The sequence below is a fragment of the Danio rerio genome, chromosome 22, assembly GCF_049306965.1.
Source record: "Danio rerio strain Tuebingen ecotype United States chromosome 22, GRCz12tu, whole genome shotgun sequence".
In the NCBI taxonomy this organism is placed as follows: domain Eukaryota; kingdom Metazoa; phylum Chordata; class Actinopteri; order Cypriniformes; family Danionidae; genus Danio; species Danio rerio.
Window position 1 is genome coordinate 40,271,384 of NC_133197.1, and position 144,179 is coordinate 40,415,562.

General features: G+C 40.0%; 6 protein-coding genes and 1 long non-coding RNA gene across 19 annotated transcripts in view; 3 read left to right on the top strand and 4 right to left on the bottom strand.

Moving 5' to 3' along the window:
• Positions 1-8,988, bottom strand: part of tm4sf4 (transmembrane 4 L six family member 4) — a 9,433-nt gene extending 445 nt beyond the window's left edge. The window contains exons 1-5 of the mRNA NM_001003489.1: positions 8,765-8,988; positions 4,343-4,432; positions 1,465-1,607; positions 839-1,022; positions 1-54 (exon numbers count right to left, since the gene is read on the bottom strand). The exon at positions 1-54 is cut by the window's left edge and continues 445 nt beyond it. Of these exons, the coding sequence (NP_001003489.1) occupies positions 49-54; positions 839-1,022; positions 1,465-1,607; positions 4,343-4,432; positions 8,765-8,938 (597 nt within the window). The 5' untranslated portion in view covers positions 8,939-8,988 and the 3' untranslated portion in view covers positions 1-48. The remainder of the gene's footprint in view (positions 55-838; positions 1,023-1,464; positions 1,608-4,342; positions 4,433-8,764) is intronic.
• A 27,026-nt stretch (positions 8,989-36,014) lies between these two features.
• On the top strand, positions 36,015-44,829 carry tm4sf18 (transmembrane 4 L six family member 18). Its single transcript, NM_001045022.2, has 4 exons — positions 36,015-36,235; positions 40,744-40,815; positions 40,922-41,064; positions 43,758-44,829. Exons 1-4 carry the CDS (start codon positions 36,059-36,061, stop codon positions 43,954-43,956), a joined length of 591 nt encoding a protein of 196 aa, NP_001038487.2. The 5' UTR covers positions 36,015-36,058; the 3' UTR covers positions 43,957-44,829.
• Positions 44,830-50,231: 5,402 nt separating this feature from the next.
• On the top strand, positions 50,232-76,015 carry cp (ceruloplasmin). The gene is given in 20 exon segments (NM_131802.1): positions 50,232-50,414; positions 52,757-53,001; positions 54,897-55,109; positions 57,159-57,332; positions 59,809-60,063; positions 60,139-60,304; positions 61,855-61,994; positions 62,627-62,767; positions 64,618-64,662; positions 67,276-67,490; positions 67,643-67,793; positions 67,888-68,100; positions 68,655-68,862; positions 70,319-70,458; positions 70,564-70,692; positions 70,768-70,874; positions 71,407-71,626; positions 72,450-72,589; positions 74,033-74,195; positions 75,919-76,015. Coding segments are annotated over 20 exon segments (3,264 nt in total). The 5' UTR covers positions 50,232-50,256; the 3' UTR covers positions 75,960-76,015.
• Positions 55,014-57,593, bottom strand: LOC141380266 (uncharacterized). The gene is made up of 2 exons (XR_012397977.1): positions 55,746-57,593; positions 55,014-55,698 (listed from the first exon to the last, which is right to left on the bottom strand). It is a non-coding gene; the product is annotated as an uncharacterized lncRNA (long non-coding RNA).
• Positions 76,016-77,185: 1,170 nt separating the features above from the next.
• hps3 (HPS3 biogenesis of lysosomal organelles complex 2 subunit 1) lies at positions 77,186-100,569 on the bottom strand. Of its 2 annotated transcripts, XM_005161859.4 has the most exons (19): positions 100,228-100,505; positions 98,935-99,156; positions 97,392-97,679; positions 95,364-95,541; positions 95,197-95,279; positions 94,475-94,661; positions 93,541-93,622; positions 92,826-92,980; positions 91,370-91,471; positions 89,560-89,668; positions 88,178-88,365; positions 87,445-87,622; positions 85,750-85,983; positions 85,378-85,563; positions 83,570-83,764; positions 83,192-83,290; positions 81,207-81,413; positions 79,650-79,740; positions 77,186-79,169 (listed from the first exon to the last, which is right to left on the bottom strand). In XM_005161859.4, exons 1-19 carry the CDS (start codon positions 100,442-100,444, stop codon positions 79,057-79,059), a joined length of 3,114 nt encoding a protein of 1,037 aa, XP_005161916.1. In that variant the 5' UTR covers positions 100,445-100,505; the 3' UTR covers positions 77,186-79,056. The 2 variants fall into 2 exon arrangements, with proteins under 2 accessions (XP_005161916.1, NP_001180471.1); NM_001193542.1 differs by lacking the exon at positions 91,370-91,471 and having other exon boundaries at positions 78,872-79,169; positions 100,228-100,569.
• A 5,005-nt stretch (positions 100,570-105,574) lies between these two features.
• Positions 105,575-116,422, top strand: si:ch211-284e20.8. 7 transcript variants are annotated; one of them, NM_001099265.1, is given in 8 exon segments: positions 105,616-105,843; positions 108,580-108,693; positions 109,272-109,350; positions 110,512-110,678; positions 110,772-110,885; positions 111,167-111,262; positions 112,651-112,846; positions 116,057-116,422. In NM_001099265.1, coding segments are annotated over 7 exon segments (921 nt in total). In that variant the 5' UTR covers positions 105,616-105,642; the 3' UTR covers positions 112,801-112,846; positions 116,057-116,422.
• Positions 116,423-128,977: 12,555 nt separating this feature from the next.
• elavl2 (ELAV like neuron-specific RNA binding protein 2) overlaps positions 128,978-144,179 on the bottom strand; it is a 21,511-nt gene continuing 6,309 nt past the window's right edge. The window contains exons 2-8 of one of the 6 annotated variants that reach the window (NM_001002172.2): positions 143,884-143,973; positions 140,701-140,944; positions 138,732-138,835; positions 136,513-136,666; positions 134,085-134,310; positions 133,955-133,993; positions 128,978-129,754 (exon numbers count right to left, since the gene is read on the bottom strand). In NM_001002172.2, the coding sequence (NP_001002172.2) occupies positions 129,424-129,754; positions 133,955-133,993; positions 134,085-134,310; positions 136,513-136,666; positions 138,732-138,835; positions 140,701-140,944; positions 143,884-143,955 (1,170 nt within the window). In that variant the 5' untranslated portion in view covers positions 143,956-143,973 and the 3' untranslated portion in view covers positions 128,978-129,423. The remainder of the gene's footprint in view (positions 129,755-133,954; positions 133,994-134,084; positions 134,311-136,512; positions 136,667-138,731; positions 138,836-140,700; positions 140,945-143,883; positions 143,974-144,179) is intronic. The other 5 variants (XM_068216281.1, XM_068216279.1, XM_068216280.1 and 2 more) reach the window with 5 other exon arrangements.

Here is a 144,179-nt window from a genome sequence, read left to right on the forward strand (position 1 = left end):
TTAGTACTGAAGAATCAACGATCCGAGTCCAGTCCGAGAGGTTTTACTTTATTCCTGTGGAGGGGAGAAATGGAAAGAGGCTTTAGTGTGATTCAGTTCATATAAAGTAGCAGTGTTTTGTAATCATGTTTTTAGTTTTTAATTATGTTTATTTCTGCTTTTGAATTGCTTTATGAGAGCTTGGTCTAACTTTTAACCTTGAAAATTTGTATAAAGTGACTTCTATTAACATTTTTAATCAACCCAGGCTCATTGTGGAAATGTAGCCCTGCGGACGTTTCTGGAGGCCGCGAATTACGTCCCGGGAGGTACGCATTTGTGCAGTTTTTTTTTTATTATTAGTTTTTTATATTAACAATATAAAAAAAATTTTATTTTTTATTTTTTTATTTTTTTTATAAAAAAAAAACCATTCATATTAACAATAACAATAACAACTATAACAATAATAATGATGATGATAATAATAATAACAACAACAGTAACAACAACAGCAACAACAACAACAACAATAATAATAATAATAATAATAATAATAATATTGTTTTTCATTATTATTATTATTTTCCCGGTGATGGGTTGCAGCTGGAAGGGCATCCGCTGCGTAAAGACGTGCTGGATAAGTTGGCGGTTCATTCCGCTGTGGCAACCACAAATTAATAAAGAGACTAAGCCGACAAGAAAATGAATGAATTACTATTATTATTATTATTATTCATAATATAATAAATTTTAGACAATCTCATTCAATGTACACTTATTATTAAACAAGTACTATTTTTAGTGGTGATCGGTAAGTGTCTGTATTACAGTGGTCACAGTGGTATACAGTGTTTACCTTGCAGCAGCCGCAGCAGTCTCCACAGATGGTGCCGATCAATCCGTTGATCACCTGGAAAGCACACAGTCCGATCTGGACAATCCCGGTGATCAGCAGGATGGAGAACAGTGTCAGGTGCCAGGTGACGATATCTCCGGGTCCCGCACACAGCTCCCACATCGTACGGTTTGACAGGTAGTTTCTGAAGGAGCAAAAACACATGCGTTACATTACAAATATACACCATGTTGCATATTACACTGCAGAAATCTTGTAATAAACCACCGTTATGTATTTCTCTATGTATTACTACCAGCCTCTAGTGATAGCATTTAATTAAATATATTTGTTGAGATCAGACTTGATGAAATCAGTCTGCAGAAACACTTTGATTGACATTCTCCCTTCCTATGTGTCATCAGAGGGGGAAAGCCCCGCCCACTAGTGACCATCTCTCCCTCATTAGCATAGGACGTCAGTCTTATTTTTCAACCTGTCACTATGCTGACACTCAGGCATCTGTAGCTCCGCCCTCTTTTAAAAAGAGCACAATCTCATTTGAATGTAAAGCGACAGTCACCAAAACACCACGATTTAGATCAAAGGATCTGGATTTATTTGAGGGTCTGTGAATAAACACTCACCCGTCGGTGAATGGGTAAGTGGCGTTATTGCTGCCGTCGCTTAAAAAACATTTGGGTCCGTGATTTAGAGCCACACAGGACACAATGACGGAGTAACCGGCGCCCACTGCTCCCGCCGCCGCAAACAGAATAGAGCTGAACATCTGCAGGAAAGAAGAACTAAACGTTAAAGTGGAAACAAGCCAAGATAATGGTGTTGCAATAAATACAGGGGGTGAATAATAAAACACTGCATTGCACGACATTTTACGTAACTATTTTACACATTGGAATTTGTTAAATTTGCAGAAAAAATGCACACAGAGCTTTTAATTAAACGTTAAAGTGATAACAACAACAAAAAATTGTGTTAAAACAATTGCAAGAAATTGTCGAGTCCAACATTGAATTAGACATTAACATCTTTACGCATTCGGGAATTCAAATTTGTTGAAATTTTACAAAAAAGCAAAAAGACCTTTTAATAAAACGTTAAAATGGAAACAATGCGAAGGAAAAATAGTGTTCAGGCAATCACAAAGAATCGCTAAGTAAAACATTGAATTTCGCAACACGTAACTATTTTACACATTGGAGAATTCGATTTTGTTAAATTCGTACAACAAAAGCACAAAGACCTTTTAACGAAACATTAAAGTGATAACAAAACAAAATAAAATGGTGTTAATGCAATTACAAGTAATTGTCGAGTCCAACATTGAATTAGACGTTACCATTTTTACGCATTGGGGAATTCAAATTTGTTGAATTTGTACAAAAAGAGCATAAAGACCTTTTAACGAAATGTTAAAATAGAAACAATGCGAAGAAAAAAAATGGTTTGAAATACTTAAAAGGAACTGTCAAGTAAAACGTTGAATTACACATAACTATTTTACACATTGGAAATTTGAGTTTGTTGAATTATTACTAAAAAATATACAAAAGCCTGTTAACTACACGCTCAAAAACGTTTAAAATCATGAAAATAGTATTCGGGCAATTACAAAGAATCGCTAAGTAAAACATTAAATTGCGCAACACGTAACTATTTTACACATTGGAGAATTTGATTTTGTTAAATTTGTACAAAAAACACACAAAGACCTTTTAAATAAATGTTAAAGTGATAACAAAACAAAAAAATTGTGTTAATACAATTACAAGAAATTGCAGAGTCCAACATTGAATTAGACGTTACCATTTTTACTCATTGGGGAATTCAAATTTGTTGAATTTGTACAAAAAAGCATAAAGACCTTTTAACGAAATGTTAAAATAGAAACAATATGAAGAAAAAAAATGGTCATGGAATACTTAAAAGGAACTGTCAAGTAAAATGTTGAAATACACATAACTATATTTACACATTGGGAATTTGAGTTTGTTGAATTAATACTAAAATATATATACAAAGACCTGTTAACTAAACGTTCAAAGTCAAGAAAATAGTCTTCAGAAAATTACAAAGAATCGTTGAGTAAAACACTGAGTTGCGCAACACGTAATTATTTTACACATTGGAGAACTGGAATTTGTCAAATTTAAACAAAAAAGCAGACAACTTAATCAAAGCGTTAAAGTGGAAGCAAAGTGAAGAAGATAATGGTGTTCAGACTATTATAAAGAATTGATAACTAAAACATTAGATTACCCGTAACTATTTTACACATTGGGTAATTTGAATTTGTCAAATTTGTGCACAAACACGAAGACCTTTTACCCAAACTTAAAAATGATAATAAAACCGAGAATGTGGTGTTGAAGTAATTACAAGGCATAGTCAAGTAAAACATGAAAATGTGTGCAACTATTTTACACATTGAAGAATTCAAATTTGTCAAATTCGCAAAAAAGGCCAAAATGTTTTATTTTTTAAAAATTTACACCAGAAAGCTTTAACTAAATGCTAAAACGGAAATAAAACTAAGAACAATACGGCATTGAAACAGTTACAAAGAATTGTCAATTACAACATTGAAATGCGCGGCATGTAATTATTTTACACTTTGGGGAATTTCCCAACGAAAATATTTTCCCGCTAAAATATCTCTTAACAAAAAAATTTGCTCACAAAATATTCTCCTGCTAGATCAATTCCTGACAAAATATTTTTTTGACAAAAACATTTTGCTGCCAATTTATTTTCCACTAAAATATTTCATGTCAAACTATTTCCTGCTAAAAGTATTTTCCTGTGAGAAAAATATTTCCCGCTAAATTATTTCCTGCAATAATATTTATTGCCAAAATATTTCCCAACAAAATATTTTCCCTACTAAAACATTTCCTGACAAAATTATTTCCGGACAAAAGTATTTTCCTGTCAGAATATTATTTCTTGCTAAAATATTTCCCGGCAAAATATATTTTGCTAAAAAAATATTACCCACCAAAATATTTCTTGCTAAAATATTTCTTTGCAAAATATTTCCTGACAAAAATATTTTCCTGCCAAATTATTTCCTTCTAAAATATTTCTCTCCAAAATATTTTTCCAGGTAAAATATTTCCTGCTAAAACATTATCTGACAACATATTTACCTGCCAAATAATTTCCTGTCAAAATATTTCCCGTCAAAACAATTACTGCTAAAATATTTCCCGCTTAAAAAAATTCCCTCTAAAATATTTCTCGGCAAAATAATTCCACACAAAATATTTTTCCTGCTTAAACATTTCCCGGCTAAATTATTTCTTGTCAAAATATTTCCTGACAAAATAATTTTCTGCTAAAACGTTTTCAGCCAAAATATGTTCCTACTAAAATAATTCCTGCAAAAATATTTCCCGCCTTTTCTGATGGCAGATCTGGGATGTCATGAAGCGGAGTGGCTGTGTGGAGGAGCGCTGTGCACATGTCATTGGTAATCCAGCTTTTGGTTATTGTTTTTCTCACCGCAAATCGTTTCCCGCAGCTCTCATTCCCACAGCAGCCGCAGCAGTCGTTGTTCTTCAAGCCCAGGAAAACCAGAGCAGGGAAAATCATCTGAACAAACACACACAATATAAAATGACTTCAAGATCCAAAAAAACTGCTGTTACTTTAAACCATTTGAATCGGTTTAAACTAACTGTATTGGTTTATTATACGAAGTTTAGCTTAATATTTTAGTTGGTTTAACTGTAGTTAGCTAAAATAACTGGAAAAGCTCTGTTCATTCAGATAAAACATTGTACGCAGTGCGTTTAATTTTACAATGTCGTAACCAGTGAAGTAAAGTTAGGTACAGTTTTATTGCAAAAGCGAATCTGAAGGGAACACAAACTATACAAATTACATGCAAATACACTAGATATACTGCATTAGTTTAAAGACTTCACTGTAAAAAAAAACATATAAATATATTCTTACTTAAACTTTTAGCCTTGTGTTAAGACCAAGAGCGGTGCTAGTTCAAGTTCAAGTTCGGTTTATTTATATAGCACGTTTCCAACTACCACAAGGCTGCACAAAGTGCTTTACAGAGAAACAAATGTAAAGAGTTTTGCTATGCCGGCCCAAATGCTAAATACAGCAAAGCAACACACAGATATCTGTACAGATGAAAACAATTAAAGGATTAAAATGATCCAGAAATGATGATTTTCTACATCAATATAAACAGCACTGCCTCCACGCCTTCTTCACCTCAGGGGGCTTCTTCAGTTTATTCATGAACGTCTGCTTCTGTATAATGTGATTATTATCACCAGTATTATTGATTATCTGCAGATTTATATCTGTTTTAATAAACACAAGTGTAGATGTGTCCAGCTGTGGGGTTTTGGAGGCGTCTGCATCAGCATATGTGGATAAGAACAGGACGTGTGTTTGGATATAACTCAGTTTTCTGACCACACTTCATTATTATTGCTCATTTATTCCTCTGCTGGAGATCAGAACTGAACTTAGAAATAGTTTTGAAGCAAATCTTTGCACGTAACAAAGGAAATTAAACATGTGGGCTGATGGATGTGGTCAGTGGAGTGAGTTTCCACCGTTTCCTCACTCCACCAAAGTAAAGGAGTAAAGTGAAGAAGTAAAGTAAAGAGGCGGAATGGAGGAGGCTCGTTCTTTATCCTCGCGCTGCAGATGCCTCGCTGCTCTGTTTAACTGTGTTCTCGCTAGTGAGGCGTTCAGTTTTTAGTCTTACAAAGTCATCATGTAAATAGCGAATGCACCATTGAGCGACGCAACTGACTCTTAAAGGGAATGAGAGGCGAGACTCTGATTGGTTTAATGCAGGTTATGCTCAAAACACAGCCAGAACTCACTAAGAGAATAAGCACAGCCCTGTTAGACCATGCGCCGGGGAGTATTTTTACGTCATTAAAATAGCAAAGGTGGACTCGGGCACACTCTTAATCATGTTGCGCCATGTGCTCTGGACTTTTTATCATTAAAATAGCGTTTTGTTGGACAAGCAAAATGTGTTGCCTTGTTTTTGGAAAAAACAGTTGTCAAAATTAAGTTGAAAGTTGAGTTTTTTTAAATTACACCAACAGAGTGAACAAAATAATCCTGTTTTCACTACTAGATAATATCAGTTTTCTCACCTCGTTGGCAGATTATTTAGCTTGTTTTCAGGGAAAACACTTTATTTTGACACATTATTTCTGAAAACAAGACAATATTTCACACTTATCTAGTAAGAGATAATTATATTTTTACCAGAGGAAACAGTAAAGAAGCACTTTTATTATCTAAATATCTATATCAAATATCTGAAATTCTTACATCTAAGGACACTCAAAACAAGGGGAGCTTTTCCTAAAAACAAGCAAAATAATCTCATCTTTTTTTTTCTCTGTGAAAAGATTAGTTTGCTTGTTTTCAGGAAAAACTCGCTTCATTTTGACTCCCTATTTCTGAAAACAAGACAATATTTTGTACTGATCTATCAAATGCTTCTTGATATTGGTTGTAAAGCTACTAGTTTCGCCAGCAGTTTCACTGGGATGGATTGTTGGTGATTGGATGGGTGTTGACCTGATTGTGTAACTTCACATGGACAAAGGAAAAATAAGACTTGTTTAGGACAAACAGTATTTCAAGACAAGACAATATTTTTTGTGAGTTTAATACTTTAAGTAAGTAACAGATAGTTTTTCCTCACTTTTGTAGAAAATTTGTAGTTGTAAGTAATTCTTACTTAGTGTTTGTGTTTTGTTACGAGTTCAAATATCTAAAATGTCATAAATCAAAACAAAGTGAGTACTAAAATCATGCAAAATAATCTTGTTTTTGCTTCGTAATAAAAATATTTTGTTTGTTTTCAGGAAAAACTCACTTCATTTTGAGTTATTGTTTCGGAAAACAAGACAACTTTCTTACGCATCTATGCTTCTTGATTTTGGTTTTGCAGCTATTAATTCAGCTATTATATTATTAAACAGAGTTTTTTTTAAGTTTCACTGGGATGGATTGTTGGTGATTGGATGGGTGTTGACCAGATTGGGTAAATTTACATGGACGAAGGAAAAATATGATCCGTTTAGGACAAACAGTATTTGATTCAGATGCATAAACCTCTGAATGTCGAGTGAAATTTATCCCTAAAATGAGCATTTTTTTCAGCCTACGTTTACATTCAGTTATTTCACTTTTAAGGCAATGAAAAGAACTTATTTGTCACTATGACAGTAAAAGTATTAAGCCTACACACAGCAGTCTGAGAAAAATGACCTTTTTAGAAGAAGATATCAAACAGCATTTAGAGGTTTTTGCATCTAAACTCTTCATATAAGGACAAGACAATATTTCAGTGAATTTAAGACACTTTTTAAGGCCTAATATTTTGAAATTTAGGACATTTTAAGTCTGTGTAAGAAAAAAAATGCATGTTCAAATATCTAAAACATCTTGAATCGAAATTGAAAGAAATAATAACTCAAAACAACCTGAAAAATAATCTTGTTTTTGTGTTTTAATACAAATATTTAGCTTGTTTTGAGGCAAAACTCACTTTATTTTGACTCATTATTTCTAAAAGCAACATAATGGGTTGCGCTTGCCTATAGAAAATGCTTCTTGATTTAACAACATTTCGAAATTTGCACAAGAAACTAGACAAAATCTCTTCTTTTTGCAGTGTTTTCAGAGGATACAGTTAAAAGAATATACCCAAAAAGCTTTTGCTGCTTATTTGCATCTTTCTTTTTAAATAAGTGAGTTTTTCCTTAAAACAAGTACAAGAATCTGCCAATCCTGTAAGTGAAATAATTTTACTTCAGAGCAAAAATAAGATAATATTGCTTGTTTTAGGGGAAAAACCCTTAATTTTGACTAATTATTTACAAAAACAACACAATATTTTGTACTCATCTATAAAAATACGATTTTCTAGATATTTGGAATAAAAACGAGACAAAAACCCTAAGTCTAAAACACATTAATTGGTAGTGCATCAGATATGTTCAGTGTTAAAATAAGAAAAATAAATAAAAAAATAATAATAGCTAATAATAATAATTTATAATATATAATTAATATAAATATATAATTAATAAATAATAATAATAATAATAATATTCTTAATAATAGAAATAATAGCTAATAATAATAATTTATAATATATAATAATATAAATATATAAATAATAATAATAATAATAATACTAATTGTTAGTGATAACAATAGAAAATAGAAAGGTATTTATTTTTCCTAACGTTAGAGTGATTTAAAAAAAAAAATCAAAGGTGAAAAAAAAGTTTTGCCTTCAGATATAGGGTCATTTTTAATCCGTAAATCAAACAGAAGCATTAAAAAAAGGGTTCAGTATCCCAATTTTTTGGCCAAATCCACAAGTGCGCAGTGAATGTGAATGTGAAGGTCTTTACATTGCAAAAATCCTTTTCTTTATCCTGTTTTTAGTCCAAATATCTAAACATTCCTAAATCAAGAAGCATTATCTAGACAAGCAGAAAATATTGTCTTGTTTTTAGAAATAATGACTTAAATAAAGTGAGTTTTTCCTTAAAACAATCTGCCAATGGGGTAAGAAAAATAATCTTGAAACAAAAATGTTTACTCATTGTCAGATTATTAGGCTTGTTTAATGAAATACTCAACACAATATGTCATATATGTCAACTTTTAGATATTTGGACTAGAAACAAAACAAAAACACTAAGTACGAAACAGATTTTTAGCAGTGCATCAGTTTTTTCAGTGCTAAAAAGGAATAAAAACACAGCATATAACAATAATGCTAATAATAGAATAATAATGTTGTTGTTCTTAATTATTATTAATATCATTATTATACAATCTCCTTCTCAAGTGCATTTATTATTAAAACAGTAATATCGAAGGCGTTCTGAGTTGTTATTTCCTCACCAGCACTCCAGATCCCAAAATTCCCCCCAGGTAAAAGACTTCGTCGGTGATGTCTTGGCTCTGATCGGCCACTTTCCCGCTGGGGAAAAAGAGCAGGATGTTGCAGAGGACGCAGATGATGGCCAGCGGGATGAGCGTGATGCCCAGACACTTGGCGAAATTTCCAGAGCACATGATTGAGTCTCTGCTGGGGAGAAGAAATACAGTCCGACGGGAGTTGAGTTTGTTCGGCTGTGCAGGAGCAGGAGAGTGGAGGCAGGACTTTATACCTGCTGTCTGTAAATCAGTAACTGCTAACAATTGACACTAACAGATATCAGTGCGTCACACCGGCCTCACCTTAACATGAGGATCTTTATGACTACACTGAGAAAAAAAAATGACTTTACTTTGAGCTTTCGTCTTGTTTCTAGTCCAAATATCTAGAAATTCCTAAATCAAGAAGCATTTTATAGACAAATACTTATCAATCTTATGTAAATCTTTTTTTTTTAATCTTTATGACTATGCTAAAGAAATTCCTTTCCGTTACTTGTCTTATTCAACTAATCAGGACAAAGAGAGATAGGGTCCGAGCGCAGTGTCTAGCCCGACTCCAGAACGCCCCCCCCCTCAGATTTAAATAGGTATCTGGTTTAAAAGTGTGGAGTTGGGGTGGTGGAGGGACGCTGAAGTCAAGAGAAAACGGAGGTATGACGTGTTTGACTATTTATAGGGGTTCGTTCTTGAGCTGATTGGATAATAGAATGATTGTGTGTGATGAATTAGCCTAGTCAAAGACTGATCGTGCTCCTCCCGAAATTTGTTTATATAACATTACAAATTCTTAGTGTCTCAAAGCATTTTCCTAACTATGGATGTTGGGGGAGAGAACTTGGACGGCGGAGTGTTTTAGTAGATCTAATGTATGTATTCTTTCATGCAACTCAGGCTCATTCTAAAAACGTAGTCCTGTGGACGTTTCTTGAGACCGCGAATAATGTAGCAGGAGGTACGTATGGTTGCATTTCATTTTTTAAGCAAACGCTACGGGGCGGTATGAGGTCGTTCCTTTTGGTGCTTATCAGCTGACCGCTTACCTCCATGTGGAGGGCTTTCCCACCGCAACCAGTTTGTCCAGTTAGCTCGCCGTGTACGTCGGCGAACTTGAGACGCAGAGAGTAGCTGACTACGACAATGACCGGGGAAGAGTCCGGGGAAGTGTGGTTCCGGAAATCAGGTAAGACAAAAACAGAATCCAAAAAAATAGAACGAACAAGTTCATTACAGGGTGAGAATGCAGTAAAATCCGAAAACGTGGTAAAAATCAGACGAGTGTTTTTCTTTTTCTGGACGGCTTTTGCAAATTGTTAATTGGTTTTAGGTAAGTAAGCAGGCGGGCGGGTCAGTCGGTAAAATTGGTTGGGTTTTGGGAAGGAGGAGAGTGGGGTTAGACGATTGGCCGGTCGCCCAGTCAATCATTCAGCCTGTCAGACAGACAGTCATTCGACAGCGCACTCTAGTGGGTTAACGCGAGAACAGAACGTGCGCGAACGGCACTCCGATATTTGAGATACGAAAAAGCGCACACAGCAGGCTCTTGCGGATTCGCAAAATCAAAAGCTGCAAAAATACGTACCTCCCAGGACGAATTTCGCGGTCTTTAGAATTGTCCACGGGACTGACTACATTTCTAGAATGAGCCTGGGTTGCTTTTATGGATTTAGTACCAGTGTTGAGGGAATGAACAAAAGAAAACAGAAAATACAGAAAAATGCCATCACACAACCACCCTGAGGCAAAGCCAATGGGCAGTTGGCCCCCAGTTTGGCTTTCGAGACTGTCAAATACGTTGGGCCAAACAGTGCGCCCGACCCTTCCTACCACCAACACAGAGTTTTGGCTGCTTGGAAATGGCAAAAATGGGCTACATACCAGACTGAGAATTTTACATAACCATTACGAGGAACACCTTGAAAAGGCAGTGGATGGGATTAGGGGACTGTGGTTAGGTCACAGGGGGCCATGACTCTTTTGAACAGTTCCTGAGATAGATGGAGATCCTGGTGGATCCCTCACAATCGGTATCACTCCCACAGAGGCCCTTCACAATCATGAGGAGGGTCTCTCCACACCAACACCAGTGTGCAGCATCCACTTGGATGATGTGACGGCAGCCACAGGACAACAGCTGTTGATGGAGAGAGACAGTGATGGGGATGATTGGGAGGACATGATTATAAGCGCCGGTTGAGGGACTTTGGCCAAGACATCAGGGATACACCCCTACTCTTTTCCCGAAAATCGGAATGAGAATTTTACGTAAGTCAGGACCTTGGTATTGTTCTATCTCCCGGAAAACTCCCGGAATTCCACCCCCAGTCCCTCAGCCTTTTGGTACAGTCCCCATGTGTGCCGAACCCAAAATGCAACCATCTTCACACCTGCTTTCCGCTCTTCACTTCGTGCGCACCACATCCCCCGCTTTACACTTCACGCCCCCCAAACCCCCCTCCCCCACTTCGCACGCACCCCCAGATAAAGTCTCCCAGATGTTTTTATCCAAATGTTGGCAGGTATGCAAGTGTGTGGTTTTATAAAATAAATATATAATATAGACATAACCCAATATCATGATCAAGGTACATACTTGCCAGTACATCAAGTTTCAAGACGTGTCCAATGATGCTATTATGGTTTTATAGATGTACTACGACGTTATCTGATATCTTTGCTGTACCAGGTTTTACCACATTTTGTTTGCCATACACAAGGCGACTCTGAGAGATGGACATTAATGAACTACAGACGCTCCTCGACATGTTGTTTGGCATTTATAAATACAGAAGGTTTCTAGCTCCAAATGTAGTTTTTCAGATATGCACTGACAATTGGCATATGATTTAATGATGATGTGCAGGACACGTTTATTACAGCAGACTTTGGACTGAAAGTGTGAGGAAATGTCAGGCCACAGCACTCATGATGGTTCATTTGTCCAACAAAGTCTTCACTAAGCATAACGTTTGGATAAATGTTGACTTTGACTTTACAGTCCAATAAAGATTTACTTTGCAATCTTGTAATACAGCATTATTTTACTTGTGTATGTGTGCGCTGTGTTTTGCTTCCAGTGGTGCCAATGGGTGTAAAGTCACAAGCACAAATCGTGAAATAATATTTTCTCCAAATGAATTGGATTTGTGAACTAAAAATAAAGGAGGGAAGAAACGCTGCATTTCATATTCACCAGTATTTATAATTTTTTTATAATTAATCACAGGACTGACCCTCATGAAAAGTACAACCGTGAACATTACCCATGTCAATAGCATTGACAACAACATTACTGCTGCCCTCCGGATAGCCAAGTATCACATAGACAAGTCTGACTGTCCACATGAGCCACTGTGACGGGCTGGGCAGCGCTAACCAGGCAATCGCTGACGTGCCAGCGGAGGGGCAGCTCAGGAGGAGAGTACTCACCCCGGGAAGCAGAGCGGCCTGAGGAAGATCTGAAGATAAGAGACTGTCTTACCTTCTTGGATCCCACAACGAGGTTGGAATGAGAGAAAGTAGACCCTTCTCTTCCACTCTGGGAGCCTGTGGCGATATGGCCTGGTGAAAATTTAGGTATCCCCGGCCCAGAGGCCAGCAGTGATGTTGTTCTCAATGTTATTGACATGGGTAATGGTCCTCGGCCCTCCCCCGAAGAAAGGAAGACTCTTCTTCTTCGTCTTTAGACCTAGTTGGTCTGAAAAAAGATCCATTCAAGCCACTCGACTTAGCATCCTTAAAAATTCTGTCCATGAGGACAGCTCTGCTGTTCGTGTTGGCATCGATCAAGAGAGTCAGGAATTTCGAGGCATTTTCGATCAGTGAATTGTGCCTGGAATTTAGCCCGGCTATGTGCCCAAGGTTCCTATCACTCCATTTAAAGATCAAGTGGTAAACCTGCAAGCGCTGCCCGCGGAGGAGAAGTCCCAGCCCTTTCAATGCTTTGTCTCGTTCGTGTTTTGTTCGGTCCTCTGTGGCCCCCAGCATCTGACTCAGCAGAGGCGCCGGGGTATGGCCCAGTATGATGTCTGGTATGCCTGTTTGGTCTACCCACATGCTGGAGTTCGGTGCCAGCTATGCTTGGTCACCGATGGCAATCCCACTGGCTAAATTCAGCCACGAGTGTTCCCCCTTCTCAGGCGGACCCGTAACTTACCACTTACCAGATTAACATATGTTCATTGAAAGGGCTAGTGCATATGTTCCTATTGCCATCAAGGTTCCCCTTGTTTGGGTAGCAGGTGAGGTCCACAGCGTTCTCTTCTTTCGGGGACTGGCACGCTTTCCCAATGTACTATCACATTTCTAAAAATCCCAAGACTACTTTAGCTAGGTAAACTTAGCACACTTACGACCGTCGATCTAAATTCTTCTTAAGTATTCCCATGTAATGGAAAATAAAGGGCCTAGGGGACGTTGGAAAGTTGCGCCCTTGGTGATGCTTGTGCGCTCATGCTGTGCTTGGCAAACTTTACATTAGCGGTGTGACAGGCTTAGCTGCTGTGGCATTTTCCATACATTCTCCAGACACAAGTAGGAGTTCTCATGAGGAAGAACATCTTAGTTACAAACGTAACCGTCGTTCCCCGAATAGGGAATGGAGAAGTGTGTCTCCGATGCCACAGCTAGGTTGATTTCGGAAGTGGTGTTAGTGAGACCAGTAGGGGGCGCCCAACCTGCGGTCTATGTGGGTCCTAATGCCCCAGTATAGTAAAGGGGACGCTATACTGCTCAGTGAGCGCTGTCTTTCGGATAAGACATTAAACCGAGGTCCTGACTCTCTGTGGTCGTTTAAAATCCCAGGATGTAGGGGTTTCCCCCGGCATCCTAGCCAAATTTGCCCACTGGCCTCTGTCTATCATGGCCTCCTAACCATCCCCATATCATAATTGGCTTCATCACTCTGTCTCCTCTCCACCAATCAGCTGGTGTGTGGTCTGGCGCAATACGCCTACCATCGCGTCATCTAAGTGGATGCTGCACACTGGTGGTGGATGAGGAGATTCCCCTCTATGTGTAAAGCGCTTTGAGTGCCCAGAAAAGCCCAATATAAATGTAAGGAATTATAACTATTATTAAAAATCTAATGCTCGCTCTGCACACACCAGCTATATACTCTGTTAATGATTAATCGCCGGTCCCTCATTTGCTCGGCCAATTCATTTGCCATTCATTGACCCGTTTTCTTACTCTTCAGAGTGATTGGTCATCTGGCGATCTCCCACAGTGTCTTCCAGACACACGTCTCTATTTCCTATTTGGGGAATGAGGGTTACATTCGTAACCAAGACGTTTTACCGTGCGGTAAAGCAATCACTCAACGCAGAACTATTTTTACTTACATTTTACCAGCGCATGTTCTCTGGGACAAAACCTATTATTGTTGATTTACCCCAACTCAATTTTCTCTCAAATCAAGCTACACAATTCATGAATTTCAGCATCAACGAAAGCACTATATAAAGGATGTGCATGCACAAATGTGTTAGGTTGTAGGACCCATTCATTGTAGAATCCTAAAGGAGGAAATTTCCTGACGCACCAACACACACACACACACACACACACATTTCTGACTAAAATAAATGTGGCTCGATTATGTGTTAAATATATCCCTCATTCAGGATGAATAACCCACACACCCTGATTCTCCTCGCCGCCTGCTCATTCAGTCTGTGCTTGGCTCATTTCCCAGGGTCGCTCCATGGAAGATCTGCATTACTCTTTCCTTTTTCATTCCTCCCAACACAATCGATCAACTTCATACTGAAAAACAAAACAAAACAATGGACCGTTCATGATCCGAATGTTATCTGGATATGGAAATTGTGCCGTATATAGCACACAGTTCAAATCACTGTTCAGCATGCTTGCAGCATTTCCAAAATCTAGTATTTAGAGATTTAAGTGCTTTTGTCTCTTATATTTCTGTCTACAACAATTATTTTCAGCTTTATTTCGGAATGTGTCAGTACTCCAAGACAACACATTTTGTTTAGCATCTAATATGTTGGTCTTTTGTGTATGTGGACCCCCATAGCAAAATTTCTCTGGCCCAGATCTGGCCCACACCATCAGCATTTGCTTGGCCCACATGAGTGAATTACAGTACATGACTGGACCAAGTCTGGCTTCCATATAAGACGCAAACATGGACCATATCTGGGCCAAGTCTCAGCCAAGTTAATAACTCATAACTGGGCCTGAACTGGGCCAGATATGTTGGTGTGTCACGACTGCAATTTTTTTTTATAAACCCTTAAAACATTCCGCATTATGGCAGTGCTTTTTTCTTGAAGCGAACTTTTTCTTTACTCCAAAATAATTTAAATGTATTTTAAAAGTGGGTCAAGATAGACCAAACTTACGTGGCCCACAAATATTTTTTAACATCTGGGCCAAATACTACATTTGATATCTGGCCCAAGTCCTGTGTGCCGCCTGTAAGACGGTGCCACCTTAGCCAAACCTAAGCCATGTTTCGCCCACCTGCTGCATGCCAGTGCTGGACGAATGCCTGCTGTGCCAGCTTTAGACCAAATCTGGGCCAGAATTCTTTGCTAGCTGGGGAGGGCTGTAATACAAAGCTCAGTTTAACACAGGGAAGCTAAGCCAAGTAAGTAATCAATAAGATCTTTCATATTTCAGTGTCCAGAGTGTATTTTTAAGACTTGGTTGTGTTTATAAGATGCAAAGCAATGTGTGCTCATGCTTCATTTGTAGAAAATTACGTTATTTGCTTATATATCTTACATTAATTATATACTGACACCCTGCTAACATGAAAACCCTTGTCAGATTAGTTCCTCTCAAAGGCCCCTCGCTATAGCATATATAATGTGAAAAGCAATGGACCAAGAACTGATCCCTGTGGTACCCCACAGTGTACTTTTAATTGAAATAATGCCTCCTCATTGACTGATACAAACCAATAACATCCCTAGTAGCAAAGAATTCTGGCCCAGATTTGGCATAAAGCTGGCACAGCAGGCATTCATCCGGCACTGGCATACAGCATGTGGGGCCAAACATGGCCCGGGTTTGGCAGAGGTGGCACCGTTTTTAAGGCTGTCACGTTAGTGATCAAGAACAGGAACAAAAACGGGAACAAAAAGGGTGTGGATCCAAGTGCAGATTTAATATAGAATAGTGCAGTAACAGTGACCAAAAATACAAAAATCCAAAGTACAAAATAACAAAACAAACAAAACCAGGAACTCAAACAGACTAAACTAAAACTAGACTTTGACAACTAGAATAAGATACTAAACTGGATACAGGATGACAAGATACAAGACTGGATTCACACATACCACAAGGAAGACAACGACCGACTGACAAACAGAGGATGAATGACTGAATATATAGTCCAGGTAATCACGGAGAACGGAGACAGCTGTGGTTGTAAATCAGTGTAGATGAGAGACCGGGTGTGTGTGCGAAAGAATGTATAGAAATGTAGTTCTAAAGCCACTGTAGTCCGCTGGGGGTTGCTGGCGAACTACAGTGGCATCTGGTGGACATACACAGTCATGACAAAGGCGGCACACAAGATTTGGGCCAGATGAAAAACGTAGTATTTGGCCCAGATTTAAACATTTGATAAGTGGGCCATGTGAGTTTGGCCAGTCTTGACCCACATTTAAAATACACTAAAATCATTTCTGAGTAAAGAAAAAAATTCTACCAATCAGGTCACTTTGAGAAAAAGCGTGCCCATAGTGTGCCTAAAGCGCATCACTCCATGGGTTTATCAATTTCATTGCAATCGTGACACACCAACCTATCTGGCCCAGTTCAGGCCCAGTTATGAGTTATTAACTTGGCTGAGACTTGGCCCAGATATGGTCTGTGTTTGGCCCTTGTCTGGAAGCCAGATTTGGTCCAGTCATGTACCGTAATTCACTGCGGCACGCAGGCCATCAAAACCTGATTGTGTGGGCCAGATCTGGGCCAGAGAAATTTTGCTATGTGGGATGTCAATAGATAAGACCTGAACCAAGACAATGCAGTTCCAGTAATGCCAGTATCATTATAAAGTCCATCTACATGATTGTTATGACCAAGAGTATCAAATGCAGTACATGAACAGCATCAGATTATAAACTCCTCCTGCCTTCAATGAGCAGTTCAGGCTCATGGCATAATGCTGTGTGGGAGATTTCATTTGTTTAAATATCATTTGAGTGTTGTTTAAACACCACACCCTACATGAGCCTTGTAGCTGATGTCCATCCCTTCATGATGTCCGCATCTGGGGATGTTTACTTTGAGCAGGAAAACAGCAAGACAGAACTCAAGGTGGTTTCTTCAGCTGGAAAGTGAGCAGCACAGCAGAAACAGGAGATTCACGTCATGCATGAGCAGACAACACATCTGCAGTGACTATTATCAAGTCAATATGGACTGGCATATCTGAGGAATATTTCCTTGATGAATCCATGCTACAATATAGACTAATTAAGGCGTTTATGAAGGCAAAAGATTTGCCTAATAAAGCCGCCAGTGACTGTTATATGCATGTGTTATACATGGCCCACAGATTTCATAAAACACCATTTCTGACGACTTTTAAAAATACATTTATGTGGTTTAAAATCTGCTGTTTCGCAAAATATAAGCAGTCTCTAAGTTAAATGAATATAAGAGATTTTGAAACTGCCTTTTGAAAATCATATCTCCCATGTCACAAAAACTGCCTTCTTTCATCTGAGAATGATTGCTAAGTTTCGAAGTATGCTATCCATCTCAGATGCAGAAAAGCTAGTCCATGCTTTTATGAGCTCTATGCTGGATTACTGTAATGCTCTGTTTGCTGGCTGCCCAGCATCCTCTATTAACAAACTCCAGCTCGTACAAAATGCAGCAGCCAGAGTTCTTAGCAGGCCTAGAAAATATGATCATATCACCCCAATGTTATCCTCCTTACACTGGCTGCCTGTTCAGTTCCGTATTGATTTTAAAACATTGCTTCTTACCTATAAAGCTTTAAATAATCGAGCTTCTGTTTATCTAACCAACCTTCTGTCTCGCTACAATCCAACCCGCTCTTGAAGATCTCAAAACTCAGGGCTTCTGGTAGTACCTAGAATAGCAAAGTCCACTAAAGGAGGTCAAGCCTTGTCATTTATGGCTCCCAAACTCTGGAATAGCCTTCCTGATAACGTCCGAGGCTCAGACACACTCTCTTAATTCAAAACTAGATTAAAGACCTGTCTGTTTAGTAAAGCACACACTCAGCGCATCACTTAGCAGTTTGATACATGAATGTGCTTCACGCAGGTTTGTTCATCTCGTTTATATGAACAGCAGCTACGCTAATTATTAATTATAACTAATTTAAGTTTTGCATGGGATTTTCTGATTTAAAATTAGCATATACAGTAGTGTCACGCCAGAGGACTCTTCATAAGAGCTGTAATTTATTGATCTATGCTTGAGATGGTCACCCCTTAGGACAAGTTTTGTTCAGTTTTTAGATGTGGCACTTAAACGAATGTAATAACACAGACATTTTTAAAGCTTGAGGTTCATAGAATATAAAAGATGTTTAACTATTTAACGCATTTGACAGTGACAGTGAAAATGCAACGTCACATCAAAAATCCATACATCTAATCTGCAGCAGAGACTATCCTATGGGGGCTTCCCTGTGATATTTTAGCTCTAGGGTTGAAGACAGAGGTTCAATATGGGCTGGGCTGGAGTTTAAAAATTAACCATCATCCACCCAAACATGCACAGGGAGATAATGATAACATTGTAATACTGTCGTCGCTGCGTGGGATGCTGATGTGTTCAGTTTATCAGTCTGTAATAAACGCATCATACACTCTTAGAAATAAAGGTACGCAAGCTGTCACTGGGGTGGTCCCTTTTCAAAAGGTACGCATTTGTACTTAAAACATTTTATTCTGAATAAAGTGTTTTTGTGAGATTAATAGTGGCAGCGAGATGATTTCTGTTGGTTTACTACAAGACACTAATGGCAATTAATGCCTTCATACAATTCATAAATATGCTAATTAAATAGGTAAAAAGGAAAATGCAATTCGTAAATTCAAAACACAATTCATAAATATGCTAATTAAACTGGTAAATAGGCAAATCCAATTCGTAAATTTAAAACACAATTCATAAATATGCTAATTAAATTGGTAAATAGGCAAATCCAATTCGTAAATTCAAAACACAATTCATAAATATGCTAATTAAATTGGTAAATAGGCAAATCCAATTCGTAAATTCAAAACACAATTCATAAATATGCAAATTAAGTTGGTAAATGCAAAACACAATTCATAAATATGCAAATTAAGTTGGTAAATGCAAAACACAATTCATAAATATGCTAATTAAATTGGTAAATAGACAAATCCAATTCGTAAATTTAAAACACAATTCATAAATATGCTAATTAAATTGGTAAATAGGCAAATCCAATTTGTAAATTCAAAACACAATTCAAAAATATGCAAATTAAATTGGTGAATTCAAAACTTAATTCATAAATATGCAAATTAAATTGGTGAATTCAAAACTTAATTCATAAATATGCTAATTAAATTGGTAAGTAGGCAAGTCCATTTTGTAAATTCAAAACAAAATTCATAAATATCTAAATTAAACTCGTAAATAGGCCAATTAAATTATTCCAGCAAACTATTCCAGCATATGCCCTTCCAGCTGCACCTCAGTACTGGGATACACACTCATTTACACACACACTTATACACTACGGCCAATTTAGTTAATCAATTTCCCTAGAGCGCATGTGTTTGGACTGTGGGGGAAACCGGAGCACCCGGAGGAAACCCACGCCAACACTGGGAGAACATGCAAACTCCACACAAACACCAACAGGTGCATTGGGACTCCAACCAGCTTTGAGGCCACAGTGCTAACCACTGAGCCACTGTGCCGCCTTTAATGCCCTATTGGTTTAACAAAAACATGAATACATGAATACATGCATTTTTGCCAAAGTTTTTTGCTTTTTTTATCACTTGTGAGTCTAAATAAAGTATCATGATGACATTTTATGGCCATATCATAAAATAAGTTATTACAGTCCATAACAGTGTGTTTCATTTGAACAGCCTGTATAGTTGGACGGGGTGATTGTATAATATCACAACCTGAACTTGACGCATCTGGTCACCAAACCTGCAGGCAGACGCTTGCTCAAACCCGTCTCTGTTTTTAGGGTGTGTCGTTTCCATTGGTCAATGATAAGAGTGGCAAGTCCAAAGGACTTCTCTACAGCTTAAATCTTATCAGAGATGGTGAGGAAGTCAATGGAAAGATCAATGCGCATGAATAAAACAAAGCCCTGTTGCTGTGAGCAGCGGTTTCCATGACAGACCAGTTAGTTATTGGGATAGTTAGTGGACCAGTGACGCATTCAGTGGAGAATGGACCAACAGAAAACACCTATGATGACAAATCAAAAAATCAATTTCAGCCTTTACATTGACCCAAAAAAAGGGTTAGTCCCAACAATGAAAACACTGTCAATGTTTAGTCATCTCCATGACATCATCCAAACCTGACTATGTTTTTGTCCATGCAAAGATAGGATGCAGTGCTGTTTGGGTATTGAGCCAGATCAGTCCCAAAATGAACACATTTACAAAGTAAAATTCATACACGATTCACATTTACAAAACTAAATTTGCAAATAAACACGTCCAATTCGCAATTCAAAACACTATTCATAAATATGCAAATCCATTTTGTAATTCAAAACACTATTCATAAATATGTAAATTAAATTTGTGAATAGGCCAATCTAATTCCTAAATTCATAACACAATTGATAAATGTGCAAATTCATATTGTAAATTCAAAACACAACTCATGAATACACAAATCCAATTTGTATTTCAATACACAATTCGTGAATATACAAAATCCAATACGTAATTTAAAACACAATTCATAAATAAGCAAATCCAATTCATTTATTCAAAACACAATTCATAAATATGCTAATTTAATTCGTAAATAGGCAAATCCAAGTCCTAAATTCAAAACACGATTGATAAAAATTTTCATTAAATTCATAAATTCAAAACACAATTCATAAATATGCAAATCCATTTTGTAATTCAAAACACTATTCATAAATATGTAAATTAAATTTGTGAATAGGCCAATCTAATTCCTAAATTCATAACACAATTGATAAATGTGCAAATTCATATTGTAAATTCAAAACACAATTCATAAATACACAAATCCAATTTGTATTTCAATACACAATTCGTGAATATACAAATCCAATACGTAATTTAAAACACAATTCATAAATATGCAAATCCAATTCATTTATTCAAAACACAATTCATAAATATGCTAATTTAATTCGTAAATAGGCAAATCCTAAATTCAAGACACGATTAATAAATATGCAAATCCAATTTGTAATTCAAAACAAAATTTGAAAATATACAAATATATTTTGTAATTCAAAACACAATTTATAAATATGCAAATCCAATTCATAAATACACAAATCCTATTTGTAATTTAAAACACAATTCGTAAAAATACAAATCTAATTGGAAACAGAATTCATAAATATGCAAATCCAATTCGTAAATGCAAAACACAATTCATAAATATGCTAATTAAAGCAAATGTAAATGTAAAAAACAATAATTAATATGCTAAATAAATTCATGAATAAGCAAAACATAATTAATTTGCAAATCCAATGATAAATTGCAAATCTAATTCGTAAATCAAAACACAATCAATTATTATGCAAACCCAACTCGTAAATTCAAAACACAATTCATAAATATGCTAAACAAAACATAAATAAGCAAATCCAAAAATATTCAAAAGTATACAAATTAAATTGGGAAACAAGCAAATCCAATTCCTAAATTCAAAAGGCAATTTACAAATATGCAAATACAATTCAGAAATTCAAAACACAGTTCAAAAATATGCAAATTCGATTAGGAAGTTAAAACATATTTTATAAATATGTAAATTCAATTCGTAAATACACAAATCCAATTTGTAAATTTAAAACAAAATTCGTAAATATCCAAATCCAATTGCTAAATTAAGAAAAACATTTAATAAATATGCTAAATAAATTCGTAAATAAGCAAATCCAATTTATAATTCAAAACATAATTAATAAATATGCAAACCCAATCATAAATATGCAAATCTAATTCATAATTCAAAACACAATTCATTATTATGCAGATTAAATTAACTAAAAAATTTAACTTTAACTAAATAAGGCTGCAATTTTTCCAGTGTAGCCAATCACTTTTAGTGCAATTTATTTACATTAAACAGAGTTTTTTTTAGGAATGGAAAGAAAGGCATTTACACACAAAATATTTACTGCAAAATAATTAACAAAACTGTATATGTTTTACGTTTCTCTTGATTTTTCCTATTCATTACCATTTAATTTCATATTTATCCTCAACATATTCATGTTTAGACTGTGATCTTCTTTTGTTAGTTCAGTTCCAGTTTTGTCTTTTACTGACTGATCTATGTGCATTAAATTATGATTATAAAGCATCCTGTAGAACATATTAATGTAGAAGAGAGATCTGTGAGGGGTTCATAGTACAAAGAGGAACTTTACCCAGCACTGTTAATGACAAGCAGATATAATATGGAGGAACAGAGTCAAATATAGAAACGGATATAAAAAACACCCTTTACTGTTATCATTTATGATGCTAATAAAACATCACACCAACCCATTTATGATCACCATAATAATTACACCCTGTTGCCTGCTTATGGGATTTATCTAGCATGTGTCAAAGTGGAGAATGAGTCAGTGTCAAAGCACTCGACGCTTGTCATGTTTGTAACGAACAAATTTAAAGTCTTAATCTGATTCATCGAAGCACTTCAGATTAGTCTGCGAGTGTCTTGTGTACATGCATTTTTAAAATTGAGATACGTACATCATCTGAAAGCTGGATAATTAAGCTATATATTGATGTAGGGTATGTTGGATGATTTATTTATTTGTATTTGTTTATTTTTGCATATTAAGCTTAGTTTTAGTGTGCATGTTCAATATATATGTACTGTATACCCTCTCTGACCACTTTATTAGGTACACCTGTATATAAATATGAAGTTGAAGTCAGAATTATTAGCCCCCTTTTTTGGCGGTTCATTCCGCTGGGGCGACCCCAGATTAGTAAAGGGACTAAGCCGAACATAAAATGAATGAATTAATATGTTTTCATTCATTCATTTTCTTGTCGGCGTAGTCCCTTTACTAATCTGGGGTCGCCACAGCGGAATGAACCGCCAACTATTCCAGCATATGTTTTACACAAGTGTGTTTGTGTGTGTATGAATGTCTGTATGTATTTGTGTATAGTGTATGTATATAGTGTGTGTGTGTGTGTGTATGTGTCAATAAACGTGTGTATGAATGTCTATATATGTATGTATATGTGTACAGTGTGTGTGTGTGTGTGTGTGTGTGTGTGTGTGTGTGTGTGTGTGTGTGTGTGTGTGTGTGTGTATGAATGTCTGTATGTATATGTGTACAATGTGTGTGTGTGTGTGTGTGGGTATGAATGTCTATATATGTATGTATGTATATGTGTACAGTGTGTGTGTGTGTGTGTGTGTGTGTGTGTGTGTGTGTGTATGTGTGAATGTCTGTATGTATATGTGTATAGTGTGTGTGTACAGTGTGTGTGTGTACAGTGTGTGTGTGTGTGTGTGTGAATGTCTGTATGTATATGTGTACTTTGTGTGTGTGTACTTTGTGTGTGTGTGTGTGTGTGTTTGTGTGTGAATGTCTGTATGTATATGTGTACAGTGTGTGTGTGTGTGTGTGTGTGTGTGTGTGTGTGTGAATGTCTGTATGTATATGTGTACAGTGTGTGTGTGTGTGTGTGTGTGTGTGTGTGTGTTTGAATAAATGTGTGTATGAATGTCTGTATATGTGTATAGTGTGTTTGTGTGTGTAAACAAATGTCTCTATGAATGTCTTTATATGTGTACAGTGTGCGTGTGTGTGTGTTTGTGTGAGAGAGAGAGAGTGTGTGTATGTGAGGGAAAGAGAGAGAGTGAATGTGTGTTTGTGAGCAAACGAAAGTGTGTTTAAGTAAGTGATAGAGATGTGTGTGTGTGTTCGTATGTATATGTGAGTCTATGTATGTGTGTAACCCCGCCGGTCCTACACCACCCAACCCGCTCCGAGCTGGTATCGACCCGGTGACCTTCCGCATAGGAGTCGGTTACAAAGGAGGCTGAAGACCATGACCTCTAGTGTCTGTCACTAGAGAGTGAGAGGAGTGAGGTTTACCTGCACATCACTTACCAGCTGGCCTCCGTTACATGTGCGTGCGAGAGAGTGTGTGTGTCTGTGAATGAGGAAGAATGCACGTGTGTGTGTTTGTGTGTGTATGTGAGAGAAAGTGTGTGTGTGTGCCGTGTGGTGCCAGGTACTGTGCTTACTCTAGATAGTGTTGTTTGCTGTGTTTCCTCGTTCTGGGAGGCGTTTCCATGGCGACAGTCATTATCACCTGCAGACTTTAGACTCTGTGATGTGATGAGAGTATCACCGCCGCCATTATATAACATCTGGCACACACACTCAATCCACACACACACACACACTTCATGACGAGAGCCGCTTTAACAACACACCGAGAATTAAACCTTTCTCAATCACAGGAGTTCTGCAGGGGATTTACAGCTGCTGATACGGGCTCGAGGCTGTGCTTTTCTTGCCTAGTGTGAGTCTGAGTGGGCTCAGTGGTTAGCACGGTTGCCTCACAGCAAGAAGGTTGTTGATTCGAGTCCCAGATGGTGTTTCTGTGTGGAGTTTGCATGTTCTCATCGTGTTTGGGTTTCCTCCGGGTGCTCTGGTTTCCCCCACAGTCAAAACACATCCCTGCTGAAAAATCCAGCTTAAACCAGCCTAAGCTGGTTGGCTGGTTTTAGCTGGTCAGCCAGGCTGGTTTTAGAGGGGTTTTGGCCACTTCCAGGCTGGTTTCCAGCCATTTCCAGCCTGGTCTTAGCTGGTCAGGCTGGGAGATGACCAGCTAAAACCAGCTTGACAAGCCTAGCCAAGCTGGGAGTCCAGCCAAAACCAGCTATGTCCAGCTTAAACCAGGCTGGTCAAGCTGGTTTTAGCTGGATTTGGCTGGTCATTTTCCATCCTGACCAGCTAAGACCAGGCTGGAAATGGCTGGAAACCAGCCTGGAAATGGCCCAAACCCCTCTAAAACCAGCCTGGTCAAACAGCTAACACCAGCCAACCAGCCTAGGCTGGTTTAAGCTGGATTTTTCAGCAGGGATGCGCTATAGGGGAACTGATGAACTAAATTGGCCATAGTGTATGAGTGTGTGTGTGAGAATGAGAGTGCATGTGTGTTTCCCAGTACTGGGTTGCAGCTGGAGTGTAAAACATATGCTGGAATAGTTGGCGGTTCATTCCACCGTGGTGACCCATGATGAATAAAGAGACTAAGCCGAAGGAAAATGAATGACTGAGTGTCTGACCCCGCAGTGCAGCTCTTTCTTTCCAGTGGACAGGAAAACATCTGCAGTCCCGCAGGAAGTGACACACTGCATTTGTGTGTCATGTACAGGAAGGAAACCTCCTGCTTTTTGACCTCACCGTGGGTCTTCGATAGTCGTTGACTTCATTAGTTTTTATTTTCCCTCGTCATTATATCTTATTTGTTTTATTTCGGCTAGATTAAAAGCAGTTTTTAATTGTTTTAAAGCTATTTTAAGGTCAATATTATTAGCCCACTTATTTTTGGATTGTCTCCAGAACAAACCACTGTTATACAATGACTTGCCTAACAGTCACCAGACATGAACATTATTAAGCATGTCTGATCAGTTCAAATGTGTTCAAATGTGCTTTAAGGACAACAGAGGGAATGTTTTGGGGTGGCCATCACAAAGCCCTGATCTCAATCCTATAGAGAATGTGTGGGCAGAGTTGAAAAAGCCTACAAATCTGACTCAGTTACAGCAATTCTGGCAGGAGGAATGGGCCAAAATTCCTTCAAACTATTGTGAGAAGCTTGTGGAAGGAGACCCAAAACACTTGACCAAAGTTATACAGTTTAAAAGCAAATAACAAATTCTCTCATTATTCTTTCATTTAGCAAATGTAAATAATTTAGGTAATCCTAACACACCTAAAATACTGAACGTTTAGTGTGATTTACCATCAGACACTGTTAAAAAGATAGTTAGTGTATGTACACTAATGCTTTTAACTGTTTGTTGATGTTTGACTGTCGTTGAATCCGTTTTAATGCCCGCATCAATCTAGATTTGCTGTCCTAATGCTTAACCCAATCTGCCAGTCGCTCATTAACTTCTGAGGTTTTGTGTGTTGAATGAGAGCTTTGTTGGACTCTGTGATCAGAGATCGATATATGCTGTCAAAGGGTTTGCTGGTGTTTTTAACTCACGCTGTGAAAGAGGAGGGAGACCGGAGTAGGTCACGTCCTGCTCACAGTCAGATTAATAACACATTGTTCATAACACAGAGTGTGTGGCTCTTCTTTCTCTTCCTGCGTTTAAGATGCGCATTTGTTCGTCTTTTCTGTTAACCCTGCTGAAAAATCCAGCTTAAACCAGCCTAGGCTGGTTGGCTGGTTTTAGCTGGTCGACCAGGCTGGTTTTAGAGGGGTTTTGGCCACTTCCAGGCTGGTTTCCAGCCATTTCCAGCCTGGTCAGGCTGGGAGATGACCAGCTAAAACCAGCTTGACCAGCCTAGCCAAGCTGGAAGTCCAGCCAAAACCAGCTATATCCAGCTTAAACCAAGCTGGTTTTAGCTGGATTTGGCTGGTCATTTTCCAGCCTGACCAGCTAAGACCAGGCTGGAAATGGCTGGAAACCAGCCTGAAAGTGGTCAAAACCCCTCTAAAACCAGCCTGGTCGACCAGCTAAAACCAGCCAACCAGCCTAGGCTGGTTTAAGCTGGATTTTTCAGCAGGGAAGAAACACACAATGGCACTTGTAAGGATGACGGTAGTGTATTTCATAATAAAGGATTGTTTTTATTTGATATACAGTCAGAATTATTAGCCCACATTTATTTATTCTGTTCAACGGAGAGATTTTATCTAATTTCTCATCTCTAATAACTGATTTATTTCCTCTTTGTCATGATGACAGTAAATAATATTAGACTAGATATTCTTCAAGACACTTCTATACAGCTTAAAGTGACATGTAAAGGCTTCACTGGGGTAATTAGGGTAAAGTTAGGGTAATTAGGCAAGCCATTGTATAACAGTGGTTTGTTCTGGAGACAATTCAAAACTAATACTGCTGAAGGGGGATAATAATATTGACCCTAAAATAGCTCAAACAAGTAAAATTAAAATAGCTTAAACAATTAAAACCTGCTTTTATTCTAGCCGAAATAAAACAAGTAAGAAATTCTGCAGATTAAATAAATATTAGAGGAAATACTGTTAATAATTCCTGAATCTGTTCAACATCATTTGGGAAACATTTGGAAATATTCACAGGAGGGCTAATCATCGTATGTGATTTAATTGAGAGCTCAGCGAGCAGATTTGGAGACTTCAGGATTCCCCCCGTAACTTGGAAAGGGCTTTGGGTGTTGCAAATATGGACACCGAGTGAACAAACTTTACTTGAAAAAGACTTTAGCTGCGTCCCAAATGGCACACTATACACTATGCACTCATGCACTTACACACTCAACAAGATAGTATGTGTATGTAGTGGCATCCCAAATGGCACACTAATGTTTTTTACTAAGCGGAAATTTGAACCTTTTCCTTGATGATGTTTGACGGTCACCAAATCAGTGAAATAAACGACCAAATTATCAAATAATGCCTGCCATGAATATAACCGCATTCACCCTCGGGAGGCGCTATAATCACTCTAGGAGAATTCTGCTTTCACCATCCAAAATAAATAGTCATCCTGCATGTGCGTCCGATAGCTCCGCCCCTTCCGCTATGTGAGCAAACCTGTGGTCGTTGAGTGCGTGGAGTGTCCATCAATACACTTCATTTTAGCGGTTGGATGAGTGCATCATCCGGTAATAGGGTATATGCCGAGCTAGTGCTGTACCCATGCTGATACACTTCCGGTGAGCTGTTATCGTGAACTTTTTCCCATTTTATATGGTTCCTTATACAGCATCGATGTTGTAATGTCATTAAAATACGTTCAGTTAAATAAACTTTAGCATTTATTTAGTTGCTCAAGCGTAAAACGAGAAAAAAAACATTTACTCGCACGCGCCCGTCAGAATCGGCAGACTAACGCAGAAGCTCCATTGAATATACTTGTCAGCCAATGTTTGTATGAGAAAACGTGCCCCAGTAATGTATTTCAGATTGTCAAAAATGAACACAAGCGCCCTCTGGTGGATTTTTAAAACAAAATAACAAAACAAAAGAAGATACAGTCCAGGATACATGTTTCTTGATTGCTAAAAATGAAGCTCTGGGCACATATATATATATAGGCCCTTTCCTCTTCTCCAATATCCATTGGGAGGGGGCTGTTGCAGCTGGACAGACTTCATTATCCATGTCTTGCCAGATTCTGATGACAGCTGATGCTGCAGCTGTGTGTGTGTGTGTGTAGAGGGGTGTGACCAGTGTATTACTGACCAATAGAAGAGCTGGAATGCAGAAAGAAGGTGGGGCCGCTGGGAGAGTCAGACATTCAGACAATGCAGAACATAAGGATGAACTGCTGGGAATTTATTTCTGTGAAAGCTGCAGCATTTTAGTAACACCCAATGTTTATTTATATTCAACCTCAAACCAGAAAAAGTTAGCACAGGATGGAAAAATGCAAATAAAAAAGAAGGTAGTGATTTCTAAATTTACTTTGACTTGTATTTCATTGCAGACAACGCAACACACATGATTTAATTTGTTCGTCATGAATTTAATATCTTTTTAATAAACAAGTATTCCTATAACAAATTTCTAAAGTCCGAGCAGTAAGCCGTTTACCACTTCATAATGTTAGCATTTCTTTTCACGTCACTTAAAAGATGTTTAGGGACTGAAGACACCAAGTGATGAAGGGTTTCAGGTGTCATTTAGTCTTGTTCTTCCAGCAAACAAGTCTTAATGAAACAGTACGGGGTCCTTATTGTCACATTTTTTGCTTCAAAATGCGCCACACATTCTCTATTGGAGATGGTCAGGACTGCAGGCAGGCCAGTCCAGTACCTGTATCCTCTTCCTCCACAGCAGGACTCTGTATTGTGGTTTTGCATTGTCTTGTTGAAATACGCATGAGCGTCCCTGGAAATAAAGACAGCAGATTGTGCTCCAACATCTCTGTGTGCTTATCAGCATTAATGGAGCATCACAGAAGTGCAGGTTAGATTCGCCAAGAGCGCTGACACAACCCCATACCATCACAGAGTTGCTGGAAACTGTCTGACAGATCCTTTATTTCTTTGGCAAGGAGCACACAGCATCTATTTCTCCCAAAAAATACCTCAAATACTGATTCACCTGAGCACAGGACACCTTTCCACTGTGTGATGATGGTTCATCCCAGATGCCTCCGAGCACAGAGAAGTCAACAGCACTTCTGGACACTGTTAACATAGGGCTTCCTTTTGGCACAGTGCAGTTTTGACTGGCGTTTGTGGATGTGACTCTGTATTGTGGTACTTGACAAAGGTTTACCGCAGTAGTGCTGAGCCCAGGTGCTGATCAGGCTTATAGATGAATGAGGATTCTTGATGCAGCGCCCCCTAAGGGATCGGAGATCACGGTTGTTCAGCTTAGGCTTGAGCTCTTGTCCTTTACACACTCAAACTCCTCCATGTTCCTTCAATCTTTCAGTGATGTTCAGCACTGTTGAAGGAGAAATATCCTCATGTCTTCCTCTCTTTCTCTGAGGAACACTGTGTTTAAACATTGCACTCATTTTCTCATGTATTTGTTATTAAACTGTTGATCCTCGGTTCATCTCTGCTCCTAAAGGACTAGACCTTTATTGGATGCTGCTTTAGTACCAAATCACAATCACCTGTTTTAGATCACATCATATTTCAGCAGTTTACCTGATCACTGCCCTGAACTGCTCCTGTTACAACCTGTTTTGAAATTGAAGTTGACCAGACAGAAGATGAAATATCTTCATGTCTTCTTATTGTTTACAATAAAGTACAAGTCTCTTTCATTTCGTCTAGAATAAAAGCAGCTTTTAATAGTTTTAAAGCCATTTTAAGGTCAATATTATTACCCCCCTTCAGCAATATTAGTGTTGGATTGTCTCCAAAACAAACCACTGTTATACAATGACTTGCCTAATTACCCTAACTTTACCCTAATTACCCTAGTGAAGCCTTTAAATGTCACTTTAAGCTGAATACTAGTGTCTTGAAGAATATCTAGTCTAATATTATTTACTGTCATCATGGTAAAGAGAAAATAAATCAGTTATTAGAGATGAGTTATTAAAACCACAGATTTCATCTAAACGATTATTTTTTTCCATGAAAGCTTTAGCGATAGTTCTACCAGGAAGACTGAGATGTCACGTCATTCATACTAATTATCTCGTCAGCCTATAACAACCAAGTAAGCCATATAAGCTCATCTAAACAATCTGTTTGGCTGTATTCAGGTGACGTTGCGGGAGTTTCCCCCCATCCTCCACATCACCACCACCAGGTCGGCCTCGTCTCCACTCAGGGGGTTGGCTTCGCCCTGCCTTCATCTTCAGGCAGGATTACGCCAAAGAAAGGACCGTAATGAACTCTCATTCATGCAAACAATTCACAATAAATGTTCAAACGTTTATCTGCCTCCTAAAGTCTTTCTAGTAGAAATTACTTTTCCAGCTCAAAATAAACGTCCACTTTTTACATTTTAAGGCAGCGACTTTTCAGAGTTACTTATGAATTTCTCACAGCAACTCGTAACTTTTTGATTTGGTGGCTGACTCTTATTGACTTTATATGATCTCAGTCATTTATTTCAGCATGATTTGCTCGTCCCTCAATGACTTTCGGCTTTAGGAGCGGGTTTAGTCCCACGCCTCCTTTTTAAAAAGATCTTCCATTTTCATATGAGTGAACTGACTAAACGCAAAGCAGTTATGATACATCACAAGATCAGGCTGAAATTTCACTTTCCTTTCTTTTTCTTTGGTGAACAACAGAGTAAGTCACTAAAAGCTGTATAATGTCTCGCAGAGGAGAAGAATGGAGGAATTGAAGCAGCTGAATAAGAGTCTGTTATCAGTGCGTTTCTTTCTCTTTCAGAGTTCAGTGTCCGGGTGTGTGATGCTGTGACACATGGCTGAGGTATTTGCAGTGCATGTAAAGATGATGTATTTATACTTGTGTGTGTGTGTGTGTGTGTGTGTGTGTGTGTGTGTGTGTGTGTGTGTGTGTGTGTGTGTTCATATTGTGTCAGAAGGCTGGAATTCCCTCATTCAGGGGTGGAGGAGAAGTGTGTGTGTGTGTGTGTGTGTGTGTGTGTGTGTGTGTGTGTGTGTGTGTGTGTGTGTGTGTGTGTGTGTGTTTAGGAAACAGGGCTGAAGTGACTAACTCAACGTCAACCCATTACGTTTTTCAGGAAGTCTGACGACGGAAGTGCCGTGATTTGACTTCCTCAGGTCTAGTCATTGTTTTCTTTCCTCATTAGCTGGATTCATTTGCTCTCATAAAAGGTTAGTGAGGAAGAGATGTTAGATATTGTTTCATTAAACGAGGTGTGACGTGTGTGAATAACTGATATTTATAGTTCGTAGATCATGCAGCCGGCGCAGTAAAGCGGAAGATGTGTTTGGCGTGATCTGTTGCTATTTTCAGACCAGCGCAACTGAAATTTTCACATTTTGCGCTACGTTGTTTAAATAGCAAATCCATTTGCGCTACTTTGTGGACTCGTGGGTGTGCTGGTCTATAAAGGAGGTGTGTTAAGGCACATTGTTGGCACGTTGCTATTTTGACGAACTGAAATAAACCGCACCATTGACCTACTAAAAGCTGCTCTAAAGTCCAGTGCAGGTCCAAATGATAATGCTGCGTTCACACCAGATGCGGAAGAAGCACTAAGCACGAATGATTTACATGTTACGAATGATGCAATTCGTGCGAATGAAGTTGAATGTTTTGTCACGTTAGCCAATCAAGAGCTTTCTCTTGTTGGGGCTTGCTTATGATATGCAGATCGTGCAGATTCACACTCTACAACATTAGCAAGGTCCGACCCTTCCTATCTAAACATGCAGCTCAACTCCTTGTTCAAGCTCTTGTTCTCTCCAGACTGGACAATTGCAACTCTCCTCTAGCCGGGCTCCCAGCTAACTCTATCAAACCTCTACAGTTTGTTAACATGGTCCGGTTTATTTCAGTTCGTCAAAATAGCAACGCGCCACCAATGCACCTTAACACACCTCCTTTATAGACCAGCACACCCACGAGTCCACAAAGTAGCGCAAATGGATTTGCTATTTAAACAACGTAGCGCAAAATGTGAAAATTTCAGTTGCGCTGGTCTGAAAATAGCAACAGATCACGCCAAACACATCTTCCGCTTTACTGCGCCGGCTGCATGATCTACAAACTATAAATATCAGTCATTCAATCTGTATTTTCAGTCACACCTCGTTTAATAAAACAATATCTAACATCTCTTCCTCACTGACCTTTTATGAGAGCAAATGAATCCAACAAGAAGTCTTTAATGAACCTAAAAGAGCACATGTCACTCCGCTGCTCATCCCTTTGCACTGGCTGCCAGTTGCTCTGATGTTTGCTTACAAAGCAACTTCTGGCTGTGCTCCTTCTTATCTGCTCTCACTTCTGCAGATGTATGTGCCCTCCAGAAACTTGCGTTCTGTTAATGAACGTCGCCTCGTGGTTCCATCCCAAAGAGGGAAGAAATCACTTTCACGAACTCTCACGTTGGTGGAAGGAACTCCCTAACTGCATCAGAACGGCAGAGTCACTCGCTGTCTTCAAGAAACGACTAAAAACTCAACTATTTAGTCTCCACTTCCCCTAATTGTTGCTCTTATAGTTGTGTAAATTGCTTCCTTGTCCTCATTTGTAAGTCGCTTTGGATAAAAGCGTCTGCTAAAAGACTAAATGTAAATGACGTATCGCCTGTTGTCGGTGTCCCGGGGGGAATTCCTCCAGCCGACTCCGACAATAGTTGATCAAACTGGGCTAGGCTCAGTTGGAAGCACTGCTGAAAGCCTCCTTGCATTCATCCTTGTATGTATCTTGTACTGCTGCACATTTTAAATGTCTCTAAAGTGCCTTGAGATGCTACTTTTAAAGGCGCTATTTAAAAATAAAGCTTATTATATTATTATTATATGCATGTGTGAAATGCTTTTAAGTGTACCATAGATATCATTGGGATGTTAACTCTAGTTCTGAGTAAATGACTAGTTTTTGGGTACAAATTAGTACCCTGGGGACTCACAGTGGAAAAAATAATGTAGGAAATCCTGTGAACATGTCCTTCCTCTGTTAAACATCACTTGAGAATTATTTGAAAAAGAATAAAAGTTTCACAGGAAGGTGAATAATTTAGCCTTCACTTGTATATAACACACCATTACTGAACGCTTAAGGATTTTTGTACGTATAATCAGATGAGCAATACGTTCATCAGGGTCGTTCCACATTACATTTATTTCTGTCACATTATAGATGCTTTTGAAGGTTACTCTCGAACCCCCTGAAGCACAGCTCAACAAACACAACAGCGAGAGTGTCTGAATCCTCTGTGGAGAACTGCTGAGTTACATAACGGAGTTTGATACTTCCTCAAAACAAGCAGTTTATTCACAAAGCCTGATTACTCCGGCCACTAATCCCGGATCACACAGAGACTGCGCAACGGTTACTTCATGTTTGTCTGGCTTAATGAAGATTTTGGACCATGAAACAAAAAGTGTGCATTTGTGCAATAAGCAGATGAATCGCAGTCCACGCCGGGACCAGTGTTGTCCCGGGTGTTTTTCCTGATTTCAATGTGTTTGGTGGCCCTGTTATGAAATACTTTCTGAAACTCAAACATGTGACGTTTATTTTTTCAGAGGGAAAGTAAGGAAAGTTTAGAAAAGTCTCCATTTTCTTCTTATTTTATATAATTTATATATTTTTTATTCATTAGTGTGTGTGTTATCTGCAGTATGTGATGCCATCTATAGTCTCCCGTTAGAAGCATACCAGGCTCATTCTGACAACGTAGTCCCGCGGACGTTTCTGGTGAATTATGTAGTCGGAGGTTCGTATGGCTGCATTTCATTTTTTAAGCGAATACTACGGGGCGGTATGACATCGTTCTTTTTGGCGCTTATACCGTCTGACTGCTTACCTCCGCGTGGAGGGTTTTCCCGCCGCAACCGGTTTGTCCAGTTAGCTCGTCGTGTACGTTGGCGGACTTAAGATGCACAACTGGGTTCGAGTCCAGGGTAGAGTGGTTTCAGAAATCAGGTAAGACCAAAACACAATCCAAAAAATAAGTTCATAACAGGGTGAGAATGTGGTAAAAACCGAAAACGTGGTAAAAATCAGACGAGGGCTTTTCTTTTTCTGGACAGCTTTTTTAAATTGTTAGCTGGGTTTAGGGACGTAAGCAGCCGGGCAGGTCAATCGGTAAAATTGGTTGGGTTTAGGGAAGGAGGAAGGTGGGTCAGTCGATTGGCCGGTCGCCCAGTCAATCATTCAGTCAGTCAGACAGACGGTCATTCAACAGCGGCCTCTAGTGGGTTTACACAAGAACAGCATGTGTGCGAACGGCACTCGTGAGAGACATTTGAGATGCGAAAAAGCGCACACGGCGGCCTCTCGCGGATTTGCCAAAACAAAAACTGCAAAAAAAAACAACCCAGGCTCATTCTGAAAACGTAGCCCTGCGGATGTTTCTGGAGACTGCGTTTTACGTCGCCGGAGGTACGTATGGCCGCATTTCGTTTTTTCAAGCGAACGCTACGGGGCGGTGTGACGCTGCTCCTTTTCTTCACGCTCGCCGGCTGGGCTGACAGCTCGCCTCATTGTGAAGGGCTTTCCCGCCGCAACCAGTTTGTCCGGTTAGCTCATCGTGTTATGTCAGTGGAGCGAAGGCCCGGAGGAGGAGGAGCAAGCTACGGCGTACAGCCGTGTTCGAGTCTAGGGAAGAGCGGTTCCAGAAATCAGGTAAATCAAAAAACAGAATCCAAAAAATAAAGCGCACGAGTTCGTAACGGGCGAGAATGCGGCAAAGCACTATTGGTTGGGTTCAGGGAAGGGGTTATTGGGGTTAATCGGTGCTTTTGAAAACACTATTGGTTGGGTTTGGACCACAGGGTGGTTGAGTGGGATCAGTCGGTCAGTCAGTCAGTTGACAGCAGCCTCTGGTGTATTTACACGAGAACAGCAGGCACGAATGGCACTGACGAGAGAAATTTGAGATCTGAAAAGGCGTACACAGCAGCCTCTGGTGGACCCGCGAAAACAAAAACTGCAAAAACGTAGCTCCTGGGATGTATTTGGCAGAAATGTTTACAGGGGTTTGTTTCTACAATGAACAATTGAAGTCGGCCTCAAAATCTCTTGCATCTTATTTTAACTTTAGGAAATGTTCAAAAAGATACTCGTGTTCATATCACACCGATATGACTGTGGACACTATATAACACACCGTCCTGCCAGCTTACAAAAGTTCATAGGTTCCCTTTAAAGGTCTTATCTTTCTGTTTCTAATGACGTTATAATGATGAACTCATTTGAACAAATATAACTTTAATAAAACTGCTTGAGTGTCTTATCTTTTTATTCCTGAATTTAGTCCTGTTAGATAATCAAACTCTTATTTTAATGACTTTAACTATTTAAAATAACTTTTTTGTTGTTGAAATGCACCACAAAATTATTGGTTAATCAATCAATCAATCAATCAATCAATCAAACGCACTGAGAAAAGGATAAAATTGTTTTCGAAAGGTATGCTCATTTATGCCAAGCATTGCATTTAGAGACAAAACCGAGATGCCTTTTTAACAAGAAATCTTGGAGATTTGAGGAAAAAAAACATCCTGTTTTCTCCCCCACACACTGTCTCCTCAGAGAGTTTCCAGTCATGCTGTAGAGTAATAATAATAATAATAATGTCAGCCGGTTTCCTGTCTCCTCCTTCTGAGAAACAGCGGCTCATGGGGGGCCAAGGAAGGGGCTCCGTCTCTTAAAACCCTCCAGCGCTCCGTCCAGCAGCCCAGTGCCCCGTCCCGGATTACAGTGTGGAGATGTGCTCTACAGGATTTGCCAGGTCTCTGGGTTTCGCCCTGGTCCCTCTCGCCACCTGCTGCATTGTAGCAAACGTCCTGCTGTTTTTTCCTGATGGACAGCTGAACTACGTTCAGGAGCAGCACGTGACCCAATATGTCTGGTTCTTCATGGGTATCGGAGGTGGTGGTCTGGCTGTGAGTAGAAGATATTTGTGCACTCAAATAATTACGTTTGCTTGTTCAAGCTACTTATTTAATATGAGCAACAACAACACAATTCTAGATTCCTAATAAACAGCTCAATTGTTTTATCTTCAGTCCACTTTAATTTCTAAAAACTAACAAGGTTTAATTCCTTCCTGTTGTCTCGACGCAAATTGAACGCAGCATTTTTTACAGTGTGGACATGTGGAGTGTAGTGTTTGGTTGGATTAATGCAGTCTGCTCATGCGAAAAGAACTGCACTATTAAAAGATCTCCAACAAATATAGAGAAGTATTTTATTGATATTATTGAGTAAAGTCTATCGGATACGTGGCCGGTCGGGAGTGTGATATGCACATTAATAGAGCAGCGTTTTTGATGATACTCTATAACAATAATTAATATTTTTACAGTACTTTAACGATTGGGTTTTAAGGTTGGTGTTAGGGTAGGCATTAAAAAATATAATTTATCAGGTAATTTAATAGATAACATAAATAATTCTTGTTAACTTACCATATCCCATCTAGCAACAACCATAATACTGAACTCGGTCTGCCTATTAAAAATCCTCTAGGCTATTTATACAGAAAATGAATGCAGGATAAATATGACCACTCTTATTATATTAAAAGAAATTGGGAATTAGAGTTAAACACTATAATAAAGGATGAAATGTGAGAACAAATATGCACAAATTGTCATAAGAGTATAAGCAGTCAAATCTGGAAGGAATTCAACTGGAAGATGGAGATGAGGTTCATCCGAGATCTATTAGCGGTCGCCAAATTCAATAGCTCTATACATTAATCACAATGCTGGAGAGATTGCGGAGAAGTGTGGGACTACTGTATGCTCACATATTTTGGGAATGTCTTTAAAAGGGAGATTAGGATATGACATACCAATACACCCAGTATTTTTATTTAATTTTTTTTGGTTTTGGTTTGATGACTTCCCCGCTGATCAGTTCAGTAAGTCTCATCTATTTGCACTGCATATATTATTAATAACGGCTAGAAGGACTTTGACAGAATGCACACAGAGGCGTAAATAGATATACAGTTGAAGTCTTATTCTTTTCCCCAATTTCTGCCTAACGGAGAGCAGATTTCTTCAACACATTTCTAATCATAATGGTGTTAATAACTCATCTCTAATAACTGATTTATTTCCTCTTTGTCATGATGACAGTAAATAATATTAGACTAGATATTCTTCAAGACACTTCTATACAGCTTAAAGTGACATTTACAGGCTTAATTAGGGTCATTAGGCAGGTTAGGGTAATTAGGCAAGTCATTGTATAGCGATGTTTTGTTCTGTGTAGACTATCGGACAAATATAGCTTAAAGGAGCTAATAATATTGCCCTTAAAATGGTGTTTAAAAAATTAATAACTGCTTTCATTCTAACTGAAATAAAACAAATAAGACTTTCTCCAGACGAAAAAATATTATCAGACATACTGTGAAAACTTCCTGAATCTGTTCAACATCATTTTGGAAAAATTTAAAAAGGAAAACAAAAATCAAAAGGGGGTGAATAATTCTGACTTCAACTGTATACATTTGAGAAAATGACTCCAGATTTGCTGTTGAAATCTTTGACCTTTACCAACAGACCAACAGAAATAAATATTATATATCAACATTAGAAGTAACATAAATCTGTAATGTTCACTACGGTTGATAAATAAAATACTAAAATCGATGTAAAAAAAAAAAAAAGTAGTTTTTTCAGCAAAAAAATTAGGTATCATTCAAAGAATTCTGGGACCGTGAATTTACTCTTGTATATATATATATATATATATATATATATATATATATATATATATATATATATATATATATATATATATATATATATAAATGAGTGAGGTTGCAGATAAACATGCAGATTTTTATTGTAGCCATGTAGACACTTGTTAATGTAACAAATATAGATATTTATTGCTATTGTATTATGGAGTAACCCTTTTATCTATACTCCTCTTATTATTTAATGACATACTCTCACTTTATTAGGTACACCTGCTCGTTAATGCAAATTTCTAATCAGCCAATCACATGGCAGCAGCTCAATGCATTTAGGCATGTAGACATGGTCAGGAGGATCTGCTGCAGTTCAGAGTGAGCATCAGAATGGGGAAGAAAGGGGATTTAAGTGACTTTGAACGTGGCATGGTTGTTGCTGCCAGACGGGCTGCTCTGAGTATTTCAGAAACTGCTGATCTACTGAGATTTTCACACACAACCATCTCTAGGGTTTACAGAGAATGCTCTGACAAAGAGGAAATATCCAGTGAATGGCAGTTCTGTGGGCGCAAATGCCTTGTTGATGAGGCCAGAGGTCAGAGGAGAATGGCCAGACTGGTTCCAGCTGATAGAAAGGCGACAGTAACTCAAATAAGCACTCGTTACAACCGAGCTCTGCAGAAGAGCATCTCTGAACACACAACACGGCCAACCTTGAGGCGGATGGGCTACAGCAGCAGAAGAGCACACCGGGTGCCGCTCCTGTCAGCTAAGAACAGGAAACTGAGGCTACAATTCACACAGACTCACCAAAACTTCCAAAACTTTGCCATCAGCCTGATTTTCATTATCGAACAAAATGCGGCATCCCCATGGCATAGGGGTACACCGTCAATCTGACGTCATTTTGATGTCTTGTGCCTGCTGGGTGTTTAAGGCCATTTCGGTCATCATACAGTAAACATCCGCCATCTTCTCATCAGTGACATCATCTAAACAGTCTCTGGGTCAGTGTGTGTAAAGATTTTGGACATCTTGGACACTTTTAATGCTTCCAAACAGTTTGCTGCGATTATAAGTCTTTATAGCAGGACTATCAGTCATTTACAACAGAGCCATCAGTCTTCAGGGTAGAGCTACCAGTCTTTAGAGCGGGACTATTGGTCATTAAGAGCAAGACTATCAGTCATTTAGGGTGGAGTTATCAGTCTTTAGAGCATGACTATATGTCTTTAAGGCAGGGCTATCAATAATTTAGGGTGGGGCTAACAGTCTTTTGGGTGGAGCTAACAGTCTTTAGGGCGGAGCTATCAGTCATTTAGAGCAGGGCTATTTGTTTTCTGGGCGGAGCTTTCAGTCTTTAAAGCAGGGCTATTAATCTTTATGGCAGAACTATCAGTCATTTAGGGTGGGGCTATCGGTATTTAGGGTGGAGCTATCAGTCTTTAGGGTGGAGCTATCGGTTTAATAGTCTTTAGAGTAGGACTATCAGTCATTTAGGGAGGAGCTATCAGTCTTTAGAGGAGGACTATTAGTCATTAAGGGTGGAGCTATCAGTCTTTAGGGTGGAGCTATCGGTTAATTAGTCTTTAGAGTAGGACTATCAGTCATTTAGGGTGGAGCTATCAGTCTTTAGGGTGGAGCTATTGGTTTATTAGTCTTTAGAGCAGGACTATTAGTCATTTAGGGTGGAGCTATCAGTCTTTAGGGTGGAGCTATCGGTCTATCAGTCTTTAGAGCAGGACTATCAGTCATTTAGGGTGGAGCTATCAGTCTTTAGGGTGGAGCTATCGGTCTATCAGTCTTTAGAGCAGGACTATCAGTCATTTAGGGTGGAGCTATCAGTCTTTAGGGTGGAGCTATCGGTCTATCAGTCTTTAGAGCAGGACTATCAGTCATTTAGGGTGGAGCTATCAGTCTTTAGGGTGGAGCTATCGGTCTATCAGTCTTTAGAGCAGGACTATCAGTCATTGAAGGCAGGGCTATTAGTCTTTAGGGTGGAGCTATCAGTCTTTAGGGTGGAGCTATCGGTCTATCAGTCTTTAGAGCAGGACTATCAGTCATTTAGGGTGGAGCTATCAGTCTTTAGGGTGGAGCTATCGGTCTATCAGTCTTTAGAGCAGGACTATCAGTCATTTAGGGTGGAGCTATCAGTCTTTAGGGTGGAGCTATCGGTCTATCAGTCTTTAGAGCAGGACTATCAGTCATTTAGGGTGGAGCTATCAGTCTTTAGGGTGGAGCTATCGGTCTATCAGTCTTTAGAGCAGGACTATCAGTCATTTAAGGCAGGGCTATTAGTCTTTAGGGTGGAGCTATTGGTCTTTAAAGTAGGACTATCAATCCCTAAGGGGCGGAGCTATCAGTCTTTAGGGTGGAGTTATCTGCCTATCAGTCTTTAGAGCAGGATTATCAGTCATTTAGGGTGAGGCTATCCGTTTTAGGGTGGAGCTATCAGTATTTAGGGTGGGGTTTACAGTATTTAGGGTGGAGCTATCAGTCTATCAGTCTTTAGAGCCGGGCTATCAGTCTTTAAATTGGAGCTATCAGTCTTTAGAACGAGATTATCAGTCATTTAGGGCGGAGCTATCGGTCTTTAGGTTGAGACTATAAGTCATTTAGGATGGAGATATCATCAGTCTTTGCAGCGAGACTAATCAGTCTTTAAGACTTTTGAGTGGAGCTGTTATTAATTTAGGGTTAAATGCAATTACTCAGGTTGCGCTCTATTGAAATCTCCAGATGCTGATTCCAGCCTGTGTGTTCCTGGGAATGGGGAAGTGTGTGTATTCCTGTGGGACAGAGAGCTGTGCGGTGAGTGTTGGGATATGCTACATATTCTACATCCATTATTGTACATATTCTTTATTGACACATTCACTCAGCATGTGTGTGTGTGTGTGTGTGTGTGTGTGTGTAGATGTGTGGCTCTGTGATAGCAGCTCTGATAGGATTAGCCGGATCTGGATACTGCTTCCTGATCTCCGGTCTGGCGCTACTGAGAGGCCCGTTCTGCTTCACTAGACTGGGATGGTTGTATCCTTTCGAGCAAGATGAGGGACGGTAAGAGCTATTTCCTGTAGTGATGGTGACTTCATATGTCAAAAGTCCTCGGCGCTGAATTACAGAAAGGACTAGACTTGTTAATATTATCAATATAAAAACTATAAGTTGGCTATCATATCTTAACTACAGATAGCATGGGTGTATTATATAAACACAATTGACATTCAAGATGCAATGATTAAAACAATCCATGACTGTACGCTTTACTAAGTCAACTCTGTGTGGTTTATTTACAGAAATTCATGAAGGATATAAAAACCTGCCATGTGAAACAACACACTGATCTCAGTTTCAATACGAACAGAGGCTGTGAGGGGCTGTAGAGGAAATAAAAATTAAAAACTGTAGCACAATGTTGGAAAAATGTAGCACGCTATTGAAAAAATAGCACACGATAATGGAAAAATCTAAAAATCTAGCACAATCTTAATAAAACAACAAACCTAGCATAATATTGAAAGAATATAGCAGGATATTGGAAAAATAAAAATATCCAACTCAATATAGGTTACAATATAAAAATCTAGCACAATATTGGAAAAATCTAGTAGGATATGATAAATATGTAAAAATCTACCATGATATTGGAAAAATAATGCCCAATACTGGAAAAACTAATCACTATATTGGAAAAAAAATTGAAAAAAATCTTAAAATCTAGCATGAAATTGAAGAAAAAAAACAACAAATCTAGCAAAAATTTGCACAATATTGGAAAAATCGAGCACAATATTAGAAATATCTAGCAGAACATTGGAAAAATCTAGCCTGATATTGGAAAAATCTAGCACAAATTAGAAAATTGTATCATGATATTGGAAAAACCAACAAATATAGCGCAATATTGGAAAAATCTAGCACAATATTAGAAAAATCTAGCACAATATTAGAAAAATCTAGCACGAAATTGGAAAAATGGAGCATGATATTGGAAATATCAACAAATCTAGCCTGAAATTGAAAAAAATCTAGCACAAAATTGCAAAAATGTAGCATGATATTGGTAAAAAAAAAAAAAAATCTATCGCGATATTGCAAAAAATTTGTATTGAAACCAGCAAGACCAGCTTTGATACCAGCTCAACCCTAAAGACCGTAAGCCCCACTCTAAATGACACATAGTACCGCTATAAAGGCTTAATAGCCCTGCTCTAAATGACTGATTGTCCCACTCTAAAGGCTGATAGCTCCACCCTAAATACTGTAAGCATACTGATAGCCCCGCCCTAAAGACTGATAGCTCCACCATAAAGACTGCAAGCCCTGCCCAAAAAATCTAGCACCATATTGGAAAATTAAGCAGGGTATTGGAAAAATAAAAAAATAGTGCACAATATTAGAAAAATCTAGTTCAATAGTGAAAAATAATGCACAGTATTGGAAATTTCTAGCTCGATAGTGAAAAATAGTGCACAAAATCGGAAAAATCTAGCGCAATAGTGTAAAATAGAGCACAATATTGGAAAAATCAAGCTCAATAGTGAAAAATAGTGCACAATATTGGAAAAATCAAGCTTGAAAGTGAAAAATAGTGCACAATACTGTAAAAATCAAGCTCGATTGTAAAAAATAGTGCACAATATTGGAAAAATCTTGCTCGATTGTGAAAAATAGAGCACAATATTGGAAAAATTAAGCTCAATAGTGTAAAATAGAGCACAATATTGGAAAAATCTTGCTCGATTGTGAAAAATAGTGCACAAAATCGGAAAAATCTAGCGCAATAGTGTAAAATAGAGCACAATATTGGAAAAATCAAGCTCAATAGTGAAAAATAGTGCACAATATTGGAAAAATCAAGCTTGAAAGTGAAAAATAGTGCACAATACTGTAAAAATCAAGCTTGGTAGTAAAAAAATAGAGCACAATATTGGAAAAATCTTGCTCGATTGTGAAAAATAGAGCACAATATTGGAAAAATTAAGCTCAATAGTGTAAAATAGAGCACAATATTGGAAAAATCTAGCTCAATTGTGAAAAATAGTGCACAATATTGGAAAAATCAAGCTTGGTAGTAAAAAAATAGTGCACAATATTGGAAAAATCTAGCTCGATAGTGAAAAATAGTGCACAATATTGGAAAAATCAAGCTCGATAGTGAAAAATAGTGCACAATATTGGAAAAATTAAGCTCGATAGTGAAAAATAGTGCACAATATTGGAAAAATTAAGCTTGGTAGTAAAAAAAATAAGTGCACAATATTGGAAAAATCAAGCTCGATTGTGAAAAATAGAGCACAATATTGGAAAAATCAAGCTCGATAGTGAAAAATAGTGCACAATATTGGAAAAATTAAGCTCGATTGTGAAAAATAGAGCACAATATTGGAAAAATTAAGCTCAATAGTGAAAAATAGTGCACAATACTGGAAAAATCAAGCTCGATTGTGAAAAATAGAGCACAATATTGGAAAAATCTAGTTCTATAGTGAAAAATAGTGCACAATATTGGAAAAATCAAGTATGATATTGGAAAAAATTCTTTCAATATTGGAAAAATCTAGCCTGATATTGGAAACATCCAGCACAATATTGGAAAAATCTAGTATTAAAACCAACATCAAAACATATCTTAACAGCATAGTCAGTTTTTTTAGCAGGAGACAGAGAAGTTAAGAAGATAAGAAACGTTCTGTAATAAACTAAAACCCCTGAGCTCTGTTTCAACTCAATTCCTTTTGTTTGTCCAGGTATCTGTTTGCCCGAGAGCGATGGTCTGAATGCATTCAGCCGAACCACATCGTGGAGTGGAACGTGACGCTGCTGTCCATCCTGTTGGGCCTCAGCACCCTGGAGTTCCTCATCTGTTTCCTGCAGTTCATCAGCGGACTGGTTAATGCAGTGTGCCGACCGTGCTGCTACAAACAGGAGTACAGCCTAAACGCTTGAGGAGAGACCACCGCTCTGCTTCAGTCAATCAGAAACACCACTGCTGACCTGCGGGAGAAACACTGAGCCAATCTATCCCACGCTTCACAACACGCTGGGTCCAGACGGCACAATATTTGTGTCTGTTGCCATAGTTACTTCCTAGTGACTTTGACCTGCTGATGTTGTGTCTACTTACTACGTTGCTTCCAAACCATCAATATAGAAACGAGAGCGTAAACATCATAAAGCTATTCCACTATTGCATTGAGGACCCTTTTCACAAGACTGTTATAATGCCTTTAACTATAAGAATGTTTTCGGATTTCTAAAATTTGTCTCAGGCGAGCAAATCACAGGTAAAATCACACAGGACGATTCACACAGAACTCATTTTTCCTTTCCGATGAGCTACTTTTCTGCTGTTTTTCAATGTAAACACATGCTTGACGGACGTGTTTGATTGTTGCATTCATGTCTTGCATTATTTAAAGTGCCGAATACGTGAGCGCAGTGTTTTTTAGCTGGCATTTGAAGCTAGCTTTCACACAGTGCGGCACATTACTGTCAGTCCCACAGCAATTGACCAATCAGAAGAGTTCAGAGGCGGGACAACCGCTTCGATCTTCTGTTGATTGTAGAAAGTTAACATAACGACTGTTTTCTTCACTGCTATATCATGGTGGAGGAGGCGCTCATTGTGTTCAGGTCTGCAGTGCATGCTTTCTGTTTAGAACAAACATTGGTAACACTTTAGTTTAGGTCACAATTTGCGGTGTTAACAAACTACTAACCAGCATTGCTAGCGTAATAAACAACTGATAAGCTGTTTTTATTTATTTTTTTATTTACTTTATTTATTTATACAGGGACAATGTACAACATGACAGAGTTAGCTATAAAGCTAATTTACATCTGTAGTCCCTGGGCAGGAAGTAACAAATTTAACACTTATAACAAATACAATATACACTTACAGTACAATAAATACAACACATCATTGTCAATAAAATGAAGTCAAATCAGTGGCTGCATATTTGATTTTGTTTTAGCCAGATTTTAAGAACAGCTTTAAAATGATTAAAAGTGCTGCTCTCTCTGATATACACTGGTATTTTATTCCATCTTTCTGCTGCTTTAACTGAAAAAACTAATTGTCCAAAAGCAGTTCTCTTAAGTTTACCTGAACAATCACCTCTAACAGATGACCTAGTCTGTCTTATATTGTCCTTGCCGACAATCACACATTGTTTGAGGGGTGGTGGTGCAAGACCATGAAATATTTTATACATTAAACTGTCAAATGTTAGTAATTTTTGTTGTGCAATACAGTTACAATGATGATAGCTCCTTGGCTTTTTAGCTAAAACTATAACAGTTTGTTTATATATAACATACAATGGTTTTAATGTTGTAATGTTCGTATGCGACCAGCTTGTAGCACAATAAGATAAATGAGGTAAAATCGTTGTATTCATAAAAAGTTTAGCAGCAGCCATAGGTAACTGATGCCTAATGTTTCTCTAGATCCTCAGGCTTGCTCTAGCACTTTTGGAAACCTTCTTAATGTGTTTTTTAAAATTTAAATTGGAGTCAATAACTATACCTAAATATTTAAAATGATCAACAATATTTATTACTTCTCCATTAACTAAAATATGCTCCTCATTTTTCTTAATTGAAAAAAACATTCACACAGTTTTACTTACATTGAGGGTAAGACATGAACGATATAACCAATCTGAAACCTCTTTGAGTGCAGCAGTAAGTTTTTTAGCAGCATGTTCTTTGGTTTTAGCGTGAGTATATACTACCGTGTCGTCGGCATACATTTGAACCTGAACTTCTGGACACACTGTAGGCAGATCTTTAATGTATAAACTAAACAAAATCGGTCCAAGAATTGATCCTTGTGGAACTCCAAAATTACAATTGATGTATGGTGATAGTAAGTAATTGTTAGTAAAATAGATTTTGGGTGGAATTAAAGATACAGAATGAAGCTGCGGTCACGCTACAGTTTGTGTGAGCGAAATTCTGTCGTACGGCGCCGCGAAAAGTGGCCGGATTAAACAAGATTGTTAGACATTTAAAAAAAGCGAGCGATTGCTCCATGTTTTCAATTTCCGTCCAGAGAGGTCGTGTTTTGATCCTCGATTGGTCTCAAACAGTCAAGTGATGCGATTTCGCAGATCAGAGGTCACCAAGCTTAAGCTTTCGTTTCCGGTCTGACGCATTCTCATGCGTATGAATGGAAGTCTGTGGGAGGGAAAGTCAAGCGTGACCACAGTGATCAGTTCGTATCTTAATAATAGGCAGGTAATATGCAAGTAGTACATAACAAGTATGGAGACCTAAACTAAAGTGTTACCTAAAACTTTCTATTACTACACGACCTGCAATGTGATGCATTTTGCTCAAATATAAAAGTATTTTTGTATGAGTTCTGTTCAATTCTTTTTGTACAGGAAGCTGTTTTGTAAAGTATTTAAATATTAAGAATACCTATAAATGATGAATATTGTTTTATATACACCTGTAACATGTTTTACGTGTGCACTATAATTAATAAATGTTTCATTTCAGACTCCCTCTTCATTTAATTGTGTCTTTTGCAGCACAAGATGTAAAAATCCATGGCTTCTACAACAAGCCTCATTATCCTGTTGCAGCAGTAATCTGCAGATCCGTGTCACACTGCACCACCTTCCCAAATCCTCTGGGTAAATACAACAGAGACGCACAGATTTCTGGCCCAACATAAGCTCTAAGCTACACAAGAATGTAAAACTCTTTAGGTGGAGAGATGTGATAAAGTATTTGCCCCCGTTGTCCTTATTTACATGCTTAAAAGCTTAGTTTACCCTAAAATGACAACTCAGTAGCAATACATGAATAATGATGTGCTAGTATGCAAATTAAAGCTTACTTCATTATGAACTAATGTATGTGTTAATCATTGTGTAACTTTAGATACGACATGAGTGAATAATGGCTGTCTTAATTACTTGTTATAACATGTTTGTCAATTAATGTATTAATTAACACTTTAGTTTCCCAGAACCAGGTTGCTGCTGGAAGTGCATCCGCTGTGTAAAATATATGCTGGAGTAGTTGGTGGTTCATTCCACTGTGGCGACCCCTCATAAATAAGGGACTAAGCTGAAGGAAAATGAATGAATGAATGAATTAACACTTCATTCATTCATTTTCTTGTCGGCTTAGTCCCTTTATTAATCCGGGGTCGACACAGCAGAATGAACCGCCAACTACTCCAGCATGTTTCTAGGCAGCGTATGCCCTTCCAGCCGCAACCCATCTCTGGGAAACACACACTCATGCAAGCTTATCCAGCATGTTTTTACGCAGTGGAAGCCCTTCCAGCTGCAACCCATCTCTGGGAAACACACACTCATGCACTATTGACAATTTAGCCTACCCAATTCAGTAGAAACAAGACAAACACTCCTGTTAGAAAAGCATTGTTTGCAGTGATCAGTTTCAGATTTTCTAACTAAATAAAACAAAAGTCAACCTGAGTAAACATTATTTCCCTCGGTATGTCCATGTGAGTTCTGTTCTCGCTGTGAGATGACGGTGTTTCCCGCCGAGACTCCAAAACAAACACACATGACTACAGCCGAAGTCTGCTTTTGGGTCCATTTGTTTGTTTGTGCCAGATGTTTATTACAGCATTTTTACTTCAACGCATTCATTTTTCTTTGACTTAGACTGATTTATATTGGGGCGCCACAGCGGAATGAACCACCAACTATTCCAGCATATGTTTTACACCGTGGATGCCCTTCCAGTCACAACCTAGACACTCTAGACACACACACAGTCATACACTATGGCCAATTTAGTTCATCCCATTCCCCTGTAGCACATGTGTTTAGACTGTGGGGGAAACCGGAGCAACCAGAGGAAATCCACGCCTATCAAGGACGTAGGTGGGGAAAAAATCCTCATAATGACAATATGAACAAAGAGTTTTTGAAATTGTTGCAGATTTATTACAAAAAAAAGCTGAGAAGTCAGATGTACATCAGTATTGACAGGCTTTGGCGTGAAACTCTAAATGGAGCTCAGGTACGTTCTGTCTCCACTGATCATTCTTGAGATGTTTAAGCAGCTTCATTGGGGTTCACCTGTGCTCAATTCAGCTGATTGGACATAATCTAAAAAGGCACCTGTCTATATAAGAGCCCAGGGTTGACAGTGCATGACAAAGCACAAACCAAGCATGAAGACAAAGGAACTGTCTGTAGACCTCAGAGACAGGATTTTGTTGAGGCACAAGGCTGGGGAAGCTTACAGAAACATTTCTGCTGCTCTGGAAGCTCCAATGAGCACAGCGGCCTCCATCATCCGTAAGTGGAAGATGTTTAACCAACAGGACTCTTCCTAGAGCTGGCCGGACATCTAACCTGAGTGATCGGGGGAGAAGGGCATTAGTCAGGGAGGTGATCAATAACCCGATGGTCACCCTGTCTGAGCTCCAGCGTTCTTCTGTGGAGAGAGGAGAACCTTACAAAAGGACAACCATCTGTGCAGCAATCCACCAATCAGGCATCTGTATGGTAGAGCGGCCAGAAGGAAGACACTCCCCGCCTGGAGTTTACCAAAGGAGGACTTTCAGAGCATCAGAAACTAAACTCTCTGCTCTGATGAGACTCAAACTGAACTGTTAGGAGTGAACGCCAGGCGTTACGTTTGGAGAACAGCAGGCAGCGCTCATCAGCAGGCTAACAGCATCCCTACAGTGAAGCATGGTGGTGTTGGCATCATGCTGTGGGGATGTGTTTCAGCAGCAGGAACTGGAAGACTAGTCAGGATAGAGGGAAAGATGAATGCAGCAATGTACAGAGACATCCTGATTGAATGAAAATATGATTGCACAGTGAAGTTGAAGACCTGTTTGGGGGTGGGGGGAGTGGGGGTTGGCCTAATGATCGTGCCAAAAGAAGGGGGGGGGGGGGGGGGGTTTAAGGGTGGTTTTATATATTTATCACGTGAGGCCCTGTGACTTGTCAGCGGACTCTGACTGGCTGGTCAATTGGTGCTTTTGAAAACACTAATGGTTGGGTTTAGGGAAGAGGGGTGACCGGATCAATCGATGCTTTTGAAAAAGACTATTGTTGGGTTCAGGGAAGGCAGTGGGCTGGTTAATCGGTGCTTTTGAAAACATTGTCGGTTGGGTTTAGGGAAGGGGATTGGCGGGTCAATTAGTTCTTTTGAAAACACTAATGGTTGGGTTAGAGCAGGGATGTCAAACTCAATTCCTGGAGGGCCGCAGCTCTGCACAGTTTAGTTCCAAACCTAATTAAACACACCTGATCAAACTAATTGAGTCCTTCAGGCTTGTTTGAAACCCACCAGTAAGTGTGTTGGAGCAGGGTTGGAACTTAACTGTGTAGAGCTGCGGCCCTCCAGGAATTGAGTTTGACATCCCTGGGTTAAGGGAAAGGAGTGGGCAGGTTAATCGGTGCTTTTAAAAACACTGTCGCTTGGGTTTAGAGAATGAATAGGGTGGGTCAGGCGATTGGTCAGTCAGTCAGCTGACAGCAGCCTCTGGTGGATATACGTGGGAACAGCAGGCGTACACAGTGGCCTTTGTGGGATTCATGAAAACAAAAACTGAAATAAAAAACCCAACTCCTGGGACGTATTTGATACTCTCCAGAAAATGTACGGTACGTATTGAAGAGCCTTTGTTTATGTTCACTTACCATGTTTCCTAAATATATACAAACATATTATGCTGTTTTTATGCTTTAGAGCAGTCAAAAATGTTCATACCGCTCCTTTAAATAATCCATCCCGATCCCAACGCATTGCAACTTGATTTCAGCACATTTCAGCTGCTGAGTTGCCAGATTCCTCCCAAACAAACATTTCTCAACTCAACATGACACAAATAAAAAAAACAACCTATTGATTTCTACATAATGCAAACAAGATGTTTTTGTTCTTACCAGCAATTTGAACTTTTTCACTTTTACAAAACTCTGGGTTACAAAAAGCACTATACATTTCTTTACTTTACTCTATAATTAATCCATTCAATGTAAATATTCTCAGAACAAAGCATATCAGACATTATCAGAGTGGATTTTCCAAGAGTTCATTGGGTCGCACACTGCCAGTAAATGCACGGGTTCAAGAACTGCCGGACCACTCAGTCTGCGTGTGTGTGTGTGTGTGTGTCAACTTGCCCTCTTCACATCTGTTCTGATTGGCCTACGGCGGTCTCCCTTCATCATTTATAAAGTGTTGAAACATCTGCGCACTTTGATAGCTGAATCCCAGTGGTCCGACATGAAGGGGCTTCAGTTTGCACTGCTCGGGGTTTTGTGTTGCGCTGGAATTGCGTCCTCAATCACAAGGGAATATTTCTTTGCCATTAAGGAGATTCAATGGGATTATGCTCCCAGCGGTAAAAACCTGATTCAGAACAAAACCGTGCAGCAAGATGAGTGAGTATAAACACTTCTGAAAGGAATGCACATGAGTTAGGAGTGTTCATATGCAAGAATTAACTCATGCACTGTAAAAAAAATAGTAGACTCAACTTAAAATCGTGAGTCAACTTGCTTGATTTGACTCAACTTTAAACCCAGGTACTGTAGTTGAGTCAATTTAATTAATTTCTTTTTAAATTTGTTAACATTAGTTAATAATAATCAGCGGTTAGCACTTTGGTCTCACAGCAAGAAGGTCGCTAGTTCGAGTCCTGGCTGGGTCAGTTGTCATTTCTGTGTAGAGTTTGCATGTTCTCCACACTTGGGTTTCCTCCAGGTGCTCTGGTTTCCCCCACAGTCCAAATACATGTGCTATAGGTGGAATTAATAAACTAAATTGGCCGTAGTGTATGAGTATGTGTGTGTATGGGTGTTTCCCAGTACTGGGTTGCAGTGGGAAGGGCATATGCTGCGTAAAACATATGCTGGAATAGTTAGTGGTTCATTCCGCTGTGGTGATCCCTGATAAATAAAGGAACTAAGGCGGAGGAAAATGAAAGAATGAATGTTCAACACTCTTTATAAAAACTAAAAGTAGATTCAACTTTAAAAAAATGTTGTTATGAGTTGACTTAACTTAAATTGCGTCAGTTACATTATTTGGGTTAAAAGTTGAGTTATCTTACAATTTTACATTGAGTATACTTTTTATTTTTTTAATAGAGAGTAATGAACAACATTATTAATTGATGTTAACAAATATAAATAATGGAAAAAATTATCAAATTAAAATTGCTAAAATAAAGTTGTGCACAACTTTTTTGAGTCAACGCAACTTTTAACCCAGGTACTGTATTGACTTGATTTAAGTTGAGTCGACTCAAGTTAAAGTTGCCTTACAACTTTCAGTTGTCTACTTTTTTCAGTATTTTATTCGAATTTGTTAACACTAGTAATAAAATAATTACTTATACATTAAAACTCATTACTTATAAAATTACCATATAAAATAAATGTGACATTAAATCAACTTTTATTTTTTATATTGAACAACTTTGTTTTATTAACTAATGTCATCAAATATGAATAAATAATGAAAAAATAAGATTGCAGAAATAAATTTCATCTACTGTAAAATAACATCTAAAAAGTTGACTAATGTAAAACTGTAAGGCAACTTGACAATAAACAATGGAAAAAAGTTAATTGCAAAATTAAAGTGGTTCATTTACTGTAAAAAGTAGACTCAACTTAAAGTTGTAAGGCAACTTGCTGCACAGCTTTTTTGAGTTGACTGAACTTAAATCGAGTCAATACAGTACTTGTGTTAAAAGAAAAGCTGCGCAGCAAGTCGCTTTACAATTTTAAGTTAACAGTGCTAACCACAGAGTCACTGTGCCGCCCCAACTGATTATTGTAGTTATATATTTTTGCCAATAGTTAAACAAGCAGTAAATGATGCTCGTAACACCTCTGCAAGCAGCAAACATCAAACTAGTATGCTAACAAACATCCAGATTACCATTGTCCTTAAACCAAAATATTTATACTGTGGTCATTATTAATGTACTAAATGTTGAGATTGTCTGTGAGGTATTGATCTGTGAGGATGGTGTTTGTTGTTAGAGGGGATACAGCTGCAGTCAAAATAACTACTACTCATCAATGATTGTATATAATCTACCCCTACCCCACCCTCACAGCAATGTAAACACAGTAATTATACCGAGCATTATTCATATTATTTATTAAATTCTACCTATTGTTGTATTTTATAAACGTCTACCCCTAACCCTCACAGCAATGTAAACACAGTAAATATACCATATTTATTAAATTCTATCCATTAAACTGTATTTTATAAACGTCAACCCCTAACCCTCACAGCAATGTAAAAACAGTATTATGCCGAGCATTAGTTCATATTATTCATAAAAATCACCCAATAAGTTGCATTTTATTAATTAGAAACTAAAAGAGATACAGCTGCAGCTGGCAGTTATATAGTAATTATTAAACGTCTACCCTACCACAACCCTAATCCAAACCAAACCCTCACAGTAATATAAAAACCGTAATTATACCGAGCAATATTCATATATATTTTAATTACCTATTAAAATGTATTTATTTAACTATGAGCTAGAAGTGATACAGCTGCACCCGGAAGTTAATGAATCATTTATATTATTTATTAAATTACGCATTAACTGTATTTTATCAAACCTCTACCCCAACCCATACCCCAAACAACATCATTCACAGTAATGTAAAAACATTAATAATTGGTGCAGTGTCGCAAAGATGATGCTATATTGACGTGAGTTTCCGCAGCTGTATCCCTTTTTGTTTCCCAGAGCCGCGCGGGTGTTTCTGGAGCGGGGAGAGCAGCGGATCGGCCGGGTCTACAAAAAGGCGGTTTACCATCAATACACCGACGCCACCTACAGGCAGGAGATAGACAAACCCAAATGGCTGGGATACCTCGGACCCCTCATCTCTGCGGAGGAGGACGACACGGTTATTGTGCACCTGAAAAACATGGCGAGGAGAGCTTACTCCCTCCACGCACACGGCCTGAGCTACAACAAGACCAATGAAGGTGAAGCTGCAAATCTGAAGTCACGTGTCTTGCTTAAAAACGGCGCATTAATATCCACAGGGTGAAGGCAGAGTTATTCGCCCTCCTGGATTTGTTTGACGGAGAGATCCATTCATTCGACTCATTTCTAATAACTGATTTCTTTGTCATGATGACAGTAGATAGACTGGATATTCTTCAAGACACTTCTATACTGCTTAAAGTGAGATTTAAAGGCTTAACTAGGGTAATTAGGGTAAAGTTAGGTCAATTAGGCAAGCCATTGTATAACAGTGGTTTGTTCTGGAGACAATCCAAAACTAATATTGCTTATTAGGGTAATAATAATATTGAACTTAAAGTGACTTTACAACTATTAAAAACTGCTTTTTTTTTCTAGCCGAAAAAAATAAATGAGACTTTCTCCAGAAGAAAAAATATAGGAAATACTGTGAACATTTATTTGCTCTGTTAAATATCTTTTGGGAAATATTTTAAAAAGACAACAACCAAAAAAAATGCACAGGAGGGTGAATAACTCTGACTGTATAAGGGCTACATAGTCGTGCGATATTCTGCAATATCAGCACTCATACAGCCTCCTCACCCTTCTGTATTACTCCGCCACACAGAGTGACAGCAGATCAATAAACTCACTACAGTTTGACATACAGTCAACATAATGTACTCTGGAGGCTTTTTAACCGAGAATATAGTTGTTTAAATTGCAACTATGCAGTTTATTTATAAAGATAGTGCCTTTTTAAAATATTTATAAATTCTGAGAGACAGCGCGTCAGCAGCCTTTATCATACTGAGCAGAGCAAAGACTTGACGTTGTCCATCCGCAAGATGGCGACAGAGACCGCATAATAATTTGGAATAAAATCACTGTCATAAATATTTCATGCGTAAATAAAATTCATAAATCTGTAATTATAAAAATGTAAAGGAAAACAGAGCATACTCGTAAATTTATGAGGGTACAATTCCAAAATCTGCGCTAAGAACAGACGCAAATACAAACAGACACAGATACGGTAACAGACACAGATACGGTAATTTTGGTCAGTAATTTTTATATATAATGGCTTTCGCTGTGGTTCCCCTGCTGAAAAATCCAGCTTAAACCAGCCTAGGCTGGTTGGCTGGTTTTAGCTGGTCGACCAGGCTGGTTTTAGAGGGGTTTTGGCCATTTCCAGGCTTGTTTTCAGCCATTTCCAGCCTGGTCTTAGCCTGTCAGACTGGAAAGTGACCAGCTTAAACCATCTAAACCACCAGCTTGACCAACCTGGTTTAAGCTGGACAAAGCTCCAGTCTAGTCTGGTTTTAGCTGGATTTTTCAGCAGGGTCACTGAAGTCCTAAAGTTTAGAAATGGCTTCATAAACTATTCCAGACTGGAAGACCTCAATTTTCTTTCTCATTTGATCTTGAATAATTCTGGATCCCAGCATGATGTCTAGCTTTTAAGGGTTATTTGGTCTACATCACTTTGTCAGGCAGGTCCTATATAAGCGATGCCTTGATTGCAAGCAGGTGGGATAATAATCAGGCCTGGGTGTGGAGAGGGAAATTGAACAGAAGTTAAATTATGTTGGGGGATGCAGAGAAAGGGCAAACATTTTCTCACACAGGGCTATATAGTTTTGGATTTTGTTTTCCATTAATGATAAAAACCTTCACTTAAAAAATGCATATTGTGTTATTTTTCACCAATATTTACATTAGTTTGATGATTTGAAACATTAAATTGTGACAGTCAGTAAGGGGGCAAAGACTTTTTCACGCTGCTGTATATCAAAATATTTCACTGTCAGTTTATTCCAATATAATGCAGCCCTAGCAAACACTGAGTACATTTATTTTTAATAGGATGAACTGTTCTTTTAACAATGAATATGGATTGTCTCTGCAGGAGCGCTGTATCCTGATTCATCAGAAAAGGTGGAGAAACATGATGATTCAGTGGCTCCCGGGACGACTTTCACCTATATCTGGACTTTACCAGCTTCTCATGCTCCTGGCAAAGACGACACCAACTGCCTGACCAGAATATATCATTCTCACGTAAACGCCCCCAAAGACATCGCCTCAGGTCTCATCGGACCCCTCATTGTTTGCAAAAAAGGTACAAATAAATGTATGGACACGTTAGAAATACAGGCAAAAAATGCACTTTGCTTTCAAATGTATAGATACAAAGCATTATCGGCCAAAGGGTGAGTGAATCGCTCTGTAGTGTGTAGTGTGGAGCCAGAATAGTCTGAGAAATGTACAAAATATAGTTCATACACAATTCACATATACAAAATTAAATTTGTAAATACACAAATGCAATTCATAAATTCAAGACAATTCGTAATACACAAATCCAATTTGTAAATTCAAAACACAAATCTTAATTATACAAATCTAGTTCGGGAATACAAAACACAATTTTTAAATAAGCAAATCCAATTCGTAATTCAAAACTTTAAATCGTTAAATATGTAAATCTAATTGTAAAAATGCAAATCCAATTAATACATTCAAAGCACAATTCGTAAATGCACAAATCCAATTAGTGAATATGCAAATTCAGCTTGTAAATTCAAAACAGAATTCTTAAATATGCAAATCCAATTCGTAAATTCAAAATCCAATTCATAAATACACAAATCTAATTCGTAAATTCAAAACGCAATTTCATTCATTCATTTTCTTTTTTGGCTTAGTCCCTTTATTAATCCGGGGTCACCACATCGGAATAACCGCCAACCGCAACCCATCTCCACACATCCACACTGATTCACACTCATACGCTACGGACAATTTAGCCTACCCAGTGCACCTGTACCGCATATCTTTAAACTGTGGGGGAAACCTGAGCACCTGGAGGAAACCCACGCGAACGCAGGGAGAACATGCAAACTCCACACAGAAACGGCAACTGAGCCAGCCGAGGCTCGAACCAGCGAGCTTCTTGCTGTAAGGCCACAGCACTACCTACTGCGCCACTGCGTCGCCCAAACGCAATTTATTAAAATGCAAATAGAATTCAAAAATACACGTCAAATTTGTAATTCAAAACACAATTTATAAATACACAAATCCAATTTCTAATTCAAAACGTAATTCTTAAATTATAAATCCAATTCGTAATTTAAAACACAATTCTTAAATATGTAAATCTAATTCGTAAATGTGCAAATCCAATTCGTAAATTTAAATCAAATTTGTAAATACACAAACCCAATAGGCACAGTAGGTAGTGCTGTTGCCTCACAGCAAGAAGGTCGCTGGTTTGAGCCTTGGCTGGGTCGGTTGGCATTTCTGTGTGGAGTTTGCATGTTCTCCCTGCGTTCGCGTGGGTTTCCTTCGGGTGCTCCGGTTTCCCCCACAGGCCAAAGACATGTGATACAGGTGAATTGGGTAGGCTAAATTGACCAATGTGTATAAATGTGAATGAGTGGGTGTGGATGTTTCCTAGAGATGGGTTGTGGCTGGAAGAGCATCCGCTGCGTAAACACAAGCTGGATAAGTTGCCGGTTCATTCCGCTGTAGCGACCCCGGATTAAAAAAGAAACTAAGCCGAAAAGAAAATGAATAAATGAACAAACCCAATTTGTAATTCAGACCACAATTCGTAAATATGCAAACCCAATTAGTAAATACACAAATCCAATTCGTAGATTCAAAACACAGTTCATAAATATATTGTGTTTGTATATATTTTACAAATTGGATTTTGTAAATGTGCATTTATAAGTTTGATTTTTGAAAATGTATTAATTTTGAGACTAATCTGGCTCCATATTTGTAGTGATATTCAGTTAATACACATCACTCATTTTCAAGAGTGACACATAACTGTTTAAAAAGCAAGACCACCTAAACTCTGATTATACTTAAAGTGACGCATAAATAAACTGAATATTTAAACGGACATTTCAGCCAAAACCGAAAACTCTGTCATCATTTACTCGCCCTTCAATTGTTCCAAAAATGTCTGAATTTCTTTATTTTGATGGACACAAAATAAAAAATGCTAAAGAAAACTGCTAACTATTGATGCCGTAGTATTTAATTTCTTTGGTTGGATCAGTTCAGCCGATCTTCAGGTCTGGTGTGAAATTAGAGCTTCAAATCCTGATCCTGAGGCCATAACTAATGACAGATTTCTTTGTGTAATTCTCAGGCTCTCTAGACGTCCATGGTGATAAGACAGGAGACTATCTGTACACACTGATGTTTACGGTATCTGACGAGAACCTCAGCTGGTACCTTGATGAAAATATCAAGACCTACTGCTCAGCGCCTGCCAAAGTCAACAAGGATGACGAAGCCTTCCAGGAAAGCAATAAAATGCACTGTGAGTTCAGCGACAATGCCATGACATGATACCTCACTTTAACTGTTACACAGTGGGAAATAAGTATTGAACACGACACCATTTCTCTCAGGAAACATATCTCTAAAGGTGCTGGTGACGTGAAATGTTTCCCGGATGTTGGTAACAACCAAAGGAATCCATATATGCAAAAAAAAACAAATCTAATTAGTTTACAAATGACGATCTGTGAAATAACATGAAATGACACGGGGATAAAGTACTAAACACATGAAGAAAGGAAGGTGTAGAGAGGCATGGAAAGCCCAGACAGCAGCTGAAATGTCTCAGTAGTTCTTTAGCAACACTCGGTGTAAATGAATATCAGCTGCTTCAGTCCAACATCTACATTAGCAGGAGGATGAAGATGACTCTAAGAGTGCTTTCACACCTGTGTATCTATTCAATTGTTCAAAAACAGGGATTAGAATTGTTCCAGTGTTGCTCTTTGCTCTTGAGAAGAGATGCGGTGGGAAGGGGTGAGAAGGGATTTCTGGGAGATTATCACTCATTTGTGGGAATCCGAGAGTCTCTGACTTTAAACACTGGAAGTCTTTTATCCACTCTTGGAAAAGTGTAAATGCTGGACTGACATTAACCACATGATCACTGATCAGATGTGTCATTATCTGTAACTTTAGGTAGTTTCTAAAACTAAATCTGTCAGTGTTGTTTTCATTCTGTCGTTTCCAGACCTTTATGTTTTCGCTGCTGTAGCTCCCTGTCATCGGAACTGAGTGATTGACAGCTGATATTAACCAATCCTTTCGCGTTCAGTTCTAGCGCAGTGGGCCAATAAAAAGAGCTTGAAGGCGGGGCAAGCATTGCTGGCTTTGTTTACTGCAAGTTGACATGTCGACCATTCCTGAGCGCTGCGTTCTGTGTTTTCAGGTGCAAAGATGCTTAATGCATGAATGCCTCCTAATTCTACGCACGTGGTGAACATTTTGCTGTGAAAACTGGTCGCACGACATCAGTTTTGTGCACTCCTAAATATATTTTGACATCTCATTGATAAAATTTCGAGCGCATTTGTGACCAAAACGGTCTGAATTTCGAGCCCTGTCTCATATCCACAGTTATAAATCTACCAAAAAGTGTTCCCAAACGCCAGACCCGCTGTTGGTAATAGGAGGATTACATTAACGTTATAGCCATACTGCGAGCTAGGGCGTTTGCCTGACTGGAGTAATGTTTGGAGGTGGGCAGGGAAGGCAGTCACGTCATTTGGGATGCCTTGTTGAGTGTTGTTGCTCTGAAAACATAATATTTTGTACACTTAGTCTCTCTTATCCTTTTAGATATTAGCCTGATTTCTTCGGTTTGTAATGCGTACCGAACCGAAAGTCTCGTACCGAACGGTTCGATTAGAATACGCGCATTGTTACACCCTTAATATATATAACACACCTTATGAAGAAGATCACTGGGTTTTTGTTGCAAAAACATTTACATTTATTATTTATAAAATCACTGACCTCTGGTGGCTGCTGAATGCACGTTTCATCTTGGTTGATCTCTGACTCGATACTATATTTCGACTCGATACGCTAACATAAGATGCATTCGTAGTGGAATAGTAATGCTGTGTTCAGACCAGACGCGGAACGCACAGATAAATCGCGCTATTCGCGTGTAATTTGCCGCGTAAACATTTGAGTTTACTCGCTTCATTCAGCGTCAAATCCGCTTCAATCGCGTGTCAAATCCACTTCAAAACAGACGCGTGATGGGCAGGGCTTCTGTCTGCCCAATGACTCTAGCTTCATAGCTAAATGGCTAACATGGATTTTATGAAGAAAATAACTGTGTTAATGTGCTTTATGAAGACTGAAAAACAGCGTCGCTACGTTTAGGGTCCTGTCTGAGTCCACTACATCCTTTTAGAGGTGCATCCAGCCCTGTGAGCTTGTAAACTCCTTCAGAAACTGAACCTGGATGACGGAGACTTTCAGCGGTGCTTCTGACTGGGCCAAGCCCAGTTTGATGACTTGTTGACAACAGGCGATACGTCACAATCACGCCCCCACAAGAGCAAGCTCCTGATTGGTTAACGCGGCCCTCGTTAAGCGCGTCAAACTCGCAAAACACTCAATTCGCCCCGTGCCATTCGCACCGCACCATTCGAGCAATTCGCATCATTCGCGCTGCGCCATTTGTGCGTATTGTGATGCAGGATGTCTATTCGCGCGTTTGCTTTGACTTAACATGTAAATCACTCGCGCTTGACGCCCATTCCAAGTTTGGTGTGAACGCAGCATTAAAACAAGAGTAATATACTGCATACTGTTATATAGGCATGCCAAACCAACTAGTTTTCTCCTTCATTGTCGGCCTCGGTGGTAAATAAACATAGTGGTTATTCTGCTATTCCGTCAGTTGTGTCTGAATGTCGTGTGCAGTGGAAAGGCAGCTTATGAATGCACAAGTTTCAACTTCTTTGTCGAATGTATTTTAGCAATCAACGGGTATGTCTACGGCAACCTGCCGGACCTCAGCATGTGCATAGGCAATAAGATCCACTGGCACCTGTTTGGCATGGGGAACGAGGTGGACATCCATTCAGCTTTCTTCCACGGACAGATCCTGACTGACAAGCGGCAGCATGTCGACACCGTCAGCCTCTTTCCAGCTACTTTTGTCAATGTAGAGATGGTGGCGGACAATCCCGGCCAGTGGCTCCTCAGCTGTCAAGTCAATGATCATCTGGAAGGTACCGTCAGGCCAGATCTGAGTGTATGTTCTGCTTTGTTATGATTGCAATAAATACATCTCTCCCTACTTGTAGCCGGCATGCAAGCATTTTTTGAGATTAAGAAGTGCTTCCCGAACGTGCATAAACCCAGACCATTCGGGGAAGTGAGACAGTATTACATTGCCGCTGAAGAAATCATTTGGGATTATGGGCCGACAGAGATAAACCAGTACACGATGAAGAAACTCGTTGATGACATGTAAGAATATTAACATTCGAAATAATACAGCTCACCTGCAGTTAGGCTGTTGAGTTTTGAATCCATTCAGCCGATCTCTGGGCCTAGCCTAGGTCATTGAACTGGGATAGACTATAACGCCCCATTCACATGGGACGTCAGCGTCAACGCTTCCTATTCACTTTGAATGGGTGACGTCAGGCATTGACGAACTGCATTGTGGATTCGTCGGTGCCACTTCAGAGGCGTTGCTTGCTGCAGAAGTCGGGACTAGCTCAGCTTTTCAAGCGCCGATTGAAGCGTCAGCCAATCAGATCGCTATATGCAAATACACCAGCTAGACAGTGGCCTACTGCTGACTGAATTTCATTGGCTGACGCTGCTATGACGATTGCGTCAGCCCCAACTTCAGACACGCCCTCTGTCAAGCGTTGAAGCTGAAGCCCCGTGTGAATGGGGGGTAAGCCTATTTTAAAGCTTGTCTTTTTGGTATTTACATTCTGCACTTATACAGACAAAAATGTAAAAGTTACTATCTTCTTGCTGATATGGCTAGCAGCTATTATGGCGTAATAATCAAGGGACTTTGCTGCCGTACCTCAACTAAAGCTGGCGCAAAGATAATACACAGTATGGTTGCCTAACTAAGGAGTCGTACCGAACCGTACTGTACCACTTTTCTGGCACACTTTCTAAAGGTTACCAAACACAGAAAGGTGGAGCTATGCGCAGCTGAACGCTGATTGGTTTACAGAGATGCGTCATTCTCTTACGCAACAAGCCAGATTAAAAACAAAAGAGCCGCCATGTTTAAAATACACAGCCGAGAGATCTTTTACAGAGTAAATATATCAATATATTCATCAAGACAACGACAAGGTTTGTTTGAGCCCTGGTCGACCATATTATATGTGTATATATTTTTACGCTGTAAAAGATCTCTCGGCTGTGTATTTTAAACATGGCGGCTCTTTTGTTTTTGAATTCTGGCTTGTTGCGTAAGCGAAAGACGTATCTCTGTAAACCAATAGCATTCAGCTGCGCGTCTAGCTCTGCCTTTAGGTACCCTTTCTCGTGTTTGGTACCCTTTCGAAAGGGTGCCAAAAAAGTGGTATGGTACGAAGTGCACTTAGTGGAAATGGGCCATAAGAGCCAGTCACACTGAAGACTAGCAATGTGCAGCAATGGGAATCTAGAAGTGTTGATATCAGAGATGTACCGAATTTGTAGCACCAAAAATTGGTTGAGCTACTTGATGAACTCTCTCATTCTTATGGCTTCAGTCATTGTTGGGATTCTCTTTTAAATCTGGAAGTATTAACGACTGATATCAAATATATATATATTGTTATTGTTCCATATGGAAAATAACTGTTTAGGATTGCACTTTAGGCATATCACCCAGCCCTAGTTGAATGTATTCAACAATAGTAAAACTCATCTGTTTAACTCTAGGAGAGCTGTGAAATGAGCTGATTTCCATAATAAGCAGCATTCCTTTATGAGAGGAATCGTGAAATATAAGGGAAAGTCATTTTGGTGCTTGAATTTGTGTGTGCGAATTTCCACAGTGTGTCTGACACTTTCTTTGATAACCGCAATGACCGGATCGGGGGAAAATACAAGAAGGTTCAGTATGTGGAATACACTGATGACACATTCACCAAACGCAAAGAGAAGACGCCGGAAGAGCAGCACCTGGGAATTCTAGGTAATGTATTTTAACATTAGTCACTGTATGTTAGCTACAATGGTTGCAGCTAGCTCTCTGCAACTCTCACGTGGTCGCCCGCTGAAGCTAAGCAGAGCCTAGTACCTAGATGGGAGACCACATGGGAAAGCTAGGTTGCTGCCAGAAGTGGTGTTAGAGAGGCTTGTATGGGTCCTAATGCCCCAGTATATTGATGGGGACTCTATACTGCTCAGCGAGCGCCGTCTTTCAGATGAGACACTGTGGTCTTTAAAAATCCCATGGATGTACTTCAAAATAGAGTAGGGGTGTAACCCTGGCATCCTGGCCAAATCTGCCGTCTGGCCTCTGTCCATCATGGCCACCATCCCCATATCATAATGGGCTTCATGACTCTGTCTCCTCTCCACCAACCAATGCAATGGTGCAATATGGCTGCTGTCGTGTCATCCAGGTGGATGCTGCACATGGTGGTGGATGAGGAGATTCCCCCTTAAAAAAATAGGTGGATGGAAACTTAGCTATTGTTCCTCCTACATCATGAGCAAGTAATGTGAGAATTGCCGAACAACACTGTTAAATACATAGTCCTTAATTTCTCTCAGACTTTTAATTGCACTAATATTATTGAAAGTCTTTGGTTTGTATTCTAGGTCCCGTCATTAGAGCCGAGGAAGAGGACACGATTAAAGTAACGTTTAGAAACAAAGCAAGCAGACCCTTCAGTATTCAGCCACACGGAGTGCAGTACAACATAGACATGGATGGAACGCTCTACCACAATGTTCTGGAAGGTAAAGAAAGAACTTTAATAGTGAACGGGACAACATGACACCTGAAACACTTCATCACTTGGTGTCTTCAGAGGAAGTCAGTAGTATCTGGATGCAGCCTTGATGATGCAAGCCGAGACTGCATATCTCAGTGATGCAATGCATTTAATGGAGCTAGCGACGCCACTGTGAAGGGTCAAGTTAGGAGTGGGCTTCAGTAAATGCTTCAAACAACATTGCATGCAGCTCAGATTGCACTGCACCACGTCTGCATCCAGAAAATGTTGCAGCAACATGTAAAACGCAAAAAAAAATCTTTTGACTGGCCTGCATGCAGTCCCGACCTGTCCCCAACAGAGAATCTGATGCGCATTTTAAGGCGTAAAATGCGACAATGAAGACCCTGTACTATTGCCCAGAGACAAAATGACACCTGAAACACTTCATCACTTGGTGTCTTCAGAGGAAGTCAGTAGTATCTGGATGCAGCCCTGATGATGCAAGCCGAGACTGCATATCTCAGTGATGCAATGCATTTAATGGAGCTAGCGACACCACTGTGAAGGGTAGAGTTAGGAGTGGGGTTGAGTAAATGCATCAAACAGCATTGCATGCAGCTCAGATTGCACTGCACCAGGTCTGCATCCAGAAAATGTTGTGACAATATGTAAAACGCAAATAAAAATCCTTTGACTGGCCTGCATGCAGTCCTGACCTGTCACCAATAGAGAATCTGATGCGCATTTTAAGGCGTAAAATGCGACAACGAAGACCCTGTACTATTCCCCAGAGACAAAATGACACCTGAAACACTTCATCACTTGGTGTCTTCAGAGGAAGTCAGTAGTATCTGGATGCAGCCTTGATGATGCAAGCCGAGACTGCATATCTCAGTGATGCAATGCACTCAATGGAGCTAGCGACGCCACTGTGAAGGGTCGAGTTAGGAGTGGGCTTCAGTAAATGCATCAAACAGCATTGCATGCAGCTCAGATTGCACTGCACCACGTCTGCATCCAGAAAATGTTGCAGCAACATGTAAAACGCAAATAAAAATCCTTTGACTGGCCTGCATGCAGTCCTGACCTGTCACCAATAGAGAATCTGATGCGCATTTTAAGGCTTAAAATGCGACAACGAAAACCCTGTACTATTCCCCACAGACGAAATGACACCTGAAACACTTCATTACTTGAAGTCTTCAAAGGAAGTCAGTAGTATCTGGATGCAGCCCTGATGATGCAAGCCGAGACTGCATATCTCAGTGATGCAATGCACTTAATGGAGCTAGCGATGCCACTGTGAAGGGTAGAGTTAGGAGTGGGGTTGAGTAAATGCATCAAACAGCATTGCATGCAGCTCAGATTGCACTGCACCAGGTCTGCATCCAGAAAATGTTGTGACAATATGTAAAACGCAAATAAAAATCTTTTGACTGGCCTGCATGCAGTCCCGACCTGTCCCCAATAGAGAATCTGATGCGCATTTTAAGGCGTAAAATGCGACAATGAAGACCCTGTACTATTGCCCAGAGACAAAATGACACCTGAAACACTTCATCACTTGAAGTCTTCATTCCACAAGTGTTGTGAAAAGGAATGGAAACATTATAAAGTGGTAAATGCTTTACTGCTCAGACTTTTTTTAAATGTGTTGAACAATATAAATCACGAGAAACACATTTAATAATGTTTGATGTATTGTCTGCAATGAAATACAAGTCAAAGTAAATTTAGAAATCACTACTGTCTATTTTATTTGCGTTTTCCATACAATCACAACTCTTTCTGATGTGGGGTTGTATTTTAAAAATGTATGCAATTTATGAGAGACTTGGACACAGTGTTATTATCTTCTTTTCTTTTCTGCAGAGTCATATACTGACAAGAAGCTCCGAGAACTCAAGAAACAACCAAGTAAGAACCAATCTCACTGATAAACAGAAAGATCTGGAAAGTTTGATGGGTTCAGATTGTCTAACTCATCTAATATGTTGTCTAAAATCAAGGTTAGTGATCATCGGGCAAAGTGTATTTTGCAGCCCTGGCTGGACTCCAGCAAACCACTGAAAAATTTCCAAAAGTCCAAAAGTTCCCTTGCTGATCGATCTGGAATCTAAAGGATTAGTGATTGCATGACCACACTGAAAAACACATTGTTTTTGCTAAATTGGTGCAAACTATTCATCGGGGCTGAATTTAAACACACAAATTCAATATAGAAATGTTTAGCTTTATATGTTTGTTTAAATTCAGCCCCAAACAAATAGTTTCCAACATTTTACCTTAAAAAAAAATTTAGTAAATCCAATGATTCATTTATTTCAGTGCAGCTTAAACTGAGAGAAACATTCAATCAACTGAACTGGTCTCTGGTTCTGATCTCATTGTTGCCAGTTCAAACCCAGCAGGCGCGCAACGTCATAAGACGTTAATATTAGGTTAGACTTAGGTTGGGATATCAGGTTATCAAAATTTTATCTCTAACCAGCGTCTATTTTGGACATCAAAATGTTATTTTGGTGTCCAATAATGACGTCAAATGATGTTGATATTTGGTTTTGTTTTAGTTTTAGTTGTTTTTGTAACATTTGCAAGAAATGATGGCTAGAAACCATTTTTGTAGTGTCAGCTTAAAAAGAAAGTTCTATTTAAGGAGACCAAACTATTTTAATTGAAGGTTATGAAGACAATGAACCAGCCCCTACTGCCGAGATGTTTCCCTGCCGTTGGCCAAAAAATGCCTTGAAATACTTCAGCTTGCCTGCAGATTATGAGGACAGACTTGGATATTCTTTGAGTCATGCCATCTTGCTTTTGGAGGCGCTACATCATCTCTGCTCACACTTCTTGGAAGATCTGCTGGCGTTTTCCTTTAAGGATTGTCATCACTTCCCACATAGCAAAATTTCTCTGGCCCAGATCTGCCCCACACAGTCAGCTTTTGCTTGGCCCACATGCCGCAGTGAATAACGGTACATGTCTGGACCAAGTCTGGCTTCCAGACAAGAGCCAAACATGGATCATATCTGGGCCAAGTTTCAGCCAAGTTAATAACCCATAACTGAGCCCGAACTGGGCCAGATATGTTGATGTGTCACCACTGCAATTAATAAACCCATGAATCACTGCGCTTTAGGTGTGCCATGGGCGTGCTTTTCTTAAAGCGACCTGATTGTTTGTTTTTTTTCTTTATTTGTAAATAATAAAAATATATTTTAAATGTGGGTCAAGATAGGCCAAACTCACATGGTCCCCATATCAATTATTAACATCTGAGTCAAATACTACTATTTACATCTGGCCCAAGTACTGTGTGCCGCCTTAAAGACAGTGCCACCTCTGCCAAACCAGGGCCATGCCTGGCCCACATGCTGTATGCCAGTGCCAGATGAATGCCTGCTGCGCCAGATTAAAGCCAAATCTGGGCCGGAATTCTTTGCTATCTTGGTTCTTTCTTGTACATAACATTTTACCAGCATGGACTACGCCACACTTTGAGCTAGACTTTATTGTAATGATGAAAGGGATGGTAAGGAAACAGTGGGATGACAGAGAAACAGAGTAGGCAGGTTAATCGGGTGTCCTACGATGATGCCCAGAGACTCAGAGAGGGGTCTCAGTAATATTTTAACAGAGTGACATGCACATCTCATCGTCCACCCAAACATACCTTCTGCCACTTTTATTATCACATGATCTGTTGGAGCAAAATCACTTCACATTACTGATGCATATGCTGAAATTTATTCGGTAAATACGTTTCCATCGTAGCTACTGCACATTTTTTATTATCAGATAAAAAGTTTATTCAAGTCGTGCACATAATTTTGTTTTAGCTCATTTTCAAAATGTGTGCATCTTGGTGTTTCCATCCAGGGATTCTTATGCAATATTCCAAAATGTGCTTCAAAATAGGTGGATGGAAACGAAGCTATTGAAACCGAGCGTGAAAGAGTGTGGAAATAATCCCCTAAGGAGAGCATGAGTGTGAACCACCAACACTTCTATGCGACTTAATAGTAAAAATGCTTATTATTGCCCATTTGTTACATTTGTTGGACCTTTGTGTACATTTCACATACGCCTCTTTTTCAATGTGCTCCCAAATAATAGTTTGTTGAATAGCAATCTGGTAAAAAGAACTGAGAGCCCCCTAACTCTTCAGGGTCTAGGACAGGGATGGGCAAACTTGATCCTCGAGGGCCGGTGTCCCTGCAGAGTTTTGTTCCAACTCTAATCAAACACACCTGCTTGTAGATTTCTAGTGATCTTAAAGACACTGATCAGCTTGTTCAGGTGTGTTTGATTAGTGTTGGAGCCAAACTGTGCAGGACACCGGCCCTCCAGGACCGAGTTTGCCCATCCCTGGTCTAGGAGGTAGAATTGGGATTGGGGGAATTCAGTCTTGGTATAGAGTTCCTATGCCGATTCCTAATGGATAAGATCATGTCCCTCTCTTGATATTGCTTAAGAAGATCATCAATAAGTGCTGGAAAGTCAATACTGTATGATCTCCATCTCCTTCAGGAGTGATTGAGCCCCTTCCTGCCGCAATGGTTCGTCCCGACACCACCTACAAATATGAGTGGGTGGTCCCAAAAGATGGAGGACCCACGGAAAAAGACCCTGACTGCCTCACCTACTTGTACTACTCAGCGGTGGATCCCATTCGGGACACCAACTCAGGGCTGGTTGGACCTCTTCTGATCTGCAAGCCAAAAACTCTCAAATCGGGCAAGCAGGTGAGAGGAGTGGACGCCTTTCAGAATTGTTAAATATTTTGATCATATTATTCGGTAGTTAATAGCACTTTGCACATTGGGATTTCTGAGACTCCACATGGCCCTGGCTATATTACTAAACAGCATTGCGTAACATTTATATCCAATCCCAGAAAAACGTGGACAAAGAATTTCACCTTCTCGCAACTGTTTTCGATGAAAACCTAAGCTGGTATTTGGATGACAACATCAACAGATATGCAAAGCAGCCCAAATCTGTGAATAAAGAGGATGCAGACTTTCAGGAGTCCAATAAAATGCACTGTGAGAATAAACACTGCTCAATAATACATTTCTGTAGTACAGAAACCAAATGTACTGCCTTTTTACTCAAACAATATGTGCTCTTCATTCACAGCGCTCAATGGATACATGTATGGAAATCTTAAAGGCTTGAACATGTGTAAAGGTGATAAGGTGTCTTGGCATCTGTCCGGACTAGGATCTGAGACAGACATCCACGGACTTTACTTTGAAGGCAACAGGTTCCTCTACAAAGAAACCCGTAGGGACACCATCAATGTGTTTCCTCATATCTCTCACACCGTCATCATGGAGCCCGACAGCATGGGTACATGTTTTCCTCTGTTCAACACAGAAGAAATTATTTTGAGTTACTTTTCTCCATACAAATCTATCTGGTGGAGTCTAACTGCCCATTCACACGGGGCTTCAGCGTCAACGCTTGACAGAGGGCATGTCTGAAGTTGGGGCTGACGCAATCGTCATAGCAGCGTCAGCCAACGAAATTAGTCAGTAATAGGCCACTGTCTAAGCTGGTGTATTTGCATACAGCAATCTGATTGGCTGACGCTTCCGTTGGCACTTGAAAAAATGTGCAAGTCCCAACTTATGCAGCAAGGAACGCCTCTGAAGCAGAGCCGACGGATCCATAGTGTAGTTCGGCGACGCCTTACGTCACCCATTCAATGTGAATGGGAAGCGTTGACGCTGACGCCCTGTGTGAATGGGGCGTAATGTTGACTTCCTAAAAAGCAGTTCATAAAAGTATACAGGTTCACTAAACTTTATTCAATTTATTGTTTCAAACAAGACAAATCTTGCATCTCAGATGAATGTCAAAGCATTGCACGTACTACTCTGATGATAATCTGGCGTCTACAGGGCAGTTTGAGGTCAACTGTAAAACTACGGATCATTATCATGGAGGCATGAGGGCCAACTACACCGTGGAGAAGTGCCGCTTCTGGAACCGTCAGTCTGAGACGATGCTACACCAGAAGAAGTATTACATCGCTGCAGTTGAGATGGACTGGGACTATTCACCCACCCGCACATGGGAGGACAAAATGCACAATGGTCTGAAAGAAAGGTATTCAAACCTCCTGTACCAGAACTCACATATCCTATCTGAAGCACTATTATAAATCCTGTTAGAGATATTGAAGAACGTCAGTGATGTTTAGCTTCATTGACACAGCAAGTGTCTATAACAGGTACCCCTAATGGTTTTTACTAGACCACTGCATGGAAACCTGTTGCTCAAACAACCTTAGTTGACTTAACCCAAAACTACTAGGGCTGTTTAGTTTTAATGTTTAGGGTAGAGGTCTGCATTAGAGGTCCGGTTGAGCACCCGACCAGGTTTCTGCGGCGCGGGTATAAATTTCCGAATAAATCGCGTGAGCGGTCGGTAACGGGTTTAATTTGGGACGGGAGCGGGCTGTCTAGCAATATCGCTCACGACTCCCGAGCGAGCACGCGTATGTATGTGTGTAAATGAAATAGCGCGATGCTGTGTTTGAGAGAGAGAGAGAGAGAGAGAGAGAGAGAGAGAGCGAGCTTTGTCTGTGTGTGTGCTTGGTGCTGTGTGTGTGTGCGTGTTTATACAGACAGCTTGTTATAGGCTGTCTGGACTGTATAGCTGGGTGATTTTCGGTTTTGTTCTCCCCCCGGGATCGGGCGCGGCGGGTAGAAAACGGGGCGGGTTGGGCAGCGGGACAACAAGTGCTTAATATAAGCGGGAGCGGTCGGGTTCGGTCTAAAATCTGGCGGGAGCGGGATTCAAAATTTAGTCCCGCGCAGATCTCTAGTTTAGGGCTGCTTTATTTGACTCATATTGGCCTTGTTTATTCTTGTTTTCTGCCTTAAGATACAATCCATGTGATAAAGGAGGTCCTGAATACCTCAAATATATTCCAAAGCTAATTTTCGTCCAAACAGACAGTTTCTGCATTTTGACTTTGCACGGCAGGACAAATTTTCAACCAATCCTCTAGTAATATCATTTAGTTAGGTTAAGAGTGTATGATATGAATGAGACTTCAGATGTATCATGAAGGGGATGATTTTTGACCATCGGTCCATCTTTGGCAAGGACACCGGGGTTCAAACCCTACTCTATACAAGAAGTGTCATGGGATTTTTAATGAGCACAGAGAGTCAGGATCCTGGGTTTAACATCTCATCCAAAAGACACTCACTGACAGTAAAGCGTCCTCTTCACTATACTGCGGTATTAAGACTCACACAGACCCCAGGTTGAGCGCCCCCTGCTGCCCTCTCTAACACCTCTTCCAACAGCAACCTTGTTTTCCCTTGCAGTTTCCCATCTTTGAGACTTAAAGTTTCAAGTTTATTGGTTTGGAATATTAACATGATTAGTATTATTTAGCCAGAAGTCCAATAATAACCATCTTGAATTATTAGTTGGCTCAGGTTGGTCATAGCTGAACTAGAGCTGAGACAGTTATGGCCCCTTTCCACTGAGTGGTATGGTACGGTTCGGTACGCTTTTATCTAAACTGAATATGTTTTGATCAATTCAGCCCAGGCAACGAGTTCCTCAAGAAAGAAGGAAAATTTATTGGCTCCAAATATAAGAAGGTGCTTTACAAAGAGTACACAGACGAAACCTTCACCAAACTCAAGGAGAGGACCGCCGATATGGAGCACTTGGGAATAATGGGTAGATATCCACAGAGCATTCTGTGTATTGATGGTTGACTCACGGTTTGGTGTCAACCTTTGCAAACCTCCAAAATATGCTCAGCCGCGGTGTTTCTCATTTCAGGACCCATGATCCATGGTAAAGTAGGTGAAAAAGTGAAGATTGTGTTCAAGAACATGGCTAGGAGACCGTACTCCATACACGCCCATGGGGTCAAAACTGACAGTCCTCAAGTTGCCCTGACACGTCCAGGTAAAGGACAAGACTAACTGTTTATTAAACAAACCAAAGTTCATATAAGTCCTAAGGAATGTGTTTCTCTTCAAGGTGAAACCCAGACCTACACCTGGTACCTGCCGAAGAACTCTGGACCGACCGAGGAGCAGGAGGAGTGCAGTGTTGGAGCGTATTACTCCACTGTAGACGTTATCAAGGTACCCTTCTTACCAGTCAAACAAGTTGGCATCTTATGGAGTCGGATCAGTGTAATAAAAAGATGCAGGGAAAAAGTATTGAACACATGAAGAAAGGAAGGTGTAGAGAGGCATGGAAAGCCCAGACAGCAGCTGAAATCTCTCAGCAGTTCTTCAGCAATGCTCTGCCCTTCCTCAGCTGCTTCAGTCCAACATCTACATTAGCAGGAGGATGAAGATGAACCCATTTCAGCAAGACAATGAGCCAAAACACAGCCGAGGAGAGTCTCAGATGCTTTCAGAGAAAGAAAATCAAGCTGTAGAATGGCCTAGCCAATCACCTGACCTGAATACAATAGAGAATACAAGATAAAGCTCAGATTTGATAGACGAGACCCACAGAAGCATCAAGATTTTTTCACTATGGAAATATTCTCAGGAAGAACACAACATGTTTGATACTTACTCTCTCACTTTAATAACTAATAACCAACCCAAGGTGCTGAAGAATGTCGTTGGTTTTGTGACAGTGTGGATTTTTCCTCTGGTGCAGGACATGTACAGTGGCTTGGTCGGGCCGCTGGTCATCTGTAAGAAGAGTTTGGCTCGTACACTGGGGCTGAAGAAGGAGGTCGAGGAGTTCGCTCTGCTCTTCATGGTCTTTGATGAGAATGAATCCTGGTATCTGGAGGAGAACATCAAAACTCACGTTAAAAACCCTCCCAAAGCACTGACGGAGGACCAGCAGTTCATCGAAAGCAACAAGATGCATGGTGGGTTCAATGTGCTCTGGGTTGCGAAGCTCATTTCTCCATGGTTTTTGATGAATTTCAGTTGTTCTCTAATTCCAGAACTTTCCATAAACCGATTTAAGCAGGACAATATAGTGCAATATAGTGACCCAGCTAACGACAGAGAACAATCTGTAACAGTCCTGATAAGCTGTGTGAATTTTAGCATGTAACGTTATTAAAATAATGTTTAATGTAATGAGCGAAGTAGTGGCGCAGTAGGTAGTGTTGTCGCCTCACAGCAAGAAGGTCGCTGGTTCGAGCCTAGGCTCGGTTTGCGTTTCTGTGTGGAGTTTGCATTTTCTACCTGCGTTCGTGTGGGTTTCCTCCGGGTGCTCCGGTTTCCCCCACAGTCCAAACACATGCGGTTCAGGTGAATTGGGTAGGCTAAATTGTCCGTAGTGTATGAGTGTGTGTGTGTGTGTGTGTGGATGTTTCCCAGGGATGGGTTGCGGCTGGAAGGGCATTCGCTGTGTATAAACATGCTGGATAAGTTGGCGGTTCATTCCACTGGGGCGACCCCGGATTGATGAAGGGATTAAGCCGACAAGAAAATGAATGAATGAATGAATGTAACGTTAATGGAAAAACGCTCTTTATACATTATTGTAATGTGAATGGAATGTTCCAATAACATTTAGAGAATATTAATATAACATGATTAAAGAGTCCTAGTTCAGGTTTCAGTTGAGATTAAGTCAAACATCGAATACAAAAACACTTCACTTCACGACACCGTCAAATGTTGTCTGAGATGGACCTGATGTGTACTGGCTACTGAAGTTTCTTCCTTGGTTCGTCACAGGAATCAATGGTTTAGTCTTCGGCAACCTGAAAGGCCTGAACATGAAGGTTGGAGATAAAGTGTACTGGTATCTGATGGGACTGGGAAATGAGGTGGACATACACACAGCACACTTCCACGGCCACAGCTTCGACTATAAGGTAAACCATCACCCCTTTTCCCAAAAGTTCAATCATTTATAGGTGATGTTTAATTCTAAACTAATTTCGAGAGGAGCACGTGCTCATGATTGACCCAGCTGCTCCACATTAGAATAAGAATCAGAAAGAGCTTTATTGCCAGGTATGTTCGCACATACAAGGAATTTGTTTTAGTGACAGACACCAGAATTACACAGACAGGACAATAAACAGATAATAAATATATAAAAAAGGCAGTAAATAGTGACTGCAAATATACAAATAGACAAGTGTATGTAGAGCTATATTACTATAAACATGTTATATGTGCAGCTGTTATGTGCAAATTGGCATGTAAAGTGTGTTGTTATATAAGTGTATATAAAGTTTGTGGCAAGTAGTGATGTTGGTTCCACGATTATTATTGTCAAGTGTTCATGAGCTGGATTGCCTGAGGGAAGAAACTGTTTCTGTGTGGGGCTGTTCTGGTGCGCAGTGCACTGTAGCGTCGACCAGAAGGTGAGGCAGTGTGCTGGGTGTGAGGGGTCCGGAGTGATTTTGGCAGCCCTTCTGCTCGCTCTGGATGAGTACACTTTTTGGATAGTAGGAACTGTGTTTATCCAGAGCGAGCAGAAGGGCTGCCAAAATCATTAATGAGTAGCTAATCATGATCCTCCGATCAAAGGATCCCAAGTCACTATATATATCCTCATTTCCTTTCTGCAACTATCTTCATCTGGAAGGAACCCCCCTCATCCCCTTCTTCCTCCTTTATCCAGAATGGGCGGCACGGTGGCCCAGTGACTAGCACTGTTGCCTCACAGCAATAATACCAATGGCGTTGGGTCCAAGCTGGGCCATCTGGTATTTCTGTGTGGAGTTTGCATGTTCTCCGTGTCGGCGTGGACCCGGGGTTCCCCGGTTTCCCTCCACCATCCAAATGTGCTCTATATTATAGATAAAATAAGCCTTTTTATAATGTCTTACTCTCAGGAAGTTCGGTTTAGCCTCAGCAGCGGGGGAGTTTGAGATCGACCTGAGCTCAATCAACCCTCGCCCTGCGAAAGGGGGGAGCCCTGGGCTCGAGGATCCCTTGTGTTCAGGGCTCTCTCCTGGGACAGCACGCCAAACAACCTATGTATAAATCGTGAGCTAAGTGTGAACTGTTGAAATGGCGCTGAACAGATTCAGGAATTTTTCACAGTATTTCCTGTAATCTTGTTTCTTATGGAGAAAGTCTTACTTGTTTTATTTGGGCTAGAATAAAAGCAGTTTTTAATTGTTTTAAAGCCATTTTAAGGTCAATATTAGTAGCCCCCTTCAGCTATATTAGTTCTGGATTGTCTACAGAGCAAACTATTATGATTAGATATTAGGGAAAAAATATTCAGGAGGGCGAATGATCCAGACTTCAGCTGTATGTGTGTGTTATCAGTGTGATGACGGTTGTCTTTTTGCCCGCAGGTCAGCGGGACACACAGAGCAGACGTGTTTGATTTGGTCCCCGGGACGTTTCAGACGGTGACCATGCGTCCGCTGTATTCTGGCACATGGCTACTGCACTGTCATGTGACCGACCACATCCAGGCCGGAATGGAGACCACATACACTGTGCTGGAGAAAGACGGTGAGTTTAGCTGTCCTGATATTGAGCTCAGGCGTTGCTCACACACCCAGTGCTTTTTTTTTTTTTGATGAGAGGCGCCTTATTTGAACGGTTTTCTAATGGCAGCTGCTTAGGGGCCGTTCACACAGAGGTTTCCACCTAAATGCACTGCCTTTCTGTTGTTTTTTCAATGGCTGTGTTTCTGCGCACCTATTTTTAGATATGCGCATAAAAAAATTATTGATATACGCGCCAAGATGCGCATCAATTTTGAAAATGCGAATAAAAAACGTATGCGCATAAGTGAGTAGGATATTTATATAACAGAGGCAATTGCGAATTAGAGCGAGTGGGGTGCGGGGGGGTCAGGGGCAGAGACGATCATGAACTGAAGAGCCGGGCGGGGAGAGGGTTGGGGGGGGGGGGGGGGGGTTCGGGGGTTGCGAACTAAAGAGTGGGAGAGGAGGGGTTGGGGGTGAGAGGCGATCGTGAACTGAAGATGGGGTGGGGGAGCGAAAACGATTACAAACTGAAGAGCCGGGCGGGGAGAGTGGGGGGGGAAGAGCCAATTGTGAACTAAAGCGCGGTAGAGCGAGGGTTGGGGATGAGAGGCAATCGTGAACTGAAGATCGAGTGGGGGGTGGGGGAGCGAATACGATTACAAACTGAAGAGCCAGGCGGGTAGACTGTGGGGGAAGAGGTGATCGTGAACTAAAGAGCGGGAGAGGGGGGGGTTGGGGATGAGGGGCGATCACGAACTGAAGATCGAGTGGGGGGTGGGGTGAATACGATTGCGAACTGAAAAGCTGGGCGGGTAGTGTGGGGAGGAAGAGGCAATCGAGATCTGAAGAGCAGTGGGGGGAGGGGGGTTGGGGGTGAGTATGATTTCAAGAAGATCCGGGTGACTAGAGTGGGGGGAGGAGCCGATTGCGAACTAAAGAGCGGGGGAAGGGTGATGGGGGGTTGAGTGGTTAGAGGCCATTGCGAATTTAAGACAGAGTGGGGGGTTGGGGTTAGGGGGCAAAGACGATTGTGAACTGAAGAGCCGGATGAGTAGAGTGGGGGGGAGAAGAGACAATCGCGAACTAAAGAGCGGGTGATGGGGGGGGGTTTGGTTTAGAGGCGATCTTGAACTGAAGATCGAGTGGGGGGAATATGATTACGAACTGAAGAGCCGGGCAGGTAGAGTGTGGGGGGAGGGTGAAGAAGTTATCGCCAACTCCAGAGCGGGACAGGGGGGTAGGGGGTGAAAGGAGATCGTGAACTGAATATCGAGTGGAAGGGGGGCGGGGTGCGATTATGAACTGAAGAGCCAGGCGGGTAGAGTGTGGGGGGAAGAGGCGATTGCGAACTAAAGAGCACATGCAAACTCCACCTGACCTAGGCGAGACTCGAACCAGCGACCTTCTTGCTATGAGGCGACAGCACTACCTACTGCGCCACTGCATCGCCACAATAATAACAATATCAGCAAATAAAGGCAGTGCGGTGCGCCAGCTTAATGATTAATAACGTGCCAGATCAAGTTTCTCAGATTAATAAACATTAATCAGCAGCAAATTAAGAGTTTATTGAGCTGAAAGTGTCAGTCATCTGGTATTTGGTTAGAATTGTCTCTAAATAGAGCGACTGAAAGTTTTAATGCCCTGTTATGTAAAGATCACACTTCATCTATTAAACTGAGTATATTACCAGCTACACAAACTGAACTATTGAGTTTTCTTCTTTCTCTGTCTCTGTTTAGGGCGAAAGAGGGGCTTCCTGGGCATATTCGGGAGTGGGTAAAAATCTGACAGTGCCTGTCCATGAATTTCTTAAATAAACACTGCAAAAGAGCACAACGAGATTCCTGTCTGTGTGTACTGTTGATCAACATAATGAGGAATTGTCCTTATAAAGTCACCCAGTGAGATGTGCAGCCTTGGTCTTAAAAATATTATGTTTATGCATCAGTTTAGAGAAATTGAAAGCCTTTTAATAAGTTTGAACCCATGTGCACTGTTCACATTTACTGTCTATTTGTTATGTTTGAGTTGAAAGCATCCACTGAATTAAACTGCTGTATAAATGCATCAGATCAATATTGTTTTCTATTAATCTGTTTATCAACCTCAATTCTGATCAAAACTACTAAATCGTTTAGAAAAGCACAGGATTTTAACTCTTTAATTGCCAAATTCATAACTTACCTGGTGACTGTGGAGGCCATTTGAGCACAGTGAACGCATTGTCATGTTCATCAGTCTGAGATGATTCACATGTGTTCTCCTGCTGGAAGTAGCCATCAGAAGATGGAGACACTGTGCTCATAAAGGGATGGACATGGTCAGCAGCAATACTCAGGTAGGCTGTGGCGTTGATGCTCAATTGGTAATAATGGACCCAAAGAAAATCTCCCCCACACCATTACACCACCACCACCAGCCTGAACCGCTGATACAAGGCAGGATGATCCATGCTTTCATGTTGTTGAGGCCAAATTGTGAGCCGAGCATCCGAATGTGTGAGCAGAAATGGAGACTCATCAGAGCAGCAACGTTTCTCCAATCTTCTATTGTCCAGTTTTGGTGAGTCTGTGTGAATTGTAGCCTCAGTTTCCTGTTCTTAGCTGACAGGAGCGGCACCCGGTGTGCTCTTCTGCTGCTGTAGCCCATCCGCCTCAAGGTTGGACGTGTTGTGTGTTCAGAGATGCTCTTCTGCAGAGCTCGGTTGTAACGAGTGCTTATTTGAGTTACTGTTGCCTTTCTATCAGCTGGAACCAGTCTGGCCATTCTCCTCTGACCTCTGGCCTCATCAACAAGGCATTTGCCCCCACAGAACTGCCGCTCACTGGATATTTCCTCTATGTCTGAGCATTCTCTGTAAACCCTAGAGATGGTTGTGCGTGAAAATCCCAGTTGATCAGCAGTTTCTGAAATACTCAGAGCAGCCAGTGTGTTTTACTTTAGCTTTAAATAAATAGTAAAAATAGCTTTTCTGTGCACAACTAGACCAGAATAAAAGACAAAACACACGGCTGATTGATTTATTGATTGAATATATTCAGCTTTACAAGTGAAAGCATAAAAAAGAATATTAGTTACTCCTCAAGCCTTAGAATTACATTAAATGTACACTATAGAGAAGGTTTGAGAGACCGTCTGCACACAAGAGGCTGAACCTGAATATAACTTAATAAAAAAGCACATTTATAACATGAACATTCACATGAGCTGAGATGCATTATGAGATATCTTCACACATACGGCTGAAGTCAGAGTTATTCGCCCTCCTGTTACATTTTCACTCTTGTATATTTTTACCCCAATTGGAGTAATGACAGTAAATAATATTAGACTAGATATTCTTCAAGACACTTCTATACAGCTTAAAGTGACATGTAAAGGCTTCACTAGGGTAATTAGGGTAAAGTTAGGGTAATTAGGCAAGTCATTGTATAACAGTGGTTTTGTTCTGGAGACAATCCAACACTAATATTGCTTAAAAGTGCTATTATGGGATTTCCGCCTGGATTTTGCCTACCCAAATTTAAAAGCTTCCCAAATCCACATGCAGAGGTGTAAATGCAAACATTTGGCCTCATTTTAAAGAAAACCTCTTGAGTTTTCATAAAACACTACTGAAAGTGTTTAAAATATCTGTATATGTCGTCTGTGTTATAATAAACACCTAAAAAAGAGGCGCTTTTTGTATTTTATTTTATATACTCAAGTTTGAAAGTATCTCTTTCAGGTTGTGTGTGTTCTAGCGTGCTGTAATTAATGTTGCTGGTTCCTGCACATGTCTGTAATCATAGGACAAAAGAGAAATGTCTCCACCATAATCTATGCAGAAGTTATTGTGTTCCAGCTGATGAGAGGTGCTGTACAAGCCACAGGGAGCGATCATTGTGTTCATATTTCACTATTCTTTTGCTTGATCAAACATAATTCAGTGTGTTTGGAGCACGTCAGACATATAAAAGGATCACTTATGCACATCAGCTCAAAAACTGAGGAGAATGGCCCTGAAGCGCACAGCATAAGGTAAGAGATGAGCTGTCTGTGCTATCTGGGGCTGCTTATTGATCATGAATGTATTGTTTTCACTTCTGCACCATGGAAACACCGAGATTCATTCAGCAACTGTTTGATATGTGAATATAATTCAGTAAAAAGAACGCTAGAACCGTATGAGCACCGGCAAGAGCTTTCATTTCAGCTATAACCTGTACATGTGTCATATGAGAAATATGAAAATGAAACAATGTTCAATACCCAGCTCTGGGATCCAAAATACTGTGTATTTAATAACTTTTGTACAGTAGAATAAAAACCAAAGTGATGCAGATGTGTGCATAAAATATAGATTCTACACTTTCAAACGAAACCACTTACGGGGATCTGGTGCAACGCTAGCCCTTTAAATCTGAAAGTGAAAGTCGGTGACGTCACAGACCCACAGAATTAGGGGGCTAATAATATTGACCTTAAAATGGGTTTAAAACAATTAAAAACTGCTTTTACTCTAGCCGAAATAAAACAAATGAGACTTTCTCCAGAAGAAAAAATATTATAGGAAACACTGTGAAAAATCCCTGAATCTGTTCAACATCATTTGGGAAATATTTGAAAACAATAATAAATGCACAGGAGGGTGAATAATTTTGCCCTCAACAACTGTAAACAAAGTCCATATATATAGTAGCCTATATTTATTCAGATTTATTTATAGTAAACAACTTCATTAAAAGACGAACACAGTTCCAGTCATTTTGCATTCACACGTGACTTCTGAGATGAACAAACCTTTTTTTTGGGGGGCTCCAGCATTTAAGGCAGCAGGAGGACTGAAGACCCTCTTTAAAGCAGTTTTAGTGTTGATTGTCTGCAATAATGTGATTTCACTGGCAGCATTCAAGTAGATGTGGCAAGAAAAAATGAGCTGTTCCATCGTCCGGCAGCAAATCCAGAAACTCTAATGGGGTCAGTTCCCTCGCCGCTACGATCAGAGTCTCTGTCATGAAGCAAAATTACAACCAAAAAAAGCTGAATTAACTGTGGGAAAACACCACTACTTCATAATAAACAGATTCCAGGGGCCCTTCATATACACTGCAAAAAAATGCTTTTCTTACTTAGATATTTTGTCTTGTTTCTAGTCCAAATATCTAAAAATTCCTAAATCAAGAAGCATTTTCTAGACAAGCAAAACATATTGTCTTGTTTTGAGAAATAATATGCCAATATTAAGTGACTTTTTCCTTAAAACAAGCAAAATAATCTGCCAATGGGGTAGGCAAAATAATCTTACGTCAAAAGAAAAAACAAGATTAATTTGCTTTCCTCATTGGCAGATTATTTTGCTTGTTTTAATATCTGGTGCAATACGGCGCAAGACATGTTTGGTGTGACTACAAATGAAAAAGCCATCTAGATAAGTGTAGATGTAGCCTGAGTTTCTTCTGTTTGTTCAAGTTTAACACACATCTGTTACCTTTGAGAGCTGAGAGGAGGATTGTGTTGTCATTTCCTGTTTTCCTGATCCTGTCACAGACCTCAGGGAATAGTTTCTGCCACCACAGACACTGAAGAGAGAACAGAAACCAGTCAGGTACAGTTCCCCCCCAAAAATGAACATAAACTCACTATTTACTCGCCATCAAGTGTTAATATGGAAATGAAATACAAGTCAGAGTAAACCTAGAATCACTACTTTCTTTATTGATTTGTGTTTTCCATACTGTCCCAAGCTTTTCGGATTTGGGGTTGTGTATTGTGTTATAAACAGTCAGGTCCATAAATATCAGGACATCGACACAACTCTGGCTCTGTACACCTACACAATAGATTTGAAGATGTGCTTTAACTACAGACTGTCAGCTTTAATTTGAGGGTGTTTACAGGTGAACGGTGAAGGAATTTGCATATGTTTGCATATGTGCCTCCTACTTGTTAAGGGACCAAAAGTAAAGGGACAGAATAATCATCATAAATCAAACTTTCACTCTCATTCATTCATTCATTTTCTTTTCGGCTTAGTCCCTTTATAAATCCGGGGTCGCCACAGCAGAATGAACCGCCAACTTATCCAGCACGCTTTTACGCAGCGGATGCACTTCCAGCTGCAACCCATCTCTGGAAAACATCCACACACACTCATTCACTATGGACAATTTAGCCTACCCAATTCACCTGTACCTCATGTGTTTGGACTGTGGGGGAAACCGGAGGAAACCCACGCGAACGGAGGGAGAACATGCAAACTCCACACAGAAATGCCAACTGACCCAGCCGAGGCTCAAACCAGCGACCTTCTTGCTGTGAAGCAACAGCACTACCTACTGCGCAACTGCGTCACCTACTTTATAACATTAGGTTGAAAATCCTTTGCAGTCAATTGTTTGGTGTTTCTGAGCTCACTGGTGTGAATTTTCCAGACATTCATTTTGTCCACGCCTAATGTATTTGCTATCTATCTGATGGGTTTGTTTCATACTTGACTGAGAGTGGCAGCTCTTTGGATCTCATCTTGAGAGATGCAAATGCAAACAGCACACTTGAAATGAACTCTGGACCTGTCATCTGCTCAAAGTAATTAAGATAATGAGGGAATAACACACACCTGGCCATGGCACAGCTGGGAAGTCAATTGTCCCATTACTTTTGGTCCCTTAACAAGTGGGAAGCACACTTATTTCCTACACCGTTCATCTGGTTTGCATGTAAATACCCTCAAATTAAAGCTTTCAGTCTGCAGTTAAAGCACATTTGCTTCATTTCAAATCCGTTGTGTTGGTGTGTAGAGCCAAAAATGTTAGACTTGTGTCCATGTCCAATTATTTATGGGCCTGACTGTATATTAATATTAAATATTGTTGTGTATATTTAATCTTCAACAATGTGAACTTCTATAAAGAAGTGTTTGACCATTCTGAATGCATATTTATCCAAACACTGAGGAGATTTCCCTGCATGGAAGACTTTCCCAAATTTGTCTCAGACGATCAAATCGACTGGTTGGAGATGTCATAAGTGTGTGTGAGTGTGTTACCAGTGTGTGGTGGTGCAGCTGGTGTTGTGCGTATGGGATGATGGCCTGTGGGCAGCGGTCCAGCAGTCTGTGGATGGAGTCCTCATGCTGGCCCAGTTTGGTGGAGCAGAGCACATGAACACTAAGTCCTGGGTCATCGGAGTCTGACAGCGGCTCCAGCAGAGGCAGAATAGAGGAGACCTGCAGCGTCGGCCCGCACAGCAGAGACTGAACACACAAACACAATCAATCACACCTCATGGGACCATTTTAAAGCAAACCAAATGGGAAAAACAGAGTTTACTCATCGTAGCTCTGTCTATTGTTGAGTCTTTATTTCTGGTTATTCTTCTAACAAAATGTTCAGCAAAAATGTGGATGCCCCTTTAAAAATGTGTATTTTTTCTATTTTCCAATGAATATATGATGGATGGATGGATGGATGGATGGATGGATGAATGGATGGATGGAGGGATGAATGGATGGATGGATGGATGGATGAATGCATGAATGAATGGATGGATGGATGGATGGATGGATGGATGGATGGATGAATGCATGGATGAATAGATGGATGTCTGGATGGATGGATGATGGATAGATGGATAGACAGACAGACAAAGACAAACAGATAGATGGATGGATGGACGAATGAATGGACAGACAAACGAATGGATGGATGGATAGATAGACAGACGGATGGAAAGATAGATAGATGGATAGATGGATGGATGGATGGATGGATGGATGGATGGATGGATGGACGGAAAGATAGATGGATGGATGGATGGATGGACGGAAAGATAGATAGATGGATGGATGAATGGACGGGAAAATAGATAGATGGATGGATGGAAGGATGGATGGATAGACAGACAAACAGATGAATGGACGAACAATCGAACGGATGGACAGACAGATGGGCGAACGGATGGATGGATAGACAGACAGACGGATGGAAAGATAGATAGATGGATGGATGGATGAATGCATGGATGAATAGATGGATGGATGGAAGGATGGATGGATGGATGGATGGATGGATGGATGGATGGATGAATGGATGGATAGACGGATGGATGGATGGATGGATGGATGGATAGATGGATGGATGGATAGACAGACAGACAGACAAAGACAAACAGATAGATGGATGGATGGACGAATGAATGGACAGACAAACGAATGGATAGATAGATAGACAGACGGATGGAAAGATAGATGGATGGATGGATGGATGGATGGATGCATGGATGGATGGATGGATGGATGGACGGAAAGATAGATGGATGGATGGATGGACGGACAGACGGAAAGATAGATAGGTGGATGGATGGATGGATGGATGGACAGAAAGATGGATGGATAGATGGATGGATGGATGAATGGACAGAAAGATAGATGGATGGATGGATGGATGGATGAATGGACGGGAAAATAGATAGATGGATGGATGGAAGAATGGACGGGAAGATAGATAGATGGATGGATGGAAGGATGGATAGACAGACAGACAAACAGATGAATGGACGAACAATCGAACGGATGGACAGACAGATGGGCAAATGGATGGATGGATGGATGGATAGACAGACAGACAGATGGACGGAAAGATAGACAGATGGATGGATGAACGGACAGACATAGATAGATGGATGAACAGATAAATGGACCAATAGATGGATAGATAGACAGAAAGACAGATGGACGGACGGACAAAATATAGATTGAACAATGGATGGATGGATGGATGGATGGACAGATAGATAGATGGACGGATGGACGAACAGACGGATGGGCGGACAGATGGACAGACAGACAGACAGTTGATAGATAGATAGATAGATAGATAGATAGATAGATAGATAGATAGATAGATAGATAGATAGATAGATAGATAGATAGATAGATAGATAGATAGATAGATAGATAGATAGATAGATAGATAGATAGATAGATAGATAGATAGATAGATAGATTAAATGTAATTAAATATCAGCACACACCTGTAGTTTGAGCAGGTCCTCCTGCTGGTCATGGTATAGGTTGGGTGTAAGGATGCTCACCCACGGATACAACATCCCATAATGAGAGCAGGAGTTTATCTGGACACCAAGAGACATTGGAGGAAAAACAATGTAGTTCCAGTGCAACTATTGAAGTCTGAATTATTAGCCCACCTAAATTATTAGCCCTCCTGAATTATTAGCCCTCCTGAATTATGAGCCCTCCTGAATTATGAGCCCTCCTGAATTATGAGCCCCTCTGCATATTTTTTTTTCTTAATTTATGTTTGACGGAAAGAAGATTTTTTTCCAACATTTCTAAACTGCATCAAAACCGCTCGGAAATACTCCCTCATCCTGATCATCACAGAGTCTCACCAGGTCATCAGCAGTTTTGAGGGCCTTGCAGCCGCTGGGATGGCTGCATGTTATCCTGCTGATGTAGACGGACACCAGCCGAAACAGCAGCTCCTGGATGGTGGATTCACGGGACGACGCCACTAGCAGAGACTCCCAAAAGTCCACCAATAACTGCGGACTGCTGTCGGGCTCCAGACGGTCCTTACAGAGCTCCTGAGAGAGAGACAGAAATCAACACACACCAGCATCACAAGGGGTTTCTGCAGGTTTCACAGGTCATCTTATTAAAGAGCCCTTATTATGGGTTTTTGAGAATGCCTTTCCATGTAGTGTGTAACACAGCTGTAAGTGACATGAAATGTCCAGCTGAGGCTTAAATCTGAAAGGGGACAGTGTTTAAAACTATTCATTTATCTATAAAAGAGTCGATTAATAGTGCATTAAATGGTCCCACTTTATATTAAGTGGCCTTAACTAATATGTACTTACACAGGAATTAAAAGTTTATTACAATGTACTTATTGTGTAAATACATGTATTTACTGTGTACTTATGCTTGATTAAATACCTGTTTGTAATTACATCAGTAATTAACTTATGTAATTACATTTGTAAATACACTGTTGACCATCCCTTACACCTTAATCCACCCTTAAACCTACCCATACCACCAAACTTATCCATAACCCAACCTCTATCCCAACTCAAGACCACCACAAGTGTTCTCAAATACATTATGAACACAGTAAGTACATTGTATTTATTTTTTGATGCAAGTACATAGTAGTTTAAATGAATCCCTTTAAATGAATCGCTGATGTATTGAGTCTTTAGCCATTCCGGCACGACAAAACCTGAAAATTGAAATCCCCAGCCCTGCCCACAAACACTGAAGTAAGAGAAAGAGGAAGACAAACACTGTAGCAGATACCAGTTAAATCATGTCGTGAAGACGCTGTGCTCTGAAGTGTGAGGGGAAAGTTAGTGTTATTTAAACTACCCAAAGATGAGGCTGTGAAGAGTCAGCGGTGGAGGTTTATTTTTGAAAAAATGACCTCAGCATTATCGCCCCAGCGTTGTGCTGTGTTCCTGTCATTTTTCTGACAAGTGCTTTAGCAAACTACACGCTTACAACAGTGAATTCGTCTGACGTTTGTTAAAGAAAAGACTATTTTTTTATTTTTTTTTATTAATTTAATTATTTTTTAGAGCTCGACAGGGACTTTACAGTACACAGCTCATGCATCAGTTTCTTCCTTCACAAGTGTTAGTGTGATTAAAATGGCTGCCTCCTTGTTTTCTCTAGCTTGCAAATTATGTATTTAATTATGTTTTGTTACTTGTGTAATGTGTCAGGGTAACTCTTTATATTCTCATATCGCATCTAAAGCCATGTTGAAAACGTAGTGCATGCTGCTTTGTTTACGGATTTAAATGAGTTTGTGAGCTCAAAATCCACTGCTGGGATTCTTTGCGGATGATCTTCATTTACACTGAGGAAGGGCGGAGGCTTGCTGAAGAACTACTGAGAGATTTCAGCTGCTGTCTGGGCGTTCCATGTCTTTCTACACCTTCCTTTCTTCATGTGTTCAATACTTTTCCCCTGCGTCATTCCATTTACACAGAACTTCATCAGTATACTAATTTGTTTGTTTTCTTTGCAAATGTGGAATTATTTGGTTGTTACCAAAATCTAGGGAAAAGTCAACGACACAGAAGTATGTTTTCCCCGAAAAAAGGTGACATGCTCAATACTTATCTCCCCCACTGTATTGTTGCATACTGTCCTCGTACAAAACAAATAAAACAAACTAAAGTCTCTCTACCTGGAAGAAGAGGTGTGCGTCCTCCAGGCTGATTCTGCTGTTCTCATGCAGGGCCACGAGCGCCGCCACCAGCAGCCCGTCCTGAGAGTCCCGCAGCTGCTGGGCCAGTAATGTGGGCATCAGACCCACACCTCTACCATGCAGGAGCAGTCGGGGCTCTTCGATGAAGCCATACACCTGCAGCATCTGGACAAACATTCATCAACAAAACACCTTCAGCAGAACTCTCCTGTAGCTTAAAGTGACATTTAAAGGCTTCACTAGGTTAATTAGGCTAATTAAGCAAGTCATTGTATAACACAGTAATTGCGCAGTGTGTGTGTGTGTGTGTGTGTGTGTGTGTGTGTGTGTGTGTGTGTGCTGGTAAATCACCTCGGCGTGGCGCTCCATCTGCTGGCTGTAAGTGTGACGGTCTCCCGTGCGCAGGGCTAGTGAGGCTCTACAGAGGGCCAGGGTGATGGACGGGGCCCCGGAGGCCTCCAGCTGCTCCAGAAGGGCCCCGGCGCCATCAGGGTCCGCGTTCAGCATTGATGAACAGCACACAACATGAGGAAGCTGAGCCGGTTCAGCAACACTGAAGATCTCCAGTACTTTATCAGCCACGTCCTGGAACACACACACACACACACACACACACACGATTGTTTTTCAGGGTTTCTGTAGATATCATAATGGCAAATTTAAGACTTTTTAAGAGCATTAAGTATTAAATTTAAGACTTACAGAATTATTCGCCCCCGCTGTTTATTTTTTCCTCCAATTTCTGTTTAACAGGAGCAGATTTCTCCAACACATGTCTAATCATACTAGTGTTAATAACTCATCTCTAATATCTGATTTATTTCCTCTTTGTCATGATGACAGTAAATAATATTAGACTAGATATTCTTCAAGACACTTCTATTCAGCTTAAAGTGACATGTAAAGGCTTCACTAGGGTAATTAGGGTAAAGTTAGGGTAATTAGGCAAGTTATTGTATAACGATGGTTTGTTCTGTAGACTATCCAAAACAAATATAGCTTAAAGGGGCGAATAATATTGAGCTTAAAATATTAAAAGCTGCTTTTATTCTAGCCGAAATAAAGCAAATAAGACTTCCTCTAGAAGAAAAAATATTATCAGACACACTGTGAACATTTCCCTATTCTGTTCAACATCATTTAGAAAATATTTTTAAAAAAGAAAAATGTAATTAAAAAAAGGAATATATATATATATTTGATTTCATTAAAGATATAATCCACATAAAAATTCAACCCAGGCTCATTGTGGACACATACCACTAGTTATATTTCTGAAGAGCACCAAATACCTTCCAGGAGCTACGTTTTGTTTGCAATTTTTGTTTTGGCCATAGATCTCAAATTTTTCTCGCGTGTGCTATTCTGGTCTGCTCTTCTCGCATAAATCCACCAGAGGCCACTGTCAACTGAACGACTGACTGATTGACCGATCAATGAACGACTGACCTGCCCACCCCCTTCCCTAAACCCAACCGACAATGTTTTCAAAAGCACTGATTGACCCGCCCACTCCCTTCCTTAAACCCAACCAACAGTGTTTTCAAAAGGACCGATTGAGCCGCTCACCCCTTTCCCTAAACCCAACCGACAGTGTTTTCAAAAGCACCGATTGACCCACCCACTCCCTTCCGTAAACCTAACCGACAGTTTTTTCAAAAGCACAGATTGACAAAAGCACCGATTGACCCGCCCACTCCCTTCCTTAAACCCAACCGACAGTGTTTTCAAAAGCACCGATTGACCCGCCCACTCCCTTCCTTAAACCCAACCGACAGTGTTTTCAAAAGCACCGATTGACCCGCCCACTCCCTTCCGTAATCACTATGTGATTTTTCAGGTTTTTTATTTGTAATAAATTTGCAACAATTTCAAGAACTCTATTTCCACATTGTCATTATGGGGGATTGTGTGTAGAATGTTGTAAATCAATGAATTAAATCCGTTTTGGAATAAGGCTGCAACATAAACAAATGTGGAAAAAGTGAAGCGCTGTGAATACTTTCTGGGTGCACTGTACGTGTTAATAAAATCTAAATAAAAAACCTTGCTCAGCTCCTCCACGGTTTCCTCATACAGCGAATGCTTCAGGAAGAAGATGAATCCTCGGCCGTAACCGCTTGATACGCCACTCATGGAGACGTTCCTCTGAATAACATCCGTCACAGTGAGACCCGACATCTTATAATATGGGAGAGCCAAATGACAATCCTTCTTATCAAACCTGCAGATCACAGGAGAACGAGCCACAGTTTATAATTAATGCCCACTATCAATCCTTTACACTGACACATTATAAAACAGCATTGTTACACAGCTGTCTGCAATACTCACTTCTGATTGGTCATTTTAAGGTATGTTACTCCCAGATAACAACTGCTAAATAACACAGAATCATCCGGAAACTGAGGATTATCTTGACCGTCAGAAAACACATTAACTTTTTTATGTTTTTATATATATTTGTATGTGTGTGTATATATATATATATATTTCTACATCTAGTGTCTGAATAATGCGCAGGTTAGTGTATACTCCATCAGCTGTTTCTGTCAGCTTTGTGTTTTTGACTGCTTGGCGCCATTTTTTTTACTATCAGCATTTTTGATGATTTTCATCTAAATTTGACAGTTCTAGATTACAGACATCAATGAATAAATAAATAATGTAAAAAATCTATGAGAAAAGATTAACTGACGGCTTTTGAGAATCCACCATGGTTTAAAAAACACAATTAGTTGAGAAATCTATATATTTTTTGCCCAGCTCTCCAGCTGACCTGCTGAAACAGTCTCCTAAATGAGCGCAGCTCTCCTGAAAGGCCTCCAGCAGCTCCTGCTTCTCCTCAGCAGGGCCGTTCTGCAGTTTAAGCAGCGCTGACCGCAGAAGAAGATGAGCTTCACTGAGCAGATGAACACAGCTCTGTGAACACGGGTTGGACTGCTCGTACCGCTTACTGTACTCCACCTGAGACAAAACAATGACAAAACATGACAATATAACAGCTTACAGTACTCAATCTAAGACAAAACTATTACAAATATGACAATATCTGCTTATTGTACACCTCCTGAGGCAAAACATTGAAAATAAATGTCAACATCTGCTTACTATACCCAACCTGAGACAAAACAATGACAAAACTTGACAATAAAACAGCTTTCAGTACTCAATCTAAGATCAAACTATGGCAAATATAACAATATCTGCTTCCTGTGCTCCACCTGAGGCACAACAATTACAATATATGACAATATAACTGCTTACAATAGTCTTCCAAAGGCAAAACATGACAATATCTGCTTACTGTACTCAACCTGAGACAAAACAATGACAATATATGACAATATAACTGCTTATTGTAGTCTTCCTGAGGCAATTCAATCAAAAAACATGACAATTACTGCTTAATGTACACCTCCTGAGGCAAAACATTGAAAAGAAATGTTAATATCTGCTTACTGTACTCCTACTGAGGCAAAACTATGATAACCCTACTGAAAAATCCAGCTTTAGCTGGTCGTCCAGGCTGGTTTTAGAGGGGTTTTGGCCATTTCCAGGCTGGTTTCCAGCCATTTCCAGCCTGGTCTTAGCTGGTCAGGGTGAGAGTCCAGCCAAAACCAGCTATGTCCAGCTTAAACCAGGCTGGTCAAGCTGGTTTTAGCTGGATTAAGTTGGTCATTTTCCAGCCTGACCAGCTGAGAGCAGGCTGGAAATGGCTGGAAACCAGCCTGGAAATGGCCAAAACCACCCTAAAACCAGCCTGGTCAAACAGCTAAAACCAGCCAACCAGCCTAGGCTGGTTTAAGCTGGATTTTTCAGCAGGGAAAACTTGGCAATAACCGCTTACTGTAGTCTTCCTGAGGCAAAACAATCACAAACCATGACGACATCTGCTTACTGTACACCTCCTGAGACAAAACAATGACAAAACTTGACAATAACACAGCTTACAGTACTCAATCTAAGATAAAACTATTACAAACATGATAGTATCTGCTTATTATACACCTCCTGAGACAAAACAATGGCAAAACCTGACAATATAACAGCTTACAGTAGTCTACGACTGCTTGCCTGTTCTAATTGCGCAAGATTGAACAATAAAGCTCTGTATAATCTGCACAGAATAATCTATTGATGAGAAACGAGATGCAGTACTATTTCTCTGTAGAGCTGCAGTGTGGACACAGAGCTGATCACATACAGGTTCCAGCCGTGAGCGCTGTCCGGCGCCTCTGTCGACTTACAGACCGACGACTTTCTGGATCTGAGGAGCACAGAAGAGCAGGATCACAGATCATAACTGCAGATTTACTACAACCCCGAATCAGAAGAAGCTGGGACAGCAGGGAAAACGCACATTAAAATCTGTTGACTGGCCTGCCTGCAGTCCTGACCTGTCTCTGATAGAGAATCTGTGGTGCATTTTGAAGTGCAACTGTACTGTTGTCCACCTTAAGAACTGGACAAAATGACACCTGAAACACGTCACCACTTGGTGTCTTCAGTCCCTAACATCCCTAAAACTTTCCTGTTTTAATTGCGTTTTCCATACTGTGCCAGCTTTTTCTGATTTGGGGTTGTACTTGCGTTTTCTCATGTTAAAGTCAAGGATGTAAAAAGGTAAGGCAGGGGAAAACACAGCATAAAGACAGAAGGTTTGTCTACAGCAGTCAGCCATGTACTGTATATTGACCCAGTGGAGCTCCAGACGAAGTTGAGTCGAGCTGCACATTTAATTCCGCAGCGAGTTGAGCAGCTTTGGTCTTATGTTTTTTGGATATAATCGGGGTTAGCAGCCGGATATCCCTTTTAGACAGCTTCCTCTTGTGTCCACAGTTCCTCCTGTTGCATGTGGTTCTTCTTCTTGGTGGTTTGCTGACATCGGATTTCGTGGCTCTTGATCATCACAAAGACTTGCTGTCTTGGTCACAGATGCGTCAGTAAGATGCACACCAACAATTTGTCCACTTTTGAACTCTAAGTCACCGGTAATGTTGTGTGCGTTGCAATATTATAAGCTAAACTGTGGTATTAGGCTGCTAATGAAACCTTCACACTGCTGGAATGAAGATCAATGAAGATCTAATTACCCTAACCTGCCTAGTTACCCTAATTACCCTAGTGAAGCCTTTACATGTCACTTTAAGCTGTATAGAAGTGTCTTGAAGAATATCTAGTCTAATATAATTTACTGTCATCATGACAAAGAGGAAATAAATCAGTTATTAGAGATGAGTTATTAATACTGTTATGATTAGACATGTGCTGAAAAAAATCTCTCCATTAAACAGAAATTGGGGAAATAAAAATATCAGGGGGGCTAATAATTCTGACTTTAACTGTATATATATATATAGTTTGTTCCCCAGTTTCTGTATAAGGGAGAGAAGATTTTGTTCTACACATTTCTAAACATCTTTATTTTCTCTTTGTCATGATGACAGCATATAATATTAGACTGGATATGCTTCAAGACACTGGTATTCAGCTTAAAGTCACATTTAAAGGCTTCACTAGGGTAATTAGGGTAAAGTTAGGGTAATTAGGCAAGTCATTGTATAACAGTGGTTTGTTTTAGGAGACAATCCAAAATAATAACATTGACCTTAAAATGGCTGTAAAACTATTAAAAACTGCTTTTATTCTAGCCGAAATAAAACTTTCTCCAGAAGAACAGATATTATAGGAAATACTGTGATAAAGGTCTTGCTCTGCTAAACAATTGAACATTCACAGGAGGACGAATAATCCTGACTTCAACTGTATGTGACTAATAGAGCTGGGTTAAACAGAGACAAGAGGAATCCCCAAGCCAAAGTGCGAGTTCTGCATCTTATTCAAGAGGGCTGAAATGTCCCTTCTGAACAGCACTGGGGTGTTAGAGCGGCCGCATGCAGGTTAGACTCACAGCGAGTTATTTTGGGGGGTTTGTTTACTGTTAGTTTCACACCGCTCGCTAACTTACAGGAAGGATTTGGACAGAAGGCTTTCCAAAGTCGGCGCTGAGGTGGCATCTAGACCTACAGCTAATAAAATGCCAGTCAGCGCTCTGTGTTCCCTCCATTCACTACAATAAGAGTAACACACAGGCCATTTACAAAGGACACTACCGGAGATATGCAAACCATCAATCAATCATATTCTATCATGCAATTCTTTAAAGTGCTGTGTGAAACAACATAATAAAGAAAATGAAAAAAGATCTCTGGTGACTTTGACAAAACAATATAAAAATTCCCTTATTTTCAACAAAAATAGAGACTTCTAAAATTCCATGATATTCCAGAAATCACATAATTCAGAAATTCCAAGATATTCTATAAATTTCATATTCCAGAAATTCCATGATATTCCAGAAATCACATATTTCAGAAATTCCAAGATATTCTAGAAATTCCATAATATTCCAGAAATTCCATGATATTTTAGAAATTCCATGATAATCTATCATGTACTAATTTATTGTGTTGTTTCACAACAAAAGACAAAGTTCCTCGATGCTCAATGCCTTTGACTATGAAAGACAATATAAAATATATTAACTATATATACATAACAATATAAAAAATTTCCTGACTTTCGATGTCTGTAAGAGATATTTCCATGATATTAAAAAATCCCATGATATTCTGGAAATTCCATTAGATTCTAGATAACGGAAACTTTAAAATATTCTGGAAAATAGACAATTAAATTCAAGATTTCCATGACAATCCAGAAATTCCATAATATTCAGAAAACTCACAATATTTCTGAAATATTCCGGAAATTACATGATACTCTATCATGTAATTCTTCATTGCATTGTGTGAAGCACCGCAATAAAGAAAGCGAAAAACAAAGATCCCTGATGCTCAATGACTTTGACAAAACAATATAAACCTCCTTCACTTACAACTTCTGTAAGAGACTTCTAAAATGCCCAGATATTCCAAAACAATTTATGATATTTTAGATATTATATAATATTCTAAAAATTACAAGACTGTCCCGAATCACATGATAATTATGAAATTACCTGATATTCCAGAAATTACATCATATTCTGGCAATAATTCCATGATATTTTAGAAATTCCTTGATATTCAAAAAAAATGTTGCTGGAATTACATGATATTTTCTTGAAATGACTCGATATTTCCAAAATTCCATGATATTCCGGAAATGACGCAATATTATGAAAATTACATGATATTCTGGAAATTCCATGACATTCCAAAAAACCAATGATATTCCAAAAATTCCATCTTATTCCAGATATTCTGAAAATTTCATGATTTCAGAAATTCCTAAAATTACGTGATATTCTGAAAATGACACAATTTTCCGGAAATCACATGCTATTCCAGAAATCCCATGATATTCTAGAAATGGCGAGGGAACCCTGTTTAACTGCAGTGACTGTGAAGATGCGCACTTACGTGTTTTTGCGCGCCGGTCTCTCAGTGTTTTCTTTGCTGTCCACATCTGCTGCTGTCAGCAGAACGATATGATCTCCATCCTGACAGAGAACCTTGAGGCCGATAAAGAGCTGGATCCGCAGAGCGCACACCTCCATGCTGAAGGGCGGACAGGCCTGACAGGAGCACAGACACGTTTACGGTCACACAGGGAAAAGAACGTGCATCCTAATCATCAGAACAATGAGATCTGGTGGAGTGACTCTTCTAAAAGCTGGCAATGCAATATATTATTATATTTTACATATTTATATTTATTAATATTTTCTATTGTATGTTTCCACTTTCCATAATTGGAAAAACGTTTTGTTAGTTTGCTAACTTTTTCCCATTTGGATTCAGTGATAAGAGCTGTGCTAATGAGCAAGCTTGAACCCCTTGTACATTAAGGTAGCGTTTAGAAAAAACAAAACAACAGCGCAGAAACTCGACACAGAGGAACATAAACACCTCACTGCCAACTACTGTTTCAGAAGTGTTACTGCAGAGCAACAGAAACAGCGCAGGAGTATGAATGCACATATACACGCGTTGCATGCGCTGTGGGTCACGCCGATCACTCGACGCAGAAGTATCAACCAGGCTTTACTCTGTGCCTGAAAACCAAAGAGGACTTTGGACCCGAGTTAAAACAAAGTAATGCAAGAGCAGAGATGTGTGTGCTGAGCTGCGTTACCTTCATGGTGGTGTCGATGTAGGGGTCCTGAACCCGAGCTGCTACTGCACTGCATCTGACGGTGAAACACTGCAGAGCGTTCCTACACAAACACACACACAACCTTTTCTCATTTATACTTAAAGCAGTGCGCAGTGGGCAGCACGTTCACCTTACAGCACGAAGGTTCGAGCCTTGACTGGGTCAGTTGGCGTTTCTGTGTGGAGTTTATGTGGGTTTCCTCCGGGTGCTCCGGTTTCCCCCACAGTCCAAACACATGCGGTACAGGTGAATTGGGTAGGCTAAATTGTTCGTAGTGTACGGGTGTGAATGAGTGCATATGGATGTTTCCCAGAGATGGATTGCAGCTGGAGGGGCATCCGCTGTGTGAAATATATGCTGGATGAGTTGGCGGTTCATTCCACTGTGGCGATGCCTGTTTAATAAAGGGACTAAGCCGAAAAGAAAATTAATGAATGAATATTTGTGTTTACTGTCTATATTTTTGTGTATACATGCATTGGCGGCACAGTGGCTTAGTGGTCGCCTCACTGCAAGAAGGTCACTGCTTTGAGTCCCGGCTGGGTCAGTTACATGTTCTCTGGATGAACTAAACTGGCCGTAGTGTATGTGTGAATGAGTGTGTATGGGTGTTTCCTGGTAATGGGTTGTGGCTGGAAGGGCATCCGCTGTGTAAAACATATGCTGGAATAATTGGTGGTTCATTCCACAATGGCAACCTCTGATAAATAAGGGAGTAAGCCGAAGGCAAATGAATGAATGAAATATATGCATGGCAGTATTGTAAAAAATGCTAGTTTAAATTTATATATAATAAAATGTATATATATATATTACTTTTTGTGTGACTGGTCTTAATTTTATGGGACCGTTAATTATCAAAAGTTGCTGTGTGTGTGTGTGCGTGTGTATGGACAGAGTCTGAACAATCTACCTGGTGATGACGTAGAGGAACTGGTCACTAAGCACAGCCTGGTGGGCCTTTTCTGGGTACTGGTATGTGGACACGAGCTCCACTGAAGACTTTAAGCTGTACATGTAGCCGGTGTTGGGCAAGGAGAAGAAAACAAACATACAATCAGGATCCCCACATCTGGAGATGGAGGATTCTTCCTGTTTACCTGTTCAATCAGACGGAGGAAACCATTGAGTGGAAAACAGGGGTGTGCGACAGCATGTAACGTGTTCAGTGTTAGTTGAGTGTAATGAGATACTATAATTACATTTAAGGTCATCTTACATATATATATATATATATATATATATATATATATATATATTTCTTTTTTTTTTTTTTTTTCATTTTCCACTGTAATTATATTGCACTTGACATAGACTCGATGTGTACTGTCCCGTCAACTGTCTAAAACTAAACTAAAACCCTTTACGTGGTCTAAACCGTGAGATTTGTGATCCGTTACACCACTAGTTTTAACTACTCTTATCTTCTTTACGCAATGTTGGTGTTTTAGTTTATTTTGTTTACATATATCCAGATCTATTTAACTGTCTATTTTAGTGTTTCTTAGTTGTGCTTGATTCATTGTGTAAATTTTGGTGTTGTTTTTGGGATGACCATTTTAACAATCTGTCCTGGGACAAATAAACAAATCAAATTAAAGTACACATCCATCACTGTTTCCTACAAACACATACCAGTAAATATCGGGTGGAGCTGTAGGGAGTGCAAGCGTGTCTCCTCTACGCTGCAGCCTTGGAAGAAATCAGGCGCAAACCTCCTAAAGAGAGAACAGAAAGAGGTGATATCTAGAAAACACCACACAATGAGAACACGGCCCGCTTCTGTTAGGTTTTCTGCATACCTGAATAAAACGTAAACCACAGTGGTTTCTCCTCGACTTTCAGAGTCCATAGCTGTACACTCTGGGACTAAAGTGATCCCGCAGTGCTGCGCTTCAGAACCCAGCATCTCCTGGTGCTTAGGAAACACAAAGAAGTCCTCCTGCTCATGGAGCGGGCTGAAGCCGTCTTTCTTCATCTCTGCAGGAGAATACGGAGGGATAAATGTGTGCCGATTACAGTTCAGGACACGTGCATGTTGCTGTTGAATTATGTGCAGTACTGCAAATCAGTGTTGCCAATTTAACGTCTTTCAAAACCCCTTTAGTGGCAGAAAATCTACTTCTTGGACAAAGCCTAGGTCATGGGACTAATCGCAAGAGCCTAGGTCATGGAATCACTCAGAAAGAGCCTGGATCATGGGAACACTGACAAGAACCTGGGTCATGGGACAAACTGGCAAGACACTGGGTGATGGGACAAGAGCCTGAGTCATTGGATCACTGGCATGAGCCTGCGACATCGGACAATAGCCTGGGTCATCGGACCCATCGGAAAGAGCCTGGGTCATGGCACCACTGGCAAGAGCCTGGGTCATGGGAAAAACTGACAAGAGACTGGGTAATAGAACAAGAGCCTGGGTCATGGGACCAATCAGAAAGAGCCTGAGTCATTGGATGACTGGCATGAGCCTGCGTCATGGGACAATAGCCTAGGTCATGGGACCAATCGAAAAGAGCCTGGGTCATGGCACAACTGGCAAGAATCTGGGTCATGGGACAAGAGCCCGGGTTATGGGACCAATCGGAAAGAGCCTGGGTCTTGGGACCACTGGCAAGAGCCTGGGTCATGGGACAATAGCCAGGGTCATGGGACCAATGCGAAAGAGCTTGGGTCATGGGACCCCTGGCAAGAATCTGAGTCATGGGACAAGAGTCTGCGTCATTGGACCAATCGCAAAAGCCTAGGTCATAAGACTAATCACAAAGAGCCTTGGTTATGGAACCAATCGGAAAGAGCCTGGGTCTTGGGACCACTGGCAAGAGTCTGGGTCACGGGACCACTGGCAAGACCCTAGGTCACGAAACCACTGGTCATGGCCCCACTGGCCCCACGTTTTATTCAGATTGGGTCATGGGACCAATGCAAAAGAGCTTGGGTCATGGGACCACTGGCAAGAATCTGAGTCATGGGACAAGAGCCTGGGTCATTGGACCAATCGCAAAAGCCGAGGTCATAAGACTAATTACAAAGAGCCTGGGTTACGGAACCAATCGGAAAGAGCCTGGGTTATGGAACCAATCGGAAAGAGCCAAATAGAAAGAACCGGGGTCATGGGATGCTGGCAAAAGCCTGGGTCATCAGACCACTGACAAGAGCCCGATTCATGGGACAACTGGCAAGACCCTGGGTCATGCAACCACTGGCAAAAAATCTGGGTCATGGGGCAATAGTTTGGGTCATGGAACCAATCGGAAAGAGCCTGGGTCATGGAACCACTGGCAAGAGACTAGGTCATGTGACAAAAGCCTAGGTCATGGAACCAATCGCAAAAACCTGGAATATGGGACCAATCGGAAAGAGCCTGGGTCATGCGACCACTGGCAAGAACCACAAGAGTCCTGATCATCGAACAAACCACAAAGGCCTGGGTCACTGGACCAATCATAAGAGAATGGGTTACTGGACCAATCTCAAGGGTCTGGGTCAGCAGACCAATCACAACAGACTGGGTCATTGGACCAATCACAGGAGACTGGGTCATCGTACCAATCACAAGAGACTGTGTCATCAGACCAATCACAGCAGATTAGCCTCATGCAAAGGAGGTGTTTGGAAAAATGAATTGCTGAACGAATCGTATGGGAATCGTTGGGGTAATTTTGTAAAAATAAATGCAAATTTTAAGACAAAGAGTTTTTGATCTTGCATTCACATTGTTGGAGACCCCCATATCCAAACTATAAACTTAAGAAAATATATTTTTTATTAAAATAAATGCATAATAGGAGCACTTTAGATATGTTGTTACTGGTGGCGTGCAGCAATACCTGCATCGTCCTCTAAGCTGGTCTCCACCATGATATCTACAGGAAGCAGAGCGTTTTCTTCAGCAGTCTGAGCACTCTTCTGCTGTTGGACCAGCTTTATGACCAGCACCTCCAGCTCTGTCTGCAGGGCCAGGTATCCCGCACAAAAGGCCACCTGAGATGGGCTCCAGCCCTGGATATGCAGTATCAGAACTCTCTCGAAGTCCAGCACCGACAGCTGCTCGCTCAGAGTCTGCCGCTTCAGACTGAAGACCACCAGACTCTTGGCACTCCCCACCAGAAGATCACCTGCCACAGAACACTCAGTTTGGAAGAGATACTATGCTCGTGTTGTAGTAGTGTTGTTGCAGTATTGTAGTAGTGTTGTAGTAATGTTGTAGAAGCATTGTAGTAGTGTTGTTGTAGTGTTGTTGTAGCATTGTAGTAGTGTTGTTGTAGCATTGTAGTAGTGTTGTTGTAGCATTGTAGTAGTGTTGTTGTAGTGTTGTAGTAGTGTTGTTGTAGCATTGTAGTAGTGTTGTTGTAGCATTGTAGTAGTGTTGTTGTAGTGTTGCAGTAGTGTTTTTGTGGTGTTGTAGTGTTGTACTAGTGGTGTTCTAGTGTTGTAGTAGTGTTGTAGTGTTGTAGTAGTGTTGTGGTGGTGTTGTAGTGATGTCGTAGTGTTGAAGTAGTGGTGTTGTAGTAGTGTTGTAGAGATGTCGTAGTGTAGTAGTAGTGGTGTTGTAGTAGTGTTGTAGTGATGACGTAGTGTAGTAGTAGTGGTGTTGTAGTAGTGTTGTAGTGATGTTGTAGTGTTGTAGCAGTGTTGTGGTGGTGTTGTAGTGTTGTAGTGGTGTTGTGGTGGTGTTGTAGTGATGTCGTAGTGTTGAAGTAGTGGTGTTGTAGTAGTGTTGTAGTGATGTCGTAGTGTAGTAGTAGTGGTGTTGTAGTAGTGTTGTAGTGATGTCGTAGTGTTGAAGTAGTGGTGTTGTAGTAGTGTTGTAGTGATGTCGTAGTGTAGTAGTAGTGGTGTTGTAGTGTTGAAGTAGTGGTGTTGTAGTAGTGTTGTAGTGATGTCGTAGTGTAGTAGTAGTGGTGTTGTAGTGGTGTTGTAGTGATGTCAAAGTGTTGAAGTAGTGGTGTTGTAGTAGTGTTGTAGTGATGTCGTAGTGTAGTAGTAGTGGTGTTGTAGTAGTGTTGTAGTGATGTTGTAGTTTTGTAGTAGTGTTGTGGTGGTGTTGTAGTAGTGTTGTGGTGGTGTTGTAGTGGTGTTGTAGTGATGTCAAAGTGTTGAAGTAGTGGTGTTGTAGTAGTGTTGTAGTGATGTTGTAGTGTAGTAGTAGTGGTGTTGTAGTAGTGTTGTAGTGATGTTGTAGTTTTGTAGTAGTGTTGTGGTAGTGTTGTAGTAGTGTTGTAGTAGTGTTGTAGTGATGTCTATTTCATTTTAAAAAGTATCGACTTCGGTACGAATCGGTACTAAAACTTTAATCAGTTGCTCACTATGAAATGTTTCAGTGTTCGAGTACAGCTGAAGTCAAAATTTGGTCAGCCCTCCTGTTCTTACCGGTGAGACTGCAGCAGGCCACACACAGCGGCGGCTCAAACAGCGGGATTTCTATGATCTCCATCTGCTCTTTAGGAGCTCCGCGGAAGGACGAGCCGCGCAGGAGGTGACCCAGCAGACGCACCCCGACTCGGGTCTTCTCCACGGCCTGGTACCTCCAGTTAGTGTAGGCCCGCAGGTACGTGGCATTGTTCTTCTCTTCTATGGTGACAAGATAATCCCCTGACAACAAAAACACACACACACACACACAAAGCAAACACATGATTACACACACACACACACACACACACACACATACTATATGAGTACTAGAGATGCACTGATCGAACAGACGATTTAGCAATTTTGTGTAGCAGTAGTGTTGTAGTGGTGTTTTAGTAGTAGTTTAGTAGTAATGTAGGAGTAGTGTTGTGGTTGTGTTGCAGTAGTATTGTAGTAGTGTTTAGTACTGTTGTAGTAGTGTTCTTGTAGCGTTGTAGTAGTGGTGTTGAAGTGTTGTCGTAATGTTGTGGTTGTGTTGTAGTAGTGTTGTTGCAGCATTGTAGTAGTGATGGTGTTGTAGTGTTGTATGTAGTAAGTTGTAACATGTAGTAAGTTGCTCTGGTCTCTGTGACGTTACTACAACCTTCAAAATATGAGAAAAAATCTTTTGAGATATACGGTAGTGTTTTTATTGATCTTATTGGCTACTGTATGTACACAGTACACAGGTTTTGAAAAAGGATCACCTGTAGTAAGTTGGTCTGGTCTCAGTGAAGTTACTACAACCTTTAAAATATGAATAAATATCTTTAGAGATTTTAAAGATACTGTGCGGTAGTGTTTTTATTTATCTATTTGACTACTGTATGTACAGTAAAGGTTGTTTTGACAAAATATCAGCTGTAGTAAGTTGGTCTGGTCTCCGTTAGGTTACTACAACCTTCAAAATATCAATAAAAATCTTTAGTAAAGTACAGTAGTGTTTTAATTTATTTATTTGACTACTGTATGTACAGTACGGGTTGTTTTGACAAAGTATCAGCTGTAGTAAGTTGGTCTGGTCTAGTATGTAGTAGTGTAACTGTAGTGTAGGAGTTGTTAGCTGCAGTGTAGTATGGAGTTGTGTAGCAGTAGTAGTGCAGCAGAGTTAGTGTAGTGTGCAATGTAGTTGTGTAGCAGCAGCAGTAATGTAGCAGTAGTGTAGGAGTTGTTTAGCAGTAGTGTTGTATGTAGTAGTGTAACAGTAGTGTAGGAGGTGTTTAGCTGTAACTTATTTGTGTAGCAGTAGTGGTGTATCTGCGCACTGACCCACGGCGCTGTGTTGCAGGCTGAGCACGGTCCCCGCGCAGCTGAACCGGCAGATGACCGGACTCTCCTCCCGCTGCAGGTCAAACGCCTCTATCTTGCAGCCGCCAGCGCTCACCACGAACAGCGCCCCGCCGCCGCAGCACACCAGCCCAGGCTCCTGCTCCGCCGACACGATCCGCTGCGCCGCGAAAGGGTGGCAGTTGTAAACGTGGACCATTTCTACAGCTCCGGGACCGGCGGTAGCTACATCACGGAGGAGAATCACGGAAGATGTGAGCGCAAACACCGGGGCGGATCCGGCAGAGTCACGGCTCGAAGCACAAGGGTGTTTACAGTGGGCGTGGCTTATAGTGGCCCGGAAGCTGAATGACAATATGGTGCTTATTTATTTATTTATTTATTTATTTATTTATTTAATATTATGCTTGAAAGAAGATACATAATACCAAGTAAACGATACCAAGAAATATACAATTACAAAGAGACCACATAGCAGCATTATAATAAATAAATAAAAAACCTTGATAAACAATTATAAAATACAAAACAAAATGAATACAAAACACAATACAAAATAAAATACAGTAAAATAACATCCTCTGTTCATAAAAACTTTAAATATTACATAGTTGAAGAGATTTTTATGACACAAGAACATCTTTGATGCGCAGAAAACCATTAAATGGAAAATCATTATTCCCGCTGACGATTTATTATTATTGTATTAGCCAATAATTTAAATGTAGATATTTCAAACCTCTTCCAACAATATTTTTTATGTAACTTTTTTTCATATACATACATTTACTCACCGGCCACTTTATTAGGTACACCTGTCCAACTGCTTGTTGAATCAGCCAATCACATGGCAGCAGCTCAATGCATTTAGGCATGTAGACATGGTCAGGAGGATCTGCTGCAGTTCAGAGTGAGCATCAGAATGGGGAAGAAAGGGGATTTAAGTGACTTTGAACGTGGCATGGTTGTTGCTGCCAGACGGGCTGCTCTGAGTATTTCAGAAACTGCTGATCTACTGGGATTTTCACGCACAACCATCTCTAGGGTTTACAGAGAATGCTTTGACAAAGAGGAAATATCCAGTGAGCGGCAGTTCTGTGGGCACAAATGCCTTGTTGATGAGGCCAGAGGTCAGAGGAGAATGGCCAGACTGGTTCCAGCTGATAGAAAGGCAACAGTAACTCAAATAAGCACTCGTTACAAGCGAGCTCTGCAGAAGAGCATCTCTGAACACACAACACGTCCAACCAAGAGTCTCCATTTCTGCTGTCGCATACTTGGGTCAGAATTTGGCCTCAACAACATGAAAGCATGGATCATCCTGCCTTGTATCAGCGGTTCAGGCTGGTGGTGGTGGTGTAATGGTGTGGGGGAGATTTTCTTTGGGTCCATTAGTACCAATTGAGCATCAACGCCACAGCCTACCTGAGTATTGCTGCTGACCATGTCCATCCCTTTATGAGCACAGTGTCTCCATCTTCTGATGGCCATGGCTAAGGTGTACCTAATAAAGTGGCCAGTGAGTATGTGAGCTCATATATATCGTCACCTTGGAATTATAAGGTGCTCTCTGCATTCTCAATGGTTTTGAGATGTTGAGCTTTAAAGTTTTTGCATTCCATAGCAAACGGTATGAGTGTAACATTTTTTTAAAAGTCTTAAAATGTAAACAACTTACAAAGAAAAACATCCTATAATGTAAATAAGTCGTCATTCAATAAGAATATGTCAAAAAAATGTCAGATAGAGCCTTATAATTCTAAGGTGATGATATATATAAAACAAAAAAACAAGAGAGGTGTTAGGATTGTTCAAGATGTGAGAATAATGTCTCTGCAAAGCAGAAGTGAAACACTGAGGTGTTCTTGAACACCTTGATTAGTTGATCAGCTGTGTTTGATTGGGGTTGGAGCAGAACTGTGCAGAGCTGCGGCCCTCCAGGAATTGAGTTTGACACCTATGTGATGAATTATGCATTAATAATGAGCCTCCTTCCTTAACCAATTAGGTGATGGAGTCAAAGACGCCCCTCTGCTTTTGCCACGCCCATATGGAAACGCCCACTTTCAAAAACTCTTTTTGTATTGTATTGTTAACTATTAATTCCTCTGTTTTAACTACTCATTGTGTATTAGCGACTTATTTGATGCTTACGTTTCTCTATATTACTACCCGAGATGTTATTTATAAATATACTATTGTTGTTTTTATTAATAAATCAACGAAGCGACTGCTGAAGTAGCATGAATTGAGTTGTCACGAGGAAGGTGTTACTTTTCTCACCGCTGCTCAGAGAACATCAATCACTGTGTAGTAGACGAGCATTTAAAAACACATTTAATTGTAAGGAGTTACTTTTAAGTTGTATTCAATAAAGCAGAGACTACTAGAAAACGATTTAAGCTATTATACTTGAGTAAGTTCAGATGTTTGACTAATTTTCCAGATATTTGAATCAAGCCCTAACTAGGTTTTTGGGCCAATGAGCGCCCTCTGGAGTACAATATAATATAGCATGGGTATGAGCGGTCTGTATGTGCTGGATGTGTTTAATAGTGTGATCAATATCACATGCCTCAGTCTTGTGATGATCAGGCAAATATAATTAACACAGTGACCCGCCAGCTCATTTCCCTGCTGTTTCACTTGAGTTACACTGAACATTGCACTGGGGTTGAATCTGCAAGCACCGCAAACTAGCCTATAGCTCCCTGCAAATAACAGTGAAGCGTCGGTGTGTTGAGCACAGATAAGTCTTCACACTGTCTCTCATGAAACTTGGAGGATGGCTTACTCTCAATTCAATTCATAGATGTTGCATACTCCTTTAAAACCTATTAAAGGCTCTAATATTTCAGGAGGAGGCACACAGTTCTGCAGCTTGTAGTCTAAAGTGTGTAGACAGATTTATATGCGAAGAATCATTTTAATGGTGATTCAAATGCAAGTGACGTTAATTCACACATGAACTTGTCATATCCAAGACAATAAAGAAAACCATTCTGCACTTACTGAGGATGCACCTACTGGCCACTTTATTAGGTACACATGTGCAGCTGCTTGTTAAATCAAATTTCTAATCAGCCAATCACATGGCAGCAGCTCAATGCATTCAGGCATGTAGACATAGTCAGGACAATCTGCTGCAGTACAGAGTGAGCATCAGAATGGGGAAGAAAGGGGATTTAAGTGACTTTGAGGGTGGCATGGTTGTTGCTGCCAGACGGGCTGCTCTGAGTATTTCAGAAACTGCTGATCTACTGGGATTTTCATGCACAACTATCTCTAGGGTTTACAGAGAATGCTCCGACAAAGAGGAAATATCCAGTGAGCGGCAGTAAACTTGAAGTAAACTTGAATCCACAAGAGCAGTGGTTCTCAAACAGGGGTACGCAGCAGGCCAGGCTTCCTTCTAGTGGTACGCGGAGGAATCAAATATGCCATGCTATTTCAAAATTGATCAAAAATGATCTATTTATGAATATATGATGACATATAGCCTATATTTCTGAGGTCCAGGCAACATTTACAGGTTTTGATGAATTGGCTACTATGTGTTAAGACTTTATATTTAAGTACAGCAGTTTTCTTTTTCTTTTTTACTTTTTAAGTATAGTAACCTACCATTTTTAACATTTAAAAGTACATTTTAATTTAAATGTTGACATTTTTATTTTTATTTTATTTTGCATATAAGCACAGTACAGTGTTGATGTTCAGACTATTTAATGTTTAATATGGCAGATAAGAATAAATATTCTTTATAATAGGGATTAATCTGCCAGGATTTTGAACTGTGCAGAGCTGCAGCTGCTCCACTGGGCCTGCTACTGTATTTCAGTACTGCTCATTTTGGTGGTACTTGATGAAAAAGTTTTGAGAACCACTGCACTAGAGCTGCAAAATGAATCAATGCAGCTCAATGTAATTAATAATAATAATAATAATAATAATAATAATTTCAAAACTATGTCATCCATTAAAATCAGTGCATTTTAATGGTGTTTTGGTATATTTTGGGGCCCAACCGTCCTAAAATGCACCCTTTATACTTTTATTTAATTTTTAATTATTTAGATGTTTTTTTTTTTATATCACATAAAACGTCTTTTCTATGTTCTATTTTAATGCAATATTTACTTCTTAAATGATTAGTTTTCTTAAAATTAATTTACAACTAAAAATAATATATATATTTTTAAAAAATTATATATATATATATATATATATATATATATATAAGTTAATTTTAAAGAATATTTAAAGGGTAACTAGGCAGGTTAGGGTAATTAGGCAAGTTATTGTATAACGATGGTTTGTTCTGGAGATTATCAAAACAAATATAGCTTAAAGGGGCGAATAATATTGAGCTTAAAATGCTGTTTAAAAAATTAAAAACTGCTTTTATTTTAGTCGAAATTAAACAAATAAGACTTTCTCCAGAAGAAAAAATATTATCAGACATACTGTGAACATTTCCTGAATCTGTTCAACACCATTTGGGAAATATTAAAAAAAGGACAAATATATATATATATTATTTTGACCACTGCTCTATGATTATGGGGTGGTGGATAACAATATTATATTTAAATTTATATTAAATAATATTTATTGTGTTAAAACTGTATTTGTTTGACTCTCACCATACAAAATATGATAGAAAACAATGTCAGATATTGTTTACAGGTATAATTTATACATCTAGATATTTATTGGGGGCTCCCAGATTTCCTGGGCCCCTAAGGGGCCGCTTACCTCGCTTATTGGTTAAATCACCCCTGACTCAAATGGACCATCAAAATAAGTGTCTTGTGTTAATTAAGACTACATCTGTCACAAATCTAACTGCAGAGTTTATTCAAATCCAGAACATAGATGAAGCTAATCCCAATAATAAAACCCCCAAATGTAACAGTTTGGCTGAAAATGAACAAACAAAGCCATGACAGACTTTTCATTTTGAGGTGAACGACCCTTTTAACACCCACAAACCAAATTAAAGTGTTCATGACCTGACACTTCTTCCCTTTTGATTTTAATAATTGCCAAAATAAGTCATGGATATTTCAAACAAAGAAGTCAATGTTTTTAATGTAGTTCATGACGGAATTAGACAGCAGGGATGCTTTTATGGAAGAAATCTCAGACTGTATGTGTTGTAGTTCTGTTCATGTTTAATGGCGGGTGTAAGGGGGGTCACCAAGCCTTTAGTTCTGTGATTTTGACCTGTTGCACCACTGTTTACTAGCCAGCAGACAGCCGCCGTGTCAGATCAACAAAGCTGTGTTTGCTGATAGCCGCAGGTGAAAGTTCAGTGGTTTGTGAAAGACTTGAACTGCATTTCTCTGCCATGTCTTTGACTGCTTTCTAGCAAACGTGTGTGATTCTACAGAGATGTGGATGCGGCCTTTCCTCTTGGTTCTGTCGGTGTGTGTGTTTTGGCAAGATGGCAGCACCAATCAAATGCCAGATAAATGCCAGGATGCCGCCGTGATGAAGGCGGCCGAGGAAGCTTTAGAGCAGATCAATGCAGAGAGACAGGAGGGATATATCCTGACACTCAACCGAATATACAATGTCAAACTACACAAAAAGGTGAGCGATGATATTACTGCCAATTATGTGGATGCATTTGAAAATGTTAAGCTTTTATATATATATATATATATATATATATATATATATATATATATATATACATACTGTTTATTACTACTATTTATTATAAATACTGTTGTTTATTATAAATCCCGTTTATTTTTTCCCCCAATTTCTGTGGAACGAAGAGCAGATTTCTCCAGCACATCTCTAATCATAATAGTGTGAATAACTCATCTCTAATAACTGATTTATTTCCTCTTTGTCATGATGACAGTGAATAATATTAGACTAGATATTCTTCAAGACACTTCTATACAGCTTAAAGTGACATGTAAAGGCTTCACTAGGGTAATTATGGTAATTAGGGTAAAGTTAGGGTAATTAGGCAAGTTATTGTATAACGATGGTTTGTTCTGTAGACTATCCAAAACAAATATAGCTTAAAGGGGCGAATAATATTGAGCTTAAAATGCTGTTTAAACTATTAAAAACTGCTTTTATTCTAGCCCAAATAAAACAAATCAGACTTTCTCCAGAAGAAAAAATATTATCAGACACACTGTGAACATTTCCTCAATCTGTTCAACACCATTTGGGAAATATTTAAAATAGAAAACAATTTAAAGGGGGCAAATAGTTCTGACCGCAATTGTATATATACACTATTGGTCAAAAGTTTGAGGTCACTAACATTTTTAAATGTTTTAAAATAAGCTTATCCTACCCACCAAAGCTGCATTTATTTCATCAAAAATACAGTAGACATTGTAAAATAGTGAAGTGTATTGCACTGTAAAATAACTGTTCAAAAGTAGTTTATCATTTATTTGAATCATTTATTAAATTTTAATTTTCAGCTTCATTACGCCAGTTGATCCTTCTATCACTCTAATTATATACTAGATTACACTATTATTATTATTATTATTATTATTATTAATGTTATTATTATTAATGATAATCGTAATAAAAAAGCAGTTATTTAAAATTGTAATAAATATTTAACAATTAAACATTTTTTTATATTTAATCAATGATGATTAGCTTGATGAACAGAATAATTTTCTTTAAAAAGTGTGTGTGCGTGTGTGTGTATATATATATATATTGCAGTCAGAATTATTCGCCTCCCTTTGAATTTTTGTCTTTTTTAAATATTACCCAGATGATGTTGAACAGATTGAGGAAATGTTCACAGTATGTCTGATAATGTTTGTTCTTTTGGAGAAAGTCTGATTTGTTTTATTTGGGCAAGAATAAAAGCAGTTTTTAATTGTTTAAACAGCATTTTAAGGTCAATATTATTCGCCCCTTTAAGCTATATTTGTTTTGGATAGTCTACAGAACAAACCATCGTTATACAATAACTTGCCTAATTACCCTAACCTGCCTAGTTACCCTAATTACCCTAGTGAAGCCTTTACATGTCACTTTAAGCTGTATAGAAGTGTCTTGAAGAATATCTAGTCTAATATTATTTACTGTCATCATGACAAAGAGGAAATAAATCAGTTATTAGAGATGAGTTATTAACACTATTATGATTAGACATGTGCTGGAGAAATCTGCTCTCCGTTACACAGAAATTGGGTGAAAAATAAGCAGGGGGCGAATTATTCTGACTTCAACTGTATATATATATATATATATATATATATATATATATATATATATATATATATATATATATATATACAACAGTTCTGTCTGGTTCTTGAATCTATAATAGCCTTGCGATATTGTGCAAATAACAGCACTCATCCAGCCCCTTTACCCGTGTGTATTACTCCGCCCACATACAGCAACAAGCAGAGGACACTCTACAGTTTAACAATTATTGCAGCTGTTGGGCAACAGAATGTACTTCTGAGGCTTTTTTTAGGCGAAAATGTCGTTGTTTAGATTGCAACTATACAGTTTATTTATAAGGATAGTGATAGTAGAATAGTGCCTATTTAAAAAAAAAATCATTCTGGAGCATCAAATTGTGCATTGGCCGCCATCAGCCACAAGATGGCAACAGAGGCCACATACTAAGTCCATTTGTTTCTGCTGTTCTGATGTGAGCTTTCGATGTGTATGAATGGCAGAAGAAAGTTCCTTATACACGTGGATTTTTTTTGGACTCTCCGTGTTTGATTTTCTTTTTTTTTTTCTTTCAAACTGTTGTATAAACACAATATCGCACGAGTAGCAGTGTGATATTACTGTATATCAGCACTGGTGGGACACTCGACATTCACACGGGGCATCAGCATCAACGCTTCCTATTCACATTACATGGGTGACCTCAGGCATTGCGGAACTGCATTGTGGATCCATCGGCGCCACTAAAGTTGGGACTTTCTCAACTTTTCAAGCAGTAATGAAAGCAACAGCCAATCAGATCGCTGTATGCAAATACACCAGCTCAGACAGTGGTCTATTGCTGACTAATTTCATTGGCTAGCGCTGCTATGATGATCGCGTCAGCCCCAACTTCAGACACGCCCTCTGTCAAGTGTTGACGCTGAAGCCCTGTGTGAATGAGGCGTAAGGCACTCGAGTCAACACACAACTCCCCCCAGTGCTGATATACAGACGGATCACACTGCTACTCATGTGGTATTACTCTTATATATATATATATATATTGGAACTGAAAGATGAAAATACTTTCAACAAAGTATACCAATACCTTAGTTGCACAACGAAGCGTTTTTTTTATGCTAATTTGGCATGTTCTCATAGGCAGATGGTATAAATCACTTACACCTGACCCTAGATGTTCTGGCAACACAATGTCATGTGATCAGCAGAAGGAAATGGAAATCCTGTGCTGTTAAGGACATTGGTAATTTACCGGTAAGTGTTTTACTAGTTTATTACAACATTAAATTCCACATTTCATGCAATTATTTTGTGAAAATATCCATGAATTAGCAGTTTTCCATATTTTGTGATTCACGTTTCTATTATTTATATTCTCCAGTTTGTTCATGCTTTTGAGTTGCATTATGGATCTGTCTTCCAGCAACTTTTAACCTTGAAAAGTTGAATTAAACAGACATTTCTGAACATTTTGAATAGTTTAAGGTCATGTATTGTGTGTGTTGGTGTTGTATGTTACACTACATATACCTTGTAATAAACTGCAGCACATTTTCTGTAACTTTACAGTCTGATTTGTCTGGATATTATTTCTCATACATTATATTATTACTTCAAACAACTTAAATGTCAATAAAAGTCACTTTTTTAAGCTGCAGACTTGAATTTTTAAGTAAAAGTGGACAGAGCAGAGATCAGCATCCCAAAATGCAGTTCACCACCGCAAATAAAGCACTAGTGAATCACAAAACACGGAAACTGTTCATTGACAGATATTTTAGTGTATTTACTTTAAGTTTGAATAATGTTTACAGTTATCTGAACTAAATTAGGCATTCGGGACGTGTGAAGCCTCCGTTTCCCTTGAGAGCACCATCAAAGTTCAGAGTTACAACTGCAGCGTCCAACAAGGTTTGCTGAGTCTGCATTCAACAGCACACACACACACACACACACACACACACACACACACACACACACACACACACACACACACACACACACTTATCTCCAATATTCCAGACACAAAAATAAGTTTCATCACCTCTTAGAAATTGCCTGGAAATCAATTAGAGCACTGCAGAAACATTTGTCTGAGGTTATACTTTTGTTTTGGGGGTTTTTATACTTACCGGCCACTTTATTAGGTACACCTTACTAGTACCGCGTAGGAATACTTTTGCCTTCAGAATTGCGTTAATCCTTTATGGCAGAGATTCAACAAGGTACTGTAAATATTCCTCAGAGATTTCGCTCCATATTGACATGATAGCATCACACAGTTACTGCAGATTTGTCGGCTGCACATCCATGATGCCGGATCATCTCCCATTCCACCACATCACAAAGCTGCTCTATTGGATTGAGAACTGGTGACTGTGGAGGCCATTTGAGTACAGTGTTCAAGAAACCAGTCTGAGATGATTGGCTGGAAATGGCCATCAGAAGATGGAGACACTGTGCTCATAAAGGGATGGACATGGTCAGCAGCAATACTCAGGTAGGCTGTGGCGTTGATGCTCAATTGGTACTAATGGACCCAAAGAAAATCTCCCCCACACCATTACACCACCACCACCAGCCTGAACCGCTGATACAAGGCAGGATGATCCATGCTTTCATGTTGTTGAGGCCAAATTGTGAGCCGAGCATCCGAACTTGTCAGGAGAAATGGAGACTCATCAGAGCAGCAACGTTTCTCCAATCTTCACCAAGTGTGGTCTTCTGCTGCCGCTCACTGGATATTTTTCTTTCTTCAGACCCAGTAGGTCAGCAGTTTCTGAAATACTCAGACCAGCCCGTCTGAATGAGCTGCTGATAAACCTGTCAGGCTTTATTCTGAGATGACAACCTCCTGGATGTGCTTTATCCCTAACATAACATACCTTCGAATGTTGCATCTGACCAATCTGAGTATTCCAGACAGCTGTGTAAAAATCTGTTAACAGCCACCGGGATGTACTTTATCCCTTACTTTACCTGAAGATTGTCTGTTTTAATGATTTCTCCATGTGTGTAATACACTGAAATAGTGACTTTGTAAAATTCTGACTTTGCCTGGATATTTTCCAGTGACAGCTCGAGCGATATTAGAAGCTTGCCCCGACTGTCCGACTGCAGAACGTCTAGATGATCCAGTAATATCGGAGACCACACAGATGGCCCTGCGCAAATACAACAAAGAGAGCACTTCCCCACATCTCTTCACTCTCGTCAATATAACAGCGGCCAGCATGCAGGTACGTCAACACTGAAGAGTCTGTGAATCCTCTAGATCTGTCCTGAGACACAGGTGTGTGGTGGGGTAAATGTGTGTGTTGTGTGTTTTGCAGTGGGTTGTGGGTCCGTCGTACTTTGTGGAGTTCATCGTTCAAGAGAGCGAGTGCAGGAGAAACAGCTCTGAGATCGACCTGACGCAGTGCCCACCAAAGGACTCACAGTCTGCTGTAAGAGCTCGTTTCATCAGTAAAGTCCAAATCTGAATCCCCTTACGGACATTTACAGTGGATTTACTATAGTGAAACTATGGTTTTACTTTAAATGGCGTAGCAAAACCCTGGTTTATTTTGTAGTTACTAAAGTTTTACTTTAAATGCTGTAGTAAGACAATGGCTAATTTGAAAATGACTATGGTTTTTCGCAAGGCTACACAGTTGAAATCCAAGCATATTTATCAAGTGTGAGTTGAAAGTAATGCCATTAAAACATTCTTGTTTTCCTCCTGAAGCTCAAGGGGTTTTGCTCTGGTTCACACATCACTGCTGACGACACGCTGGAGATCAAAGTTCTTGTAGACGTTAAATGTGAAATCTTTCAGCCAGTGGTGAGTGCTTTACAGTAAATAATGGTTTTAATACAGTACTATAAATATTTATTATATATATATATATATATATATATATATATATATATATATATATATATATATATAGTGCTGCCACTCCCGCAGGAGTGTTCCCTGAGCACTGACTTTGCCCGTCACCCTCCAGCAGGAGTCTCCACCACCCGATCACCTTCCCTGACTCCTGCTGGAGCTGGCCAAATATAGCTCTACCAATCCGAGCTGTGACTCGACAATATTTTGAAAGCTTAATGTATTGACACTTTAATAAACAAATATATATGTAATAATAATAGTAAAAAACATTTTAAAAGCTCAATTTTACCTCTCTCCTTCCCAAAAAAAGTGCTTGTTTGTATGTCGGCCATTTTGAATGCAGTATAAGAAGTGGTTCCTAGCATGCCAGCCAATCAAATGACATGGATGTCCTCTGAACAGTATAACAGGACTTGACAGAGTAGCTCAAAAAGTTCAAAGAAAATTCATGAAAAAGCTAAATCCACTACACTAGTCAATGGGCGGGGTCTCTGGAGTGCCGCCACTTACCAGCTTTATCTCCGTCAGGAGTGTTCCTTGCACAATCGACTCCCCAGGAGTCACCTCCCCATCCAGCCGGAGTCCTTATCACCCCTTCTCTTTTCCTTGACTTCAGCATAATTTTTCCCACCCCACAGCCTTGACTCCCACAGGAGTCTTCATTGCCCTCTCCATGCCAACCCTGCTCGGGTTCCCGCAGTATTCTGTGTCACCCTTTGCTCCCGCAAGAGCCCTCTTTACCTTTTCATTTCCCAACCACTATATCCAGGCATTTCTAGCCATTTGGGGGGAGGGGGGGTCTCTACGAATACATGGCTCCTGTCCAGAGTCATTAAGCATTTTGGGGAGCTCTCGAGAACTTCCTGATCTTGTACCCCCTCACATGCTCATTGACTAGGTGGGAGCCTTGGGCTCAATCATCTCCAAGCTCAGAGTTTTCTTCAGTAAAAGCATGCCAAACCTGCTATTATCATCAAGCCATATGTAAGTGTGAACTCCTGAAATACCATTTTACATGACATTTATTGCCATCCTACTAAAAGCAGCAGCAGATAGTTCACCTCAGATCTTGAAAAATAAAATTATTAGCAGATGGTTTGAAGACAGAAGTCAGAACTGTGACTACAACATCAGTCACTCAGACTGTGAGCTTTTAATAAAGTTAAACAGGTTAAATCTGTATTAATTGGAGTTTGACCCTCACTGTTTTGTTGGCTGATATTTAATCGTGTCTGTCATTTGGTATGTAAATTGTCGCATCTTGTGTAGTCAGGACACAGTGTGAGTCTACATCAAAATCAGCCAGTTTGGGATTTGTTTTTGTTTTTCTCCAGGCTGTTCAGCAAGAAGTCTCCAGACCTGTGGGATCAGTGCATGTCCTGTCTCCATCCCTCAGTGAACCACCTCCCAGAGCCCCACCGCTGTCCAGTAGCTGTCCAGGGGACCGAAAACACCACCTGGGCCTGAGAGAGCTGGATCTCTAATACAGACATGATCCAGACGGTCTGAAGAAGCACTCTAGATGTTTATAGTGTCATGAGTATTAGCTGCAGTACCCACCAGTCTCACTAGAGGGCACTCCAGCTATATGTTCACTCCACCAGTCATTCACCCGGACTACACACCCCGTCATCTACAGCGGTTAGCAATCTGGATTCTAACACACTTGCAGGTCGCCATAATTAATTATACACAGTATTTAAGCACCAGAGACACACTCATTCATTGCTCAGTAGTTTCATGTTAGACATTATCAAGTCTCCTTGTTTTGGTCTGTCTTGTATACACCTTTAGACTAGTGGTAGGCAGAGTGTGGCTTTGTGAGACATTGAAATAGTTGAAGCAAACACAAGCTGGCAGTAGGTGTTGATGGTCCTCAGTGTCTGGTTTCTTCAATGATGTTTTGATTTTCTGAACGCTTCCTTAATGTACAAGTAGCTCAAACTCACTCATTCTGAGGCAGGAGCTGGTGGACGAGCAACTAATTTAATCATGAGGTAAACACAGAACAAAAGTGTGCATCTGGAGCTGCCTCACGGGACACTTGTAAACAATCGCTCCATCGGGCTCATGGTTCTCACCTCTGCCCACATTCATCAGCGCTACCAAGCTGACCAATCACAGAGCTTGCGCTATACATGGTTGTGATCGTTAGTTACACTTTTTAAAAGGTCAGTGTCGGCGGTGGCCACATCGAAAGCTATGCGACCGTACACATGCACTCGGCGCAGAAGTATAAATCAGCCATGTTGATTTATGTGCGATCGAGTTTTTATTTTGTCAGTCAAACACAGATTCGCCAATGCTTGTGAATGGCTTTCAAATGAATTGCTTTAGTCACATGACTTGGGTGTTTGGAAACTCTTCAGAGCAGTGTTTCCAAACATTTTTTGTAAAAGCCAGGATTTGAACCCAGGAATTGGGACGTGTGCAGTCCACTTGGCAATGTGCGAGTTTTCGTTTCTGACCCTGTCATTCAAACACAGATTCTTGAAACACTTGTGAAATGCCACGATCCCCTAAATGGCTTCAGTCACATGACCTAGGTGTTTCGAAACATCTGCACGTTTGGATCTCAACACTGTGCCGAAACATCAGTTTCATGTTAGCCATCCCTAAGCAAATGTGTCGAGGGCTAAAAACATTCGAAACACGTTTCTACAGCCACCTAGTGGTGGTTTTTAGGTATTGCTCTGAAACAGCTTCAAGATACTGGTACGCGAATTGAGTAATTGTAACCCACGTTGTATGAACGACATGTTAATTGATTTAATGGAGTCATTAGTGTTTCTGACTGGCGGACAGAGAAATTGCGTCTGAATCCAGGGTGATCATTTGAATTTTGGGGTTTTATTCCTCTGTTCTTGTAGTGTTTTGTTTTAACATTGGTCTGACGCTCAAAAGTGACAACCGTGAGGCAGGATTGGTGTCTTGAAGGTGGGCATGATTGGGGGTTCTTTAATAATAACCCCAAAACGAAGTGGGATGGGAACTTTCCATCCTTAGCAACGACCCCACACTTGGCTATGTGCGAAATTTCGTTTCTGACCCTGTCATTCAAGCACAGATTCTTGAAATACTTCCGAAATTCCCCAATCCCGTGAATCGCTTTAGTCACATGACCTGGAGGTTTTGAAATGCTACAGAGCAGTTTTTCGAAACACCTACGCTTTGGGATCTCGACACAGTGTTGAATTGTCATGTGGCATCCCTACATTGGACTGTTATTACATTTGCCTGTCTCTTGAACTGCTCGTTTTTGATTACCCTTCACATCACTGTTTTAACCAACCCAGGCTCATTCTGAAAACGTATCCCTGTATACAATTCTGGAGAGCGCGAAATACATCCCAGGAGGTACCTTTTTGCACTTTTTGTTCACACAAATTCACCTGAGGCCAGTGTCGACTGACCGATCGACTGACCCACCCTCCTCCTACCCTAAACCCAACCGACAGTGTTTTCATAAATACACCAGAAAAAGAAAAGGCCTTGTGGCCTCCTGGTTTCAGATCTTACCACATTCTCACCCTGTTATTTTTTTGGCTTCTGTTTTTGTCTAACCTGCTTCCTGGAACCGTTCTTCGCCAGACTCCAACGCCATTGTTGCGTTTAAACTCCGCTCTGCGTCTTGAGTTCGCCGACGTACGCGGCAAGCTACTGGACAAAATGGTAACAGCAGGAAAGCCATCCATATGAAGGCAAGTGGTCAGCTGGTAAGCAAGGAAAGAAATAGCATCAATCTGCGCCGTAGCGTTCTTTTTAAAGACAAAATGCAGTCACACGTACTTCTGGCTACATAATTTGCGATCTTTAGAAGTGAAGTTTATTCATAAACTAATTTCGAGAGGATCACGTGCTTATGATTTATCACGTCCAGTCTCGCATTTGCTAATCACTAATCTTCCAATCATATGAGCCCTAAGGCACCATAAATAGTCTAAGTTTTCAGTTCACTTTATCTTCGTTTGGAAGAAACCCCCCTCCTCCCCTATTCTCCTCCTTTACCTGTAATTGGGCGGCACGGCGGTCCAGTGGTTAGCACTGTGAACCACACAGCAAGAATACTGCCGGTCCTAGTTCGATAGGACCGGTGAGTGTTTCTGTGGGGAGTTTGTATGTCCTTCCCGTGTCCGCGTGGGTTTTCCCCGGGCTCTCCGGTTTCCTCCCACCATCCAAAGACATTCAACATACATAACAATCAAGCTGGTCTAATTCCTTACGTTCCCTTAGCTACAGCGGCAGGGGAGTTCTGAGATCCACCGAGCTCAGGCTCCCTTCTTGCTCTGCCAACGGGAGGAAGCCCCGGGCTCGAGGAGCCCTTGAGCTCGGGGCTCTCTCCCGGGACAGCATGCCAAATAAGCTTTGTAAATCATCAGCTAAGTGTGAACTCTTGAAATGTATATAGGGGGACGTTTTCAGAATAAACCTATGTTGGTTTTGACCCCTGCCTGCTTACCATTCTCTATTGATTAAAGGTGCACTTAGAACTGCCATGACTCTAATATTACAGAATACTGAGCCATGAATGACAAACCTGCCAACACTCCCGTTTTTCCCGGGAGTCTACCGTATTTCAGACCGATCTCCCGTTTTGTTCTGTCTCCTGGAAAACTCCGGAAATCCAGTGTTCAGTTCTCGTAACCACCCGGCCCCCGCTCCTCAGTCTTCAGTTCGCGCTGCACATCAACCACCACATCCCCACTCATCCAAATGCTGGTGGACTGTACATATAGGTGGAGTGCCCTCTAGGCCAGGGATGTCCAAACTCAGTCCTGGAGGGCCGGTGTCCTGCAGATTTTAGCTCCAACTTGCCTCAAGACACCTTTAAGCATGTTTCTAGAAAGCCTAGTAAGAGCTTGATTAGGTGTGTTTGATTGGGGCTGGAACTAAACTTTGCAGGACACCGGCCCTCCAGGACTCTGCTCTAGGGGGTCTGCTGAGTACTTTTACTAATACTCGTGACGTATATATCCTAAAAGACATCAGATGTGCTGTCATTTTAAGGTTCAGATTTTTCCAGAATACAGGTTTCTGTCTGCAGTAGCTTTAATAAAATATGTAAATTACTATTATTGCATAAAAAGAGTGATATTTCACCCTGAAGTATGTTTCACTTTGTTTAAATTTGTGTTTTTGAACAGCTTTTGAATGTTTTTTAAAGCATTGTGACAGTATTATCAACATCTTGTGTATGTGTGTGTGTGTATGTGTGTGTGTATATATCGGCGACGGAGTGGCGTAGTAGGTAGTGCTGTCGCCTCACAGCAAGAAGGTTGATGGTTCGAGTCTCGACTGTGTCAGCTGGCCTTACTGTGTGGTCTGTGGAGTTTGCATGTTCTCTCTGCGTTCGCGTGGGTGACATACAGGTGAATTGGGTAGGCTAAATTGTCCGTAGTGTACGAGTGTGTATGGATGTTTCCCAAAGATGGGTTGCAGCTGGAAGGGCATCTGCTGCGTAAAACATATGCTGGATAAGTCGGCGGTTCATTCCACTGTGGCAACCCCTGATTAATAAAGGGACTAAGCCGAAAAGAAAATGAATGAATGAATGAATGAATGAATGAATGAATGAATGAATGAATGAACAGCACATATGTATGGCCTATAGTGTTAAATCTGGTCATCATGGAGCATTATTTCCTGCACATGACCACACAGAACAACACTGTAGGCATCCAAAGACTTGTAGGTAGTTGTATATTTGGGGCTGGATGCTTGGTCATTTCCTCTTATGCAATATCCATTGGGAGAGTGCTATCTATCGCAAATGGACCTGTCAGATGAACGCCGCTCACTTTAACGTTAATTTAGCCGAACCACCAGTGTGCTTATCACTGGGTGACGAGCTGTTATAATACGCTGAAAGCATTATGTCAATAATATATATAATATGTGATTAATATAACTTTTCTCTAATACAACAACAAACTCTGCACCATATCGGATGTAATTCCCTTGCTGTAAATGTTAGCGCTCCCGTTTCTTTTCTGCAACCTCGCTACACGTGCATCCTGAATGCTTACATTCTAGTAATTCATCTGTTGACGCATGCTCATGGTCCTTATGGGATATCTAGAGCAGGGGTTCTCAACTGGTTTGGCCATGGGACCCACATTTTTACATGGTCATCATATTTTTAGGAACTATAATAACAAATTCAGGAATTGCACTTAATTTGTATTTATTTGTTAACATACACACAGTAGTGACAGATACATCATAAGACATTTACCAAGACTTACAAATAAATACTATTTTATTGCTGCCGTTTAACAAAATGGATCAACTTATAGAAATATTACAAAGTAAAAATGACAAATACTGTTAATAATAATAAACTGTTAATAAAACATGTTTTCTGGTTTCTGAATGTTGTTTTAATTTAGAAGGTTTCATGCTCTCTTATGAGAGCGCCTCACTACATATGACACTGAGACTTTAAGTTTTTTTTCCCGTCAATATATATATACATACTTTACATATTCAGGGTCGTACTTGTGCTTCGACATATTTGTTGCAATAATTAAATGAAATTTAACATGTCAAACGGTAGGGTTGTCACGCACGCATTTCAAAATAAAACTCCGGTATAAGCAAAATAAGTAAAAAATTTAGTTTTTTTTTTTCGACCACACACTCCACAACCCACTGAAAATGTTCCCGCGACCCAGTTGAGAAACACTGATCTAGACTATATATCTATGGGCAATAGTATCTGGATGCAGCCTTTATGATGCAGGCTGAGATTGCATCACTCAGCGATGCAATGTCAGACTCAATGCGCAAATATGGTGTGAGTGACGTCACTGTGACGGGTAGGGTTAAGAGAGCGCATTCAAAAGCATTGGATGCAGGTCAGATTGCACTGCATCAGGTCTGCATCAAGACCCCTCTCGTTGGGTCTCCATACCTGCCACTTCACCCAAGCCAACAGCAGGTGGCACTGTCTGACAAAACAATACCCTTTTCAAAGCACCTCTCCAAAAAGAAAAGTTGCGTTTATTGAAACGACATAACCCTGCGAGCTAAGTGGACAAACTGGTTGCGGCAGGAAAGCCCTCCACAAGGAGGTGAGTGAGTTGTCGCAGCCGGCGAGTGAGCGCGAAGAAGAGGAGTTAAAAAAAAGCTTGGGTTAAAAAAAAAAACGCCCCTTTTAACAGGCTGGCTATGATCCTGATATATATATATATATATATATATATATATATATATATATATATATATATATAATTTCTTCTATTTATTTATTTTTTTTTAGGGGGAGCTGTGCCCCAGTAGAGTTTTTGTCTAGCAATGCCTCTTGTCGTCACAATCACCAGCGATCTAATCATCTAATCCTTACAGATCGCTGGTAAACAAAGCACAACAAATCCGCCATTATATAAACTACAAGGTCCAGTCATGCATTGCACACACACACACACACACCGGTTCCTAATCCTTGTTGATTGCTAACACAAATAGCTGTAGCTGCTCAAAGACTAGTTGGACTATTTATACAGCACACACACACACATTGCTGAGTCTTGTTATAATGTGTGTGAACATAACCACCCGTTTTCCTTGGCTTGTCTTGCCGTGTTTTTGATCCTTGCTTTTCGATTGTTTTACGTTTCTTGCTGCCTGCCTGTACTGACCGCCTGTGTTTTGACCACAACTTTGGATTCCCTGTGTACATCTGTTTGTCCCTGTGTTGACCATAATAAACCTGCGTTTGGATCCGCACTTCCGTTGTCAGCGTCGCTTCACATTATGATATTCACATTATTTTTCATCACACAAGAACATCGACACACTGCTGTTACAACAGAACAGTTATTAAAACATTAAAATAAACACATCATCTCAGTCTGAATATGTCCAGGGGCCGGTTCCGGAAACCTAAGCATATTTTGTGCTCTCCAGAAATGTATACAGGGGTACGTATCTGTAATGAGCAAGTTCTCCAGGACCGTACGAACCCTCAGTCTCTGCACATTCATTAGCTGGTTCTTATGACTTATTGAAGCATGCAGACGGCGGCACTTCAAGAGTCTAATTAGACGGGAGGAGTGCGAATCGATCACACTGAAGGAAACATGAAGTCATGGAAGGAGAAACCATAGAAGTGCTGCATTATTGAAGCACAATGAAGATAAAAGAGCAGAGCGACTGAGAAAGACTGAAGAGAGGCACAACACACAACCTGGACACTCCAACTCAGGTAAGTGTGTGTGTGTGTGTGTGTGTTATTATTATTATTGTGACATATGCTGCAACTACTGTTGCCTTTCTATAAGCTGGCACCAGTCTGGCCATTCTCCTCTGACCTCATCAACAAGGCATTTGCGCCCACAGAACTGTCGCTCACTGAATATTTCCTCTTTGTCAGACCAAACCCTAGAGATGGTTGTGCGTGAAAATCCCAGTAGATCAGCAGTTTCTGAAATACTCAGAGCAGCCCATCTGGCAGCAACAATCATGCCACGATCAAAGTCTCTTAAATCCCCTTTCTTCCCCATTCTGATGCTCGCTTTGAACTGCGGCAGATCCTCCAGATGTCTACATGCCTAAATGCATTGATGTGATTGGCTGATTAGATATTTGCGTTAACAAGCAGTTGGACAGGTGTACCTAATAAAGTGGCCGGTTAGTTTATATGCAACAATAAAATTTTGCACGAGTGGGTTCGATTAGTTGCAGGTTCACCACTCAAATGAAATAAGTCAGCCCTACCTGCCGGGACAGCAGCTCGCCACATTGTAGGTAAGCATTGCATGTACGAGAAACCTCATTAGGTTGTTTGAGGAACACAGCAAGAAATGGTACACCTTCACTTAAGATTAGAGTCTTGGTAGTTCTTACATATAAAATAGGGCGACACGGTGCATGGCTTCACAGCAAGAAGGTCGCTGGTTTGAGTCCCGGCTAGGCCACTTGGCATTTCTGTGTGGAGTTTGCATGTTCTCCCCGTGTTGGCATGGGTTTCCTTTGGGTGTTTCCCCCCATAGCCCAAACACATGCGCTTTAGGGGACGTGATCAACTAAATTGACCATAGCCATGAGTGTGTATGGGTGTTTCCCAGTACTGGGTTGCTGCTGTAAGGGCATCCGCTGTGTAAAACATATGCCGGAATAGTTGTCGGTTCATTCCGCTGTGGCAACCCCCAAAAGGGAATGAATAATTAAATGAACACATACAATTGTTTGCCTATTCTGCAGCGTACTTTATATTTAAAAACGTACACCTATAATGACTTTCAATCATTATAATTACAAATGAGTACAGAAAATTTCAGGGGTGTCCAAACTCGGTCCTGGAGGGCCGGTGTCCTGCAAATTTGAGTTCCAACCCCAATTAAACACACCTGAACCAGCTAATCAAGCTCTATACTCCAAAGCTCCAGGCAGGTGTGTTGGAGGAAGTTGGAGCTAAACTATGCAGGACACCGGCCCTCCAGAACCGAGTTTGGGCACCCCTGAGCTACAGTATATATTAAAGGGAGAGTTCACCCAAATAAAATTGATCATAATTATATTTATCTTTTACTTGTTCCAAACTTAAGTTTCTTTATTCTGTTGAATATGGACAAATGAAGAATGTTACAAACCTGTAACCATTGACTTACATTAGTTTATCCTACAGTGGAAGTCAATGGTTACAGGTTTCTTGCATCATTCAAAATGACTAAAAACTCAGATATATCCATTGAGGATGAGTGAATTTTAATTTTTGTGTGTGAACTACCCCTTCAACAGTTAAACAGATATCAATCAGATCTCCACACGGGTATGGTACGGCATGCACTTTTTAATTTAGAGGATTGAGACATTTTATTATATGAGAAAAACGGTTTATGCACAATTCAGACTGGATATTAATGCCTGTAAAAATATAAGTGCTGCTGCTATTTTACTAAGCGAGCTCAAGAAACATTACAGTCCTCCAGTGTGCAGATAATGCGGTGCGGGCGGGTGAATGTGTGGTAAATAACCTGCAGTCAGGTGGAGTTACGCTGGTGTCAGCTTCCCTCAGGATATTTGACAGCGCTCACACACTAAATCCCACATGCTATCCTTTTTCACTTGGAATGATACTGAGCCTCGCCTTCGACTCGGTGTACATTTCAATCAATGCCTCGTTTCATTCTGTTTGTTTGTTTGTTTGTCAGAGCTCTTTGTGAACATGGAGACAGATTTGTGGACCGGTGAAGAGGCAGAATGGACTGATCGGAGGTTTCGCTCTTCAATTTCTTTCTCAAGTTTAAGTATTTTCACAGAGAAAAAGTAAACAAACGATATGGACAGTGTGACTTGTCAGACTTTCATGCAAGCGATTATACTAGTTAATACAGTCCATGCATGAACTATTCACTACACTGCAAAAAGAGCAGTGCTACTTCAACTCTAACAGAGTTCAAATCTACTCCAAATGTGTGAATATTGTCCGTACGGCTGAATGCACTGTGCCGCTTTTTATTTGTGACAATTTAATTTGATTATTAATCAGTATACACTACAGCTGCCTGCTTTTCCACTATCGTGCCAGATCGTTCGGTATGGTTATGGTTGTTTCTCCACTGAGAACTTTACCAACAGCTGCATGCGCTGCTCAAAGACTTCTTTTTCTGCTGTGCATCGAATAACGACACGCTTAGCATCATCGATGTTCAAAATCCCATAGCTACATCCTATGAAACACAAACTCGCAGACTGGAACCCAGCTTTTTGTTACAGTGTCGTTTAAAAGTTTAAATTGATACACAACTTTAACATTAGGATGAAAACTAACAACACAGGCTCCTTGTAAATACGTATCCCTGTATACATTTCTGGAGAGTGCAAATTATGTAGCCTGAGCAACTTACGGCTGCATTTCGAACGCTACGGGTGGTATGACGCCGCTGACGGCTTCTGATTGTTTTCTTGCTAGCAGCTAACCACTTACCTCTTTGTGGACAGCTTTTCTGCTGTGACCAGTTTGCCTAGCAGCTCGCTTCGTATGTTGACGGATTTTAGACGCAGAGAGGAGTTAACCACAACTACAGGGTCGAGTCCAGCAAAGAATTATTCCAGAAAGCAGGTAAAGCATAGGTAAAGCATAGTAAGTTGTCAGTAATTCCAAAAATTAAATAAACAAGTAAATAACAGGGTGAGAACGTGATTTCCCACATAGCAAAATTTCTCTGGCCCAGATCTGGCCCACACAATCAGGTTTTGATGGCCCGCGTGCCGCAGTGAATTACGGTACAAGACTGGACCAAATCTGGCTTCCAGACAAGGGCCAAACACAGACCATATCTGGGCCAAGTCTCAGCCAAGTTAATAACTCATAACTGGGCCTGAACTGGGCCAGATAGGTTGGTGTGTCACGATTGCAATGAAATTGATAAACCCATGGAGTGATGCGCTTTAGGCACACTATGGGCACGCTTTTTCTCAAAGTGACCTGATTGGTAGAATTTTTTTTTCTTTACTCAAAAATGATTTTAGTGTATTTTAAATGCGGGTCAAGACTGGCCAAACTCACATGGCCCACTTATCAAATTTTTAAATCTGGGCCAAATACTACGTTTTTCATCTGGCCCAAATCTTGTGTGCCGCCTTAAAGACGGTGCCACCTCTGCCAAACCCGGGCCATGTTTGGCCCACATGCTGTATGCCAGTGCCGGATGAATGCCTGCTGTGCCAGCTTTTTGCCAAATCTGGGCCAGAATTCTTTGCTACTAGGGTTAAAAACATGGTAAAAGTCAGGTGACTATGAGGGCTTTTTTCTCTACTGGACTGCTTTTGAAAACACTATTGGTTGGGTTTAGGGAAGGAGGAGGGTGCATCAGTCGACTGCTGCCTCTGGTGGATTTAAGTAAGAACAGCGGGCGTGAAGTGCACACTCGAGAGAAATTTGAGATCTGAAAAAGCGTCACTGAAAAAACTGTTGCAGTTTATTTGTGTTGAATTTAAACAAACAAATTAAGTTTAATAATGTTCAACTTAATTTGTTTGTTTAAATTCAACCCAAAATAAATAGTTTACAACCACTTAACATAAAAAAAATTGAGTAAATCCAAGGAATCATCTTTGAATATTTTTTCAGTGCGCAGCGGCCTCTGGTGGATTCGTGAAAACAAAAACTGCACACAAACATACCTCCTGTAACATTGTTCAGAAATGTATGCGGGGCACGTGTCCGTAATGAGCCTGGGTTGCATTTATATGGCATTTTATGCTATGACATGGGCCTAATTTGACTTCATTTTCTTACAGATCAAGTTTATTTTCAGCAACAGACACTCATGTAGTTCAGAGAACTGAAGAGACAGCTGCGAACACTGTGCAGCAACCAACAATACAAGACCAAAGATGTTTGTTGGAGGAGGTAAATATGGATAATAACCCGCTTAATGTACTTTAAAAGTGACTAATCTAAGAAATTTGTAGCAGTATACAAACATCCGCTCTCCTTTTTCTCTTTTTTTAATGATTTATTTTACATTTTACAAACATAAACAACAACCAGAGTTTAAAAGGAAAAGGGGAAATATAGAGAATAAAAAAGGCAATCTGAATAGGTACACACTTAGGCCGTACTCACACTAGGTACAGTTGCCTCGAACCGGGCCAAAGCACGCTTGTCCCCCCTCCCGTCTCCCCCGACGGCCCGCACTCACACCACAATCGGGCCTGTGCACGCTTACGTCATCGATGCTGCGCTGTTCAGTGAGCGCTCTCGCTCAGCACAGTGGAGATTTCTCTAGTTATATCGCTTCAGTCGTTTGATATGCAGTCAAATATTTCGCCAAACAGTCCTTAGGGATGCGGTGACAGGCAGTCAGATATTTCGCCGAACAGATCCGGCATTTTTGGCGCTTATAAACAATCATAAAGCTCTCGTGCTGCAGGAATGAGGAGGTCTGCTGAAGGCGCAGCTGTGGTGCAGTGAGAGGTTTGCGTCTTTAATATCTACGGCAGTTTGCGTTCACTGAACAGTAAGAATGATTAATAAATCCATATGAAACAGCCCCTTACAGTCACGTCTCGCTTTCAGTTTGGGGCTTTGGCGCGTTTTGCACTCATACTACAAGCGTACCGCGCCAAAGCCCAAGTGTACCGCGCTCAGGCACACCTCTTCCAACCGGGCCAGGGCCGGCCAAGTGAACCGTGCTTGAGCCCGATTCAGCGCACTCACACTTCTCAAACGATCCGGGAAATGGGCCTGGGCACGGTTCGGATGGCATAGTACGAGTACGCCCTTAGATATATTCATCAACAACACTGTAAGTGAGGGAACACATCAAATAAATAAATAAATAAACTAAGTACATAACTAAATGAAGGACAGAAGCCTACTTGTATACAACAACCTCAATGTTAAAATTCAAGCCAATTAATGAATACAAACTAGAGTTTAAAAGCGTGAGGCACCAGTTGCACCATACTGGGGACATTCATAGGATGTTTTTAAACCCTTTTCAGTCTGGCCTGTCATCTTGGACCATTTTTCTTAGGGAGATCCGACTGGGGGCATTTAGCCTCCTAGGATCATCCAGAAAGTGACAGTAGTTCATCAAAATAAACTTTAGTGCTGATATCCTAATGGTGAGTGCGGTGCCAGCTGTGCAGACTTTTCTTGATCCCATCCCTTTCTCCCTTTTTTCTGCTTCCTGTCAATATGTACAGCCTATCACAATACGTGAAGCTTACTTATAAACTAAATCCAACAGGATCACGTGTATATGATTGATCACAGCTGGTCCTGCATTATCCAATCAATGATTGACCAATCAGACGATTCGTAAGCCACTATAAATACTCTCAGCTCCATATCACAGCCACCTTCGTTTTGAAGAATCCCCCCTTCCACCCCTACTCCTGGTGGTGAGCACTGTTGCCTCACAGCAAGAACGTCACTGGTTCTAGTCCTTACTAAGCCAGCCGACGTTTCTATGCAGTTTACACGTTCTCCCCGTGCTCACATGGGTTTCCCCTGGGTTCCCCGGTTTCCTCCCACCGTCCAAAAACATGCAGCTTAAGTCAATTAACCAATCCAAATCAGCACATAGACATGCTGCTAGTCAGTAGTTATCTCTTAGAGCGATCACTATCTGTTCATGAGCGACTACAGCAGGGGAGTTCTCCAGATCTGCCTGAGCTCAAACTCCCCTCTCGCCCTGCACACGGGAGGGAGCCCTTTTTGCCACATTCTCAAGTATCATTTATTACTGTCACTAATTTTTAAAAACAAAACTGACTGAACTCTTGATCTGTGTTGTGTAGCTCGCTCGTATAGAACAGGACCTGAAAGAAAGCATCCAAAGAGAGGAGCAGAGGCAACAAGAGCAGGACCAAGTAAGGCAAGAAGAGAATCGCATTTGCTGGAGAAGCCTGTCATTCCTCCGACTGAACCAGCGTACAGCAAAGTATGACCTTGTGTTTACTTCATCTCATGCCTGATATAAACGTCAGAAACTTCCATGTCAAACATAAGATGTGGGTGATGCAGTGGGTAGGTAGGTAGCTGGTTCAAGCCTCAGCTGGTATTTCAGTGTGGAGTTTGCATGTTCTCTCTGCGTACGCGTGTTTCCTCCGGGTGCTCCGGTTTCCCCCACAGTCCAAACACATGCGGTACAGGTGAATTGGGTAGGCCAAATTGTCCGGAGTGTATGAGTGTGAATGAGTGTGTGTGTGGATGTTTCCCAGAGATGGGTTGCAGCTGGAAGGGCAAGCGTTGTGTAAAAGCATGCTGGATAAGTTGGCGGTTCATTCCACTGTGGCGACCCCAGATTAATAAAGAGACTAAGCCGAAAAGAAAACACTATGGTCAATTTAGCCTACCCAACTCACCTGTACCACATGTGTTTGGACTGTGGGGGAAACCGGAGCACCAGGAGGAAACCCACGCGAAGGCAGGGAGAACATGCAAACTCCACACAGAAACGCCAACTGAGCCGAGGTTCGAATCAGCGACCCAGTGACCTTCTTGCTGTGAGGCGACAGCACTACCTACTGCACCACTACATTGCCTTCAAATCAAATTAAAACAGAAAACACAAAGCACAAATAATATTGACTCTTCCATGAACTGAACAGCAAACGCTTACACACACACAATAACATTAGGGTTGAATGGTAAATCGGTCTTGGAGGAGCTTATCAAATCAGGTAGACGTATCAGAAACATGCACACAAGTCAGAATTATTCGCCCCCCTTTTTAATTTGTTTCTCCTTTTTTTTTCTTTCTTTAAATATTTCCCAAATGATGTTGAGCAGATTGAGGAAATGTTCACAGTATGTCTGATAATATTTGTTGTTCTGGAGAAAGTCTTATTTGTTTTATTTTGGTTAGAATAAAAGCAGTTTTTAATTTTTTAAACACCATTTTAAAGATAAAATTATTAGCCCTTTTAGGCTAATTTAGTTTTCCGATTGTCTCCAGAACAAACCACTGTTATACAATAACTTGCCTAATTACCCTAACCTGCCTAGTTACCCTAATTACCCTAGTGAAGCCTTTACATGTCACTTTAAGCTGTATAGAAGTGTCTTGAAGAATATCTAGTCTAATATTATTTACTGTCATCATGACAAAGAGGAAATAAATAAGTTATTAGAGATGAGTTATTAACACTGTTATGATTAGACATGTGCTGGAGACATTGTCTCTCTGTTAAACAGAAATTGGGGAAATAAAATAAACAGGGGGGCAAATAATTCTGACCTCAACTGTATGGTCTAATAATATAAGATATATGAAATCATGTATTTAAAAAAAGTAGGTCTTGCACCTTCAGTAACCGCACACCAAACTAATATTTTAATAGAATCCTAATGAATAATTTGGGGCGGTTTGGGGAGCTGTGGATTGACGACATCTGAAGCACTGAGAAAAACACATTAGTGATAAGTCATGTGACATCATGCGGATGCATTTCTACATGGCCTTGATAAATAGAAAACACATCTAACGTATGCTCATTTATTCCCTGTGTTTCTTTCCAGGCCCTGGGTGACGAGCTACTATAAGAACTTTCCAATGCACATCTACTGCCTGCCGATAAACACTGTTGTCCAAAGACAGAACATGAAGAACACAAAAAGATGAATAAATGATGCTTTTAATAGCCAACAATTACAGTAAACAGGAGAGAAAGGAGAAGTAATGCTTTTAAAAAGCCTCTGAAGATCATTAGCAAGTTGTTTTAATCAGAGATCACACACTCTCAGAAATAAAGGTACAGGAGCCGTCACTGAGGCAGTACCTTGAGAAACGGTGCATATTTGTACCCGAAGGGTCCATAATGGTACCTCACAAGTCTTTTCAGTTACATTTGGGTACTAATATGCACCTTTAGGTACCATCAAAGAGCATAGAATCACCAAGAGGCGACTCTCTAGTGCAATATGGGAAACTGCAGCATTTTATAAGTCTGTAAAATAAACTATTAAAAGTGCTGATGATTGTGATAGTTAGTGTTGTATTGTCGTCTTTCAGGTTGTATCTCAGCCTTAATGTGCTTTTTAAATAAATAAATAAAAACAAAGCAGCTGCTTGCCATCGCGACAGAGAACAGTGGGCAGATTTGGCCAGGATGTCAGGGATAAACCCCTACTCTTTTCGAAGGACATCCTGGGATTTTTAACGACCACAGAATCACATTTTACATTTACATTTAGTCATTTAGCAGACGCTTTTATCCAAAGTGACTTACAAATGAGGACAAGGAAGCAACTTACACAACTATAAGGGCAACAATTAATAAGTGCTGTAGGCAAGTTTCAGGTCTGTAAAGTCTAAAAAGGAAAGCATTAGTAATTTTATTTATTTATATATATATTTTTTTGAGTACAGTTAGTGGTATATCCAGAGAGGCAATTGCAGATTATGAAGGGAAGTGGAGACTAAATAGTTGAGTTTTTAGTGGTTTCTTGAAGACAGCGAGTGACTCTGCCGTTCTGATGTAGTTAGGGAGTTCATTCCACCAACTGGGCAGATTGAGCACAAGAGTTCGGGAAAGTGATTTCTTCCGTCTTTGGGATGGAACCACGAGGCGACGTTCATTCACAGAACGCAAGTTTCTGGAGGGCACATACATCTGCAGAAGTGAGAGCAGATAAGGAGCAAAGCCAGAAATCGCTTTGTAGGCAAACATCAGAGCTTTGAATTTGATGCGAGCAGCAACTGGCAGCCAGTGCAAACGGATGAGCAGCGGAGTGACATGTGCTCTTTTAGCTTCATTAAAGACCACTCATGCTGCTGCGTTCTGGAGCAGCTGAAGAGGCTTGAGTTAGGACCTCTGGGTTTGATGTCTTACTAACACCACTTCCGGCAGCAACCTAGCTTTCCCATGTGGTCTCCCATCCAGATACTGACCAGGCCCTGCTTCACTTCAGTGGGCGACCATGTGAGTTGCATACTAAACAACATAACGATCTGTTAACAAGGAAGCAGTGTGTCCCAAAGCTTGCATACTCTTCTTACACACTCAAAAGTATAGACTTTTCCTTCACAATTAAAGAAACTTTTAGGGCGTAGTATAAATACGCAAATCGGGACTCAGATGAATTTGTCATATTTTCCACTACAAATTTCACACTTTTTCAGGAAACGTTATAAATTAACCCCCCACCACCACACACTTGTGCAGTACTGTATATAACTACATTTAGCATGAACCACCAAGTTTTCCTTTCAAAGTATTTATTGATGTACTGAACAATAAAAAACAAAAACAAATCCCAAATTTCAAACACAAAACAACACGTACATCTTGTCTCATTTAAATGCTTAACATAAAGATATATCTTTCAACACAAAGAGCCTTTAGCACAGAAAGCGAACTGAAATGGTTTAACTAAAGATTCATGCACAAAGATTATGCAGTGGACTGCACCGCAGAAGCCCATGAGGAGAGACGGGAACACCAGCGCTCTCCATCTCAGCATCACGCCCTCAGGATCACACGCCAAAAACAAACACTTAAACAGTCAGCTGTTATATCCTACGTAAATCATTAAACAAATGCTTAAAATAATGATAAAGTACTTTAAGAAAAGAAAAGAATATAATATACGCGTCCCGTCATTATTGCAAAGTCACGTTTGCAAAGCGCTGCACGTCGGCACTCCTTCAGGCCTTGTGTGTTTTGTTCGTCTTGAAGGAGACCTGTAAAACTCGGTCCCCGAGTCGATACCCATTCAAGCTGGCGATCGCTACGGCGGCTTCGTCGTAATTTGTCATGGTCACAAAGCCAAATCCTTTGCATTTATTAGTGTTGAAGTCTCGTATGACCTTCACGTTGGTCACAGCACCAAACGGGCCAAACATCTGCCAGAGGACGTTCTCGTCAGCGTCCGGTGCCAGATTATATACAAAAATGCACCAGCCTGTGCCAGCATGAGCAGGGAGATTGATGCCCGCCAGACTGGTGACCCCGTCGATGGTCATTGGGGAAAACCTACTGCCGGAAAAACAAAGACAGCATTTCAGCTCAAACTGAGTTAATGCACCAGTAATCACATGCAAATGTCAACCTTACAGAAGAGGACGTGCACGCAGAGATCTTTTCCCTTTCGTTTTCTTGTGATTAGAGATGCAACGATTATATAGTTTAGTTGTACGGTTATAGTCTGAGAAATAATCGCGGTTTCACGATTATTATGCCTTCATTCAATAAAAAAACACTACTAGTTTAAAGAAATCACATGAAACTCCTTATATTTTACAGTGTTGCTTATTGCTGCTCAGTAAACCATTTATTAATTATCGATAAGATGCTTACGATAAGCCGTTGTTTACCTTCAAGCTTTGCGTGTGCCCGTGAAACAGCCTGTCCGCCATCACACACACATATCATGTACATCTCGACATGCGAAAGTGTTTCTCAATGTGTTTTGAGTAGTGAGTTGTTCACAATACTGATCATCCACAGAGTTTGTAATTTAGTCAAGAGTTTACAAATACAAGCGCAGCCGTTTAGAGCTCATTTCTGGTTAATGATGTCAGAATTACAGGTATTTTGGATTGGATGTGTGAATGCTCTTTTCCGGAAAATTCCGTAACGTCCTCGCCTGTGTGAACAGCACTTTTTCAATTTACTGGTAAAGTCGTTCCGGAAATTTTCCATATATTTACCGGTATCACTGTGCGAAAGGGGCTACTGTCATTTGGTGTGACGCCGTCATTTGGTGCGACGCCGTCATTTGGTGTGTCGCTGTCATTTGGTGTGTCGCTGTCATTTGGTGTGTCGCTGTCATTTGGTGTGTCGCTGTCATTTGGTGTGTCGCTGTCATTTGGTGTGTCGCTGTCATTTGGTGTGTCGCTGTCATTTGGTGTGTCGCTGTCATTTGGTGTGACGCTGTCATTTGGTGTGACGCCGTCATTTGGTGTGTCGCTGTCATTTGGTGTGTCGCCGTCATTTGGTGTGACGCCGTCATTTGGTGTGTCGCCGCTGATATTACATTTCTCATTATCCTGCTGCCTTTGATGTGCTTGAATGACGTATCTGCTATAAACAATCCCACTGTTACATTATGACAAACACATTTTTGGTTTGCATCAAACAAAAATGAAGCATTGCAGTAAGAAATATAAATTTTGCACCATTGTTTTTTTATGCATGTCAATTTAATAAACAAAGATCGGACAAAAGAAAGTCTCACTTCTACCCCTCTTCAAACGTTTGGTTTGTGCCGTTTTAAATGCTCAGTCTTAAATCGGGATGTGCCGATTTACATTATTCATAAAGCAGGCGAGTCGGCCGGCACAATATACACAATATTGGAAAATACGGAAATCGGAATCACATCCCAGAGTATGTATTTGGTTTTCTTTTTCTAGTTTAAGTCTGTGTCAGTGATTTACCCTCCTGGGAAATATTTCCCAAATGATGTAAACAGATTTAGAGATTTTTCACAGTATTTTCTATAATATTTTTTCTTCTGGAGAAAGTCTTTTGTTTTATTTTGTCTAAAATAAAAGCAGTTTTTAATTGTTCTAAACTAATTTTAAGGTCAATATTATTAGCCCCCCTAGGCAATATTTGTTTTGGATAGTCTAAAAATACAAACCTTTGTTCTACAATGACTTGCCTAATTAGGACGGCAAATCAATGCCAAAAAAAACGAGTGCATATCATAATTCGCGCAGCAGTGATGTTCATGAGGGAGGAGAAGTGAGCCGCGAGCAGATTACACCCCATTCAATTAGGACATCATGGGTGACATCAGGCGTTGCCGAACTGCATTGTGGATCCGTCGGCACCGCTTCAGAGGCGTTGCTCGCAGAAGTTGGGAACTTCAACTTTAAGTGGCAACAGACGTGTCAGCCAAGACCAGCTCAGAGAAAAGCCAATTGATGAATAATTTGATTGGCTGATGCTGCTATGATGATTACATAAGCCCTAACTTCAGACACGCCCTCTGTCAAGCGTTGACACTGAAGCCCAGTGTGAATCGGGCGTTACAGGCCTACACACAAGGAAACTACAGCTCTCGCGAGCACACAGTGGATCTTCACGAGTGCACTGAACTGATCCACCACGAGGAAACAGGCGCTCATGAGCTCGTCATAAACTCTCTCGATCAGCTCTCACTTTCTCTTCTCTGCTTGCGCAAAACTTTTTGGATTTTTGTCAGCCTTGGGGCACGACTATCATCATTACTATCAACGCTATTGGTTACTCTCCATTTCCGGAAGTTAGCCAGAATTGGACGCAGGTTAAAAGATCACGCCATAAACGTGCATACACATTACCAATGCGCAAGATTATTTTTGGCATTGATTTGCCATAATACCTAGTTACCCTAACATGCCTAATCAACCTAATTACCCTAGTTAAGCCTTTGTCACTTGAAGCTGAATACTAGTGTCTTGACAAATATCTAGTCAAATATTGCGTGCGGTCATCATGGAGAAGACAAAAGAAATCAATTATTAAAAATTTGTTATTAAGACTATTATGTTTAGAAATGTGCCGAGAAAAAAAAATCTTACCTATTAACAGAAATTGGGGAAAAAATATGCAGGGGGGCTTATAATTATGATTAATTATGACGCGATTTTGCTGTCAAATTATTGTATAAATGCAATATCACACATGTAGCATTGCGTTATGGTGTATATAGTGCCGATATAAAGCCACATAACATTGCTACTTGTGTAATATTGCACAGACATATTTGCAAGAGCAAATCCCTCGCTGAAGACACTGAAAAAACGGTTCGTAGATGCTGCTTTCTTTATAGTTTGTATGTGTGCTGCACTAGTTCTGGTTTCCCTTTGTGGAATCACAATACAAAAACTGCCATCTACTGGTGAGGAAGGATACATCATGCGGGTGGAGGATGCACACTCTCTTTCGGGTCAGCCATCACCCCTTCGGTTTTCACACGCAGCTTTTTGAACTAGACTGGACCAGATGCAGCCAATACAAGGTTTACATGGCCACAAGTTCTTTGACATTGGCTTGGTGTGTTGCTTTGTGATTCCCCAAAAATAAATAAATCACATACATTTCAAATGATTTCACAATTTCGAATAGATTTTCACTTGTTCCAAACATGTTTGAGTTTCTTTCTTTGGTTGAATATTATTTTGAAGAAAGCTAAAAACCTGTAAACATCAACTTCCTTAGTAAACAATAAGCATGGAAGTCACTGGATGCAGGTTTCAAAATGTCTTCTCTAGTGTTTAACAGAAGAAAAAACAACAACTCTGGGCTCAAAATTCAGTTTTGGGGGAACCATCCCTTTTTAAAGACAAACATATTAATTAGGGGTGTGAATCTACACTGATCTCACAGTTCAGTTATGATTATCATGCCATCGATTCGATTCAATGCAATATATTGGTCTGGATCCACAAGTATCACTTTAACAGCTCACAAACAGGCCAGCGGGTCAAATGTCCAAAGTCAGAGAGAGAGAGGGGTAAAGATGGAGTTTTACAGCATTTCTCCATAGTAGTGTAATAGCGGCTCGTGTGCTGTGCTGCCTTCATTGTCAATAAAAGACTGTCTAGCAAACTCACAAGCAGTTGAACTGTGCATAATTATCCACCATAATTACTCGCCCTCGCCTCCTTCGCCATAGTATTCTACTGCGACATCGCGCATAGGAGATAAATGACGTCAGTACGTAATAACCAGTTATGATGCATTACTGAACCAATACTGAATGGTCTCCATCTGCATAGTGGTGCACCGAAGAAACAATTACATTTTACACCCCTAATATTAATACTTATAATAAAACAAAACCAACTTGGATTTCACGAGGGAAACATTCATCTGGAGCTCTGTCATATCAAGACAACTCTTTACAATAAGGTTATATTAGTTCATGCAATAACTAACACGAGGAAACGATGAACTGTACACTTACTACAGTATTTATTCATGTTAGTTAATGAAAACGACAGTTGTTTATCGTTATTTCATTTTACCTCACCGTGCATTAATGTAAACAAGCATGATTTGGTATTTTAATAATGCATCAGTAAATGTTGAACAATGATTAACAAATGCTGTGCGAGGATTATTCATAATTAGTTCATGTTAGTGAATACATTAACTAATGAAACCTTATTGTAAAGCGTGACCCATATCAAATCAGCACTCCAAAGGCCAATTTCCTTCAATCTACAGCTCAAAGTAACCTACCTCTTGACTCCATAGGCCATGTTTAGCAGGTTATCCAGCCTGAAACACACACATACACAAACACACAAACAATAAAACAACACTCAAGTCAAGGTCATGTCCAGGTCGATGAGCGTGTGCTGATGGGTACCTAAATCTCTGGGCCTGCTGGGCCAGTGGTCCCGGGTAGCGTCTGTTGGGCGACTGGTACAGGTGAGACAGGAGCGCCTGGCTGCTCTTCTGGCTGGGATTGTTGGCAAACTTCACTGTGATTGGCTCAGTGGCACCTGGAGGTTTCTGTCCGTTCAGCCCTTTGATGGCCTCCTCAGCCTCAACACGCCGGTCAAATCGGATAAAGCCCACCCCTCGGGACACACCTGAACAGCACAGAGGACGACCGTTAACATGATCAGACACGGTTCAATTATAATAAATTATATACACAAGTTAGAATCTCAAAACAAACAAATTGAATCTGTGAGATTTACATTACACTGATCTGAATTAAAGCGATCTAAATTAAAATGATAATATTAGCATTACACTAATCTGATTTAAAGTGACATTTGATTTACATTGATCTGAATTAAAGTGAACTGAATTAAACGGATACATCAGATTAGTGTAATGCACATGTAAAGCAAACTGAATTAAATGGTAACATTTGTATTACACTGACCTGAATTTAAGTGAACTGAATTAAACGGTGACACTTGCATAACACTGATCTGAATTAAAGTGAACTGAATTAAAGTGATCTGAATTAAAATGACATTTGCATTACACCGATCTGAATTAAAGTGAACTGAATTAAAATGACATTTGCATTACACCGATCTGAATTAAAGTGAACTGAATTAAAATGACATTTGCATTACACCGATCTGAATTAAAGTGAACTGAATTAAAATGTCATTTGCATTACACCGATCTGAATTAAAGTGAACTGAATTAAAATGACATTTGCATTACACCGATCTGAATTAAAGTGAACTGAATTAAACGGTGACACTTGCATAACACTGATCTGAATTAAAGTGAACTGAATTAAAGTGATTTGAATTAAAATGACATTTGCATTACACCGATCTGAACTAAAGTGAACGGAATTAAATGGTGACATTTGCATTACACTGATCTGAATTAAAGTAAACTGAATTAAAGTGATTTGAATTAAAATGACATTTGCATTACACCGATCTGAACTAAAGTGAACGGAATTAAATGGTGACATTTGCATTACACTGATCTGAATTAAAGTAAACTGAATTAAAGTGATTTGAATTAAAATGACATTTGCATTACACCGATCTGAACTAAAGTGAACGGAATTAAATGGTGACATTTGCATTACACTGATCTGAATTAAAGTAAACTGAATTAAACGGTGACATTTTCATTACACTGATTTGAATGAAAGTGATCTGAATTAAAGTGACACTTGCATTACACTGACTTGAATTAAAGTGAACTGAAGTGGTGACCCTTGTATAACACTGATCTGAATTAAAGCAAACTGAATAACCGGTGACATTTGCATAACACTGATCTGAATTAATTTCCCAGAGATGGGTTGCAGCCGGAAGGGCATCCACTGCGTAAAAATGTGCTGAATAAGTTGGCGGTTCATTTAGCTGTGGCGACCCCAGAGACAAGAGAACCGACAAGAGACTGAATGAATGATCTGAATTAAAGCAAACTGAATTAAACTGTGACATTTGCATTACACTGATCTGAATTAAAGCAAACTGAATTAACGTTTACACTTGCATAGCATTGATCTGAATTAAAACAAACTGAATTAAACTGTGACATTTGCATTACACTGATCTGAATTAAAGCAAACTGAATTAACGTTTACACTTGCATAGCATTGATCTGAATTAAAACAAACTGAATTAAACTGTGACATTTGCATTACACTGATCTGAATTAAAGCAAACTGAATTAAACGTTTACACTTGCATAGCATTGATCTGAATTAAAGTGACATTTGTATTACTTTGATCTGAATTAAATGGTAACATTTGCATTGTTTTTGAATCTGCCACTATGCTGACACACAGGCGTTTGTCATTTCGCCATCTGTTAAAAAGAGCAAAATCTCATTTCAATTTATAGAAATGCCACAATTAGGATAAAAAGCCTTAAAGTTCAAAATCTTGCATGTTGTCAGCGGCTTCGTCAAACGTGCACATTAAGGGACTATCATTATATTATATACACATGGCCTAGTAGGTCTACAGTTACATCCCTGAATGACGTCCGGAATGAAGTAGTAACTGCTCCTTCGGCACAATGGTGAACACTGAAGGTGCAAAGCATCAGGTCGTTAGCTTTGATGATGATGAACCTCACTATGTTAACCGAATTAACCTAGTTAAGCCTTTAAATGCCACTTTAAGCTGAAGACTAGTATCTTGACAAATATCATTTGCATTACACTGATCTGAATACAACAATGGCACAAATGAACAGCGAATGAACAGGCTTGTGAAAACAATAAAGGTGGATCCAAATGCCATTGCTTTTGTGGCTGACTGCACCATGACGTAGCAGTGCAGTTTCTCCCACCTCACCTGTGACCTGATCCACGAGGATCCTGGAGGTGATGATGCGTCCGAACTGAGAGAAGAGCTGCTCCAGCTCTTTCTGGGTCATCGTTTTAGGAAGACCACTCACATACAGGTTAGCATCTCGAATGGAGGCTGAGCTCGGTCGAGCATAAGACACCTGGACAAACACAAACACAGTCAGGGCTGCACAATACATCGCTTCAGCATCGATATCGTAACGTGTACATCTGCAATAGCCACATTGCAAAGATACGTCATGTTGAGTTGGGAATGTTGCTTCAATGTTGATGCAGAGTTTAAATTACCATGGAGTGAAATATTAACATTTGTATGTCTTTAAGGCGTGTGAGAGATTAGTATTCAGGCACAAACATTGTTACCAACTGGAAGCGTAAGAAAAATGTACTATAATATTTATACAATTTAAACTTTGCAGTGTAATTTCTACATTTACTTAACAAAAAACCTAAAGCACCCTCAGTTTATTTAACTTATATTAAACTTTACACATTTTATGCATTATTTACTTCCCTACATCCCAGTCCATCTAAATGAATGCTTCTGCTAACACTTTAGGGACCATTTCTCACTATGAGCTAGTTTCTTATTAGCATGCGCGATAACAGAAAAAAAGAGACAATGCTCGCTGCAGAGCCATTTGAGCAGAGCTGAGCTCCAGCGAGGGGGAGCATGAGCTCTCGCTCCTCCTCCTATAAGCTGTTTTAATGCGTGCACCAACCCCCAGAATATTAAATTAAGTTTTAAGTTCTTCAAAAACACCATAATGTCTAGATTCTCAGGTGAGAGGCTTGATCTCATGTGCATTGATTCAATTAGTTAGAGACAAGTGACTCTAACCTCAAAAAATGGGCAGCAGGGGGCGTGAGAGAACCGCGGTATGCCATGAGAGTTTTGTGATATATATATCGTGGTTGGTGTATCGCGATATTTCGGTTTGTAATATTGTTAAACCCCTAATATATATATATATATATATATATATATATATATATATATATATATATATATATATATATATATATATATATATATATATATATATATATATATATATCTATATCTATATATATCTATCTATATCTATCTATCTATCTATATCTATCTATATATATCTATATCTATCTATATCTACATATATCTATCTATCTATCTATCTATATATATATATATATATATATATATATATATATATATATATATATATAAGGTGAGTAGTTTTTCACAAAAATCACGGTTCAATACGACACAGTGGTGTCGTGATTCAATACGTTTTCGACACAACAAAAAAAGCCAGAGGATTTCTCCGATTTTAATTTACCGGCCCTATGATTAGTGAAGAATAATAACTGTGCTGTTCTCACGGGTGCTGTCTGATATTGCACAGATGAAATTGACAATAACTTTTTATTTGCATACGCCATCTGAATAGCAGTAGCGGTCTTTTCATGAGCTGCAGCACTAGTTTCATCTCACGTGAATGCATGCTGTTTAGTGATTAGTGAACGCGGTATATCAGTCGCACGATTGACAGCATTGATTAAATGCTTAATTAAATTATTAGCAAATTAAGAAAACATCTTTTCGGTTTGACTGCAAACATGCTGCAAATGCTCACAATGCAAACTCAAATAGAAAACACACTGCAATTCCTCAGAATAAATGCACAAAAAAATAGCATTATCTTCTCGTTTTCAGTCATTATCCTACTAAAAGGGCCTGAATCATGTTTTCTCAAAGTCTTTTAATTTAATTTAACTTGTTTAAACAATTGATGAAGCATAGCAAATTCATTTATCACTAATCTTTAATTTATGTTTAGTTAAAGATAAAGATAAATAAGCCACCTTATATAATAATATTTCAGAGTGAACTGTCAGTTTATCAAGGCTAATATTCAAAAGGCAAAGGAATGGTGTAATGGGTTAAATTATGCAAACTAAACACAGTTAGGCTAAACTAACCTAATATCCTCCACTAAATATAATTAAAAGATGTTTGAAGTGTATTTACAAATAAACTGCAGAAAAGCATATTTTAATTTGTATGTCCTTTTAAAATCAAAACAAGCATATGTTGACAGGGTTTTCAACGCATGTAGTCACACACATGAAGAAGTTCTCTTAATTTGCAGGTGTTTTCTTAAGTAGCAGCGCACTGAGCTCTCTGGGCCACCGTAAATCCTCATATCAGACGGATCTTACCTTGATGGTTTTGGTCTGCAGTCGGAGCCCATTTAAAGTGTTGATGGCCTTCTCTGCATCTTTGGGCTCCATATAGTTCACAAAGCCGTAACCCAGACTCTGACCTAACACACAAACACACCTCTGAATCATCATTTATAAGCAGTAAATGTTAAATGATTGGGGTAATGCATTACAAGAAAGAAGAAAACCAACAAACACAAACCACAACAATCATCTTGGTAAGACTAAATACCTACACACTATAAATCATTTAAGCATTAGAAAATGGTGAATTATCTGTTAAGCATTAACTCAACATTAATATACGTTAGTAAGAAGTTTATGAGTACATTGACATTGTACGCGTGATTAGGGGGCCCCACGTCGTCGCGATTTTTAATAATTGAAAATCCAGGAACCGCAATAATCAAACTCTTGGGAACAACTGTGGTCGGAACCAAAGTTTACAGGTCTGTGTTCTCTGAACTCCTCTCAGGCTGTGGACTACTTCATTCTGATTGCTTGCCGCCAAACCGCGTCATAGCCAATGAAGACGCGCCGCTGTTTCTCACCGCCGGTTCTAGTTAAAAAATTAATGACTTCTGGCTACTTTGACGCTCTCGCCGCTTTCGGTTTGTGATTGCTCCTCAGTTTGTGAAGGATTCCCCGCGTTGTCACGCCACTCCGCCTCCTTTCCCCGCTCCTCAATTTGTGACATAGATATATACACTAGATATTGTATAGGGACCCTGAGCATGCGTCTATAGCGCTGCCACATTGGTACAGTGCTCCCAGGACAAATGTCATTCAACCGCACTAGACAAGACAGTGTTATTACGTGAAGATGCGGGACTTTAGCGCTGTCTACGAGTGTAGTAACGAGAAAACAAAGAAAACAAAGCACAAAGGCAGAACATTTCATAGGATTAAGTTTTTTACGTTTTTGTATGTTTTGAAATTTGTGCTAAACAGGTCACGTTATTGATAATAATAGCTATAGTCACTTACTGCATTCACCATAAGGCAAAGTAGCACCAACTCGCACTAAACACTCGGCTTATGCTAGTTTTGTTGAATAAATCAGCAAACAATGTAAAAGAAATATGACAAAGAGATGCTGTGGTGCCAGAAACTTGTATTATTGTCGGCTAGTGAACGAGTCGTTCATAACGGAAATTCATTCACAAACGAATCGCTCCCTCCGTCAGTATGAGCAGTGAAAGCAGGAGAGGAGCTGTGTTTCAGGACATGATTAGATCAAATTTAACAGGGAGAGTGAATAGTACATTTCCATACACACAAACACAAGCTTTCTGTCAGGAATGCCCGTGCGATAAGTGATCCATCAATGTAGAAAAGTGATGTCAAATAAAAATTTTCATCATTAAAAAAAATGCATACTAACATCCAGAAAAACTCCCGATCATAGACATGTGTATGTGTATATCTATGTGTATATCCCCCCCCCCGCCTTCAACTGGGCCCCCGTCGGTGATCCCTGCAGGGGGGCCTCCGCATTTTGCGCTACGCCACTGTCTGTATAAGTACGTAATTTATTGGCTTAAAGATATCGGCCTAATTTAGACATCAGATCGATAACGATAATCTTAAAAATTGCATTTATCGGCCGATAACGATATGGCCACCGATATATCCCTACAAACAACTTTGTACATAGAAAACGTGCGTTTTTGTACTATTTGTACATAGAAAACGCGAGGATTGTACACTTTAGTTAACAGCCGGTAATCAATCTGAATAAACATCAGTGTAATCATTTGCGTCAGTGCTAAAAGCGTGTTATTTTTTTGTCTGTCATTAGTTAACATTTCCCCACGTACCACTAGAAGGAAGCTCATGTACCACAGATTGAGAACCACTGCTTTAGAGACATCAGAGACTTATTTGACATCTTTTAAGGTGCATACTAGGTTCCCTTTAATAATAATAATAACAAAGTTTTAATATTGTGGCTGTTTGGAAGTACCAGTAATTTTGTCCCGCACGAGTTTGCAGGACTCGATCTCTCCGATGCTGCCGAACAGGCTCTTGAGTTCCTCCTGGGTCATGTTCTGCGGCAGGTAGTTCACGATCAGGTTGGTTTTACTGTCCTCGGAGCCGTTGGGCATCTCCACAGGTGACGTGCAGGTGTTGGAGACGCTGTTGGGGCCATTGCTGCTGGTACAGCTCGGCCCGTTGGACAGCTGCGTCTCCATGGCAGCGATCACCTGCTGCAGACAAAACACACAAAGCGTGAGGAAGGAAAACCACATATATACACACACAGACAGATATATACATGCACAGATACACACCAACAAACAAGAATTAGTGCTGCAAGATATTGAAGAAAACCTGACTGCGATATTTTGTTTTGCAACGATATGAATATAATAATTTCACATTTGGAAATAATTCATAATTTTAGAGAGTGTGCACCAAAATAATCAACAAATTACACGCATAAATTACATTCTTATTTATTTGAAAAACAATGCTGAAGTCAGATATTCTGCTTTGAGAATGTTTCTTTTTTTTTGTGGTCCTTTAATCCGCCCAATGCCAGTTTAGCTATTTATATTTCAGTACTCCGGTTTGCCTTAATGGAAAACAGCATGTTTCATTCATGCAGTCAGGACGGCTTTTAAAGCATGCGTTCGTGACCAAAATGCGACCTCCGGCAGAATCCAAAATGAGACGCAGATTCAGAGTTCCACATGAGGTGATTGGTAATTAGCAAATAATATAAACATTACGAGTGTAAACATTAGGTGAGCAGGTTAGACTGTAACCCCGTATCTTAACAACACGCTACAAGACCAGATTTGCAGTGATGAGGAATTTGGCTGTTTGCACCAGACAAAACATGACAGGAATGTAAATACAGGCATTCAGAAGCACAGAATAGTGCACTCCCTGCACTCCAGTACAATGGTAAGCTTTATAATACTGTTTTAAAATACTATATAGTAGGGAACAGTAAAAACAGTAAAGGACATGCATTTTACAGTACATGAGTGTGGACCTTATGGCCTTGTTCTAGAGGATTAGTTAAACTTACATTATACATTATACATTACACAACATTAGGAAGATAAATAGTTACTATAGGAGCATGCAACACAACTACATGTTAAGGACTTGACTTTTGGAAGTGTATCTGCCTGCGGACTGCAAGCAGGGGTCATAACATGAAGGGGCCTAACTTGTAAGTTAGAGAGGCTTAACCTGCAGCTATTGAGATCCCATTGAACCATGTGAGATGTCACAACAAGATGTTGTAGGCAAGATGGCGGAAATGCTTACAGGAGAAAATGTTACCACATTTTTCATGAGTTCTTTAAATTTATCCACAAGCAATTAATTAGGTGTACGATTCATTCGTTTTAGCAACTACACCTGCTGACTTTGTCGGCATCGCAATAATGGTTAACCCACTCTGCGTCACGGCCTGTGGTTGCAAATAACAGTAGAATGCCAAGCGCATCAACTATAAACACCTCCACAACTCACAGCTGTATGTTAATGACTATGAGATTTGGGTTTAGGGTTGGGGTAAATGAAAACGTTAATAACTGTGATGGTAGGGTTTAGGGTTGGGGTAAATGAAAACGTTAATAACTGTGATGGTAGGGTTTAGGGTTGGGGTAAATGAAAACGTTAATAACTGTGATGGTAGGGTTTAGGGTTGGGGTAGATGTAGATGTTAATAACTGTGATGGTAGGGTTTAGGGTTGGGTTAAGTATAGATGTTAGTAACTAATGGTATGGTTTAGGGTTGGGGTAGATGTAGATGTTAGTTACTGTGAGGGTTTGGTTTAGGTGTGGAGTAGGTGTAGACATTAATAACTGATAGGTACAGCACCATCTTGCTGACAACAGTTTTGACATGTGGGTCTCTATAACTTCAGGTTATGCCTCTAACATACAAGTTACGCCCCTTCATGTTAAATCCCATCCTGCAGTCCACAGACAGACCCTACTCTACTTTTGCAGTGCTCTCCTGACAGGCCTTTGATTTGAGTAAGCTAAACTCAATCCTCTGAAACTGATCCCCAATACAGCCATGAGTTTGTTCTTTACTGAATGGTACATTTAACCATTTCAAACAAGAAACAATCATTTTATTTACCTTTACATCAACTGTGGCCTAATGGTGGAAGGACTTCTAACTCAATACATTATTATTATTATTATTATTAGCACTTTTAATTAATTTAAAGGAGGTAAAAACTGGGTTAACAGTTAATTGCAAAACCAACGTAGGAAAAGTGTGTAAAACAAAAATAAAAGTGAATTGTAAGTAATACAATCTATTGAAATAAAAAACAAAACTGCAACCCTCAACACTTTATTGCCCACTTTCATTAATACTTTTGAACAATTTAAAGTACAGTTCAATAGAACATTACCTTATATATATATATATATATATATATATATAAATACAACTTCGTACCCTATTTGTGCTAAGTGCCAGAACTCGCTGCTACTTTCAGAGCAGTATCACAATCTACAGCCCGTAAAAAAACTAATTCCCCATCTTTGATATAACAGCAGTGTAAATCTGATGTCTGCTTTTGTAGGTTAAGGTTTTGCCATAATAATTGCTTTAGATTCTGAGATTGAAATGAACTTGAGCAAAAAAAAAAAAAAAAAAAAAAAAAAAAAAAAAAAAAAACCCAGTGACCAGCACAGCTATAAGACACGTGACGCAGTGACAATGAACGGACTCAGGGCTCGCAAAATTTCAGAATAACTGATAAATGGCATTCATTACAGGCTGCATATATTTTTAATAGCCACATTAATATTTTTTATTATTTATTAATAATAATTTATTTTAGTTTTTTTAATTGTACCTGAAAAAAGTAATCAACTTGTTAACGAAATACCAATTCTTTTCACAACACCAGTAAGCACAATTTCAAGCACATTCAGATAGCGACTCCTTGATGCATGAAAACTACATACAAAATGACCCAATTTGTGAGAGAACGCAAATGCACTGATATGGGCTGTATTTTTCATCCTGTTAAAATAGTCTGTGTGAGTTAATTTCTGGTAGAATGGAAAACGGGACATCAGACTAGCAGTTTTGCGAGCCCTGTGACAGTGCTGAAAAAATTTAAATGAACCAAAAAAAAAAAAAAAAAAAAGTCCCACGAACCCCAGTCCACGGCTCGGCTGCCCACGAGCCACTTCTCAGAAGAGAAGCCACATCACACAGCCTGACTGCCATGACGGCTGGAGAGGACGTCTGCAAACAAGAGCACATTAGAGTCAGTCACTTACACATCCACACGGCGCATCCTGAGGGAAACACTGCCCACACTCGCCACTCGAGGTGGGGCAGTTCATGAAATTGCCAGTTTGGTTGGCATCACGGTTTTCAGTTTGATTCGGTTTACTAGGTTTCCCACTCTTTTATAGACACCAAATTCAAGGACTTTTTAAAATCACTGA

Bases quoted from the DNA above. Each gene is read 5' to 3' on its own strand.
- tm4sf18 (NM_001045022.2), top strand. From the start codon at position 36,059: ATGTGCTCTACAGGATTTGCCAGGTCTCTGGGTTTCGCCCTGGTCCCT. The intron at 36,236-40,743 runs GTGAGTAGAAGA...TGAAATCTCCAG, and splicing joins TCGGAGGTGGTGGTCTGGCT to ATGCTGATTCCAGCCTGTGT. The intron at 40,816-40,921 runs GTGAGTGTTGGG...GTGTGTGTGTAG, and splicing joins GTGGGACAGAGAGCTGTGCG to ATGTGTGGCTCTGTGATAGC.
- hps3 (XM_005161859.4), bottom strand. From the start codon at position 100,444: ATGGTCCACGTTTACAACTGCCACCCTTTCGCGGCGCAGCGGATCGTG. The intron at 93,623-94,474 runs GTAGATTGTTCA...GTGTTTGTGTAG, and splicing joins TTCCTCTACGTCATCACCAG to GAACGCTCTGCAGTGTTTCA. The intron at 88,366-89,559 runs GTACTGCATCTC...GTTTTGTCTCAG, and splicing joins TGCAGCTCTACAGAGAAATA to GTGGAGTACAGTAAGCGGTA.
- si:ch211-284e20.8 (XM_073936631.1), top strand. From the start codon at position 105,643: ATGTGGATGCGGCCTTTCCTCTTGGTTCTGTCGGTGTGTGTGTTTTGG. The intron at 108,694-109,271 runs GTAAGTGTTTTA...GAACTAAATTAG, and splicing joins AGGACATTGGTAATTTACCG to GCATTCGGGACGTGTGAAGC. The intron at 109,351-110,511 runs GTTTGCTGAGTC...GATATTTTCCAG, and splicing joins CAACTGCAGCGTCCAACAAG to TGACAGCTCGAGCGATATTA.